Here is a 144,179-nt window from a genome sequence, read left to right on the forward strand (position 1 = left end):
TTCAGGAGATTGTGGAAGACAAACATTTTTCATAGGACAAACATAATAATGCTTTTATGTCTTTAATATTAATGCGGAACTGATTAAATCTTTGCACCATGAGTGGCATAAAAGTTACCCAAATGCAGTGGTGGAGGTAAACATGCCAAGATGCATGAAAAATGTGATTTAAAAAAAAAACAGGGTTATTTTACCAAATATTGATTTATGAACTCTTAAAACTTTAGGAATATGATCATGTTTTCTTTGCATTATTTGAGGTCTGAAAGCTCTAAATCTTTTTTTTTTGTCAGCCATTTCTCATTCTCTGCAAATAAATGCTCTAAATGACAATACTTTTGTTTGGAATTTGGGAGACAAACTGTCCATAGTTTATAGAATAAAACAACAATGTTCATTTTATTCAAACATATACCTATAAATAGCAAAACTAAGAAACTGATTCAAAAACTAAAGTGGTATTTTATTTTTCCCCAGATCTGTATATATAAACAAACACACAGTGAAACAAATTAGCTAAGCTGAACTAACCAGCTACAAAAAAAAAAAAAAAACATGACGCAGCGAGACTGGCCGGACGTGGTGACGCACCATCTTTCCATGTGTACGTGCGCGTTCTCGTGCACGTCAGGATCAAATAGAGGACGCCGGAGCTGCGCCTCAGTCCGAGCCGAGCTTTTAACGGAGCGGATCCCCGGTGAAGTGCTGTCAGTGATAAACCCACAGAGAGGCAGAGATGATGCGGCTGCTGGTGCTCAGCGGGCTGCTGCTGCTCTGTGTGGACCAGGCGTTTCTGCGGACAGGTAAAACCCGCAATCTTACCACTTAGCACACATGCTAACACAGCTAACTAGCTGTGTTTTTTTTCTCTCTCTCTCTCTCTCTGCGAACGTAACATTTATAATATTCAGCCGAGACACGGCGTTTTCAGCAGTGGCTGTGGTTATTTGTGTGAATAAAGGAATTTAAATTCGTTTTGGAGCTGCGACCGGTTTTTTTTTCCTCAAACTATTTCTGTCAAAGTCGTTAGCTGAGTGCTAAGCGTTGAGGCCGCTAGCTAATGCTAGCTATGCTAGTCTCGTTTTTCAAATAAACCTCTCAAGCGTTAGAAAACCAACGCTCCCTAGCTTAGCTTGTTAACTATAAAACGGGTTTAAACTCCGTTAAACAACCTAATACATAGTTAGGTTTCATTTAATTTAGTTTATTTGTGTCTTGTTTTACTGACAGTGCCGTAATAACAGCTTATTTAAATATAACTCTTCATACCTCATAGTTTGTTCCTTAGCTCAGTAATTTCGCTTAGCGTTAACTATCTTAACAGAGTATCTCGTCTGCTCTGTAAATCATTAATCTGAATTAATAACTGTAGTTTAACTCTTTTTATTCTTGATAACTGAGCATTAGTTTTGTGAGCTCACTTTACCTTTTACCTTTCTACTTTTAACTGTTTTGGCTAATCGCTCTGCCTCAAAATTTGGTAATTAATCTCAGACTTACTATTTAAATTGAATTGATAAAAATACGTATGAAGTATGAAAGTAAGTTAATCTTTTCTTGATAGTTTTAAACTGCCTTTACGTTGAAATCATAAAACAAATGGGGTCAAAGTAAACCACATACTATGGGATTTGTACATTAGTATTTGGAATTAACAAGCTCTGATAGACTTTGTCATCATCTAACTCATTGTTCCTCTGTTCAATCTCAGTTATTTTTTTGTAAGTTAATTTTACTGACGACTGTTTTCATACAGGTGTTTTACATACACAAAATCTGTGTATTGTTCGCTGTAATTATTATAACAATTTTAGCAAATTGTTTATAAAATAAATAAGTAAATATAATGTATCTATCTTATTGTGGACTATACAAGTGAACTAAGAGATTAACTAATAGGTTCATAATAAACCTCTTTTTATAACTATACTATAGTTTTTATGAGCTAACTTAAATGACCGGATAGTGTTTTCAACAAGTGTTTAAATCACTCAATATCTATGTGTATTTTTCATAGTTATTTATCTAATGCTTGGTCTCAAAATGTTAACATTTAACATATCTGCTTATGTGTCTTTTATTGGATCTTAAGCTTATTGTTAAGGTTTATTTCTCAGGCTAAGGTTAGGACAGGCTAAAACTAATATTTCACCATGTTTAGAGTTTTGAGACCATGCTGGAATTTCACTTTAAACATTTAAAATATTCTGCAGACATTCTCGTTATTAATATCGGTACATTAGTGTGGAATGTATAGTTAGTATATAGGATTGTAAACAGCTCTAACCTGAGCTGTGTGTTTCTCTTGTCTCTGTTTTAATAAGTGTTCTCCATTAAGGGGGATTGATTAGATATTTTGCTGAAAGGTCAAGGAGTTTTTCTTCCCCACTTTATTTATTTTTACAAGGCATATATTTAGTTGTAATGCTGTTAGGGATATTTTATATCTCCCAATACTGTTTAGAGTTTGGTTGTCTTACTTTTTTTATAGTGTGTCTGAATGTTAAGGGTGTGGACAGTAACAGTGGTGTGTAGGTACGTGACTGTCTGGGTTGTGTTGTTTTTAATAGCAGTGATTTTAGTGTTCACTGGTTGTGAGCTTGTTCACAGTGGCTTTTGTTGTTTTTGCCTGTAGTAAACCAGTAACCAGTTGAATAAACAGGGTTTCAGTGAGTGAGATTTGCAGTCAGCAAAACCGGTTCAGACCAGTTAGCTGTGCCCATAGGCCTCGACATGATGGCTGCTGTGAAGCCTCTGATTTGCTGTGAATTGATCGTGGCTGTGATCACCAGGCTACTGCCTGCCTGCTAACTCCTCTCACCACCCCCACCTCATCCATCCCATAACAGTCAATTATCACTGACTGATACTATAGGGCAAGTTATTTTGCATTTGTTTGTGTATCCTGTGTAATAAACAAGAATTACAGTCAATTACGCAACAGTCCAGCCTTCCGTAGCTCTCCGTAAGTCACGTTACTACTTTGTCGTTAGTCTGTAAAGGATTTAAGATAAGCTTATTATAATGTTCCAGCAGTTTTAATGGGCAGTGCATAGAAATGTGAGCGTGAACTTACTGAACTGAAGTGAATCTTCTTAAATACTGTTCCTCCTGTTTTTAGGTCACATGGCAACTCCAAGCTGTAAATTATCTCATTTGATTTGAATGCAAATGAGAAAATGATATGAAAATATCAAGTGACTACTGTTACGTGTTTTTGTAGCTATAGTTTATGTAATATGTCAGGGGTGTTCAGTATGCCCCTAATATGATGTCACAATTTTCAGGGTACATTAGCAACAATATTCTTAATAAATTATTACTTATAACAATCTTCCTCATTTGACAAAACAATTAAATATTGTATTAATTGTATTTATACAGTACTAAAAATACACAAAGCTTATTACTAAGCAACAAAATAAATACTAAATAGAATGCTGCTATAATCAAGTGGAGTGTTTTTTATTGCTTAAATATTATAAAGCAATGTACGATAAGATATGGAACACCCCTAATACACAATATAAATGTATCTAATGGAAGTGAATGAGCAATTTCATTAAATTGATTTATTTTCAACAATGCATATAGAAATGAAATTGCGTGCCTCATACTGTAATTTATTTATCCTCTGAGTAGAAGCTGAATGAATGTCAGTGCCTGTTAATCTACACCTAATCAGCTTCAGGCTCAGTTAGAAATAGTACCACACAGTGGGAGGCTACGTGCTATTCTCCATAGCTGAGGTAAGCCTACATTTAAGCCCAGGCCCTCCATTACAAAGTGCAGTGTAGTTATTATGCTGTTTGCTGGTCTGCCCTTGTTTTGGTGTAGATTTCAGGTAGGCCAGATGAAACTTGTTTTAAGGTTGAGATTCAAAAACATATTAGAATGGGGCTGGGCAGTATGTGTTTGTTTACTACAGCAGCATTGGGGGAATCAGCCAAAAGAAGACATTAGTGCAGTCCACTACTCTGTAGAAATAAGTGGTATTAATCATATAATGCATCAATAAATTACGCTACGTGTCACTTACTGGATTTTTGTTTGATCACTATGTTGTCGCAGAATTTATTGCAGTAAACAATAGTTTTGTCATTTCAGGATCACTTAATCCACTTATCTAAAGAAAAAGTAATAGCATGTTAATATAATTACACCTGTTTGAAGGGAAATTATTGTTGTGTGGTAGATAACTTTCATCTGTTTCACGACTGGCTAAAATGTAAGTAACTGTAAGTAAAAAAAAAAACACTCTTTGGTTTGAAACCACATTGGAATTTCAATACAAACAGTTACATTATTGTGACATAATTTTGCCCCTGTTGCCCAGTCCTAGGTTATGGCTGATTTCTTTAGTTGCCCTGGTTATTCAGTGGCCTCTTTGCCTGGAGAATTCCTCGGAAGGCAGGCGAATGGGCCTCATGGCTGAGTGAGCCAAGCCACAGCAGTTCCACATCAGAATTAAAATTAGATTGTCCCTGGAGCCTTTAGCTCGGCACAGCTTAGAAAATTGGGTTAGGAAGAGCACACCGGTATTTGTCCTCAGTTGAATAGGCTTTCCATTTTTTAATTGGAGTGACGGCAGTCTGGTGACGGCCATTTTGCTGTCCGAGTGCAAGAAAGTGCTTGAGGGGCTGATTCTCCTCACGTGTCCAGTTCCCTCTGAGTGATTGTGTAATATACAGTGTTGTAATTCACACTTCTGCTGCTCTCTCTTATTGTTAACTGTTGGAGTGCAGCCTGAGTTTAGTTTAGACCTGGTGTTAGGCTGTTTGTAGGGCTGTGTAGAATCTGTGTACCTGTGACTTTGACCTACTTGTTTGTGGGATCAGAACTTGTCCCCAGGCAGCTGGATGCTGCTCCTCTTTGACTGTATTATAATGTGTGTTTTGTAATGTGTGATTGGATTTCTGTAGATCTGTTTGATGTGATCTTTGGTGAGTGTATGTAGTCATTAATGTCTGATGGTTCTCTAATGATCTGGTTCTCTGAGTGGGGGTAGTAGGGGGGAGGTTTAGGGTGGGTGTTGTTGTTTACTACTTAAAAACAAGTTCACAGCCTGTTCTCAGACTTTGGACCCAATGAAGACTTTGGCTAAAATCAACCAGTTTTGAGTGCTTTGTGGTGTTTGATAATTTGTGAGCTCTCCAGATTTAATGTTAGGACAAGTGGGCATAGAGTGGAAATGTTTTGTATGAGGGGATAAATCTTACCTTGGCAACACGAGACAGGACAAGATGTTTGTTTAGTCAGAGCTAAAATATGTTAGCCATCTGAATGTGACCTTTGATGATGGCTGTACCAGTTTAAAGAGCAAAAGATCAGGTTAGTTACACTAAGCTCATTTTACTAGTAGTGCCACTTATAATATAGTGTGGTTCCTATGAGTTCTCTGATGCAAAAAATGTGGATTTGAGGCATAGAATGAGTTTCAGATAATTAAAAAAAAAAGAACTCAACGCTGCCTTTTATCCAAACGTTAGCACTTGCACTTGGCCTACTATGCATGCTTCTGTGTTTGTGCACATACATCACGGTTAGTGTAGTGGACCATGGATAATCTGCAGTCTATTCAGCACATCTCCCATGGATTGGGACAGATGAAATGCAGATTAGTTGCTAAAGTTTAACCATAACTAACACTGGTGTTTTGCTGCCCCAGTTCATTTTCACAGTAATTAATTTCTCAAGTTTGAGCTTCAAAGAAAACATACAGACTAAGCGGCTGTCTGTAATGTGTACAGAGTATATGGATATTAAACACTGAGCCATGAGAGCTAGAAGGCAACTTGTCAACCAAACAGACTCTTGTCTAATTAAAAGTCAGTAATAAAACAAATAAACCAATATGATCTAAAACGAGCTTATCTTTTTTCTGTTTTTGCTTTTTTTTTAGTCCATAAAGTTAAACTTCAGATTTGTATTATTTTTATTTTTTTAAGGTTGCACCAGGACATTACACCAGATCTGGGCAATATTGTAACAATACTTTTTACAATATTTAAAGAAATTTTCACAATACACCCTATTAACATTGATCAAATTTTCACTTGCATGCACTGTCACAAAATTATTAATGAAATAATTCAGTTATTTAGTGTTTTTATTAAAAATGTGCTGAACCTAATCCGATTAAACAGGATTAATTGCAGTTTGTGTAATGAATTTAATTTGGTGTTTTTTAACTGCTGATTTGATGTGTATATTTAGTGATCCGTATCATTTGTTACTATCAAATTTACCCCAAAATGATAAAAATTTTGCCAAAAACTAAAATAAACAATACAAAACAAATAAACAGCAAAACAGAATGTGCAGAAATAAAGTCTAAAAGAAACAATGAAGACTAGAGAGACAGTGGAATTTGATTTCATGGGGCCTTAGGTGATTTCATGTTGTCCAGAATTGTATATATCTGTAAGTATATCTGACAGAGAATCTTTGATCTTTCTAAAATGTATGAAAAAAACTAGCTTGTTTTTCTTTTATTTTAGATCAAATATACAGTTGTCCCTTGTTCACTGATGTCAAAGTTTATTGTTAATTGTATGTATTGGTGCTCCCACCCTGTCCGCCCGGTATGTTGTTCTGCCTTTGGATCTATTTGGAATTCCATTGAAATCTCTCCGTGGGGGTTTAGTTAGACCCAGCCCTGTGTGAGCAGTGGAAACTTAACTCCCTGACATGATTACAGAAGCAGTCTCTGAGAATTCTTGCCTCACCTTGAAGATTCTGTGAGACTTACTTACCAAAATAAGAACTGCACAACCACAAACCACAGCGTGTTACTGTTGATTATCTTAATAGGAAATGGTTAGAAATAAGTTTAACAAGGAGCAGTCATCATTGATTGTGTATCATGGCAAACTCCACCTCTCATTCTTTTTGTTTATATTTGTTACATTTTCATTGCATTTTGTATTATTTCTGTTAATTCAGTTCAGTTGGAGTTTTATTTGATTTTTTTCCATGTGGTCATAACTGCATACTGCATATGCCTCAGCTGCTGTCATCACTGATTCTGCTATTCATTTTCATTATGGGTTTGAGCATTATACTGTGTTTACAGTAATGCAAGCAAAGATTTGAGTTTGCATGATGCCCAAATCCAAGCTGTTGAAATTGCATTGCATTTCTTTTGTCCATTCTAACATTTTTCTTCTTTCTTCTGTTTTCTTTCTTCTCTCTTTTTCTATTTTTATTTATTTTCCATTGCCATCACTCATTTCATAATTTCAATGAACTGCCTGCTCTGAATTCAAATCATCCTAAATCCCTGGTGTTGGTGATATGTTCCTGATGGGTACACATGTAGCCAGCTTCATAAAGTCTCCTATGTCTCAAATGAAGTTAATAGAGGACAGTGCTGAGCTGCACTGTGAGGTTATAGGGAACCCCATCCCCGAGGTGCAGTGGTGGTTTCTAGAGGGCGAGGAACCAGACGAGACGGTGTCTCAGCTTTTCGACGGGGCTCGGGATGAACACGTCCACATCAACACTACCTACGTTCACCACGCTGCCAGCACCCTCGCTCTCTTCAATCTCACACTAAACGACACGGGCGTGTACGAGTGCCGCGCCTCCAATGATCCCGACCGAAATGACCTGAGGACGACACCCAAAGTCAAGTGGATCCGCTCGCAAGCAAATGTTATTGTGTTCGAAAGTGAGTTGCGAAGAATAGTGAGGAGTGGTCAGCGCTACCCACCACTAGATGATGGAGAGCCCCTTCCTTAGATGCAGACTTCTCCTTGCCATGCTGCCCCCTCCTGTTTCTTCCCTTCCTTTGCAGTGTGGCCTAGTCCACCAGCACTACCTCAAGCCCTCTCCTTTAGCTGTGTCCTAGCCCTCAAACCAATGCCCTTCTAATTCTGATGCCTTTTTTGAGCATGTTCCACCTGGATGAGTGAGATCTTAGAAGAAAAAGGACTCAGATTTTCCCTAGCAAGGCTTTTAGTAAAAGTGCTGGAATGTAAAAATGTGCTTATATGAAGATGTAGATGGCTTTACCCTTTGTGTGTGCGATCTTAGGAAGCACTGCTTTGGAACAGGTCCTGATGATTCTGTAAAGAACACAGCAAATACAGCAGTATTTTACAGTATTCCCATCAACAGTTTGTCAGATTCCTCATTTTTTTTGCGTATTCTTTCCCCCAAGTTTTGCCTGTGTTAATGTTTCTTTCTGTTTGTTTCCCTGTAGTTTGTAGTCCAAATATAACCACCCTCTTGACCTTTAGCAGGCTTTTTTGAGAGGATAGCTGTCCTCTTTGGTGCTGTTGCTATGTAGTAAGCAGATTGGACAGCTTTGTGCCTCTGTATTTTATATAAAAAATGTGTAGATTAAAAGATAACGATATCATTCAGGCTTAACTTTTCTCTGTCTTGTACCCCTACAGAGGCTCAGATTGTACCTACACCAGCTGAAGTAGTCAACCAGACTTCAGCTACACTTAGCTGCAACCTCACCAACCCATCGTCTCCTATCAAGGGACACTACTGGACAAGGAATGGCAAGGTGATCGAGGAATCAAAGATGGAGATTCCAAGCCTCTACACAGAGCACACGTACGTTTCTTTCACATTATCTGTAGCTGAAGTCATACTGATTCAGATCTTATTTAAGTTGATTTATTAGCAAAACTGGCAAGCTAAAAGCTAAAAAGGAGCCCATTTAAATAGCTCGGCACAACTAATGTGTAAGTGCCTTCTCCATGAATTTTTAAAGATTATTGTGTATGCCAAGTTACAGCAAGTCAAAGGAATCTGAACTAGATCTAGGATAAAAAAAGAAATATTGGCTGTCCAACTTGGGTGTTTCAGAAAGAATCAGCTGTCACCAGCTGCTACCAGATTCTTGAGAAGGCAGATGGCCCAAAACCCTCAAGTGAGTGCCAAGAAAAAAGGATTTGGTGTCACCTGCAGATATTTTGGGATTACGTTCTGACATAACAAAACCAAAAAAAATGTTTGACTTTATTTAAAACAGCTTGAAGACACATTTACTACAGGTTCCGACACACCCCAAAATAAAGACCTGAACCATGTTTTCTTTAACAGTATCTTCTATCATTTGATCCACAGGGTTAACAATATCTGCATTACTTAGAAATTAATGATTTTTCCACAACTGTACTAGGACGACGTGATGAATTTGAGGCCCATAACACAGCTGTAATGTTTTTGAAGAAGCTCCTTATAGTCCAACACCAGAGCTAGATTATATTCCCCAGTGGTATATTGGTGAACTGAAGGCTATTTGTCATGAAATGGGCATTAGATATCTCAGGAACACTACCAGAAGCTGATCATAACAGCAGTGGAAGACTGCTGTACTACAGACCCTCATATTGATGGGATTGAATGAGTGGGCCTTAAAAGTGGTAGATTTTTTTTTATTTTAATTTTTTTTGGGGGGGAGGAAACCAGTTGGATTCTGGTTAGGTCCTTGTTGCACGCTGGTCTTGTCACCACATATAGAATCAGGCTCTTCCTGTCCAGATAATTTATTACCAGACTGGGAAAATAACTAAGAAAGCTAAGAACAAACTGTGCAAACAAAACAACAAATTGTCTTGGTGTTTGGTTGAAAACACAGGTGCTATTTTGATCCCTGTTGAGGGAGGCTCAGTGCTGACGTGCGGCTTTGTGTGTAGCCCAGGCCTGGACAGTGGACAGTGGTGGTATGGATAAGTACACCCAGCACTCCACCCTCTCTGACCTTAATTCCCCATTAAAGTGAAGAGCAGTGTGAGAGACCTGATCCAGAAGAAAACTGTTTGTAACAATAGAGATGTTCTGGCATAATTCCACATGAGGGAAGCCAATAGTTAAACAATAGTTTCCTCTTTGTCCAATCTAATTTGGCAGATCTAAAGAAAGTTGAATACAACACTGGTATCTAGTGGTCAGGGTTTAAACGCAAACCACTTTTACCTTGTAAACTTTGAATAATGTCAGTACTGTTTTTTTTTTTTTTTTTCAGAATCAATACACTATTCCTAGAAGTGTTATATCTAGTTTTTCTTATTTGTACTTCTGACTTTTCCTCCTCTTTCTGCAGCATTAATAAGATTGATTACCATGTTTCCGGAAAGTATACCTGCGTCTTCATGTCTGAGCCAGAAGCTAAGCATGACATTGAAGTCATGGGTAAGAACACTTTGATTTCACCCTGGTTGTGTTGCACAGAACAGCACAGCATTTTCTAGATTGCCTGTATTCTGTATGTTGATGCTGAATATTTGGTCAATTGAAAGCTGACTTGCCTACATTGCTTACCTCTTGAGTTTCTTTGCAGTTGTTGATCTCTTTGGTTTAAAGATTTGTGGGACGTTTATAGAGTTGCTAACTAACCTTGTTTTCCTCCTCAGTTCCTCCCCACGTTTCGCCCTACAAGCAATCTGAGAACAGTAATGAGAAGGATAAAGCTGCTCTGGTGTGTGTGAATCATGGCTACCCTTACATCAAAGACTGGGAATGGTACAAGCTTGAGGAGTCCAACGGGAGGAGGGTATGGTTGATCTTTGCTGTAGAGACTGTGTCTGTGTGTGTGTCTGTGTGTGTGTCTGTGTGTGTGTCTGTGTGTGTGTCTGTGTGTGTGTCTGTGTGTGTGTCTGTGTGTGTGTCTGTGTGTGTGTCTGTGTGTGTGTCTGTGTGTCTGTGTGTCTGTGTGTCTGTGTGTCTGTGTGTCTGTGTGTCTGTGTGTCTGTGTGTCTGTGTGTCTGTGTCTGTGTGTCTGTGTGTCTGTGTGTCTGTGTCTGTGTGTGTGTGTGTGTGTGTGTGTGTGTGTGGATAAGGATAAATCTTGAATACAGATAATAGTGCTCTGACAGATTTTGGGTCTAGCCAGGATTGTGATCCCATTTAAAATTATAGATAAGGTAAAAATACATACTGTATTTTTTTTGTACTATAAGCCACACTATCACTAAACACATTATTTTCAAATGAGATTTTTTTTCCTTCAGATTTCTCTCCTGAAAACTACTTCATTTTGGCGAGTAAAGTGCTTCAGTTTATTTATAGTAAGCTTAGATTTCCAGCTTTACGCTAAGGCTAGCCAGGCAGCGCTACACTGAGGAACCCTGAGTGTTCCGGTAACCCAGGACAGTATTAGCTAGCGTTTCGTCCCACGTAGCTTGTTTTAACACAGTAAACACAAAGGCTACAGTCCGATATACTCGCCTAGCTGGGGTTAGCAACAGGCTGCAGATCGATAATGCTCACGCCTGAATGGCAAAAGAGCTACCGCTTAGCGGCTAATGCTAATACTCCAGTCTCGAGTCTTGGTTATGGAGAACTAAACTGAAACTCCTGTATAACTCTGCACATAAGCGGAGTGGCTTTACTGCTCCTTACAACCTGACAAGTAGATTCATACATAAGGCAAACCGGATTATTTATATAATTTTAAATGTGCTTATAGTGTGGAAAAAATACTGTGTATATAGGACTTTTTTTTTTTTTTTTACTCTGAAACTTATGCGCAACTGTTTGTTTGAGCACATTTGAGTTGCTGTATTTTATTAATAAGTGTAAAATTAACTTAAACTTTACCTTCTCTACCAACTTGGAGGAACATTTAGGCTATTAAAATGCACTAAAGCTTACTTTGTCTTTAATAGTATTCCTCTAAGTTTTGTACATTTTATTATTCTTTTATTTGTAATTGGGATATTTAAAAAAAAAAATAAATAAATAAAAATATATATATATATATATATATATATATATATATATATATATATATATATATATATGTATGTATATATATATATATATATATATATATATATATATATGTATGTATATATATATATGTATGTATGTATGTAGTATGTTAAACGTGTGGCTGCCTCTGTCCTTTTTTTTTCTTTTTTTTTCCCATATATAAATGTGTCCTAATTGCTTTTTCTCACCAGCTGATTGTTTCTGGTGTCAATGGCACTGGAAAGTATGTAGTCAAGAACACGGATCACAATTCCACACTTACCATCGATGACCTTGACATCAATGGTGACATGGGTACCTATGAGTGTCTTGGAAAGAACGACCTTGGTGAAAATTCGGGCAAGGTCAACTTGCGTGTGCGCAGTCGCCTGGCAGCCCTCTGGCCCTTCCTTGGCATTGTTGCTGAGGTCATCATCCTTGTCACCATCATCTTCATCTACGAGAAGAGGAGAAAGCCTGATGAGATTAACGACGGTAAGTGTCGGCTCGCTTCATAGTGATGGCTTGGAGGTCGGGGAATGTTCAATTTGGTGACTGTACTGTGATGTTCAGTGATGATTTTACTTTGTTTCTTTTGAGTTTTTTTTTTCCAAAGGATGTTGGACCTTCTTATTACGTGTTTGTATTTTATGTTTATTTGCATTCTTGTTCTTGGTGCCTTAGCTGAGTCTGTTTTTATTATTTACACTGTTTATTTCTCTGTTTGCTGCTGCTTTTACGTTGTGGTAAGTGCTCAAAACTGCATGTCAGGCTGAAGTGGTTTTACTGAGGTTTAGGAGTATGGAGCAGTTTTGTTTTGTTGGTGGACTCCAGATGCGCTTTTTGCTTAGAGTAGCTGCTTCCAGACATGTTGAAAAACAAGCAGCTCTTTCACTGGTGACAGGTGGGGGGTTTAAGGCTGGTTTGAAGGGCTAACAAAATGTAACAAAGTCTTTCTGTTGCTGGGAGTTGAGAAGAAATATGGTTAAACTTCAGTGATTTTTATTTCTGATTTTTGACACAAATCCAGTGAAAGGGTTGAGTAGTCTGACCTGGTACAGGCCAGATTAAGTTTTCCTATGTCTATATATGAGGTATTTGGTGAAATAGCAGGGTAACAATTGAGGGGTTTTAAAGCGTTCAGCAGCATCATATATATTGCATGCTCTCTGCATCATACTTTCATTGCATGAGTAACTTCAGCTCTGGTGAACTGAACTGCAGTCATTCTCACTGCTCAGGGAAAGGATGCATTTGGTGCTAGGGTGGGCAGATAAAGGGGAACAGCCCATTGGTCGTCATATGGAGCGATCGTTTTTGGAGTGTGAGGGCGTCTGATATGCTCTGTGCATGGGAAAACTGACACTGGGTACAGTTGTTTGTTCATATGTTGCATGGCAACTCTAACTGCATTATTTTGCATGGACCATTATTACCAATGTTTAGATAATGCCAGAGTCATTCTGAGGAATTTAGACCCTGTTCACACCTGACATTAACATGCGTCCTGGGTGATAGGATCATAAGTGGCCAATACAAAGTACAGGTGTGAACGGGGTACAGCATACATGTCACACCCCCTGCGGTAAAACACAATCACAAGGTATCTGCGTAGATCTTCAGTGTAATCCTCCAAAGGAGTGCTTCTCAAACATTTTAGACCATGTGCCACCTAAAAACAACTTAAAAAGTCAAAGTACAACCATAAAGTCTTCCACAGGAACACATGCAGGCATGGGTGTATGATGAAGAAAAAATCCACTGTTGTATATCCTATTGAAATATATACTCTACTCTAAATTCCAATAGAAATACTGCAAAGTAAGGTTTATTTTACAGTTTTTGACATTTGGAGAAAATTATATATTTATCTTACAGTGACAATTGTCTCCAGAGAAACCAGAAAAATTCTTTAAGATCCGAACATTTGGACATACCCTTGTATAATTTTTTAATATACATTAAAATGGTTATTTGGTGGTGTTCCAACATGGTGTGCGTCACATACCACCAGTGGTACACATACTACAGTTTGAGAACCACTGATTTAAAACGTGATCTCATACCTCAAAGGTTACACATTAAACATCATGTGTGCAAGAGCAAATGAGTAGAGCTGATTCGCAAAAAGCTTTGTTTCTATGATCGTTATGCTTTGTTCAAAGTATAGAAAAGGCTTGCTGACAGATGTTGCGTTTTGATTTGGCAGGGCCCTTACCCGTATGAGTGCGTGTTCCAAGAAAGAAGTTATTCTTAATCTTTCAGCTAAGATGGAACATTGTAGATGCACAGATTAGGATTGTTCTGTGTGTGCTTATTATATTTAATAGTAAGAGAAAAAATGTTAACATCTTTAAAGCCAATATATCTAAAGAAAATATAAATTTTAGTATTACATTATCTTTCTATCACCACATCGATCTGTCTGGACCTGTGTCATGTAGTCATGTAGTCAACACGTTTTGTTCTGGTATGTTCCATTATAGCGTTAGCTTGGCATCAATTTAGGAGGGGAGAAAAAGGCAACAGCGCAATATTGACACATTACAGTCGTCTAGCGTGTTCTAATGCTACGTATTTTGGAATCAAAGTTGGAGATGTTAAGAACTGGAATCTATAAGCAAAATCGGTCGAAATCAGTAAAGTTCAAATGATGATGATGATAAATGATGATCAATTGTATTTTTTTATTTTTACGATGAGTTAACAGTATTTAACAGTATTGAGCACTCTTGCTGTTTTTAATATAACGAATTACAGGAAAAACAATTTACTGTTGTATTATTCATGTGCAGCACCAGGGGGAGCTTTTTACACTGAGACTGGAGGCAGAGTGAGGTAGAGGTCCACAGTAAACTCACACCAAGCTAGTACATAATCTGGGGAAAATAAGTGCAGCCAATCAAAGTGCTGAAAAATGTTCAAAGGCACTTGAATTAATTTAAATTAGATTTTAATTTGTTTTACATCAATATCAGCATATTTGACAGCTTCCCCCCCATATCATGCACCCAACAGAGAGACTATTTTATCCCGTTCAACAGTACATAACGGAACTCCTTCTAGCTGGTGTTCAAGCCAAACTAGCTTCCTCATCTTTGTTTGGGCTCTAGAAGACTCCTACTGTAACCGCCTTTCATCCCCCATGATGTAAAAAATCTGATCAATCGTTCACAACCCCTTTTAAATCGTGTGAATAGCTATATGATTTTTAAATTCACTTTTGATTAGATCACCCAGAACGCATGTTAACACCAGGTCTAAACGGGCCCTTGTTTCTTTTAGGTTGTAGTAATGTTTAAGAAGCTGTAACATAGAGCCCAGCTATGGGTTTGTGTATAGTGAACCTGACCTGGTAGGAGTTGTTCACTAAACCATGTGGTGGGTGTCTGTATGCTTCTATGCTGATTTAAGTCAGTATGCAAGTTTTTAACACTTGAACATAGACCTGTTAGAAGTGGCTCCTGCAGTTTCTGCCTTGTTTCTAAAACACAGATTTCTAACATTTTTCCCCTTGATTTTCTTTCCCTCCCTTTCTGCTGACCTGTAGATGATGACTCAGGATCCGCCCCACTGTAAGTCTGATTATTCATTCTGGATTTCACCTAGTGGAACAGATTGTTCTAAGAGGATTCTTGCTCAATTTGTACAATGGAACTAATGTGATGTCATATTTTGCAGGAAGAGCAATTCTGCTACAAACCACAAAGACAAGAATGTCAGGCAAAGGAACTCCAACTGAGAGGGCAGCAGGTTAGTCTGATCAAAGCAAAAAACACTCTCTGATCTCAGATTAGGTTTTCTAAAAGACTGTGGCTGAAAGTGGATTGTACTGTGTTAATATTACACTCAGCAGAACGGAAAATACTTGCACAGTAGTTAACTAAGAATGAGGAGCTTTTGGATTTTAAAAGGACACTAGTATTTTTATTATTATTTGTTGTTTTTTTTTTTAAACACAACTTACTTACTCTTCAGTGTTTACTGACAAATTCAGAACCCAACAGTTCACCCACTATTATACAAATATATGGAGTTTTAGCACAATCATATTATAAACGAGACACAACAAGGCCAATAAAAAAAAGGATTTTTGACAAAGTGAGATACCCTTTGTTCACACTGGCAATCTCTTGTAAGCACATGTCTGCGTGTCTGGTTAACATGGAGGCTAATCTAGCAAACTACCTATCGAGTTATCAGCTGCTTTCATTCTGGCTTCATTTATCTTCAAACTGCCTCTGTATTTCTATACAGAGACCGTTTGAAGGGATATGAACGAAGTATTGTAGAAAAAAAGGGCTTGGCAATATTGTTAAAATAATAATCTCAATATACTTCAAACGTATGAGTGATTTATTTATTGGCTGAACAAATTCTTCAGACCAAATCACAATGTTTTTTTTCATTGAGTAATAATTTTCATTTTCATAAAGTTAAGAAAATCTCATCTCCTCTGTATCCCCCTCCCCCCTTATGGCTCTGGAGCTCGGTTACCTGCCCTGAGGAAGTACATTCATTTTGGTGGCTATTGGGACATAGAAGCTCTCTGGCTTAGGCATATGTGAAAATGCATGGGACTGAATGGGAAGAACGAGGGATTAAAAAAAAAAATAATAAAATAAATATGGTTGTGGGTCAGTATTGCCTGAGGAAGAGCACACAGTTTGGCGGCTGTTGGGCAAAAAGAAGAAGGGATTTAGTATAGGTGAAAATTTAATGGGAGTCACTGGGAGGAACAGGAAGGATGACAAATAAAATGACAAATCAACGAGTGTCCGTCAAAACAGCAGGGAATTTCTGCTCGGTTAAGCAGAAGTACATTTAGATGGGTGTGCACTTTTGCTTCTCATTAATTCTTAATGTTATATATATATTTTATTTATTTTTTAATGAAAACTGCATGATTAACACTAACCATATAGTCGCACATACATATAGCCTGCAAATAGGATCTTTTTGGGCATTGATGAATTTATCATGACACATTACACATTATTTAATGTCATTAAAATATGTCTAGCCATTACATTTCTACACTGAAAGTTTAATTTAATATGGAGGCCATTTAAAGGCCACTATCTTAGATGTTCAGGTGGCTAGCATGCGTTTCTTTTCTGTAGGTAGGTAATCCTAGTCAGTATTCATGCCATTAATGAGCCTATTCATGCCATTATTCGATATGTACTTAATCTGCAGCACTAATGCCAGTCCCATTTTTCCTAGAAAGTTAAACACATGACCCATCTGAGTCACTTTCTCACTCTTATCAGTGTGATTCACACACTCTGTCTTCTTCTCCAGGTGTCCAGATGACTACTGATAAAGATGAGAAAAGCGCAACATCACTGAAGAGCACGTTCTTCAGTGCACCTGCAGTTTCTGAATAATCTTCTTCTACTTCTTCTTCTTTGCTTGAGTGTAAATGTGTTGAGATATTGATTGGTCTCTTCTTTTCCCAGTATTTCTCTCTCTCTCTGTGTGTTATAGGGGTTGTAGGGAGGGAGGGGGGAGAAATTGCATGATTGTGTTCTTGCTGTAGAAGTGTGTTTTTAGTGAAACCCTTTCAATGTGGGAATTAACAATTGGTGATTTCTTTCGTGTTGGCTTCCTCCACTGTACCCCAGAACCCACGCTACCAAACTGTTTGTGTGGTCTCAGCCGCGTCCAGCTCTCTGATAGTCGATAAAATCGGGAGAGTGGGCGGTTCTTTTGGGATGGTGTGGATATTAAGTTGAGTTTCAGCATTTCACATTTACCTTCATCAGAACTGTCTGGATGCATGTTAAACCCTGAAGAACGGTTTGGTACTGTGGGTTCGGCATCTTTTCTAAGACATTTGAAAAACATCTATAATATATTCACTTTTTGGCAGCATGGGATTTTCAGATGTTCAGATAATCTTGATGTATTAGCTGCAGTGAGCAGTTACTATTATTATTGATTGATTACTAATTTTTCAGGCTGTTTTTTTAGTAGTCAGACGACTCCTAATGTCACATGACCATCTCCATGATCTTTTTTTTTTTCCTGTAAGCCTTAATGTTAATATTCACCGTTTTTGCTTAAGTTGTTTTAGTTGTAGAGACACTAAATTAATAATTATCTATAAATGCAGTGCAGACACACACACAAACACCCATACACACACACACCATGCCAATTTTGCAGCATATTGCACTGTTCAAATTAGGACTGCCTATTGTTTACCATGTTCATTTTATTTTTTATTGTTCTGTTTTTTTTTTTTTTTTGGTTTTTGTCAGACATGCTGAAGTCTAGTCGTCCTGTAAGTCGTCCAGTGCAGTCTAAGACTAGACTCAGACTGTAAGTGAACAACCCGTCGTAACTCTTCTGGTGAAAGGCTTTTTAAGGTTTTAAGCATCATTTTAAGAATCCATTTTTGAGGACCAATATAAAGTGTGTGCCACATGCCATTTGATACCAACTCCAAACCTTTCCAGTACTGAATAGAGAACCTTCTGATGATCTGTATCTTGATTACGGAGTACAGGTAAAATTTTTAGTGGAAGTTTTTGTCCTGTGTATTCAATTCTCTTGTAAGCAGTTCAGAAGCCATACTCTCTCCAGTCTGGGTTAGTGATGTGACTGAATGTGTGCCATTTCTCTGTTAGGGGCATGTTGAATATTAACAACCTGTTAGAACTGTATAAAGTAATTTGCCTCGGCAGCGTTGGACATCTGAACTGCTGTCGACTGTACTGACCCGCACACTATTAATAAAGTTATTGGGTTTGATTTTAACTGCAGGTGGTTGTTTGTGTTCTTTTCTACAGCTCTGTGTGTCTGCTCTTCTTTCCTTAAAGCTACACAATGGCTTTTTTTTTATTTGGAGAATTGTTTCTTTATTTATGATTATTATATTATTATTATTATATGTTTGTTTATTATTTGGCTCATTTGTTTTGGTCTTTTATTTATTGAACTGCTATGACACCAGTGACACAAATGCAATCTACATGAATACACGTGGTCTGATCCATTATTACGTTCTGCTGTACTGCATTGACAGTCACAGAATTTAAAGGGGGCTCCGATACTTTGTCATGCCACTTTTTTTTTTTTTTTTTTTTTTAGCAGAGCAGGAGTTAGGTTCCCACTAGCTCTAGAGCTGGAGCAAGGAGCAGCAAGGTTATAATAGTTTTGGATTTTTCATTATAGTTTAATTTTATTTCGTTTTCATTTATTCTCCTCCAATTCAGTTAGTTTTAATTAACTTTGGAGCGGGTTTGCCTTTTTTATTGTTAACTTTTAATTTTTTTTTTTTTTTAGTGTTTAATTAATTCTATTATATTTTTTCATACTTTGAGTTATTTGTCAGGTGCAGGACAAAGTATTCAAAGAACTCATCAAAAGAAACCATTAAATAAAATATTTAGTTACTGTGAAACAACCAACTGTCCACAAAAACTGTAACAGTCCACAAGTTAGTAGCCTTACGTGCAAATATATATGTAATATGATTTAAAATAACCAATAGGACACATGTTAACGTCAACTGGACAGATGCAGCTTTTTACCATATCAGTGCAGAACTAACTATACTGTACTTCACATATATGAAATCATAAAGTAAACAGCTGTCTGAAATAAAGTTCTTTGAGAGAGAGAGAGAGAGATTTTTATCAGTTCGTCCTCCCGCTTGGGGTGTTACCATGTATGAGCTATTCGCAGAGTCAGGGTGGAAGAGGTATTTACATTTGTTGCTTTAATACTGCTTCTTAAACGGACTTAAATCTGTGTGGAGTTTATTACACATACTCCCATCACCTGATTCACTACAGCACACATGCTTTTATCTAACAGCTTGTCATTGCATTCTATTAATAACCAGTCTGTGTCTGTGGGCCTCAGGCAAGCTTGTGGTCTTAATCAATTGATTGGTTTGTTTCCCTTGTTGCAATGGGGCTAATATGACTGTGGTGCAGTTGTCTATCAAAGTTTTTAAACACGTCAGTATCACTGCTGGACTGATTAAAAAAAGACTAGAGGATGACCATCATAAACTGTGCAGCTTTCTCTGACTTTACATCTACACAGAGTATACACAGTGTTTAAAAACACCAGCAGCACTGCTGCGTATCATCCACTAATGTCCTCACGAAAAAAAAAAAACGTGCTACCACTGTGCTTTGAAGGACATGGTATGATAAAGATAAAGTTAAAGTTTAATTATGAAGCAACTGTATGCTCAGTGATGCTGAAGAAATGGACAATGTATGTAGTTGTATAAATAATTCAGCCATACTCTTTAGATAAGATGAGCTGCACATTTATTACTGGAATAAAATCATGAGATTCTCTACTGATGTATTAGACACTTTTTTTCTGCAATAGTTTGTAGCTAATGAAGTTTGAAATGTCTTCATATTCCACTGTAAAATAAAGCGTCAGTTCCGCCTCTGAACGGAAGTAAACAATGTACAGGGCAGTTAGGGGTTGTTTTTTTTTTTTTATTACGGCTTAAATACTGTTTGTACACTACAAGCTCGAGAGACTGACAAAGCGTGACGTGGCAAAGTGGACTTAACTGGACGCGCTGGACGTCCAGCTCCGCCTTCCCACAGGCTGCAGTCAGTACTAGTTGGATTCATCCGCTGTGAAAGGAGACCGCATCACAACGGCCGTTTAAAACGATTCTTCCGCATTCTCGGTGCAATTATCTATTCTTACCAGAGAGGGCCCTCAATCCCCCAAAATCCAAAACTTACGCTTTAAACCCACTTTTCTTGAAGTTAACTGTCAAAATGCACTACAATCTATCACTATCCCCAGAGTGCCACCCTATCCCAACATCTGCATGATAAAATCAAGGGTTGAATAAATGGATGAGCATAAAAAACACGTGTCCTAGTCCTAAATAGAAACTAAAAAAATAACCTAAACAGCCGAATTCTGTCCCAAGCAGACCAAGATCCAGCTTCACACTGGACCACTGAAGTATTTTAAAATTATCTGTGTTTCTGTTTAGGTGACATTTAATTTTGGAGAGAAACTATGTGAACAAGAAGCTGATCACTGGTTGCTGAAGCTGCAGCTCCACTCTCAGCCGCACGATGGAGCGTTTGACTTACAGAAGCTGCGGGTCAGCAGCGCTCCACAACCAGAACCTGAAAGTTAAAATCCTCTTTAAATCTCAGTCTAATCTAACCTTCAAACCTAAACCAAAACCTGCACATAGTCCTGCTCCTAATACTTAGTTTCCTCAGTTTAAAAAAATAGTAAAGAATCTGTAGGGTAAAGTATCCAAAAAATTCAGACCACACATTACTGTCAGGGTTATTATTGTCATTCTGCTTCTTCTTCTTAGTATAACTGTTAGTGATAGCTGTGTCTGGTCTTGATATACTACTGTAAGAAATATTATTGCAATCCTTCGCTTTATTGTTGTTAAAGTGGTAGTAATAATAATATTAGTAATAATAATATTAAAATGTTAGGGATAATATTATTTGTATTGATTATTTAAACAAATATTATTGCTATAATTCTTTCATTTATTCTTCCTTTTTATATTGTTTTTGTTATTGTATATTATGTAAACTATTAAATGATTATGATTACATCATTATAATTATTATTGTAATATTGTAGTAGCATTATCATTATTAACCTGTTCCCTCCATCACTATGAACACTAAAGCCAGATCACCAAAACAATAAAAACAATAAAGTTACTTTTAGTTATTTATATATATAAATAATAATAATAACATATTTTCTTCGTCTTCGTCCTCTTCTTCTTTTTCTTCTTCTTATTCTTCTTCTTCTTATTATTATTATTATTATATAACAGTAACTTTACTGTTTTTATTGTTTTGATGATCTGGCTTTAGTGTTGATGTTGATGGAGGGAACAGATGCAGGTGCTGCCATGGCAACGCGGCTGCTGTTCAGCGGGAGGGGGGAGCAGTGTAGAGAACAGCGAGGAGGGTGTTTTCCTCCACCCGTTTTCAGGAAAACCCCGCCCAGGAGAGCAGGCATTGGCTAGTAGTTTATACTTAGAAACGGCTGCTAGCCAATCCGAGCAGTTGTGGGCTGCGCCTGGAGTTCCATACTGAATATCCACAGAGCGGTGGAGTACTCGGGAGAACCTGTTAGAGCGGCCTGGAGGGGGCGGGGCCTGCCGGAATACGGGCGGGGGAGAAACACAACAACGTCAGGCAGCGTGTGTGTGTGTGTGCGCGCGCGTGTGTGTGTGCGTGCGGGTCCGGCGCGCGCGTGCGTGCGTCTCCACCGACCGCGCGTACAAAAAAGGCGTGATGGATGAAGGTGAGGATGGTGAAGAAGACCACGGGGGGATGAAGAGTGTATCAGGAGGGGGGGCGGCGGCGAGCAGGACCCCCAGTAGCGTCGAGCTCGAGCAAGGAAACGTCGAGTCTCGCGCGGCGGCGGCGGACGCGCCCGTTTCCTCTGGTGTGTCGCGCGGTAAAGCTGAGCGGGACTCGGGCGGGGAGGAGGCCGGCATGAGGCGCGTGCTGAACGGAGACTGCCGGAGAGACCCCCCCTCCTCCGTCTCCTCCACCACACAACAGCAGCAGCAGCCGCCGCACGCGCCTGACCACGACCTCCACGCGCACCAGGACATGGATGGCGCCTCTGAACTCGCGCCCAACACCACCCCCTCCACCCCCGCGAGCGCTCCGGACCGGAGGGACCCGCGCGTGTCCTTCTCCACCGCGCCCGGACCCACCAAGACGCCCGAGGACGCGCAGCTCGCGGGGGACGATGGAGAGGCGCGCGACGCTCAGACCTTCATGCAGCGACAGTTTAGCTCGATGCTGCAACCAGGGGTCAACAAGTTCTCACTGCGTATGTTCGGCAGCCAGAAGGCGGTGGAGAAGGAGCAGGAGCGCGTGAAGAGCGCGGGAAACTGGATCATCCACCCATACAGCGACTTCAGGTAAGAAGGGCAACAGGGGGTCCCACAGGGCCAGAGGGCAGGGGCAGCTCAGGCGGGCAGCTAGTCTGACTGGGTGCTTATCCAGTGCGCGCGCAGAACAGCCAACAGGCAGGGGTCAGTCAACTTTTGCGTAAAAAAGACTGGAGAGCTGAAGATGCAACAGTACATACTGGATAAGGTGTCACTTCTCTCTGTATCTCTCTATGCCTTTCTCTCTCTGGTTCTAATTGAGCAGCTGAGCAGGTCAGATTCCAGTGTCCAGAACTCTGGTTCTGGCTCAGTTTTATGGTTTTGGTTGTTTTAGCTGCTCCTTCTGCTGCTTTTATCTCATCTGCAGCTTCCTGTCACTGCCTCTCTGCCTTAAGACAGACAGAGACATCCCATAAACAGACCCCACTCACAAACATCCCCAGCTTTACACCAACCCCTCCTCCAATTACCACCCACACCCCTACAAAACACCCCTTCACAAATACCCAGCAGCACCCTCTCAGAGACATCTTCTCACAAACACCACCAATAACCCCAACTTTACCTCTTCAAACACCTTAAGACCACACCACAAATATCCCTAGCTTAAACTTAACCCATCCCCCACACCCAAATCCTCTGACAACCACCCTTTTATAAACATTCACCAACACCTTCTTACAAATAACTTACACAAAAATCCACAGTTTTATCCCACCCCTTCTCCAAACACCCCTAAACTCCCTCTACAAACCTCCCCTCCAAATCTGCCCTCTGACAGACCTTCTCACAAACACCACCAACAATCATCCCCAATTTTACCTCACAAACCACACCTCAAGCATCCCTAGCTTAAACTAAACTTATCCTCCCAACACCTTCACACATAACCTTCTCACAAACACCTCCTCACAAATATCATCCATAACTATCCCTAGCCTTACCAAACCACACCCCCTACAAGCACTCCTCTACAAACCCCCTTCTCACAAACAACCCTAACTTTACCTTATTAAATACCACACACACCATTCACAAGCATCCCCAGCTTTACCTCCTTTAACACCTTACAAATAAACAAACAGCTTTTGCTCAGTAAACACGTCACAAATACTCCCCACAAACAACACCTTTACCTTCTTAAACACCCTACAGAAATCCCCCAAAATTTCCAGCTTAACATCCTTAAACATGTCATGAACACCACGCTACACCCTACCTCCTTAAACACCCTGCAAACACCACCCACAAACACATTAGCTTTATGCCCTTAAGCACCCCAAATCTAGCCCCCCACAAACAACACCCTTTCACACCTCCTCATAAACACCCCTACAAACATCCCCAGATTTTCTTTGTTAAACACCTCACAAACACCACCCACAAACATCTCAGCTTTATGTCCTTAAATGTCCCAGAACTAGCCCCCACAAACAACACCCTTTTACAAACACCTCTTCAAAAACAAACTACAAACATCCCCAGCTTTACTTTATTAAACACGTCACAAACAGCATCCTCAAATATCCCAACGCCCCTTGCTTTACCTCCATAAATACCTCACAAACAGCATCCAAACATCACAACACCACCACAACCACAGCTCCACAAACACCCATCACCCTCTTACCAAAACCCCCCACAAACATCTGCTGCTTCTTCTCCTTAAACACCTTCTGTGAAGTGCCGCTCTCAGTTGTTTCAGCTGGAATGTGTTTATACTCGCAGCTCCTCTTGGAGAGCTGGACCAGAACCCGGACTACAGGGGTGTGTGATTTCCGTCTGGTGTTCTAAATATTCTGCAGCTTTTCAGGACGTGCTTGCGCTTGTGTGACGAGGTGCTGGATGCTTTAGCTCTACTCTTTTCTACTTTATATGAAAGAATGAGTGCACTTGTGAAGAGGAGACTGCGAGGGTTTAGACAGGCAGACTTGCTTTGGCTGAGAATGTTGTGAAGTTTAGGTGACGTCAGCACCACGGACAGCTCAGTCATCCTGAAACAGCTTAGTTACCCTGAAACATCTAAACACAGAAAGCCTGGATAACTGCACTCCAGTCTCTTAATCCCCCCTTAACTCAGAGAGCTGATACGTGTCCTTGTGATGACCTTGTAGCAGGACTAGGTCACTTTATTGACTGGTGAATACAACAGGTACAGACCCTGCCCCCAAAACACACAGATTCATATAGGCTGAGATGCCTCTCACTAGTCTCTTTCTCTCTCTGTCTTTCTTTCTTTCTCTCTGTCTCTGTGGGTTATTTATGGGGTGTAACCCGGGCTGTCTCACCGAATGCCAGAGGACGAGTGAAACCATCCCCCGTTGTAAATCCTCTGTTAAACGGAGGGGACAGATACAGCCTGTCAGACAGCGACAATACAGCTGTTTAATGCTTAATATTTATTTAAACCAATTTAAACACACACAGACACACACATGCATGATTTATAATACAATGCACTCTTGTAAACAGCAAGTAAACAGAACTGGGTTCTGATATTCACTGGGTCGTCCTTGTACGCAAAATGCTTAACTGTTCCCATTGGTTCTACAGTGATCAATGCCTGCATGTGTTTGTTCTTTGTGTACACTACAGGTTAAAAGAACACCCCATCTTTTTCATTTATTTTTGCCATTGAAGCTCTTTAGGTCCAGACAGTAACCGGAAATAGTACAAAAGCAAGTGCACAAAATTTTACAATAAGCTGCCAGGGCCTTTAAGGAAAACAAATAAACAAAAAAAAAAAAAAAAAAAAAAAGCTAACAATAGTTAATTAACAGCTTACAGCTGGTAAGAAGCAATGGAAATAAACTGAGCTTTGAAAATGGATTTAAAAAAATGCCAAATTTCTGGTTCGAATCAGAGTAATGTAGCTTAAAATCAGCTGCCAGAGCCCTGAGGGAGCACAATTGGCCTTTTTCTCTCTGGGTGGGTAGATGAGTCGCTGCGCTTTCCTCCTACAGATGTAGCTCCTAGCCCTTATCTCACAGGGCAGATGCTTTTATAAATGCAAACCATGATATAGACACAATAATAAGAAAGCATGGAACTAACATAATGTTTTATTTTTGTCCTGCAGGTTCTACTGGGACTTCACAATGCTAATGTTTATGGTGGGCAATCTAATCATCATTCCTGTGGGCATCACCTTCTTCAAAGACGAGACCACCACGCCCTGGATTATCTTCAACGTGGTGTCGGACACATTCTTCCTCATGGACCTGGTGCTCAACTTCCGCACGGGCATTGTCTATGAGGACAATACAGAGATCATTCTGGATCCAAAACAGATCAAAAAGAAGTACCTGCGGACCTGGTTTGTGGTGGACTTCATCTCATCCATCCCAGTGGATTATATTTTTCTCATTGTGGAGAAAGGGATCGACTCGGAGGTTTACAAGACGGCGAGGGCTCTGCGCATCGTCCGCTTCACCAAAATCCTCAGTCTGCTCAGACTTCTCAGACTGTCCAGACTGATCCGCTACATCCACCAGTGGGAGGAGGTAAGAGCTGCTGTACCTACACTTAAACTTTATTATAGTCCCACCTTATTCATATTGAAGTTATAAAGAGTGTTTCATTGTAGAGTGTGACAGCCAATCAGAGCAGAGGAAATTTACGTATCTATTTAGCTTTAAGGCAAAAGAACGGAACACAAAATGGTTGAATGACTGTTTTTGTGTTTCTCATAAGGAGGGCCCTCAAGGATGATGTCAAATGTCCTTGAACAGAAACTAGTATCATGTCCCATGACTTTTGCCATGTCCCTTGGAAGCACAACAATGTTTACTTACCTGTGAGATGTCTGTGTGGCCTCTTGCTTTTGTGCTTGTCTGTTCACATGGACAACTATAGCCAGACGCCACGGGTCATCATGCTTGTGTTGTGCTGTCCACAGAGGTTGGCAATTCCTTTTATGATGCATTATCGATACACGTGTGACACTGTGTGCAATTTCTTGCACAAGGCATGCAGGGGCATGTGTTAAACCTCACTCACAGTATAACACCTCACAATTTATGCAGCTGTGGGCCTTCCAAAGCCATCCCATGACTTGGCATGTCAGTGTAAACTCCGTAGCAGTCAGTTATGATGACAGCTTTCCATCTGTCGGTCTCATCTACAGTGTGAAAAAAAAAGTACTTGATATTTGATACAGTGCCGAATTTGCATTTTATTCCACTTACAAGACATTTTTAGCGTAGGTATATTTCAACTGTGAGATACAGAATGTAAAAAATCACATTGTCTGATTTTTTTATCATTTATTTATATTTTATTGCCTAAAATATTTATTGGATCACTTATCAGCAGGAATTTTGGCTCCCACAGAGTCTTTATAAAGCCTCCTATTCTGCGCTCATTATCTGTTTAAACTGACACCTGTCCACTCAGTCAATACCCAGCTTCTTTGAAGTTCACAAATTACCATATGGTTTATCCAAAGGAGGCCTGAGGGAAGGTCATGAGGTCAGATGAGACCAAAATATAGCTTTTTGGTATCAACTCTATTCTTCATGTTTGAAGGTAAAAGAAGAACACTGTCTTAACCGTGAAACATAAGGGGTGGCAAAAGTGATTTGAAAGGAGGAAGAGAAAGGATCATGTTTAGTGAGATTTTGGCCAACAACCTCCTTCCCTTTACTAAGTGCATTGAAGATGGGTCATTGCTGTGTCTTCCGGCATGACAATGACCCAAAACACACAGCCATGGCAGCTAAGGAGTGGCCCTGTAAGACGCATTTCAAGGTCATGAAGTGGCCTAACTAGTCTCCAGACCTGAATCTAATAGAAAATCTTTGAAGAAAGCTGAAACTCAATGTTGCCTAACGACTGAATGATCTGGAGAAGATCTGTATGTAGGGGTGGGCCAAAATCCCCTGCTCGATTGTATGTGCAAACATGGTCAAGAAATACAGGAAACTGTATTGTATCAAGTACGTTTTTCATGCAATAAAATACAAATTAATTATTAAAAAAATTATACAATTTTAGATTCTGTTTCTCACAGAAAACTTGGTGATTTCCAAGCTATCCTATGACTTCAAATGCCTCTTCCTACAACCCTGTAGAACAGAGAAACAGGTTTTCTCTCTCATCTTTGAGCCTCCAACTCATCACCACTACCACCACACCAACGTTCCTCAGAGCAACTTTAATGAAAATCTTTCTATTGCTGCAGCTCAACTTTACATCACAAAGAAAAGCCCACAGTTAGTCTCAGACGAGCGCAAGGTCATCTGCTAATGCCCCCTGGGCTTTTCTGACTGGCAGTCCAGAAACATTCCTTTCAGCAGCAGAACCTTCGTATTGTCTGCAGCTCAGTGAGTTTCTGAACAGACTACAAAGCTGATTTACTTGCAGAAATGTTAAAAAGAATAAAGAAAATGACAGAAAGTGGACTAGAAGATAAAAGATCAGACTTTCTTTTCCCTGAGGGGATTCAGGACAACGGCTTTTAAACGAACAGTGACGTCTCTGAAGGTCCAGCTGTGAACGACTTGAATTATTTGAAGCTATTCTCTGTGATAAAAATGCGTGAACTTTTTGTTGTTGTTTGAGGAGCTCTGAGGAGCTTTGAGGTGTTGGAGGTGATGATGTTAAAGCTTCCTTCACTCATTTGTGCGCTCTCCTCTCAGGAGACTCGCTTTGATCAGCACATCTATTCAGCATTTCCACTGCTGTCTAATTGGACTTTGCATTCAGGTGACTAATGAGGCTTCTGGACTAATTAATGCAACGTCAACGTCTTAAACAGAGAAAACATGAGAGCCCAAGCATCTCCTTAATGCACTGATGCTGGAGAACAGGCTGTAAAACTTTGAGTTGCCTTTTGGAACAATTAGGGGGGGTGTTATTTCCCTAAAATAATATAATGATATTTTTCTTTTTGCGATAACAATATTCTTGGCAATATGATGAAACACCAATAAATATTAATTAATTTTAAGAATAAACTACTGCAACCAAATAAATGGTGCAAAAATAAAATGTTTTAAACATTTAGTAAAAGCAAAAACATTTGCAAACCTTTGTTTATTTTATAGACAAAACATAAAAATAATATTATGTAACCAAAAAAGTACCACAGTACTGAAGTGTGTTCAAGTAATACCCTTTCATCTTTACACTAAATAGCAAAATGAATACAAAATGAAATGCTTTCAAGATAGAATGCTGCTATAACCATAATATGGATTTTGTTTATTGTTTATAAAATATGACAACACTATTGTGTATGATACAATATTGCACAACCCCACTGGAAACATTGTATTATTATCAAAATAGGCCAGAAACAGTTACCACAGGCTATGTTCACATAGCAGGTGAAAGTGGCCCAAATCCAACTTTTGCACCAAATTATACCAAACCGTTTACACTGTGAAACTGACATTTAATTCGAAAATAAGGAGTGATACCTAATTCCTTGCTATGCCACCCCTGAAACACTTATTTGCTAATGTTCATTTTCCCATATATTCGCTTTATTTTCCTTTATCTTTATAGTTCGTTTTTTTCCTTCTTCTTGTTGTTAAAGCCACATGAATTCTGACCAGGCTGTTCAGACTGAGTCGCATGTCTGTGAATGGGATATGAATCAGATTTTAATACCAGATATTGTCCCAATAATAAGTCCCAATTTGTTTCGATTTCCATTTAGATTCGATTCAGTATCTATTTATTTAGGAGTATTTCAATTACAATTGTACAATGAACACTCAACCTACAATTATTAAGAAACGATATTAGTGACACATGAAGTAGTAACCGAAAACTGTGTTGTTGAAGGATGTTTTATTATTTAATGTGACCATAATACAAAACAGTGTACATTTAATGTGTAAACTCATACACTTGGCTGTGATTCTCACACACGTCCTCACAACCTCAGTGTCAGAAAAGACACTAAAAATAAGAGACAACTTGTTTAACTTCTCTAGCAGGCTCTAGTAACCTTGAGTAAGTAAAAAATAAAAAGCTTGTCACAAACGTTAACTTCTCCAAAGTTACGGTACGCTTTAAAACTGTCTTGTGTATTTAAGGTGGAATGGTGAAAAAGTGGAATGTACTAAATGCTAACTTTCACTTGTTTGCTAAATGCAAGTGAGACATTATACATTTACTGACAACTACTCTAGCAAGCTTTAGTAACTTTGAATAAGGAAACAAAGCTTGTCAAAAATGTTAGCTTCTCTAAAACTATGGGATGTTTTGGAACTGCTGGTGTGAAAACTGCAGCTGATTTTCTGGCTCTGCTGATCTATGACATTGACAATTAGGAAAAATCTATAGATCAATCTTGGATTTACATGAATTGATAACGGATATTTTTAATGAATATTGACTTGAATCGCAAAATATTTTTTTTAAACGCCCCACTAACACATGTAATTGGCCACAGTTCATTATGCCACACAGGTAACAGATTTGTGTCACATATGTTGTAAAAGATTGGATTTGGGCCAGTTTTACCTGTTGTGTGAATATGGCCTAAATCACCTGACTGTTTTTTCACAAATATCACAGAACCAGAATTTATTTCCTGCTGATTTCTTTCCTTCACAGTTCCCTGTTAAGCAATCTGAGAACTGGGCGTTTTTATCTGCTGGGTCAATTTACTGTCTAATTACGCCAACATTAACAGCTGTAATTCAGTGTATTTATAGGGAAGCAGTGAGAGATGTTTGTTTGTCTGAGCTGTAGTTGAGTCTGTCATTAGTTATCGACAGAAAAGAAGCAAGATAGCTAATCAGCAGATGCAATCAGTGATGTAACGCTACCCTGATGCTCCAATCACAGGTATCACTTTATCTGTCTGTTTAACTTCTGTCTGCTTCCTGGCTTCCCCTCTATATAGAAACACCACTTTTTCTTACTAAAAATAAGGCTGTTTGAAAATCCCCTTACGCAACTTTTTTTCTCTCAGAAACACTGAGTTTTTGTCCCAAATTACACATTATTCCATTGCTAATGTACACAAGTCACACTAAATGACTACTAAATTAAAATAAACTTAAATAAACAGTATATGGTATTTTTGTAGTAGCATAATATTAACATTATCATGCTGTCTACTTGCAGATTGTGTAATTTTTTACTTATTATTAATTTATTATTATTAAGTATTTAAGCCGGAAACATGCATTCATTAAGACGTCAGTCTTTTTACAAAGCTCTGTTTTCCCTGTTCACACGACAACAATAAAAAACAGGGTTTACCTGAAAAACGGCAAAATCTGTAGCTGGTAATCAAGTCTAAATTAAGCTTCTCTGTAATCTCTTAGACCTTTAGTCATCTGCTAAAGTTCAGGAACTGCACATTTAAGGTGGAAGTGAAACCTAAACCTAAGTGTGATAGAAATGTACTAAGAATGAGTCACATCTTGTTTAACTACTCTAGCAGGCTTTAGGAACATTAAGTGAGAAACTAATCAATCAGATTGTTTTTAAAAATCTCCATCCTTGACAGTTTTAAAAAGCTCAATTTTCTGTGTTTTTTTTGTAGATAAGAAGCCAAAATGCAGTAAAAAAACTTGATATTTATACTGTTCCAATGGAATTTATTAAAAATATCCTGATCATAATGGTTTGCCCCACAATCCAATTCTAGTCTATTAATGCTAAGTATCATCCAACAGCTTCATGCTTGAATAAATAATACAGTCACAAAATTTAGCTAGGAAGTTGTTACTGATTAATACTGAGGTAAAAACACTTTGTATTTAGTAGTGATGACCAATTTTTTTTTTCCTTACAAATATTGTTTAATATTTGAATTATTTAACAGAATTATTATTTCATATAACTATTATTGTTGATGTCGTGCTTAAGGTTGAAATTAACAAAGCAGCACATCCAATTAAGTGAGCAAAACATATACACAAATACACTGTGTGCATTTCAAATCAATTTATTCATGAGAGATTGTTCCAGGGCTCCAACAGGCTGCAAAATCTGTGGCTGGTAATCAAGTACAAAATAAATTAAGCAGCTTCTCTGTAATCCCTTGGACTTCTGGATGTCTGCTGAAGCTGCTGCATTCTGGCTAGCATTAACTCCTGGTCTAAGATAACGATGGGTTAGTCTGACTTACCTTCCTACCTGATCATTCTGTATGCTTTCTGTACCTTTAAAACACTGCAGTCAGTTCACTTTGTATGTATTTGTATTGGTACACATACACACTCTGAACTGATATCTGATGTTTGTAGACTACTACTGATGTGAAATTACTATTTGTTTAATAGTAAGGTGTACTCAGACGAGAACTCCAAGCTGCTTTGGCCAGTCACAGTAGCTGTGAATCTCATGGTTGATCATTTTATGGATTTCTAGAATCATTTTCTGTGGTGATCTTGTGTGGTCAGGGGACTCGGTCTGCTGATAATAAAACTCCAGTCAGTGGAATTTCCAGGCTCTACTTCACTGTGTGTGAAGCTTCCTATGGCTCATTAGTCTTGGCTTGGCAGTGGTTCTGAGGGCCAGGAGTGTCAGAAAGGAGCTGTCAGACCACTGACCCTTTTCAGAATGGCCTGTCAGATGGGTGGGAGAGCAGAGAGCTCGGCAGTAAAGCACCTACAGAGCCCTGCCAATAGCTGTTAGTGAGTGAGTGACTACTGTAGGAGCTCTGTCGGAAAGTCGTTATACAGGAGTCTGTATTTATCACACGATGACAACCAGGAAACCCCACTGGAGGCTGCAAGTTATAAATTAAACCACCCTTTCATTAGGGCTGTGTATTGGCAAGTACCGTAGAAATTCTATACATATTACAGGACAGGTTATAATTCACGATTCGAGAGTTTTATTGTCATGTGTAAAGTAAACAGGCAGCTACACTGTGTAATGTATTCTTACTTTGCTAATCCTTCACTGATACACAAGCTTGTAAAACGTATGTAGAAAAACTATACAAGATAAGACAAAATACATCTTGACAAAACTATATACTAGATATATTCCTTATTTTTTAGGGCACACTATCAATAAACGTCAATTTTCTGGTCTATTTTCATACAGAAGGTGCATTGGATTATAAGGCGTATTATATTTACAGTCAAACAAGCGCTGGATGTTAATCTACATAGATTTCTTTCCTGAAAGCTTCCACTTATGTACAGTAAGCTTAGATTTCCAGATTTCCACTTGTCAGACAGTTTACCAGGGCGATATTTGCTAGCGGTTTGTTCCACATAGCTTGTTCTAACATGGTGAACAGAAACCCAGCCGGGGTTAGCAGCAGGCTACAGGCCGATAATACTCACCTCTAAACGGCGAAAGAGCTAACTAATGCTTAGTGCGGTTAGCAGCTAATGCTAACATTGCTCCAGTCTCAAGTGTTACTTCTGGAGAACTAAACTATAGAACTAAACTATAACACTGTACTTTTAATTGTGAAATGCACTGATATTATGTGAGTAAACTGTTGTAATCTGTTGTGCTAGGGCATATGTTGAGATGTTGTGCTTATCTGCTGTTAGACATGCTTCAGACAGGGAGAAAGGTAAACATTTTTCTGAGCTGCGTATAGTTGATGACAGGTTGATGATGCTGGGTTAAGTAGCGCTATTAAAGTGGGTCTCCACCATTCCATTCACAGTGGAATCCTGAAACAGAGGCTCTGTAGGGCTTTAAGACTGTTCTCGGGTGTTTTTCTGGTATGAGGGAAGTGTCTGCTGACCCGAGGCGAGAGCTCCTGGAAAGGAGCCAGAGCACTCATATAGAGATATGAACATTCTTTACTCTGTAATCACAAACAAATCACACAAACACCACCGTCTCCTAGACTCTAGCTTCAGTTTCAGCTATTTACAAGTCTTACTTAGCAAATAAAATCAAATTTATTTGTATAGTGCTTTTTACAACTGGCGTTGACACAAAGCAGTAAAAATCTAAGTAAATGTGAGAAACAGTTGATATTTCCACAGCATCCTTCTGTTACTTATGAACATCGGTTTAGAGGTCAGTTCTATGTTACACTGACTTTGGTTCCTCTTGACTCATTGACAGATCTTTCATATGACATATGACCTGGCCAGTGCGGTGATGAGGATCATTAACCTGATCGGGATGATGCTGCTGCTGTGTCACTGGGACGGCTGCCTGCAGTTCCTGGTGCCCATGCTGCAGGACTTCCCCTCCGACTGCTGGGTGTCCCTCAACAAGATGGTGGTAAGGATTCGTCTGAGATCGCTCTGCTGACCATAAGATTTCTGGTTCTGAAAAAAAAAAAAAACTCAGTATAAGAATTTAGAATTTGGGAGAAATGTTGTCCATAGTTTATGGAATGAATGAACAATGTTCATTTTATTCAAACATATACCTATAAATAGCAACATTCAGAAACTGAAGTGTTCTTATAATTTTCCAGAGCTGTATATAAGAGTGAAAATGACATAAAAAGCTCTTTAAGTGTTCAGCAGAATACTTTTCCTGCACAATTAGTTATTTTTATGTTTTTCTGTATTTTCTCAAATAAAGGAACAGAGGATATTTGAGCGACAGTGGGAGCCATTATATTGGTTCTGCTATGGCATGGCTCAAAAAACAATTTGTAGAACTTATTAGATTATCAGTATATCATGCCGACCTATGACTGCACTTTGACCACAATAGTATTTTTGTTCAAATTAATTTTAAGCCAAAATCTTATTAAAACTGGTAAAACAGACATCAAACAGTATCATCATGTATACCAAAGCATGTATTAATTTAATGAAATGTAGCTTTTACAGACCATTCACCACCCCAATGAGCAATTATGATTCGGTTCACCCATCTAGAACAGAGCGTTTCTCACCGAACTGATGAATTTACACTTTAATAACTCCATCAGAGACACTGCTTGCATCAGAGAACTGAAGCTCAGTATGAAAAACACCTCTCCTTCTGCTGATGTCATCAGTGTTTGACAGTGTTAATCTCATGGCCTGGTGGGGGGGCATCACCTGCTCCTCTCACCTACTTCATCCTGCCAGTGCCAAACTGCCCTCCTCCAACAGCCCACCACCACCCTGCCTGTTATCTCCATCTGCTAACTGTCTAAGTCTCTGTGTGATGAAGTGATGCAGGAAAAATCTGGTTTAGACTGGAGGAAATGAAGTTGCACAGGGTGTAAGTGTGGGGCATGGCTTTATAGATTTAATTGATGTGCAGTTTATAGTTCTGGACTGATTATCCTATTTTTGGGTCTTGTTCAAGTTCAGTTCAGTTCACGGTAAGGTTTGTTACATATACATGATCATACATGTTACAACCAGCAGTGCAATCCCCTCCAAAAGTATTGAAACCCCAAGGCCAATCCATTTTTTTATTGTAGACCAAAAACATTGTAGCACCGTTTGTCTGAATCCACCAAAAAGTATTGGAACATGTGACTGTCTATTAATTATTTTTAAAACAAATAGTGCTCAATGCTGACAGTTTCAGGTTCAGATTTGGGTTTTGCCTGTGCAGCCTGTGCGTTTATAGTTTGATAGACAACATGAAAACTTGAGAGCCGTCTATGGGTGATAAGCAAAGAAACCAACAATTGTGAAGCTGAATAAAAAATCAGTCAATCAAAGCCATTGATCAAATATTGTCCATAGCCAATGCAACCATTTGGACTGTCCTGTAGAAGAAAGTCGTCACTGGTGTACTAAGTAACAGATGTCAAACAGGTAGACCAAGGAAAACAGAGGTTGCTTTATGTTTAGTCTGCTTGCTGCTGTTCCCAAACCAGACTGTGAGGATTACATAAAATAGAATTAACTTTCTCCTTTTTCTGTCCTCTTTTCCACTTATAAGGAAAAAACAATACTGCTGAACTCAACATGACTGCTGTTTTGTTAGTGATGCAGCATATTGTTGTTCAGATTTGTAGATCACAGTGTTTCACAGTGCTGCAGTTTGTTTTTTGTGTAGATTAAGCAGAGATAACAGATATTCCACAACCATTCGAGGATCCAAGGAAGCAAGATCAATCTTGCTAATCATTTATGCTTTCTATAACATATTTTTTTTCTGATGCACATGTGACACTGTGGATTAATTTTAAATGCCTGAATAACTTCAGAAATGGGATGGTCAATCCATCTGGCACCCAAAATCAGAGCATGTCAGAACATTTGATCTAAAGGGAAAACTGAGTATATTTGTATAGTGAGCATATTTGTGTAGTGTGTGTATATTAGCATTAGCGTTAGCCTCCACATAGTTCTAAGTGCACTGATCAGTGGTAGTTAGAAAAAACAGAATGTCATGCGGTTTCCTCACTGTTTAAATATGCATAATGCAAGTGCTTTCACAGTAGTTGCGTTATATAAATGTTATGTTAAATCGTTTCACACTACATGCTCTAAACAAACTCTTTGGTTTGTCTTCTGAGAACTCTCCTCATTGCTAAGGACACCAGTTGTGCACTGACCACTGTGGTTTAAACAAAGGCACGGAAGTGGATTGGAATTAAAATATCCAAGACCAGATTCAATAAAATATGCCTGGATAGCCCTGATATCTGTTTATACAGTATTCAAAGGGGTTGTTTACACTTTTCCTTGTCTTTAATGAGCACTTTAACAAGCCATAGCTGTTTTTTGTGCAAACTAACATACTCTATTGCCTCTTCATATCACTGACCTTTACTGCTCTATTCAGATCACCTCCATGAGGTTTGCAGAGCGCATCTCAGTCTCTTGATTGGTCTGTACTTGTTGCTGCCGTTCATGCGGAGCAGTCTGTGTTTCACTGTGAGATCAGGGTCAGCAGCTCTGTGGAGGAGGATTGTTTTAAACAGGCATTGCAGCGTTAAATGATCCGTCTCCTGGCGTCTCCACACTTCTTTACTCCAGCTGCTGCGTTCTGCTCATAAACTTCTCCACAGAGGAGTCAAACTGTTCAGCTTCATTAGATTACATAAGAAACTGTCAGTGATGTTCAGTGAGTTCATAAATATAACAGTCAGTTCATGGAGAGTCCTGAAGAACTGGTTCAGCTGATCGTATATTTGAGTATAAACTCCACTGACTTTTATGCAGAGACAATCTGGTAGCTAAAACATGATTATTGAAGGACCAACTGAAGGAAAATAACTCACACAATGGCCACATTTTGTCATTTATTGCTTTTCATCTAGGTTTTTTAGCTGATGCTCTTATCCAGAGCAACTTACAGGGTTAATTTTATTACAGAGGTGGGCCAATGTAGTGTTATTAATCTTGCCCAAGGACTCTTATAATTGTAGCACAGCATAGTCAGACTGGGAATTGAACCTTAGTCCCCCACATGATGAGGTAGCTCACTAGCTCACTAGCAGGTAGTGGTGTTATCCACTGCACCACAAAACCTAGGAGGGTACTGTGATGTTGGATGTCATGAACTTGCTATAGGATAGGTCATGGGATAGCAGTGATAATTGTACATTTATCAGGAAGTGTTACTGCAGGGGACGATGTTGAGTTGTGAGGTCTTATCTTGTGATTGAGAATGAATACTGGCCAGGCAAGGTACAAGTAAGACCTGTTAGTGGCTGCAGATGTATGGGACTGAATAGAACAGCAGAATAAGCTTGACATGCAAGTGGGTTCTGTCAACCACAGTAAAGGAAAGTGCTTCCTTATTTGAAAGTTGCTGCAGGGTCACCATAGGATCACTACATGGTGGTTGCTGTAGTAGGAAGTAGGGATGCACAGAATATTTGGCAACCAAAAATATTTGGCTGAACATGGCAAAAAAGCACTTTCTTTCAGTGTTTGTCTTGATTTCTTTTAGCAGAGGAACCACTTTACTGAACTATAGTTAACTAAAAGCTAACAATAGAAAGGATGGCTCCCTATAGCCAAAGGGCAGTGTGAAAAATGAGATAACATAGGGACTTCGGCCTGTCAAAAATTAATCAGTGAGCAATCCACCTCAAAAAAACAGTTAGCTTGTATCACACTTGTGATACAACTGCTGTGTCTGTTAGCAGCAGCCCAGCCAAGGCCAGCAGAACAAGCACACTTGTTTTAATCAGGCTGTTAGCAATTGTGGCTAAACCTGTACCAGTGCAGAACTTTCAAATTAAAAGCCCTCTGCTGGATTATTTGTAATTGTGTGAGCAACCCTTAAAATCATAAATACACTGAACTTTGCTTTGTTGATTTATTTGCTGAGATGCTAAAAATGTTTGGGAATATTTTGAAATGTAGATTCCATAATGGTCCATCACAAGTAGAGAGCTAATCAAGTAAATAATAACTTTTAATTTCTGAAAATCAGATCCAAAAGGTTTGGGTGGAATTCACTCTTTTTACTTACTGCTTGACAGATCAGCGCCAACTCAGATAAAACCCCTTGATCCTCTTTGATCCGTTTCGATTCTGTGATCCGTGACCTCACATTTTATCATCTGTCCACAGAATGACCCTCAGCGTGATGCGAGGAGCTGAATCACACAGAGGAACTGTCTCATTTCTACTGAGTGTCTGTGCGGAGAATTTAGATCATCTGATTATCTGCTCTCCAACACGATCGAGGCGATACTAAATACACCACCCAGTCCACACAGACGTCTAGTTCTAGCAGGCACCTTCATTTTCTGCACATTCTTAACTGCAGATGCACTCAGACTAGCAGACAAACACAACCACAGGAAAGCCCTCATGCATTACTGCTAATTAGACCTTGTTATTTTATTCAATTACGAGAGCCACTGCACTGCCCAGCTGAGCCATTCACTAGGCATGAGGGTAACAGACAGTTCACGCTTCAGCCCATTCTTCTTTTTCTGTCTTTTAGCACAAATCAGTCCAGTCAGACCTCAGAGGACCTTTAAACCAGCATTAGCATCATGATAAACACATGTAAACATGGCTAACAGCTAACGCTTCTGTCTTACTGTTTTTTGTCCTGCTCATGGTGGAGATTCTCCAGGCTGAAAGGTCCTGCTTAAACCCTCATAGCTTAAATATTTAACCTGATTTTACCTCTTCAGTTCATATCCCATCAATGATCTGCTGATGTTTCGTTTTGCATCAAACAAGCTGCACAGTCTGTTTACAGGAATTTAATATTTTCTCATGTTTCTGCACAAAAAATAGTGATTATCCCATTAAATATTTTTGCTATTTTTTTCTAAATATTTTCTAAACTGATCTTACAAAAATATCGGTTTTATTTAGGGGTCCTTAAAATGTTAAGTTGAATAAAAGTAATTTAAAAAAGTATAAAGATTTATTTAAAGGAACAGTCAGTAGTAAATGCGATTTATTACAATTTCCAAGCCCTGGTTAGAGATTTCTGCCCTTCCTACTCCTCCCTAGATGCGATACTCAGGTTGCCAGATTAACACACAGTGGCAAGCAACGAGAAGCCTTAGTCTGTAGCTGATCAATGAATATATAAATTTCAGTGTCCAAAATTCCCATCTCTGGTACACTTGTGGTGGTGCTTAATTATGTAGTTATTGTTAGCAAATGTACTGAAGCTCAGTGTTTACCTGATCAGCAGAAAAATAGCCAGTCTGTTTTCATACAACCGTTTCCATATCTGCAGTTTTTGCGTGCTGCTGTTCATACCTGGCAACCCTGAGTGTGGAAATGGAACTTGGGAATGGTGGTGAGCAGATCTTATATACAGATTTCTAAGACATACTGCACACTTCAAATAAAAAAAAATGTCTGAAGTTCAGCATGTTTCCTTAATATCTGATAATACATCCTGAACATGTTATGAATTACATGTTGTAATTCTGATGAATATAAGAAACCCTACTGAGTCGTACTTTGAGTTCATAGAGTAGCATTTTAAGTAAGTCCTTCTCATTTTGTCATGTCTGGTGCTGAAAGCACGTCTGTGTCTCCCACATCCAGCTCTATCTGCGATTCTCACAGTAACAACTACAATACCCAGAACGCACCACTCCATGACACAACACACACTCCCGATCACATGTCACGTCACATGACGCCACCAGGAAGCCCCGAGTACTGATTACTCAGAGTATTTAAGGACCATGCTCACGCTCACACCTCGCCGAGTATCTGTTTGGTAAATCCTACAATACAAAGCGTTTCTCTTGCCCTTGCTATTTTCCGTGTATGATCCTGTTTTTGTTTTCTACCGACTTTGATTTTTGCCTGCTCCCTTGTGTTGGATTACCGTGTATGACCTGGACTGTTTATTGTACTTTGGATTTTTGCCTAACCTGTGATACTGCCTTTCCGTGTATGAACTCTGGACTGTCCTCCGTTTATGGTATGGTTTCTCTACACTGTGCATTTTTGGTATTGACCCTGTTTCTGTTGACTACCCCTGTTTACTCTATAACTTTAATAAAAGTTATTTTATTGTATCTGCACCAGTCTCCTTCCTGTCTGGCCCTGACAAGATACTCGGCCGTAATGACAGAGACTGCGGATACAGAGTCTATTAAGTCTGGTTTGGCTAACCAGGGTCGGCTTTTAGGTCAGCACCAGCAAACGCTCGCTGGTGTGACCCAAGCTGTTGACGAGCTAGCACGCCACCAGGTTAACCAACAGCAGCAGCTAGCCGAGATTATGAGTCACCTCCGGGGTTTGTCCACCCAGAACCCTAGCCCAGTGGTTAGTCCTGTAGCCAGCCCTAACAAAACCACTACTCCCTTTTTCGCTGTGTGTAAACCCGAAGTCTATGACGGAAACACTGAGAAATGTAATGGGTTTCTGCTCCAGTGCTCCGTGTTTTTTAGCAACTCACCTCCTGCTTCTGATAAAGCTAAAATCGGGTTTATAATTTCTCGACTGTCTGGCAAGGCTTTGGACTGGGCTACAGCTATTTGGGAGAACATTTCTGAATCCAGCTACGACACTTTTTTGTCTATTTTTCGCAGCGTTTTTGATCATACACGCTATGGGCAATCTAGTGGAGAGCTTCTGATTACCTTGAAGCAAGGTAAACTATCTGTGGCAGCCTTTGCTCTGGAGTTCCGTACGTTAGCTGCTAGCAGCGGTTGGAACGACCCTGCTCTCATCTCCATGTTTCGACACGGACTTAACCCTGAGATTCAAAGAGAACTTGCATGCAAGGACGACTCACTCACCCTGGATCAGCTGATCGCTCTGTCTATCCGTCTGGATCAGCTCCTTTCCCGTAAGCCCAAAGCTGTTAGCCACACTCCTGCGGTTCGCCCTGCACTACTCCAGTCCGGGAATCCAGTTCCGGAATTTGCGCCTGCACCCAGCCCTGAGCCCATGGACATCACACGATCCAGACTATCCGTCGCTGAGAGGCAGCGTCGCATACGCCTTCACCTGTGCCTCTATTGTGGTGGTCCAGATCATCTAAGGGCTAACTGTGAACTCCGGCCCAATTCTGCTCAAGCGTCTGCTCTGGGACAGCGCGTGGAGAGTACTCCACGCGCTAACGTGGTATGTACCCCTGTTTCTAAACTTAAAGAAAAATGTTTCGTGTTGCCTGTTATTATTACCACTCCAACGGATGTTTTTTGTGTCTCAGCGCTTGTAGATTCTGGGTCGGAGGGGAACTTTATCAGCCTGGATTTGGTGGAGGAGCACGCCATACCCACGAAAGTTCTCTCCAAGTCGATCTCCATCCATGCCATCGATGGAGAGACTGTACGCTCCAAACCTGTGACCCTGCAGACTCTTCCTCTCACCCTTCAAGCCAGCGCTCTACATGTGGAACAGCTCTCTCTCTATGTGCTCCCACGCACAGAACATCCACTGGTTTTGGGAGCGCCATGGCTAAAGACACACGACCCCGTCATTTCATGGAGCCTGGGAGACATCACTGCCTGGTCTCCTTTCTGTCGTGAGAACTGTTTATCTTTAATTTCACTCTCTTTGCAATCTACCTCTGTCGAAAGCCCTAATTCTGTAGATACCCCTGATATTCCCTCCGAGTACTATGATTTTTCTGATGTGTTTAGTAAAGCTAAAGCTACTGAGTTACCTCCGCATCGCCCCTATGATTGCTCTATTGATTTAATAGAGGGTTCTGTACTGCCCAAAGCTCGTGTGTACCCATTGTCTCGTGATGAGGAGAAGGCTATGGAAGAGTATGTTAGTGAAGCTCTTGCGCAGGGTTTCATTCGCCCATCCAAATCCCCAGTTGGTTCAGGTTTCTTCTTCGTGAAGAAGAAGGATGGGGGTTTGAGACCCTGCATAGATTACAGAGGCTTAAACGACATTACTAAAAAGTTCGCTTACCCGCTCCCGTTAATCCCAGCAGCTCTCGAACAGTTACGTAATGCCGTGTACTTCACCAAACTCGATCTCCGTAGCGCTTATAATCTCATTCGCATCAGGGAAGGTGACGAATGGAAAACGGCGTTTTCCACCACCAACGGCCACTATGAATACCTGGTCATGAGCTACGGTCTCGCTAACGCCCCAGCTATATTCCAGTCGTTTATGAATGACATATTTCGCGATCTCATTAATCACTCTGTTGTCCTTTTTATAGACGATATCCTTATCTATTCACCAGATCTCCCCACACACATTCAGCATGTCCGCCAAGTTCTCCAACGCCTGAGAGAACATAGTCTGTTTGCCAAAGCCGAGAAATGTGAGTTCCACACTCAAAGGGTCACATTTCTCGGCTACGTTATCAGTTCCTCCGGTGTCCTTATGGACGATGAGAAAGTAACTGCCGTTACTAATTGGCCAGTGCCCCAGACCATTAAAGAACTCCAGCGATTCCTTGGCTTCGCTAATTTTTATAGGCGGTTCATCCGTAACTTTAGCTCCATTGCTGCGCCCCTGACTGCTCTCACTAAGGGGGCTGCTAAAATCCTGAAGTGGTCAACCGAAGCAGATCGCGCTTTCAGTGAGCTGAAAGCTGCGTTCACTTCAGCCCCTGTACTTAGGCACCCTAATCCCGAGTTTCCCTTCGTAGTGGAAGTGGACGCTTCCGAATCGGGTGTTGGCGCGGTTCTCTCTCAGCGTAGTGGGTCGCCACCCAAATTGTTTCCTGTAGCCTTCTTCTCACGCAAGCTTTCCCCTGCGGAGCGTAACTATGGGATAGGGGATAGGGAACTTCTTGCTGTGAAATTAGCTCTAGAAGAATGGCGTCACTGGCTGGAGGGGTCCGTTCATCCGTTCACTGTGTATACTGATCACAAGAATTTGGAATACCTCCGCACGGCTAAACGACTTAATCCGAGACAAGCACGTTGGTCTCTTTTTTTCTCTAGATTTAACTTCTCGATCTCGTTCCGTCCGGGAAACCGTAATACTAAAGCTGATGCGCTGTCCAGGGTTTACAGCACTGTGGACAGCGCATCCCAGCCCCAGGAGGCTGAACGCATTCTTCCTCCCTCTGTTCAGATCGCAACCATTCAATGGGAGTTAGACGATCAGATTCGCCAAAGTAACGCTAATCAGCCCAATTCTGAGGACTGTCCTCAGGGTAAAACGTTCGTACCCGTTCAGTTTCGAGACAGGCTCATCACCTGGGCTCATTCCGCTTTAACCTCTGGTCATCCTGGTGTCACACGCACGTTACAATTACTCTCTGCCCGTTACTGGTGGGATTCTATGCGTGCTGATGTTCACTCTTTCGTTACCTCCTGCTCTGTCTGTGCGCAATGTAAAACGCCTAAAACCCTTCCAGCCGGTAAGCTACTACCTCTCCCTGTACCTGAGAGACCTTGGTCGCATATAGCGGTTGATTTTGTTACTGATCTGCCTGTATCTGAGGGTTATACTACAGTTCTCACTATTGTTGATCGTTTCTCTAGAGGGGTTAAATTTATTCCATTCCCAGCTCTGCCTACTGCCTTCCAAACTGCTCAAGCTATTTATATGCATGTATTTAGACACTTTGGTATCCCCGAAGATATTTTGTCTGACCGTGGTCCTCAATTTACTTCTCGTGTGTGGAAGGCATTTTTTGAACATCTCGGTGTACATGTCAGTCTCACTTCTGGGTTCCACCCTACATGTAACGGTCAATGTGAGAGGGTTAATCAGGAACTCGGGAAATTCCTCCGCACATACTGCTTCAAACATCCCACTGATTGGTCACAATACCTCGTCTGGGCTGAAATAGCACAAAACTCCCTAGTTAACACTACCTCTGGCCTCACCCCCTTTCAGTGTGTTCTGGGTTTTCAGCCTCCTCTAGCTCCTTGGACAGCGGTGTCCACTGATGTGCCGGCTGTGGATGAATGGATGAAGTGCAGTGAGCAGGTGTGGGAAGACACGCATCGTAAAGTCTCTGAGGTACTGCGCGTGTACAAGGAGCGTGCTGACAAGCACCGTGGTGACAACCCAGACTACCAACCAGGAGATCGGGTGTGGCTCTCTACCCGGGACTTTAGGTTTGAGGGTAGTTGTAGAAAGCTCCTGCCTAAGTTTATTGGTCCTCTTAAGATTTTGTCACGTATTAATGAAGTCACTTACAAGGTGGAGTTACCCCCTCAGTATCGTGTTAATAATTCTTTCCATGTATCTCTCCTCAAGCCTATGGTCCCGGGTCCGCTCGCTGACGCTGCACCGGCTGATGTTCCACCCGCGGCTGTGGAGGGGGAGGGGTCGTCCACGTATTCTGTCCGGGAGGTGCTGGATTCACGCAGACGTGGGGGTGTACTCCAATACCTTATCGATTGGGAGGGGTATGGTCCGGAGGAGCGTTGTTGGGTGGCTGCCAAAGACGTGCTGGACCCTGCCTTGCTCGTGGAGTTTCATGCTCGTTTTCCTGGTAAGCCTGCTCCTAGGCCCCGTGGACGTCCCAAGCGTCCTCCGACCTCCTCTGCTCCAACTCGTCGGGTTTCTCGCTCTGGTGAGCCCCGTCTGTCTGGCACCTCCGCTCCGACACCTGCACCTCCCGCCGGTACTCCCTGTCCGCCGGGTGGTCGTCGCCGGGGTCGGCCCCGTTCTGCCTCCGCTCCGGGCCCTCAGGGGGAGGGTACTGTCATGTCTGGTGCTGAAAGCACGTCTGTGTCTCCCACATCCAGCTCTATCTGCGATTCTCACAGTAACAACTACAATACCCAGAACGCACCACTCCATGACACAACACACACTCCCGATCACATGTCACGTCACATGACGCCACCAGGAAGCCCCGAGTACTGATTACTCAGAGTATTTAAGGACCATGCTCACGCTCACACCTCGCCGAGTATCTGTTTGGTAAATCCTACAATACAAAGCGTTTCTCTTGCCCTTGCTATTTTCCGTGTATGATCCTGTTTTTGTTTTCTACCGACTTTGATTTTTGCCTGCTCCCTTGTGTTGGATTACCGTGTATGACCTGGACTGTTTATTGTACTTTGGATTTTTGCCTAACCTGTGATACTGCCTTTCCGTGTATGAACTCTGGACTGTCCTCCGTTTATGGTATGGTTTCTCTACACTGTGCATTTTTGGTATTGACCCTGTTTCTGTTGACTACCCCTGTTTACTCTATAACTTTAATAAAAGTTATTTTATTGTATCTGCACCAGTCTCCTTCCTGTCTGGCCCTGACACATTTGAATAAGCAAACATTACTGGGCTTAAAAGTGTGTTTTGGAGTGTATGGAAGGAAAGTAAAAGAACATCAATGGACCTATAATTATGTTAAAAAGTGTTTTTACACCAGTAAATTTCATGCCAAATGCGGTATTTAGCAATTGTAGCACTTTGTTAGTTACCATGGACCACAGTGTCAGCATATTTCCCTGTATTTTAAAAAGACTAGATGCCCTTCAGATTCTAATATAAAATTGTGGATTGCTTTAAGAGGAAAGCAGAACCTCTACTGGGCTAACAGGGATGAAGTGCAGGAATTTGCATATCATATTATATCCTGAGCCTCTGGGCTGAATGGCCTCAGTATGGAACTTGAATTTATGGCAGATTGATCAATGTCTCCCGCACAGCTTAATGAAAACAGCATTGATCTAAATTGATCAGCTTTATTGATTAAATGAACAGATCACATGTTCAGGACCTGAATAAACAAAGCTGGCTCTACTTACAGTTGATACATTAGTGTCATAACAGAACAACACTTTCACCGACCCGTCACAGCGCCCATACCTAACCCTGTCCACCACTGAAGGTATAATTAGGATGGCTTGTTGGATCTGTTCACTGAAGAAATGGAAGAAAGTCATCTGATCAAGTGAGTCAGTCTCCAGTGTGTGACTTTATGAGCTCGAATTATAAAAAGTCTTTCCTCACAACTTACAGGACTTCAGTTCTAATATCTTGAACTTTATGTAGAACTATAGGCATTGTCCCAGGACAGAGTGCCGTTCCATGTCTGGGCATATAGACTTACACACATTCACACTCACACCCATGCATATATAAACATTAGGGCAATTAAGAGTAAGCAAATTACAGACACAGGTAGCTCTTTTCCACGATGTGGAAACAGCACCTAATTTTGAACCGGTTCGCCTTATTTACACCAACAAAGTAGGTTCATAAACCAAGAGTGTTTGTTTCTAGGGGGAACCAAAGATTGCTAGGTTCTTCAGCGCGAACCATGACTGCTTTTGTTCACCACCGCTGCTGTGCAATGCCCTCTGTTGATGACGTATGATGTGACATTTTGGTGCTGAAACGCACTACGGTTCTTATAAGCCTGAACTCTGATTCAAGAACCAGTTTCTTTTGGTGGAAAAGCGCTAAGGGAAAACCCAAGACCCGAGCACTGATGGCAAAAACGCTAACCACCAAGCCTCCAATACTTAAATAAAAGATTTACTTGTTAATTAAACTTAGTTATAAGAAGAAACACACTGAAGTCTAGTCTGTCAAGAAACACCAGGGCGGGAGTACAATTTCCCATTTTTTCTCTCTGCCTTACTGTTCCTCTAATTACCCATCACTTTCTTTCCAAGCATCCCCTTTTTCTCTCCTACCGTGTTCCTTATTTGAAGTCTATCTCGACCTCCTTGACTTTATCTCTCCTATACAGTGTTCTGGTCTCCTGCCTGGCCTTCCTCACGCCGGCTGAATGCAAATCACAAAGAGCAAATTTGCGTAGAAACCCACCGGACCAGCGCGGGAGAAACCTGATGCTGTTTTAACGAGGAGGCCGATGGCTCCCTGCAGCAGCTCAGAGAGCGAGCGAGAGAGTAAGCCTGGACATTAGCCTGGCTGAAAGATAAACAGCGCTGCTTCTCGGCTGCCTTTTTAAGGCTGAATAAAAGAGTGTGGGTAATGAATCTATCAGGTTGGCGGGAGAAGCAGATATCAGGGAGCAGACTGTAAGACTCCTTGTCACAGTAGGGTTTTATTGAGGATGGAGGAGGGCTCCTCCTGAGCCAAGATTATAACACAAAGGTTAGCATCCTGGAGGAAGCAGAGGCGAGGAACATGTGCAGCTCTGAAAGTATAAAGTCCAAGAGAACTGCTCTGATCAGTGTAATACACTGATGTTTATGAACTGTATTGGGTGCAATACAGTCATGTCCGAAAGCATTGCAATAACACGTTTGGATATACCCGTTTACTTCCTTTGTGTGTATTGGAACTAGGGGTGGGCGATATTTTTTTGCGATTACGATACTCTTGACGATATAACAAAACACTGAATTACAAACAAAAATTCAAGAATATACTACTGCAACAAAATTACATTTTTAAAAATTATTTTAAAAAATAAATAAAATTTATTTTATTATTGTATATGATATGATATGGCACACCCCTAACTGAGATATTTAAAAAAAAAAGATCAGATTTGTAACAGAAATCAATGATCCAGAATGTCATGATACTAATAATGAACTCCAAATATCTCCATATATCCAGGATTAAAGTAAAATAAATGATACTGGACAAATGTAATGTGTCTCTAGTAGATATATAATGAAAATGAGAACAGTGTGATTTTTTCTTTTGATAAAAACAATAAAAAAGTAGTACCCTGATGTGATAATTAGGGGTGAGTGATATGGCACGGTACAGTTTATAATATCGTTCACGATATTATAATTATTGGCAATATTATCGAGTACGATATGATATGACACACGTCTAATTGAAAAAATTAAAAAAGACAAGAACTAAATATGAATTTTACGCAAAATCTCACAGGAAACTTTTTCAAAATTGTGGGTAAATACATTTGTTTCAAGCATGTGAACTGTGTAGTAGAGAAGGAGAGAAGTGTGTGCCACACTAAGCATAGTGCACAGAAATAGATAAAAAAAAACTGTCTGTGTATTTGAGAACCATTCCATACACTGTCAATTCATTGTCTACGTCCAAAGCATAATCAAAAAGTTCATAACCCATGGCACTGTAGCTAACCTCCTTGGATGTGGACGGAAAAGAAAAACTGATGAAAGCTTGCAACTCAGGGTAGTCCAGATGGTGGATAAGCAGTCCCAATTAGATTCCAAAGACATTCAAGCTGTCCTGCAGGCTCAGGGTGCATCAGTGTGAACTATGTGTCGAAATTTGAATTAAATTAACTTATTTTCTGAGGAAAAATCAGGGGTACAAACACGTTCTGCCATAACTGTACATAGACAAATCTATCATGCTAACAGTTAAACACGATTGATTGCCCTGCATTGGTCTCCAGTTATGAACCTCAGGATATGAGATCCTGAGATATTGAAATCCTGTCACTGGTATTGAAACATTTTCCATTGCAATATGTACTGAAATAAATTTTTCAGCCCTATGTTTAAGAGAGCTGTGTATGGTCGTTAGGCAATGAAGAATGCATAGACAGTGGTTAATTAATGCAATTTGATAAACTTTAAAAAAATTTAACCAAACCAAAGTTTGATAGAAGGACCATGCCTGAAGCTCCTCTTTTCAGTCTTCTAGCTTTAAAGAAAAGGCCTCCAGGGTTCCATAAATGTTGTCTGCAAAGATAGAAGACTACCTCATGTTTGATAAATGCTGATTAACTTTCCTGTGTTCCGTTTTTTTGCAAAAAAACAAGATTTGTGTAATTTGTGTAATGCTGACCTTTTGAATAAATCTCTGTATCTTTCTGTCTCTCTTCTCTCCTGTCTGTGCAGAATGACTCGTGGAGTGAGTTGTACTCCTTTGCCCTGTTCAAGGCCATGAGCCATATGCTGTGTATCGGGTACGGACGCCAGGCCCCGGAGAGCATGTCTGATATCTGGCTCACTATGCTCAGCATGATCGTAGGAGCCACCTGTTACGCCATGTTCATCGGCCATGCCACCGCCCTCATCCAATCCCTGGACTCCTCACGCCGCCAGTACCAGGAAAAGGTGGGTCTGATAAGGGGCATCACTCAGTGTTCCTGAGGGTAAACTTAGAGCCTTAAATATTTGTTTTATCCAAACAAGGCTTGACAATTAATACTGTGTTTGGTGATGTTGGACATTGTTTCTCAGATAAACACATTCAGGTTTCTCTCAGCCAATCTCTGAGCTTGTCACAACCAACACAGTTTGACCTGAAGTTACATCTGTTTTAGTGTGTTCCAGAAGGATGGGACATTATATGTCCAACATTTCCCGATCCACCGGATAATAACAGTAAAAGAACTGTTTTCAGTTGGAGGACAAGTAGAAAGTGGATTGAATCTGATTTTCTACTGATACCTATACCACTAAAATAAGTGCTGTAGTTTGAAAGGGTTAAAATTACTGTATATTTCTAAAATCCTAAAAAGAAAATCTCAAAAAAGTATCACTTACAAATGTGTAATTACTCAACCAGTAAACGTTGTTATTTCAGGCTTTACTATTTCTTATTTTGGGATACAGAACAGGATCTTTAGTAAAATAAGAAGTCAGAAGTTTAGACACTCCTTTTATTTATTGTTTTTCTTTATTTATGTATTTTTTTACATTGTAGATTAATGTAAAACATTAAAACATTTAAGGGACACATATGGAATCATGTAGTAAACTAAAAAAAAGTATTTAAGAAATCTATTCCAGGTGACTCTACCTCATGAAGGCACTGAGAAAATACCAAGAGTGTGCAGATCTGTCATTAAAGCTAAATGTTGTACTTATAAGAATCTAAAGTTTAAAACATCTTCTGTTTTTTTTAACCCTTTTTTGTATTCATGTGTAGTTGTAATGTCTTTAATAGTAAATTAGAAAGTGAACAATCATAAAAAGAAAAAAAGAAACACATTGAATGGATGTCCAAAGGTTTGACTGGTACTGTATATTAAAAATGGTTAGTAGTTAAGTCAGTTTCTCACCATTTTAAATGAAAGTTCTTGCATTCTGTTGGCCATACCCCCAAAATTGAGGCCTTATTTGACAAACCATGATGTCAAATGATGTCCCCAAAAGAATATAAACAGATTGCATATATGCTGCTTGATTTATTGCTCTCATACCTATGTCTATTACAGTAGACAAAAATATTTTTTTTGCTGGGTGTCAGCAGGATATTGAAGAAAAAAAGCCAATTTCCAAAAAGTTGGTCTACTGGGAGCCTTAACACTCTGTAGATAAAGGGGAAAGGGGAAGTCAGCTCTTCCAGGTTAGGTCAGTTGTTGTTCTGCAAATCCACACAGGACAATAAATTAGATTCTGCTCCTCCCTGTAAACAACAGCAGCAGTCTAAATATCACGCCCCTCCCAGCTCAGGGTGACGCCACACAACTTGGTGCGGTTCTTCCCGTGCGAGGCGGACCTGCAGACGACTGTTTCATGTGTCCTCGCTTGTTTGATGTTGGCAGATCAAAAGCGACGACCATGGCTTGTTTGGTGAGGACGGGTCTGCTCAGACAGGCCGCAGATACAGCAGGGAACTCTGGGTATTCTCTGAGACATGGTGTCCCTCTCATCTGACCCGTTGATCGCCCCTCCCGCTGCAGTAATTGGTGTCTCTTTGATTCTAATAGCAGCATCTGGCTCTTGTTTACCGCCGTGTCCTCGCTTTGCAGTTCCTCTCCTCGCGTCTCTGCCGATCTGCTGCTGTCAGATCTCCACCTCTGAGAAAAGTGGACGCTTCTCTCCTCTTTCTCTTCCTGGAGAGAGATAATCACAGCGTTTCTGGGTCGCGCTACAACCTCAGAGAATAGCAAGCGCGAGTTCCAGGAGAGACTGTATTTTCCAGAGAGCCGAGAGAACGGTCTAACATTAGTGGAGGGTTCTTGAGGCCAGCAGTCAGTTCTCATCAGGGACGTGTGAGTGATGCGGACAGACGACGCAGATAAGAGATTTTCCTCTTGTTTTGCTACCTCAGGAAATGGAGGCCTTAGTCATCATATGTGGTAAAAGCAGTGTCCCGAATATGAACTCCCACGCGTCCCCTTATGCCACAGATAAGGCTTCGACTGTATTTGGGGTGAACTAAAATGAACACTTTTTCCGAAAGCTGAATACTGATGTTGCTTTTTTTGCAAGTTTTTATTGATGATTATTTATTTATTGATGATATTTATTATTCCAGTTTCTACCAATTTCACCATAGCAAAAAATTTATAAGCCTAAATGTGTTTAACCCTCCTATTACGTTTATTTGATATGTGACCTGAAGTATGCTTAATTATCCAAAAGATGTCTGAAACCAAAAAAACAGCAGTGTTAATATTTTTACTAACTTTATTGCTAATTATTATATCATTGTTTAGTGCAATAGTGTTTCTTATTCTAACAGGTAATGCTTCAATTAGGATAATTCACTCGTTTTCATTTAAAAAAAAAAAAAAAACTTTTTTTAATGTTTCACTACTAAGATGGAAGATAAACCATTTTATATTATATGTTGGTTGTATTAATTAAGGCAAGCAGTAACATAACAGGAGGGTTATCTTGATTAATATAGAAAAACGTTATTCAAAACTACTATTTAAAGATAGCTATTGAACACTTTTTTTTTACATTTTTAACATCCAAGGAGATATACCAGCAAACTACCTCATCAATGCTACTCTAGTCACACATTTACCTCATACATACATAGTAGTGCTATTTTAATCAATAATTTACTTCAGCAGTGCAACACATTTACCTTAGCAGTGCTATTCTAATCACACATTAAAAGTAGTAGTGCTATACTATTGATACATTTATCATTTAATATGTTATTCTAGGAAGATCATATCTGACAACATGTTAAAGTCTAATGGTGCTCTCTGGTATTTACTGTAATGAGTTTATATGAACGTATACAGGAAGGGGCTAGATTAAGTCTTCAAACGACTTCATCTTCAAACAAAGAGAGCTTAAAGAGGGGAAAGGGGGTCTGAATTTCTCAGTTAATGAGGATTTTCTATTACGAATCCCTTTAACCTTAGTTTTTATATCTAAATTGGGCTGGTGTCCATGGAGGTCAGCAACTTCAAACCAAGAGATATCATATATGAGAGAAGTTTAAAGAGAGGTCGGGGGGTCTGGATGCAGATTAAGTGTGTTTTGGGCTAAATTTCTCAGTTAATGAGGATTCTCTACTAATAATCCCTGAAACTCTAGTTTTTATACCTGGATTAGGCTTAAACTGAGTCTAACATCTTGGACTTTAGTCTCCCATTGGTCTTTGGTCTCCCATTGGTCTCCCATCTAAACGAGTTCAAAGTGGAGTTTAAAGAGGGGTAGGGGGTTTTAATAACGCATTAATTCCAGTGTTGTGGGCTATATATTTCTGTTAATGAGGATTTTCCATTATGAATCGTTAAACTCTAGTTTGTATACCTGGATTAGGCTTAAACCGAGCACAAAATCGTGGCCTTGGGTGTTCAAGCTGGTTAGCATCTTCAAACGAAAAGAGATCCGAAATGATGGGAGTTTAATCCCCGTTTTGTTATGGGCTAATTAGACGTAAATAGGATCCAGAATCATGGCCTTCGTTTTCCTGGCAGCTCAGCATCTCCAAACCAAGATGCTGTTGTGCTGTATGCTTCTCTACTGCTCCAGATTGTTTGATAAAGTATAGAATAAGGATGTAACGTAGCTCGACAAAGGGCCTGTCACGAGAGCTCATCTAATCTCCCTGCAGGCGACAGACATTTCTCTTTATTAATCATTATCCAGCAGAGCTGAGGAGCAGCACGCAGGAGGGAGCTGTCTAACGCTCGGACGGTTACGACGGCAGCACACACACGCAGAGCGCTCTTAAGAGCCCGACAAAAGCCATTCTTTGAGTAAGATAACAGGAACGCGCTCGACAGATGCCAGTTCTGTTTCTGTGATACCGAGCAAACAGCCGCTAATGATGGTGGAGCTGGAGATGAATAGAGCTCAGAGAGGTGATGGTGGTTGTGCTGGAATTAGGCTCCCGTTAGAGATGATTTGTAATTAGAGAAACTCTATGTTGTAGTACACTCACAGCTCATTATAGAAAACATAGAAAAAAGCCTTTACTCTTTAAAACAAGCGAAAATAAACGAGTTAACACACACTAATATATCGATATGTCAGAAGTCATCGGATAGCATTCTGCAACTTGATTATAAAGTGTTACTTCTTGTAACAGATTGGGAAGGTGTTAGTTGTAAGTTGTAAGGTGTTATTACTGTATGTGAGAGAGGTTAAACACTGACTGGCCAGCATGCGCATGGCAAGTGGACAGTGCATAATGATTATGACCAGTGGGATCTGGCTAGAATTGTCAGTGCAAGCAGACAGGCAACTCAAGAGTCGAAATAACATCAATATTTAATGTAGGCAACCCCACACACATATCCTGCAGATGGATTAAGCATTCTCTAGCTTCCATAAGCATTATCCATGCATCAAAAATTTTGAAAATAAAACCATTCTAATGTGAAACTTTACAGGTATAAAATAGTCTTTAAAATGTCCAGATGATTAAACAAAACTTGGGTTCTCAACTTTTGGTTCTTCAGTTCTTATGTGGGTTGGTGTCCAGCACAGTTTGATTGTTTCCTTTAGTTAAAAACTGCTAATAAACCTTACAGTTTTAACAATAAAGAAACGGTGCATTGCAACCCCTGAAATGGTGAGATAAACTGTAGGGTTGTGTGGTGTCAGATGTGCTTTTTTATATGTTTAATCGCTGCATTACATTGTGTGTTCGTCTTTCTCTCCCACGCTCTCTCTCATGTGCTGCAAGTCCCACCCGCACACAAACCTCATTGGTCAACTAATCATGAGGAGAAGAGACCAATCAGGATGCTCTATTAGTCACTTTCTTGTGTGTGCTCTCTCTCTCCCCTACTCACCTAAAACCCCCCATCCCCCAGGTTGACAAATCTTCTGCTCCCACATCCCCCATCTCCTTGACTAACCAATTTTCTGTGGGAAACCCTGAATCAGCAATCTGTGCTGGAGACGAGCCCTCTAGAACAAGAAAAGAAAAATTAGAACTGAAGAACGTGAGCTGTAGGTGATTCGAAAACAAAATTTAAGCTGTGTTATGTGAACAAAACCACAGACCTCTTAGCATTATAATGAATCAGTGAGTGGGGCCAAACTGCAGTACGTAATATGGTAGTTTATTATATTGCTATGGGAGTTGTGTCATTTATTATGATAAATACACTGACATGTTAATCTCACTAGTTAACTATACGGTTTCTTGGCAGTGTTTAAGTAATGGAAACCATCAAATTGTGTTGGACACCAACCCACAGAAATTGAGAACCCAGGCCTTGATCAATCATCAAGCTGAACAAATCTAGAATCTTACAAATTATTTTAAATTAGATTGGTTTGATTTGCAGTGTTTTTCATACAATGACATGCCAAAAACCATTGAACACAAACTAGTGTCATATCCCACAACTTTAGCCATGTCTTAAATGGATGAACATTGCAGTAAGTCGCTTGTCTATTCAAATGGACAGTTCCAGCTAGAAGCCTCCGGTCACGATCATTACCACCCCTTGCACTGCCCCCCTGTGTATGTTAATGATGTTTTTATACCTTCTGTGATTATATTTCTTTTATAAACATGACACTGTGAATCGAGAAATGTGGACACACAACAAGCGTAAATTGTCCAATTTACGTTTGACCTCCCATAATTCACTCGCCACCTTCAACTTGCTATTGGCATGCTTGGTAGTGTTTAACCTCATTCACAAGATAACACCTTACAACTTATACAGATGTGTGTATTCCATACTTTTTTGTATGTCAGTGTACAATAAATCAAAGGATGGTCTGAGCTTCTAAACTAAGGGCAGATGATGGTGTGTGGATAGTGTCAGGAATGACACAGTGGAGGGTCCGGACACCAAAGCTGGACATGAGCGAGTGTTTACATTTCCCAAATAGTTCAAGCTCTGTTCTAGATATGGACAGCATGTTCTGCATGCTTTTATGCACATCCTGACATAGTGACAAACACACAGAGTGATATACAGCACTGTGGTCTGCCTGCAGGTTCCACTATTATCACCACTTTGTGTGCCTGTGTTTGTCTTGGTTTGTGTGTGTGTGTGTGGTCCTTGTTTTCACACACCACTGCAATGTGATGAGACAGCAGCACCCTGTCCCTCACTGTCCGTCCTCTCCAAATCACATCTCGGCCCTCTGCGTCTCCGGGAAGACAGATGCGATGCCAGAGGACATCACAGCAGAGGACGTTAGTCTTTATATAAGAGAATTACTCTCACTCACTCACACTGCTGCACTGGTCCGCTGCTCTGCTGATTCCAGAACAACACATACTCACCATACACTCCCAGCTACCATCTGTACAATCCAGAGATCCTGTGGTTTTACAGATATTTCATATCTGTATAATTACATATTTAAATGTCATACTCTTTGTTTATGGTCAGTTACCTGCAGTAATGTATACTAGGCATGGGACAATATATTGATATTGTATTGCGATATTCACTATATTGCCAATCATTTCCATGATTTCCATGATATTAATATGGGCATCAAATATAAATATTGTTATTGAAGCACTGGCCCTTCAATCTGACTTTTACTAAAGTCACTGCTTCATTACTCCATGTGGTGATGCTAATCAAATAAATAGGGTAACCCTTCAAATTCTGTGAAACTTTGTATTTGTATTTGCCTATTTAGGAGTATTTTTTCCTCCTCAGCAAAACAGTAGCTCTAATCATGAAATGTTACTTCACTGGATGGCTTGGGAATGCCCACACCAGTATAAATTATGAGGTGTTATCGAGTAAGGCCTGATAAAGGATGCCAGATGGATGGAATATTCCATTTCTGATGTTATGCAGGTGTTTAATATTCCTTAAACCACAGAGTCATGTTTGTGCTGGAAATTAGTATCCCATGACTTTTGCCATGTCCCATTGAAGCTATAGCAGGCAGCACTGACCTGCAGGATATGCATGTCTGCTGTCCTGCATTGAATGTAGATTGTCGCATGGACAATGCTAACGCTGTCTACTGTGGGTGGTAATGTCTTCAGTGATGCTTTTCCCAAACAAATGTGAGACTTTGGATCAAAGAATGTTAAATGCTTACATAACTTCAAAAATGCAGTGTCCCAATCCATCTGGCATTCGCTATCAGACCTCTATCAGACTTTAACACATAATGATTATTCACATTATCTTGCCATGATTAACCACACTCATAAGATAACACCTCACAACTTATACCAGTCTGGGAGTTCCCTAGCCATCCCTTGAGGTAACACTTCAAGATCAATTTACATACTGCTACCCCATGACACATTAGTGTATTTAATATATTTGATATATTTGCTGTTCTAAAGTCAGAAATAAGCTAATAATCGCTATAAATGACAGAAAGCTGTTAAAACCCGTTCCTGTGATCCGTTTCTGAACATAATCAGACACCTGACTTTTCCTCTCTCTGAACCCGGCCATGGGATTAGCGGACAGGCAGGGCAGGAGAGCATGCGGATAAGGAAGAAGGGCATTTTGGAATCCTCTTGGCTCATTTCCCTTCAGACTAAGCTCTTATCCAGAGTAATTAATTAAGATTTAATTAGATTAGTATTCGATGCGGATTACACAAACAAAAGGTTTGATGAAATTGTTTTATAACAGAGATTTCCTTCTTTCACCTCTGAACACCAGCTCTCTGCCAGAGGGAGGATGAGTAATACCCTGGGCGTGTGTGTGTGTGTGTGTGTGTGTGTGTGTGTGTGTGTGTGTGTGTGTGTTTGTGTGGGTGTGTGTGGGTGTGTGTTTATGTCTCTCTGTAATGCACACTTCATGTCTATGCCTGTATTTGCTGAGATGGACGAGCAGCAATTCTGAGAAACATGCAAAATGCTCAAGAGGGAGTGAGAGAGAGCAAATAGGAAAGAGTAAGAGAGAGACAGAGAGATAGAGAGAGTGAGAGAGAGAACCTGAGGAAGATACAGTGAGAAAGACACAGAAAGAAACTATAAGAGAGACTGAGAATGTGGGACTAAGAGAGTGAGAGATAGAAGAAGAGATTGAGAGACAGAGAGAGTAAGAGAGAGAACCTGAGGGAGAGACAGACAGAGACTAGGAGAGAAAGACTAAGAGTGTGGGACTGAGAGAGTGAGAGAGAGAAAGATAGAGAATAGGAGAGAGAAACTGATAGATAGAGTAAGGGAGTGAACCTGAGGGAGAGACAGACAGAGACTAGGAGAGAGCGACTGAGTGTGGGACTGAGAGTGAGAGAGACAGACAGCGAGACAGAGAGACTCAGAGAGGTTGTTCTAATGTTGATACTGTATGTGATTGCAAGATTTTTACATCCAGTAAGTTAATTGATACAAGTTAATTGTGGTGCTTCTGTGTGGTGATATTTGCATCCTAGATGGTTGGTATGGTGTTGTTAAGCAGTTGCCATGTTGGTGCTTGGTGGTTTGTAGGGTGCTGATAGGTGGTTGCGCTGGTATCCTATGTTGATGGTTGAGCGTTCCAGTGTATTTGGATAAAAAAGTATGACAAAATGTTTCCATCCTTTTAATTTTTATTCTCCTGTATTATTAATTTTGCTGTGTCTTACATAAGTTATAGAATGCCATATTGACCCTGGATATGATTAGTTTGCAAGGACAATTCAGGCCAGATTCTGCCAGTCACCATCATTACTTAACACTGCACTGTCCTCAGTGTGGAAATGCATTAATCTAGTATTCCAGGTACATGAGTGACACACTGTGAATCGAGGAATGATACATGCCTGCAAAACTTCACAAATGGAATGTCTTATCCATCTGGCATTCACTATCAGCAACAATTGAATTAATAATCAATATAATCAAAGAGCTATATACAATTATGCATCACACAATTAAACTAAACCATCTGAAGCTGGTTCTGTGTCTGCCCATATCACAGTGTCATGTGACTGCAGTATAGAAAGCCATGTTTGGTAAAAGGTTACGTTGGTACAGAAGGTTGGTCCTTTAAAGGAGACGGTTCTGGAAACACTGAGAGCTGCTGTCAGGCTGTGAGGATTGACCCCTGACCTCAGTGTGTGTGAGTGCTGCGGTTCTGTGTGCTGCGGTTCTTCACCCAGGAGAAAGAGAGGCTGAGAGAGAGAGAGAGACTTGCTTATATAAAGCAGTATATAAAGCAGGGATTTCTGAGGAACAGGACCGCTCTAATACGGCTTTACAGCGAACGCTGTTCTAAACTCAAATATACACACTTCAGTATGACCCCGCTGATATAAGCAGAAACACTGCATTAAATATCACACTTAAAATAACTCTGATCATTCCTGAAGCGGGACACACAGCGCACACACTGACACTGTTGGGTAGTTGAAGTGTGAGAGTAGTTTAAGGCTGCGTTAGGAGGCTCATCTCAAGTAAAGAGCTTTTACTTTAAAAAGATTAGTCGTCTTTAAAGTTTAATCTTTTTTTTTTTGGTCTGTTAAATGAACAGTCAGTAATAAATGCAAGAGATGTGTCTTGCTCTGTAACTGATCAGTGAATGTATATGTTTAAGTGTCCAAAATTTCCATCTCTACTATGCTAGTGGTAGTGATTTACCCAGCTATGGTTAGCAACCTTGCTGAAGCTCAGTGATTACCTGTTCAGAAGAAAAATAGCCAGTCCACCCGTTTCCATGGCTGCAAGACAATGTTTGCATGCTGCAGTCTATACGTGGCAAGCCTAATTGTGATAATGGGACTGGGGGAATTGTGGTGGGCACATTCAGAGTCCACACCTCACATAGATTTCATGACACAGAAACCACAAAGTTCAAATAAGAACATACTGGCTTATGCTTTATGCTTTTTTTTTTTTTTTTTTTTTTTTACAGTTTTTCACCTTTTGAGTGAATGCTGGAATATATTGACTCTGGATAAGCTTTTGGACCAACAATCTATCTATTTATTTATCTGTCTGTCTGCCTAGATAGGTAGTTAGGTAGGTAGGTAGATACATAGACAGACATACAGACAGACATATATATAGACAGATATAACATCTATATTTAAACATAAGTGTGAGTGTTATTGTAATATCTATGCAGTTTGATGTTTGAGTCATCATCTGATAATCACAATCACTGCACAAATGCAGTTATTTGTGGTGGATAAAAAAAACAGAAATAGAAAAACTTGTTCTTTATTTTCCTCCTTCTGCTTTTTCAGCGTCATCATCTCACATGCTTTAGCGTCTCTCACATCCACCATAAATAACCCCCCTCTGATGGCTCCAAAAATAGTAGTACAGTTTGTAAAGAAAAACTAGCTTGTTTTTTGTATGTTGTTCTCTGTTAAAGTGTGCTACTGCAGTAAACTGAGGTGACGAGAACTGACCCTTCATTTGTTCTAACACTCTGAAGCAAAGTCCACCATATGAAGCTGATTAACCTTTCTGCTGCTGCTGTTTCTGTTTGTTCTCCTCCTCAGTATAAACAAGTGGAACAGTACATGTCCTTTCACAAACTTCCAGCAGACTTTCGGCAGAAGATTCACGATTACTACGAGCACAGGTATCAGGGCAAGATGTTTGATGAGGAGAGTATTTTGGAGGAGCTGAACGAGCCACTGAGAGAGGTAAAGCTCTAAATTCATCTCATCTCAAATAATAAGGAGACCCAAACACTCTTTAATATAAAGATGACTCCTTAATGAAAGCTCTTTTTGCGTCTGTGTTTGTGTTAGAAATAGATTTGATAGTGACTTCTGACTTCTGACATTATATTGATGCATTCTGTGTTATGTTTCCGTTCACCCTTACAAAAAGGAAATTGTCAACTTCAACTGTCGCAAGTTGGTCGCCTCCATGCCACTGTTCGCAAATGCTGATCCCAACTTTGTGACGGCCATGTTGACAAAACTTCGATTTGAGGTCTTCCAGCCACTGGATTACATCATTCGCGAGGGAACCATTGGCAAGAAGATGTACTTCATCCAGCATGGTGTTGTGAGCGTCCTTACCAAAGGCAGCATAGGCATGAAGCTATCTGATGGATCTTACTTTGGAGGTAAAAAAACAACATTGAAGTCATAAAGTCCCAACTTCACTCAACAACAGCACAAAACCCAAAACCATCAGCCCCCAAAAATACTAGGAAACACTTAACAGCACACATCACTGATTAACAATAGCACAAAACAGCAGCTAACAATACCCAACAGTAACCAACACCAACAACACATAACAGCACCTGACAACACTCAACAGTACCCAGCAACCCCAAACTCCCAACAACACTTAACAGCACCTAGCAGCACCCAACAATGTTCAGCACTCAACAGCTTCCAAAAACACCCAACAACACCCAGGTCACAACACCCAACAACACTCAATGTTAGCAACAGCATCCAACAGCACTTATCAACATGATCAACACCCACAACACTCTAAAACAACCAGCAGCACCCAGCAACACACAGCAGTGCCCAGAAACGCCCAGCAGCACCCAACAATAACACCACCACCCAACAGCACCAAAACACCAATAATACCACTTACACATGGCAGTACCCAACAACACCCTACATTAGCCAACAACACCCAACACCAGCAGCACCCAACAGCACACAGCAGTACTCAACACCAACAGTAACCACCAACAACACTTAACAGCACCCAATAACACCTAAAAGCATCCATCAAGACATGACGGCACCCAACAAGACCATAGAAACAAAAAAATAATGGGTTCTGCTTATAGTAAACTGATTTTTTATAATTAATAAACTTAACTCTGATCTTTACGGAGTTCCATATTTCAAATAGCCAAGATTTTACCCACACCATGACTGTGAACAATAAAAGGGCAACTTAAACAGCTCTCAGAGCTTCGCTTGAACTTCAGCAATAAATGTTTCCACTTTCACTCCAAAACTCCCATACCAGTAATGAGGCGAGGCAGAGAAGAACAGCGCTGACATTTCCACATGACTCCTCAGTCTCTCCCTCCAGCAAGCTCGTCCCACTTTAAAGGCCGTCCTGCAAGCTCATTTGGTGAGACTGGCGTCGTTGATCCAGAAAACAGCAGAGACCCTTTCCAGAGTATTTTAGGGCACAGTCTGGGAAGGAGCAGAAGTTCACCATGGCTGTGAATGTGCCAGAAGCCAGGGGTACCAAAGCAAGGCTACAGAGACGAACCGCACACGGCCAATTAATAACATCTAATTAGTCCAGCCGGAGGCAGGCGACAGCGCGATTTGTAATGTCAGCTGTGGAGATTCCCCTATTCAGGGAACCATTAGAGCATTAGGTAGCCAACCTTTACTACGCCTGACAGAGTCTGAATTAATCAGGGTGCTGGTCTGATTATTCATGGCTATTTAATTATGGTGTGGCTGTACAGTTTCCTCCAAACAAAGCCATCTTATAAGTAATCTTATAGTTTACTGGCTGGTTGGACCTTCGCTGCGGTTCATGGGTTAGAGCTTGCAGAGTGGAATCAAACACATAAACCTGTCCTCAATAGCCCTGTGCTCTAACCACTCAACCACCACTGTCCACAAAACAAAACAAAACAAAACAAAAAAAAATATATACAGTGAGTCCAAGAAGTATTTGATCCCTTGCTGATTTTCTTCGTTGGCCCACTAATAAAGACATGATCATTCTATACTTTTAATGGTAGATGTATTCTTACATGGAGAGACAGAATATTAAAAAGAAAATCCAGAAAATAAATCTAAGGAATATATATTAATTGATTTGTATTTCATGGAGTGAAATAAGTATTTGATCCCTTAGTATTCATTAGCAGTTCTGGCTTTTACAGACCAGTTAGACACTCCCAATCAACTTGTTACCTGACCTGAAGCCACCTGTTCTCACTAATCACTTGTGTGAAAAACACCTGTCCACAGAATCAGACAGATCACACAGATTTCAAGTCTCCAACATGGGTAAAACCAAAGAGCTGTCACAGGACCTCAGAGTCAGAATTGTTGACCTTCACAAAGCTGGAATGGGCTACAAAAAGATTAGTAAGGTGTTGGATGTGAAAGTAACAACTATTGGTGCAATTATCAGAAAGTTTAAAGAGTATAACATGACAATCAACAGACCTCGGCCCGGTGCTCCAAAGAAGATTTCACCTCGTGGGGTGGCAATGATGCTGAGAACGGTCAGAAATCGTCCTGCAACCACTCGGCAGGAGTTAGCAAATGACCTGAAGGCAGCTAGGACCACAGTTTGCAAGGAAACAATTGGCAACACTTTGCGCAACAATGGATTCACATCCTGCAGTGCCCGAAAGGTACCCCTGCTGAAGAGAGCACATGTGGAGGCGCGCCTCAAGTATGCCAATGATCATTTGAAAGATGAACCAAGTTATTGGGAGAAGGTTTTGTGGTCAGACGAGACCAAAATTGAACTTTTTGGCCTCAACTCCACCCGCCATGTGTGGAGGAAGAAAAATGCTGCCTATGACCCCAAGAACACTGTGCCCACCGTCAAGCATGGAGGTGGAAGCATAATGTTTTGGGGGTGTTTCTCTGCCAAGGGTACAGGGCTACTTCACCGCATCACTGGGAAGATGGATGGAGCCATGTACCGCACAATCCTGAGGGACAACCTCCTCCCCTCTGCCAGGGATCTGAAAATGGGCCGTGGTTGGGTCTTCCAACATGATAACGACCCTAAACATACAGCAAAGATTGGCTCAAGAAAAATCACATTAAGGTCATGGAGTGGCCCAGCCAGTCGCCAGACCTCAATCCGATCGAAAATCTATGGAGGGAGCTGAAGGTCAGAGTTGCCAAGCGACAGCCCACCAACCTTCATGATTTAGAGAGGATCTGCAAAGAAGAGTGGGCCAAAATTCCCCCTGGTGTGTGTGCTAAACTTGTGGTTAACTACAACAAACGTCTCACCGCTGTGCTTGCAAACAAAGGCTTTGCCACTAAGTATTGAGTGTGTTTGGCAAGAGGGATCAAATACTTATTTTCCTCATTGATTTACAAATTAATTAAAATATATTCTTTAAAATTATATTCTGCATTTTTGTCTTGATATTCTGTCTCTCCATGTTAGAATACATCTACCATTAAAAGTGCAGAAGGATAGTGTCTTTATTAGTGGGCAAACAAAGAAAATCAGCAAGGGATCAAATACTTCTTGGACTCACTGTATATATATATACTTACTAACTGCCATTTGTTTCATATGGAATGCAGGGTTGAGACAGAAACCCATTTTCTTCTATAGATAACAAACAGTTTTAGAACTGCAGTTTTTGTGTAAAGCAGGAATTGTGCTTGTAGTTTTGCAGTATTGCAGTACCAACTAATGAACAAAAACACCTGCCATCACCTCTGAATACAGTTTCGACTGTGGTTGGTTCGATTGCCTGGCTGGACCTGGACCGTTTTGGATAAGACTCCTAAATCTACATTTCTCCACCTGTATTACAAGGTTTACATGTAAGAGTTCTGAATGGGAGTATCAGATAAATGTAAACAATCAAAGTCAATTCCATATTTGTTTCTGTCAGAGCAAGCGCAATTTTATTTATAAAAGAATTTCCACTAATTAAGACACAGCTCAATCTATAATCATATGTTTATTCAGCTTGACAACTCCGTTTCCACAGAGGACTTTGTTCCCTCCAAAGACTTTTGCTAGCAGTGCTAACGGCCTCTTTAATGATGGTGAGCTGTGCCAGCTTTCACTTTGAAGCGCGGCCATGTCTCCTCCTGTGTGGATCCCACTTGTGGAGAGTCCTCTTGACTGTGTGATAATTGAACCGCCTCTTCTCAGCGCCGCGTATCTCCTTCTGCCCCCTCTCAGAGGAGAATAGAGGAGCAGGAGCAGCAGGGTCATTTCTGAACGTCTGAATGCTGAAGTTTTAGAAATATTGAAGGAGCAACAATAAAACTGTTCTACATATGTGGAAAACTGGACAAAGCATCCAGACAAACCATGCTGTTTTTTTGTGTTGGGTATTAGCTAACTCCTCAACTAGCTAACCCCTAGCACATATATTTTCACTACACCCTTACAGTGTAAGAAACCATCAAAAAGACTAAATCAAACTAATTATTGTTTATTTTTGCTGGTTTCGCTGGTGGTGTGACTTTTTGGCAGATAGTATCCATCATACTGAGCTCCACTGCTGGGTTAGAAGTCCTTAGCGACTGCTTTTGCCACTATAACAGGAAGCAGGAAGCAACAGCATGGTGAAGGAACCGTCAACGCTGCATGTTTAACCCCTAAAGGGCTGGGCTAATGAGATGTAGTGATTAATGTTCAGCAGTAAGATATGAGGTTATGTGTCAGTGTAAGGACATTCTGAAAGTCTGTTTTTAAAATGCAGTGTTAATATCATCTTAATTAACTCAAGAGTGTGATCAAATTACTATCTGTCCAGCCATCTAACTATGGTACTTCAGGATTCTATAATTGGAACTTACTGTCTGGTTTACTGTTCGGTTAGTAATGATTCAATGAAACATTAATACTATAAGAAAAGGTATAAAGTGAAATATTACCCAGCCGTAATCTGATCTGTTATAATCTTATAGTAAAATGACTCGCTTCAAGAGTTGTTCCTTCTTTTTCGGTTTCAGAGATCTGCCTGTTGACCCGTGGGAGGCGTACAGCCAGCGTTCGAGCAGACACCTACTGTCGCCTCTACTCACTGTCTGTGGACAACTTCAATGAAGTCTTGGAGGAGTATCCTATGATGAGGAGAGCCTTTGAGACGGTGGCCATTGACAGACTGGACCGGTTAGGTAAGAATAGGGGTGTCTGTTTTTTTGCTTGCTTTAAATTGCTTGCTTAAAAAAATTTGGAATTATGAATAAAATATATAAATCCCCAAATCTGAAATGGTTGGGATTAGTTGTGGGCCTCTCAGCATCTCAACAGCATAATGCCTCCAGGGTTCTTACGTAAGTATCGAAAGTATGGAAAAGTGTGGAATTTGATTTTAGAATTGTCCAGGACTGGAAAATGCAAACTATTGTATAAAAAAGTAGTGAAACAGTTGGAGCTACCGTGTGGGTCTTACCCAATCTACAAATTATTGATTATTGTTTCTAGTAAATTCAGCATGCCTTCTGAGACATATACAAAAGCGTGAGACAGAGGGAAATAACAGGCGTATGAACGAATAGGGAGTAGTGGACTACAGAGTCTACATGGCACCCCCTTGAACCCTAGGCCAATTATTTTGCTATTAGAACTAATACAGCAACTATTGTGGATTGTGGAGTTCCACAGGGTTTAATGGTAGGACCCATGAAACAGTAAAGAACTGAAATGTAAGATTAGATACAGGTTATCCCAGATCAACCACTAAACACAAACAAACCTGATGCTGAAAATTAGAAGTAAAAACCTTTTAGATTTCAATCATTAATATTTCTGAGCATGCATGAAATTTTCTGAGGTCATCAGGTGGGTGTACCACCCTGAAATGCTTTGCGTGCCACCAGTGGTACACATAAAATTAATAATATCTAAAAAAACAACAAAAAAAGCACTTATCAGTGCAAGCCTAAGCTGATCACACTTCAAGCTCTACAGTGTGAAATTAATGCCAATAAAAAAAAACTTTACTGTGCAAAACTGAAGCTTCGTATTAACTGAATCCAAAAGTGGCATTGTGTTTTCTGGGTTTGGAGGCATCTGGGATGAACCATTACATAATGATGATAAACAAGTAAATGATTAAACAAATGTATTATTATTTAGTGTTCGGTTTAATTATCTTTGGTGAGCACCTCATGTTTAACAGCAAGGTTCTTAAATTGGATTTGAATCAGGTACTTGTACAGATTGTGTTAATTATTCTTTGTGTTAATTGTGTCCGTACCTAAGGAGTGAGAATCTTATTTGGATTTAATGCATTCTAAAGAAATGCATTAAAAACATCAGAAACAAGCAGTAAACACAGGTCTCTGACGTTCATCTGAGCAGTTCTTTTTATAGAGGACCGCTTTTACAAAGCAAGGCGGTGGATTGAGATTCCCCCAGTAATTCCCGACTAACAAGATATATTTAGCCTCTGTTTGTGCTGGAATTCCGTCTCCACTGTGGTTCCTTTATTCGTTCAATGCAAATCTGATGGGAGCAGAATGTAAACAGACAATTTGCTAAGCCTCCGTGCCTTTCTTCTCCTCCTCCTCCTCCTCTTTACATCTTCTGCTGCTCTCCCAAGGTCAGTGTGCTGCTGATGTCACTCCTAGTCACATGACCATCTCAGCTGTTTACAGAGGGCCCGCACGGCCGCTGTTGCCATGGCACCACGTTCCATACATGATCCATTCAGCGAGCAGATGAGTTGGGATTCCAGGCACTGCTCAGCTCCTCCGGTGACGCCAGCCATGCTTTTGGATATCGGCTTTAGCAGGAAGCGTGCTGGTGGGAGTGTTAGCGAGGCTGTGACCAAAACACAAGCTTAATAAACAGAGCTGATGTTGCTGGTGGTCTCAGCTGCTGAAGATCTGAAGATATAAAGATCTGAAGATATGACACTGATGAGAGTAATACACAGAAATAAAGAGGTGTCTTAAGAAGCACATGATTGTTTCTAAAACTGAAGATTAGGAAGGAAAAAGGAACCCAGGGTATATTTGAGGCAATTGTGTAATAATAATAATAATCATAATAATATTCTTGCCTCACTAAAACATATTTTATTAAGCCAAAGAGCCCATGGTGACATACAGTACTGTTTATTAGTTTTAGGCACATAATTACGTTATTTAAGATTTTTGAGTTTTGTACTCCAAAAACCCCTAATCACATTAAAACAGATGCATCCTAATCTTAATACTGTTTCTGCTTCCAGGGTAGTCTATGTTATACCTTGTGGCTTCAGATACTGAAGACAGCGTTCTGTATTTGTTCAGGTGGCCTTTACTCTGGAATGGGCCCGGGTCTGCTTGTTTTATGTGATTGATAAGGTTTGTGCAAGGCTGTCTACGTCTCCCTTTAATGTTTTCTTTTTTTTTTTTTGGTACCACAACTGCGAATTCCAAGGCTCTCGGTTTTAATGCAATTTTAAATTTCTTTACATACAGACATTTTATCTTTTTCATCTAAAATATCTGAAAACACTACTCATTTCTGAAGTGTTTATCCATCTTACCTTGGTTACTGGCACCTCCCAAAGACCAACGCGTATTTATATATATATAGTACGTCTATAGGTTGATGTTAGTTGAAAATCTTAATTTTTTGTGAAAAATGTGTATCTTTTTTTAAGGCCAAATGGTGCAAATAGTTCTAATGTCATGCGTCCAGTCTATTCAGGCTAGCCTTGGTAACAGACCAGCTGTTACATTTTTATAGCATGAAGGAAATACAGTATACATTGTATAGCTTTAGCCATGTCTTTAGAGGAATCTTGGATTTTCTGCCCCAGATCTTCCAGCGGGATAAGAAAGCCATGTTCCCCAGAGTGCAGCATAATTGGATGTGCACCATACTGTAGAGTAGAGAACAATGTTGCAATGGAATAGAGCTGGTTAAGGAGTGGCTTCTCCTCGACTAGGAAGTCCACATTGTCTACATATTCTATTTCCAAGGGCATGCCGATGTCTGACACCGGAGGATTTGGCCTTGGTGATTGTTCTCCGACTGATGTAACGCTGCAGCCAGGTAACAGGTAAACAATACTGAGAAGAGACTGTCTCCTTGTGGAGATCCTACAGTGGTTTCAGTCTCAGCCAGCAGTTGTGTGTTGATGCAAACTGTCAGTCATGAACAAGCTAAAAGAGTGGAAATTAGCCTCAACATAAATACAGTAAAAAGAACCAATTTAAAATTTTAAAGAAAGCTGTTCAGAACAGAACTTTGTCTCAGATTTCTTCTGGTTGCCCCAAGCCAGCACTAAAATTGATGTGTTCAATTCTATCACCAGCTCACCTGATTTAAAATCAATAACCACACGTTTACTGAATCTTGTGTTCATTTAGTTGCAATAAATGACACTAGACTCTATGAGGAGAGTGTTGGAGATGTTTTAATCAACACAGTAATTTATAATATTTGTATTTTTTCTATTTGTAGATATAAATAATAAATAATATATAATATAACTTTTTGCACTGTGTGTTTCACAGACCCTTTAAATGAGCACTCTTTACTTTAACTTATTGTTTTTTTTCTATACACTACGGACAACATCTCTCCCAAATTCCAAATAAAAATATTGTAATTTAGAGCATTTATTTGCATAAAATGTAAAACCGCTGAAATAACAAATAAGATGCAGAGCTTTCAGACCTCAAATAGTGCAAAGAAAACAAGTTCATATTCATAAAGTTTTTAATCACAGTTTTCATGCATTTTGGCATGTTCTCCTCCACCAGTCTTACACACTGCTTTTGAATAACTTTATGCCACTACTGGTGAATCATCCATCTTCCTCTTAATTATATTCCAGAGGTTTTCAATTTGGTAAAATCAAAGAAACTCATAATTTTTAAGTGGTCTCTTATTTTTTGTTTCCAAAGCTGTATATTGCAGTTGCATGTGTATATTACACAATGCTGCTATTATTTAAAAAATATATTATTGGTTTAAAAATAACACGCAGATTACAAAACAGTATGACATGTCACACCCTCAGTTCACATGTTGGAGAACGTGCTGCTTGCTGTTGCGCTGTTTACCTTAGAGACAGGAGGGTGGATGCGGAGGGACTGGATTCTCTGAAGTGTTTTTGTGAGAGGGAGAGGGAGATGTCAGAGGGCTGAGAGGAGAAGATGAGCGAGAGGGTTAAGGTTAGAGAAAGAGAGAGAGAGACGCTCAGGCTCTTGTCTGTAGGAGCTCGTCATTTTAGGGGAAGAATTGCTTTCTCCCAGCAGTGTGAGCTGTGGGCGAGCTACGGCCACATGCCCCTCTTATGTCAGTGTTAGCAGCACAGTGACTCAGCAGTAAATAGGTGTAAAAGCCCAGCCGTGCTCCTGCTGCTCCGGGTAAAGCACCTGCTGCACATCTGCCAACAAGACAGGATGGTTTGTTGTGGAGCTGAAGAAAAAGGAGATTTGCATCAGTTAAAGCAGGAGGTTGAGTCACCCCTGAGGAATGAACATGTCTGTGAACACATGACCATTCATTTGATTATGGTTATTGTTATGTAAATAGTTCAGAATGCAGGTTGGCTCTACCTGGAACATCATGGTTAAGGAAAATGAACACACCATTAATAATGATGTTCTGGTCACATAATAAATACATGTCTTGTTATAGAAACATGTATTGTGTGCCGTGAATTTTGCCATATCCCATTGCATATGGATCCTCCTGTGTTTTATGTAGACATGAATTCTGCCATAGCTGCTTCTCGCCTTTTGTAGCCAAAGGCCGCCAGTCTTGCTCATTATCACCCACTGCTCTGTCCTATCTGGGTGGTAATGCCTCCTATGACGTATTCCCAGTACTTCAAACTGTGGATTGAGGAATGTTAAATGCCAGTACAACTTCCGAAATAGAATGTCCCATCCGTCTTGCGCCACAAAAAAAAAAAGTTTTTTTTTTATGTTGGCTTACCATGAATGCACTGGCCACTCACAGGATAACACCTCACAATTGATACAGTTGTGAACATTTCCAAGCCGTCTCCTAAAGTAACATTTTTCATTTATTTACATACTGCTATCCCATAATTTTTGGCATCTCAGTGTGCTTTCTACAAGCCCGTCTATAGCAGTGGCATGCAGTTAATATAGTGGCTGCCCCTTCTGCAACGCTCCCCCTCCCCACGCCGGATATTTCTCTAAAGAAAATACATATACTTTTTAATAGTTTTATACTTTTAAAAGTTGTCTGTGTTTCTGTGTCTTTTTCTAGTTATGTTTATGAATGTCTGACTGGAAGATTCCTTAGGGGCCCTGGTGGATTGCTGCTAATTTTTATACACTAGATTTTTATAAAATTTCTGGTTAGTGACTGCACCTGAAGAGCTTAAATGACAGAATGACAGAAATTAAGGGGAATAATAGGTGTGTGCTTAAACTTTGGACTGGCAGTATATATTATTATTAAAATTGATATAAATGATATGACTGCAAATCCCACTTATCATTGCGATCAGTAGTCTATTTTGGAGTGACCAACTGATAATTCTATGGAAACTGGTAAATCCACTGCGAGACTGGTACTGTGTTTGTGTAAAATTGAGGACTGTACTGGATTTTGATTAATCACAACTCTAAACCTGCCACAGATCACCAACTGTACATCTGTCTTTCTCAGCAGTTAGAGGCTAGAAGTTACTTCTGGTAAACTGCCTGACTATATGAGCGTATTCGAAAAACAGGACACTTGCTGTGTGCTTAACTTCATGCATCATTTGTCTCTTAACACTTGGTCGCACGTCACCTTGACCTAACAAAATTGTCCTTCCTGTGAGGAAACAATTGCTCCAGTCACTTGAGATTCTGTTAATTTTAGGCCATTTTTACTCGAGCTGTGTGAACAATTCAGCTAGAATTGGTGTGTATGTGCCAAATTTAGCTTTTCATCAGCTGTTCCAAACTGAGAATTGAAAAAGAGGTCTGATCCATCAAGAGACATCAAGAGAAATAACAGTTGTGATTTTGGAACGCGAGAGGGTCAGTGTCCTGCTTGGATGTTAATGTGAGCTAAAATGATAAAGAACTTAGGCCCAATCCCATTTTTCATTTGTTACCCTTTCCTTTGGAATAGAGTTATCCTACAATTTGCAGGTGATTTCTGATAACCCTCAGAACTGTTCGAAGGTGCTTTTGAAAACCTTCGTTTGAACACATCACTCTACCCCTCTATCCCAACATGAGTTTGGACACCCTACCCTAAAATGGAAGCAAAATGGGAAATGGAAGCGTAGAGATAAGTGGTTAGGGTAAAATTGAATTGGGCCACAACTATTAACTCAATCTTTTTTTTTTCCTACTTTCAGGCAAGAAGAACTCCATCCTGATGCACAAAGTCCAGCACGACCTAAACTCTGGAGTCTTCAACAACCACGAGAACGAGTTGATTCAGGAGATTGTAAAGTACGACAGAGAGATGGTAAAGCTGGTGGACCTCCAGAGGCCCCGCGCCATGTCCACTACTCTCTCCACCCACGGGACCATGTTCCCTTCTTCCAGCCAGCCTCCTACCAGCTCTGCCATTGCCTCCCTCCAGCAGGCTGTGGCCATGAACTTCTGCCCCCAGATGGCCAATCCTCTGCAAGGTCACAGCGCTCTCCAGTCCCCTCGTATGGTGCGACGCTTCCAGGTAGTCCAGAGTCTCTCCAGTCCAGGGACCCAGCAGACCCCTCCAGGCTCCCAGTTTACTGCTGGAGCTCTCGTTTCTGCCCTTGCTGCTGGCACGCCCATTCAGAGCCCCTTGGCAACAGCCGGACGAACATTCCAGTACAGTTCCAGCCCCATGGGTGCCCTCTCAGGGTCCCAGCTGTCTTTGGTGCAGCAACATGTCCCCAGCCCTACACATCGAGCAGTCGGGCCCAGGAGCACAATAACGCAGGACGCCCGGGCCCTCTCAGCATCCCAACCGTCTCTGCCCCACGACGGGGTGCAGCCGGCCGCCCCCAGTCCGCCCCAGTCCACCAGAGTATCTTCCACTTCTATCGGACCTCCTCAGAACCTCTCGGGACCCTCTGGCTTTCGAGCCGCCATCCCTCCCAGAATGACTCTCCCACATCAGATGTCAGTAGGAGCGTTCCCACCCGCTTCCCTTCCCCAAATGAGGCCGAGCCACGGCCCGGGACTGCCCAAGAAGGATTCAGTAATCAGCCTTCCGGACACAGACTTTCACATCAGATCTAGATTATCTTCCAATTTGTGACCTTGTGACAGAGTTGGGGGGTGCTGGGTATTCTTCCATTAGTAAGTACGTTTCCCCACTCCTTGCCACTCTTTGGGTCTTAGTCTAAGAATGTAAACAGTGTGACATAAGTGACAAAAAGGGGCGGAGTGACTAGAACTACCCAACTTGACAAATATTAACCATAAAAGTCTGTAAAACGAAAGATTCCAACATCACTTGATATTTCTGTTCTACCCACGAGCATAAACATCAACGTAGCTTCCTCCCACACAGTTTGCCTCTCTTTGTAATCCTTATTTATTGTGGTTGTACTCAAACTTTGTATAAAAGAAAAAAAACTGCTCCCTCTCTTCTACTCTAGTCCAAATGATGCAATGTAAACTGGGCTGGAACGCAGGGGGGATAAAAGTAACGTGCTTCTATTTACAATACAGGAGCGAGAACTGTTTGCGAAAGTGTTTAATGATGCAATGTAGCGGGAGTTTTTTGTGAGTTTAACAGGGTTGGTTAGACAACAGCCTTTTCAGCAATATTAAAACTGCTATCCACCTTATTTTCCATTACAACCATCTTTGTTTACTTTGTGTTAAAACTTCCGGTGAGACAAAGGATCCGTTGATGTAGATTACATCCACAGCAATAATAATAATACAGAATGAGTAAATATAACTGGATAAAGCATATAACAGTTAGAGGATGTCACAGTGATTGGATGATTTTTTCTTGAACAATAGTATTACGAACACAGCACAAAAAAAAATTGCTTTGTTGTGGGAAACCATTTTATTTATTTATTAGTGTATGTAGTGACGCAACAAAATTTATTTGTCTTGCCAAAACCCTAAGCCAAACAAAACACATTTGCAAGAGGTTTTCATTTATTTTGACACCTTTTCACCATTGCAAAAAAAAAAAAAAATTGGATAATTTATTTTACATTTTTTTCCCCAATTCGGAAGGCCACCGACTTATTATGAAGAAAAGGCAAATGCAAAACTACAATTCTAAAATATTACTATTAAATAACACTTAACATTTTGAACACCAGCAAAGCACAATACAGTGTTTTTATTTCATATATTTTGCAATGCTGGACCACCGCTGCAAAACGATTGCCAACAAACATTATAAACTGCCAATTACTAAAACGTTGAATAGGGGTTTTAATTTAAAACAAGGGATGCTTCACACTGCCATGTAGCTTTACGCTAATGCTACATTCAAGTGCCTAGCCACATTGGAAAGCGTATATATGTCACAACTCTCTTAGATCATGCTGCATTAAAAGGACTTCAGGATCCCACTGCTGTGCCACCACTGCTGAGAGAAATCCTAAATGAATCATTGTTCAGTATAAATTACTGTGCTTTTTCACTTATTCGGCTAAAAATACTGTGGGTATAAGTATAAGCTATCTGGTGCTCCGCTATCTTAGTTTGCTATGCTCTAAACCTCTCCAAATGATGTTAAATAGCCTTTATAACCAGTGTTCACAGCAGTAAGCACTTCAAACTCCATTTACTCTGAATACAATGTGACCATTGATACAAAATGCCCGGAAATTCTAACACAAAGTGGGCGTGGCAGAGAATAAGGTGGATAGAACAGGGGCTTGGGGAGGGGGGTGATAATACACAGATAGCACACGGTTCTAGGTCAGATCCAGAAGAGTTACTGGTCAGTTCTAGAAATGGCCCAGCTGTAGAACCCACATTTCGGTTCTGTCTGGCATTTGAACTGTAATTTATCGCTGCTGTCTGTCTGGGCAGGATTAAAGTGGTAAGTGTGGGCTGAGCTGGGCCGGGACTCGTTTGCTATCTGGGTAGCGTGTTTGACAGGTAATCGATCTGGAAGCCGACACATTCTCACTGAGGGGAACGGCTTTGATTTTTTCTTTTTTCCAGACCAAAGTTGGGCCAAAAATAATGTTGTGTTGTTTTTTTTTAAATGAAACAAATGAAATGAAACAAATACAACTTCATTTGCCTTGATTTTGCGTGTGCGTGTTATCTAACTAAATGATTATTCACCCATTTTTACAACCCATTATGGCATATGGATATGCCAAAAATCATGGGATAGCAGTGTGTGAATTGATCATAAAGTGTTACTTTGGAGTACAGATTGAGAAGGCCTACACCTTAAAGGTCTTATTTCATTGTTTGTTTCTTTCTTTTAATTCATTTCAGTCTCTATTAGTATTACTAGTATTAGTGAATGCTCTGTTAGTTTGTTTTTTTGTGAAAAGTTCTCCACTTCGCCTGTTTCAGGCTGTTTTAGTTGGGTGGAGGAGTGGGCGGAGAAGAACGACAGGATTCATGAATATCTATAACGTCTCGCCTTTGATTGGCTAACAACAGCCAAGGTGGGCGAGGCCATAATTATTTTTAAATGTACGTTTTTATGTCAGTTCAGGGCTTTTCCTGATTCACTCATTGTTCTTTCTATTTTCTTTCATTGGCTAATGCATGCAATGAACGTAGAAGAACAGTTTAATGTGCAGAACATACAGCTCTGGAGAAAATTAAGAGACCACCTAAATTACTGAATCAGTTTCTCTGAATTTGCTATTTATAGGTACATGTTTGAGTAAAATGAACATTGTTGTTTTATTCTATAAATTACAGACATTTTTCACAAATTCCAAATAAAATATTGTCATTTAGAGCATTGAGTTGCAGGAAATGAGAAATAGCTGAAATAACAAAAAAGATGCAGAGCTTTAAGACCTCAAATGATGCAAAGAAAACTCAACAAGTTTATATTCATAAAGATTAAAGAGTTCGAAAATCATGTAGTCACGAAGTTTTCATGCATCTTGGCATGCTCTCCTCCACCAGTCTTACACACTGCTTTTGGATAACTTTATGCCACTCCTGGTGCAAAAATTCAAGCAGTTCAGCTTGGTTTGATGGCTGGTGATCATCCATCATCCTCTTGATTATATTCCAGAGGTTTTCAATTTGGTCAAATTAAAGAAACCCATCATTTTTAAGTGGCTCTATTTTTTTCCAGAGCTGTATATACAACTCAGAGTGACCTACTGTATTTCAAAAGAGCAAGTACTAAATGGTTTATTGCAAAATGACTTGTCCATGAACCAGACAAGTGACTCTGGGCCCCAAACACATATCCTGCATGTCAGTGCAGCATTTTAGCTTCCATAAGACATGGCAACAGTCGTGAGATATGTCCTTGTCACTTTCTGTATTTTTTTGTAAAGAATTGTCTATTTAATTGGTGTGTGAAACACTCCAGCACTCTAATCACATCACAATTCAGTTCACACGTGGAGATTCAGCAGGAATTAATGCAGTTATTCATGCAGGCTAACCTCAGATTCAATCATGCACACTTCCACAGTGATACCAAGAGAATTCCCCCTCCACTAAACACACACACACACACTTTACACACACACACACACAGGGTCCTATAGGCCCCACACGCTCCGAGCTTGCTCTGTCCACAGCGGCGCCACGGCCGGGTGAGTAAGGGTATGTGAGCTGTTTCTACTCATTACCCATTTCCCATAATGCATTAGGCAGCAGAGCGTCTTCCTGTGCTCCTCTGCTGCCTCCAGTTCAGCTTTAGTGAATAATCGACTCGGCTGCTGTGTAATGAGGTGACCTCCACTTACTCCATAAAAGCCCTTATTGATCCTCCTGTTTCTGTTAGAAGACTGTAAACTCCAGTGTGCATCCTCCCAACCCCCGACACACACAGACACACACTTCAGCAGGGTGTTGACAGTGTAACTGTACTCCTGTTTATTGTCTGTTTGAGTTTTATATTCAGTGGTGTGTCAGAAAGGCCTCCATATTGAGGAATACATTAGCAAGGTCTAGTTTCTTGATGAAAAAAACAAAAACATCACAACACAAATGGAGGAAAATTAAGCTATTATTGATCTCATCCTTTCAAATACCAATTTTAAACATTTTACACTTTGTCTGAAGCAATAAAATATGTATGTTAGCAGCGGGAGGTCAAGAGTTAAATCTCAGCCAAAGTCTCGGCCCAAATTAAATCCTCTTAAAATATTTAATTTCTCATGCTTGTTAAAGTGGACATATTATACACCTTTGTACACAAGGTAGAATAAATCTATGGGATCTACAATACATGTTCATGAAGACACAAAATCCCTTTCACCAGATCTCACCAGCTCTTACAGAATGAATGTTCTCCAACCCAAATTGACCGAAATAGTGGATCTTCAACTGGTCTAATGGATGGGGGGAGTTGACAGGTGAGGTGTGGTGCCAGGGTGTTTTTTTAAGGAGCTCATAGAAGCTCACGATTCCTGACACAAACTCTTTCAACCAATTTACAAAAAACAGTGTGTTTATTATAGGGGCGGTTGAGACCCAGGTGGAAATACAATAGCATGCAAAAAGTGAGTTTTGCATAAAATATTGCCTTTTAATAGTTTACTCTACTGAAATAGTCTTATTCCACTGGCAGATATTTTTGCTTATATTGATATTGATATTTATAAGTATTATTGTTTGACAAAAACTAAATCATCTCTTATTTTCTGAACTAATCAAAATTATCTGCCAATACATACCTTTCCATCTACTTATTTATATTTAATATATTATTACATGGCACATGGTATGTATTCTTACTATATTTTTATATTCTTGTTGAAAAACTTACAGTTTTTTTTTATTAATTTAAAATCAGTGTTGACGTGTGTGTGACAGACGGAACAACTCGCTTACAGAAGCAACATTTAATTGCTAAAAAAACAGACTCGTCCCAAATCACTCCCTGCGCCCTGCACTGCTCCTAAAGAGTCTGCTCTCTGGTGACGCCGACAAATTAAGCACTGCTGAGCAAGAGTTCCACAAGGGCGCGAGTTTTTAAAAGGGTACACAGAGGGTATTAGGGACACCGCCCATTTCTCCACCTGCAGTCTCCCACGCGCTCTGGACGCCAACAGTAAGAAAAACACCGCCGACAAACCGAAACAAAGGAGAGAAAATCCTGCACTGGGTCTTTATTAATGCAGCACCCGCTCAAGCGACGGAACTACATGTAAGCAGCTGATATAGTTTTCTTAAACACACTTTATTCCCTTCAGTAAAGCACTTGTATGAAGATATTTCATTGTTTGAATTTACCATTCCACCTTAAATGCTGCTGCTGCGCTACACGCTTTCAGGCTTTGAATTTAACGTCTTCAGCTTTTTGAAAGACGTTAAGGAGGAGCAAAACATTCATATATAGATTTATTTGTACTGTTGGTAACTTCTGCACACCATAACCGGAAAAGTCGGTTATAAAACACTTAAAGCCCGTAACATCTAACTACTTTAGGCTCAGTGTAACGTGTGCGCTGTTTTAAGGTGGAATTGAAGATGTGAAGATGAACAAACTAAAGTTTGTAGTAGTAGTGAGGAATTAGTTGCTTATATATGAGAAGTTCTACAGTAAACTCAAATCAGGGTCTCTGCAGGTTTGAGGAAATTAAATGTAATGTAATATAATTACAGGGCTCTAGACTATATATTTTTTTTTGCACTGATGCTCCAACCTTTTTCCTTTTTTATCGCTGTCCATATAGGCAATATCGGGTTGTAAATGATTAATTACTAACAATCTGATCGACCTAAAGGTCTGTAATTGAAGGACAATAAAAAAAAAATACAAAAAATATGTATTTTTATTTAAACTTAAAACACTTTAAAGCACTTTTAGCACTTTTACAAAAAATATTTTTGTAATTTTGATGGATGTGTTTTGTGCTTTTGCAGCGCTTTTCAATTTGCTCTGCGCTGGGCTTTCTCGGCCACCGTAAAAAGACTCTGAAAAGACTTAACAGACTGAAGTCTGACACTCTCACATCTAAAGATTAGTCACAGACTTTTTGCTCACAGGCTAAGATTTTTTTAAAGACGGGGTCACTATTTACAAGACTGAAATTATATTATTTCTGAGCTTATTTCATGCTTCTGGTGTTCTGGTTTTTCTAACAGAAAGAGAGGCTATTTAACAGAAACAGAAACACTTGGCCTCAGCTATTGCCTAGGTTTGTGCAGTTCAGAAAAACACAAAATGTATTCTATTAAAAAATATCAAGAACAAATAGAAAACAAGCAGAAAAACTGTTGATAAGGACAAATATAAGTCTGATTAATTACAATATTAACTGTAATTTAATTATTTGTAATTTAATATGTAAAATGTTTTGTATGTAAACTCCACCAGAAGCATGATGGGAAATAATCTCAGAAATAATCTAGTTGCAGTCTTGCAGTTTGTGATCCCCAGTCTTTGCAAAATCTTAGCCTGTGACTAAAAAGTCTGTGAATAGGCTTTAGATGTGAGAGGGGGTCAGACTTCCGTCTGTTAAAGTCTTTTCAAAGTAGTGTAGTGTATGGATAGCTTTACATCGAACAATCCAGGTGACACGACCGCGACTCGACTGCAGCTCGACTCTCCTGATTTTATCCCGACTCTAGAAATTTTTCTGCGACTGTGAAGTCGTTTGAAAATCGTTAGGTGTAAGGCCGGCACAAACCATCAAACTCAACCCGAAACATACCGTAGCTGATGAAGAGCTTAACTGGCCAAACCAGTGTTCTTCAGCACGGCAGTAACAACTCTCATCATTGTTTTTTCATCTTTCCTTACCTCTGAATTTCCTCCATTAATAACAAAGTCTTGCTATTATTCTGTAGTTGCTCACAGAATGGCTGAGGAAGATATGATCATGATAATTAAGCTCTAGGTAGTGGAAACCTCACTATAATAACTTTAATAACTGCTCTGCTAGATGGCAGCAGATATTGTGACAGTTGCTGCACAGCATCTGAAGTTTACTGGAAGTTTAGCTCTTTTAAAAGCTACAGAAATAAAACCTCTGATAATGAGCTTTCGCTGCATGCTGGAGTGGAAGCTGGAACCATCTCATTTAAATAGCAACTAAACTTTTAAAATTCTGTGTGTTTTTCGGCTTTGTTCCACAGCCAACATCTCATCACACAGTGTCTCCTGTATCCTCCGAGCTCTGCTGTCACGACAGCTGCAGGGCCTCTTATTAACGGAGAGTGGATCTGCTCTGTTCACTTCTCTGAAATCTGTTTAGCTGAACACTATAAAAACTGCACTGTTTGTGGGGTAAAATATTCTCCTAAGATGATCTTCTGCTGGATCTTCTAGAAGAAGCTGAGCTGAGCATGATGAACTGTAGATAGAGGTCCATAAGGACTTCCTCTGTTTAAAACACACTAACATGACCTTTACATTTAGACTAAAATCAGGCTCAGTGACATCCACCGAGTGACTGAGAAATGAGGACTAATGGAATCAATACTAAAGCTAAAACTAAAGAAATTCTACTGGGTCAAGATGAACCACTTTCTTATACAGTATAGTCAAGTCAAGAGGCTTTTATTGTAATTAATCTGTGTACAGGTACACAGTGTAACGAAATTACCTTCCTCCGGAACCATGGTGCAACATGGAACAACAATACAATAGACAAACAAAGTGCAAAAGTGTAACGATAGTGCAACATAAAACTATAACACTATAATAAAAACAATAAATACATCAGAAGAAACAGCTTAATGGACAGTGCAGTACCAATACAGTACAATTAAATGTATAATGAGGTTAAGGTGCAGAGAAATGTAACATACTGTAACATATAGAAAATACATGATCACAGCAGTTACTGAGGTAGAGAGTTTATTGTTCTATAGAATGAAGCAGCAAATATTGCTGATAGGAATATAGAGACATTAGTTCACACCATATGTTCACACCAGTGGCAGTATTATTTTACCAGTCACACCATGCTCAAACAAAATTTTAAGAATCAAAAGGAAAAAGTGTATGTTGCAAATTCAAAAACAGACAAAAATATATCAATGTATTTATTTTTTATTCTTTGCAGTAATTTGAAAATGATTTGCGTATAGAAGCTGCTGAAGCATTTTGCTACTGGAATATCTTGTTTGCTTGTTTTTTTCATTGCTTCCTTAGGTGCATCTCAAAAAATTAGAATATCATAAAAAAAGTTACTTTATTTCAGTAGTTCATTTCAAAATGTGAAACTCGTATATTATATAGATGTATTACACACAGAGTGATCTATTTTAAGCTTACAAGCAATAAAACCCCAAAAATCAGTGTCTTAGAAAATTAGAATATTATGTAAGTCCAATTGCTATTTTTGGCAGTGTGCCAAGTCCTGCTGGAAAATGAAATATGCATCTCCACAGTGGACCAACATGGGCAGATCTCCGTAAATGTTAACAGGGGCTTTTTTGTAGATTCAGATTTCATTTTCCAGCAGGATTTGACACGCTGCCCACACTGCCAAAACTATATAATTATATAATATTATATAATTTTCTGAGATATTGACTTTTGGGTTTTTATTGCCTTTAAGCCATACAATCAACAATAAAATAAATAAATGCTTAAAATATATCACTCTGTGTGTAATACATACATCTATACAATATGAGTTTCACATTTTGAACTGAATTACTGAAATATGGTTTTCACTTTTCAACGACATTTTAATTTTTTGAGATGCACCTGTATATGTATATAATCTTTTTTTTATAGCAATTTTTATCAAATTTGCAGATTTTATATTTTTGTGTTAAACATTTGGCACAAAATTAACTCCATAAAAAGTCTCCTTATTAATTTTACATCCATTTTTACTGTACATAGACAAAATTAGTGATGGAATATCTTTCATTGTTTCATTTATTTTATTGTGAATTGTAAACTTTTTGCCAATCATTTAACTACGTTCTGTGTAGTTAACTCTATGCTATCTAGTTACCTCATTGGCTAATTAACAGCAACCACTCAATGCTAGCAGCTAGTATTCTGATGTACTCTGATGTAAAAAGCTATGGTTGGAATCTGGAGCCCCTCTCTGCTGTTTTTTTAGGGTGGGGGGTTGAAACCTCTCGGCTCCGGTGCTGAGTGTTGGTGATGATGAGACACCCCAGCAGAACACAATGGGGACAGGAGGTCAGCCCAAGGACAGGCCTGTGTGGTAGAGCTCCCAGCACCTCTCCTGCTCCTCACAGCCACTCCAAGCAGCCCTGCTGAGAGGTGAGCACTCAGCGAGCACTGAACTCCCAGATAGCCGCTGATAGCGTGTCCATTCACTAATCTCTTTCAATTGGGAGTGGAGACTCCGTCTGGCAGCAGGAGTACGCTGTTTTTTTTCTGACCACTCCCAACATCTTCATAGACTTAGTTAATCAAACTGTCCCAAAAAAAAGTACGGCCTCAATTTGAAGATGGGACACCTGTAAATCCTGAACACTCATAGGTTATTAAAGCTGGCATTGCACAAATGCTCAGTAGACAATAAATCTTCTGATTGGACAGACCAGGGTAGTGTTGCAATTTGGCAGAAAAATTGCTGGAAGCCCTTGCTGTGTGTGGGCAAGCATTATCCTGCTGAAAATTGGCACTTGGTAGCAAAGGTGTAGGAGTGCGTTTGACATTTGCTACTATGAATCAAAGTCCACCCTATAGTGATTTAGAATAACATTTGCGGAATTACAGTTCATCGCAAAAAAAAAACATTCTTTTTATTTGCTAGTAAAATCCAATCAGAGATTACTTTACAACCTAAACATGTTACTTCACATTACATTTACTGTTATGCGTGAAAAAAAAAATTATGCTTGCAATGTCTGAATTATATACATAAATCAAAAAACAATTATCACCTCATTTTAAAAATAATATAACAGATTGGTTATTATTATTTATTTTTGTATGTATTAACATGCCAATTCTGTTGTATACATACATTTTCTCCACTCTTAGCGTTGAGTCCTGTGTTTTTAACTTTTTCTACTGAAAGCACTTCTTACGATGGTGTTCTTTAATTCAAATAATGTAATTTTACGTTATATAGAGATTTTTGGCAGCAGTTAATGTAAATATTAGTTAACCCAATCTTTCCTAGTCTGTTAGCAGAACATTGTCCAGAAGCCGTTTTTTAATTGCAGTATATCATTGTTGCAATTATTTTTCTAGGGGAGCGAATCCACCTATTTTTGATGTTCCAATGCCAATGCTTGGTTGCCCTGTCACAAAAAGCAACAAACATAGCTGTCCTGACAACTTAAATCCTGACAAATCTTATTGTCTCTCGTATCACTTCTGTGGGTGACTGTTGAATGTGATGTCTCTCCAGATCATCAAACCAGCTTCATAACTCCCCAGCAAAGGCAGGATTGATGACTCACCAGATCCCAAACAGAACCTGGATGCGTTACTAAAGACAATTTCAGTTCAGGTATTGTTAGCCCTTTTATTTCTAATCAGACCACACCTGTAACACATCTGCTATATAGTTATTCATATGACATAACTACATGTTGAGTTTTGCAGCAATCCCTGGTGCATAACAGAGTCAATAGCAAAGCAAAGCTGTACCTCTAAAACTAAGACAAACTAGAGATCTTGTTAATTTCAGCAGTATTCAGTTCCAGGTTTTGAAATTCACTGTCCTGCACAGTTAGTTTTAGCATATTCGAGTGACTGCCTGAATCATTTGCCTTTCCTAAATTCCAGTAAATTATTCAGTGTCACAACCTGACCTTTGTCTCCTTCATCCCAGAACCACACAGCAGTGCAGCAACGCAGAGCTTCAGCTTCTCATATGTCAGAGAAAGTGACTGCACTGACAACAGTGATCATTTTAACATTCTCTGCTCTAATTTCACCGGGTTTGAGTTATTTTTCCAGCAAGAGGGCTAAGTGTGATTCAGGGTGGAGCAAGGCAGGGCAGTGGAAGAGGTAAAGGAATGTGATCATTCTTGTGCACCAGGGATTCTGTGTTTAGGGTTGTAACTGAGTGGAGCTGTAACTGTAACAAGTTGTAAATGAGTTGTGTTGTGACTAAGTTGAGCTGTAAATGAGTCAGCTGTGCGTGAGCTCAGCGATAACTGGGTCGAGCTGTGAGTTCAGTGAATCGAGCTGTAACTGTTTAGCTGTGAATGAGCTGATGTGTAATTGAATCAAACTATAACTTTTAAACTTGTTGTATTTAACCCAGTTAAGCAGTGAGTTAAAGTGTAAGTTGAGCTTACTTAATCAGACTATAACTGTTGAGCTGAAACTAAGTTAAGCTGTTTTAAACTGTTACTGAGTTGAGTTATAACTGGGTCCAGCTGTACGTGAGCTGAGTTGTAACTAAACTGATATGTAATGGATTTGAACTATGAATAAATATGTAACTAAATCAAGCTATAAATGTGGAGCTATAACTGAGTGGATTTGTAACTGAGGTGATCTGTGAGTTGAGTTGTACATGAGGTGAGCTAAACTGAGTTGAGCTATAAACTGAGTGCAGCTGTGAGTGAGCTGAGCAGTAACTGAGTCGATTCGTTACTGAATAAATCAAAACAAAAATCTCACAATAAAAGCATAAAAAACACTTTTTATTACACTTTATTACACACTGTGATTTTTTTGTACAGATCTCATTTTTTTTCTCTTCATTAAACAGGAAACTTTACAAAACTGTTTCTTTTTTTTCCCAGAAAGTGCTGAACATTTCCTTTAGAGGAGGAAATTCAAGGCTTTTCCATTCCTCCAGGCCTGGTTCTGAGGGGATCAGTAGAACTATTAGCCCTCAGCAGGTGAGTGAAAAAGAGTCCTGCCTTAAACACCCACACAAACAGACAGACACACACTGTCTCTCTCACATCTGTGGAGGTCGCAGCAGCTTTAGTTTAGTGGTTTAGTCCACTGTCTGAATTGCAGTCAGTCTGCAGAGCCACTGGTTCAGTAAAATCCCAGCAGACGCTCAGTGGGTCTAATCCGCAAATTCATTCTGACTCAGTCGGTGTAGGCCCATCACCTTCCTCAGCTGAAGAAATAGGTAGAGTCCTTTACCCTCTGAAGATCAAAATCCCCTGCACACAGAGAGAGAGAGAGAGAGACAGGAAGAGATAGTAAAAACAACATTCCCATCTGTCAAAAACAGTTTTTTATAGATGTTCTCAGAATATTTGTTTCAACAAACATAAAAAGCACTTTATTGCAGAAAGTGTACAATATTTTATGTATTCCAGATTCTTCAAGACAAACGTTTTCCTGTAACATCACACCCCCAAAACCTGATCACACAGAGACGCAGGGTAAGGATACACAGCTGGAGATCAGTCACTCTTTAGAGAAAGGCTTTATTTCAGCCTTCACTGGATTCCCAACAGGACAAGTAAGTAAACCATTTTGACTGGTTTTAGTAATTAACAGTACAGCTTCTGTATTAAACTAAATTTTACTCACTAGTAGCCGCTGTGCTAGCTAATAGTAGCTGGCTAGTATTAAAACGTCTATTTTCATATATAAGGCGCATTATGCAACACTAGTAAGGAACAGGGGTGTCTCCAGGTTTCCCTTTTAATTCAGCAGATCTCGTTGTTAGAGATGGGACAGATCCGATACAATATCGGTATCGGGGCCGATATTGACGTAATCCGACGAATCGGATATCGGGCGGGCGCTGCCGATCCACTTACCGATCCATATTCCAGTCCAAAGCTTGAGCTGAACAATAAATCCGCCATAACGTTGACACAAAACGCATCCCTGATCAGGATTCCAGTTTAACAGTTTACCCTGAACCCCCAGCTGCTTCAGTCTGCGGCTGACTGAGTAACTTTAGCTGTTTATCTACAAAAAAAGTCCATTATCTGGAGAGTTTTCACTTCACTGTACAGCAGAACGGTACACGTAAAGTCAGCGTCTGAGAGGTAAACAGATTAACACCAGCAGTCTGTTAGCCTACCTAGCACTGAACTGACAGCAGCTGCATTCCGGTGTTGTGAAGGTATGAACTACAGTCTGGAGTAAACTATAGTCATAATTCACATATCCTATAAAACCACAGCATCTACAAAACACTAACCAGCACAAACACACCCATCTGTTATTAAAAAACAGTGATTAATTTAGCTCGGAAATACAGTTAGCATCGCCAGTTAGCCGTTAGCTATTGCAGCTAATCCTCTACGCTACCTGTCAAAATAAGTCTCCTGCACAACCGTTGCAAAAAATGCCCTGAATTTAATATTTAACGTATTTAATATATATATTTTTTTTATATTTAATAAAAATTCAAATATTTTATTTGAAAGGAAACTATTGTGTAATTGCATATGAAGTGTGTCAAATAAATGACTTTTGAATGCATTTACATTAAATGCACCTGTGGATACTCTTAAAAGGGCTGTGTGGTCTGTTTCAGCCTCATTATTTAACCTTAATCATAGTACTATTAATAAACTAAAAGTATCGGTATTTGTATCGGTATCGGCAATCTTATATCAGTTTTATATCGGATCGGAGCTGAAAAAAGTGTATCGTCCCATCACTACTCGTTGTGTCAGTTAAGTGAAGCTAAGCTAATTAAACTAAGGGCACAATCAGCTATCTGTTTGTCCCACGTAGCTTGTGTTAACATACAGGCTAAAGGCTAATGTACTCGCCTCTGAACAGTGTAAAAGCTAGCGCTTAGCGGCTAAAGCTGCTCCAGCAGTGCTAGCCGGGGTTAGCAGCAGGCTGATAATATTCATGTCTAAATGGCGAAAGAGCTAGTGTTAATACTACTCCAGCCCAATGCTGGAGAACACTTGTATAAAGCTGTATTGTGGTGGATTGGTTTTACTGCTTCTTACAACCTAACTGGTAAAATTACTACATACTTTAATTTTTTAGAAAATTAAAGTATTTAAATCGGTACAGAGGGAGAAACTTTTTATAATACTGTATTTTTTTTTAGATGGCTAGACAGAAACTACCTTAACAATGCAAAAAAAAATAATTTAAATTCAGTAACTGTGTCTTATTTATTTTTATTATAATTAGGAATAAAGGGGAAAAAAAATCTGTTGTGACAAAAAACTAAAAATCGGCTTTATATATCGACCATTAAAAAAAAACATTGGTTGATTTTTTTTTTTTATTTTTTATAATTTTATTTCAGATTTTTCCCCATTTTCTCCCAATTTGGTTATCCAATTGTCCCACCCCTTTGTGCGTCTCCATCACCAGTGCCACTTGTGTCCCTAGGAGGATAAGGACGAGCACATGCCTCCTCCAACATGTGTGAAGTCAGTCACCCCTGTCTGTTATCAAGTAAAATTCAAAGTAAATGTAAGAGACACTGTTTAATAAAAGAGTTTAGACCAGTTTTCGTCTGACAATTTAAGCTCTGCAACAAAACACAGAGCCTGACGCATGTCAAGGTGCCTGCTGTCACCTGACTCGTCGAAGTAGACAACAGCCGCTTTACATATGCCCACGCAAACATGCCCACCCATAGGCATATATACACACACACATGCTGCCTCCAGCTGTCCCCTCAAGGAGGCAATTTCATTAATGGGAGTAACAGAGGGGTGGGGGTGGGTTTTAAGCGTGGTGGTGGGTGTGTGTTTGATCCTCAATTTCTGCGGTTATTCAACACCAACATCTGACAGCAGTACAGCAACCAGCTCCAACCCCCACTGAGCAGAAACCAGTAACTATTAATAATCTGACCAGTTTAATCACTGGATTACGTGAACAAAACCACCATCAGGACATTCCACACTGACCACTGGGGCATGCATATGTCCTGTAAGGTGAAAGGTGAAAGCATGGCAGGGTTGTGGTGTTCCTGTTACATAATCAGATTAACTATTTAGCGTAATTGCCGATACGTAACGCACTCTGGCTGCCTGCTGGTCTGAAGCTCTGCAGATGAAGCTCAGTGATCTGCACTCCGGCCACTATTAGAGATTACGCAACACCACAAAAGCTGCCCTAAAACTGATGAGCTGTCAATCAAACCGTGGAGCCGAGAGGTGAGCTGTCAATCACAGGCAGGGCAGATGTCACTCACCTGTCTCGGGAACCCTGGCCAGCAGCTGCTGCATTCTGTTGAACTCCAGAAACGCCTTGTTGGTCTTGCCCCTGAAAGCAGAGATAATTGTGTAGTCGGTGGAGAGCAGACCTGCGAGTGGGCTTCACACCCAATTACCCAGGAAGAAGGTAGAGGTGCACATTCCCAATACCCCCAGAGCTGATCTTACACTCCTGTTCTCTCTATCGCTCTCTCTCTTTTCTCTCTTTATCCTTCTGTATCTCTTCTCTCTCTTTCCCCAGTTTTGAATCAGACAAAAAAACTCTTTTAGAGCTGCACAAAATATCACACTGTGATTATTATACATACTGTACATTCACTACCTTACTATATACACCACTGTATGGCAAAGTGCATGCTGGGTATTGTAGTTTGTAGAGTATTAGAAAGAGAACACATAAAAAATACAGTCCAATTGAATATGGAATAGAATACAAACAATACTACACTGCAGAAAATACTGCCTTTATAAAAACCGACAAATAACAGTCTTACAAACGTCATAAAGCATTTAGTACACACAACTGACATGCCAAAAGTCAGGGGACAGCGTGGGGATGCCCACGCCTGTGTAATTTGTGATGCATTATAGTGTCAATGAGGCTGAAGCACTGCCCAATGTGCTTATGGTAAGGCAACATGAATCAAGTTGAAGTTGGAGAGAGACCTGATTGTGATTGTGTGCAATAATTTGTCATTAAAATGTATCAAGGAGTCCGATTTTCTCTGAGAACAGTTAAGCAATTCCACCACACAAACATCCTGCAAGTCAGTGCAACAACTTTCTGTCCAATGACATACAGTGTGACAGTAAAGAACCACCACAATAAGACTGACTTCAGAAAAATAAAAGTTTCTTTTCGGTTTGTCTCAATTCTCGGATAAAATGTGAGAACCTTGATGACACAAGTTGTGAAAGCACAATGTGTGTGTGTTGAAACTTACACTGATCCTGAGCAGTACTTCTGCAGGAGGAACTCAGACAGGTTTTGTAGGATGGGTTGATTGTGGAGAGAGACAAACTGCTCACGACACACCTAAGCAGAAAAATGAGGAACACAGCAGAACAAATGTGATAAGAGTGATCAGAACACTGATCAGAAAAGAATTAGCAATACACATAGGCATTTTTATTATTATTTTATTGTTAAACACATATTTGGCTATTTTTAGTATACACTTATCCAGACAGATATATGGCCCTACATATGTATTAAATTAGGTGTCTGAGGTTAAGATGCGATAAGAACTTTTAAGATCTTCCCTGGGATTTTTTTTCTTTTCTTGGTAGTAAGTTTGTCTCATATATGGTTATCCTCCTCGACTGTCCTGCCTATAATGTTGCTCATGACTTTTCCATGCCTTCAAGGCTAATTTTTATGTCCATACAATTTTTTTATCATCAGTGCGGACATGGACAATAAAACCAAAAATCAACTAAAACTATAATTAAAATTTATATAATATAGTCTGTCTAAAGTGAATCAGATAAAATATTAACACATTTAACATTTTTAATAATAAATTGCATGTCAGATCCTGAGCGCTCCATTGTGTAGAGCTAAATTACTGAATTAACTCTGAGCTTTTTTTTTTTTTTAGCTCAAAATAGATTTTCTTCATTGATAAACTGAAACACAAAGATTTGTAGACCAAACTTCTATGACTTTTCCAAAACGTATCCAGGCCTGGAAATTGCTATTTTCAAATTGCTAAATTCCAAGACTTTCTTCCGTTTTTTCATGACCATACGAACCCTGGTAGATTGTCTGATTTGACCTGAGTTGTAAATTTTAGGGAAAAACCCTGTAGCACTGCAACAAAAGTGATTCTAGGAGTTTTAGAGTTGCCCAAAGATCTCAGCCCCAGCACCACACCCTGAACCCTAAAAAACGGGTACTATAAATTAATTTGAGGAGAGTGTCTCATATCAGAGTAAAGAATCATTTCTATTTTAGTCAGACCCACAATGATTACATATTGAGAAGAGGTGTGCTACTCACACACAGGTAAGGAGTGCAACCTTCACTGTTATCATATCCTTATCATTAATTAGCTGATTACAATTGACTATTACAGACAGTACTAGTCTAGCACCTCTGTTAAAAAAAAAGCAGCACCCCAGATAGCCTCGTTCACGCCAGTGTTTTACAGTAAACTGTGGCTGCAGCCTGCAGATGTGTGGTAGATGCTGTTGGGAAGAACAATGAGCAAAGCAAAAGGAAAACGTACCTTATTCATGGTGTCTACTGTGATAGGGTGGGTCCAGAAGCAGTCATGGACAGACACAAACGTCACACCAGCACTAAAAACACAGACGAACACAGTCAACTTCTGATCACCAATAAAATCATTTCCTTAAAAACAGAAACTTGCTGTGTTAAACCAATGAGTTTGTGGATCAGGAATGATACTGATGTTAGAAGAACTCAATGTTACAACAGCACATTTAAACAGCACAGTCAGAAGAGCACACTTAGAAGAGCAGTCAGAAAAAGCAAAGTTAGAAAAAGACGGAAGAGCACAGTTAAAATAAGCACAGTTAGAAGAGCAGTCAAAAGAGCCGTCAGAAGAGAACAGTTAGAAAAGAGGTCGAAAGAGCTGTTAGAAGAGCAGTCAGAAGTGCTCAGTTAGAAGAGCAGACAGAAAAGCACAGTTAGAAGAGAGGTCAAAAGATCCGTCAGAAGAGAACAGTTAGAACAGTCAAAAGTTAAACAAGAAGTAAAAAAAGCATAGTTAGAAAAAGACAGAGGAGCACAATTAGGAGAGCAGTCAGAAAAGCACAGTTAGAGAGGTGCCATTAGGTGAACACAGCAGAGCACAGTTAGAAAAACATGATAGAGCATGGTTAGAGGAACAGAGTAGAACACAGTTAGAGGATAACAGATAGAGAGACACAGTTCAAAGAAAAACTAGTTAGAAGAACACAGGACAAAAAAAAAAAAAGAGTCCACTAAAGGAGTAAAGCAGCATTGTTTCTACTAGAAGACAAGAAGAGGATGTTCACCTGTAGCAGTAGAGTGCAGTCAGCATCATGTGGGTGGAGTCTAGTGAATGGATGAAGTTTGGAGGGAAGGCGTTCTTCTGCTTCATTGTGTCCGGTTTCCTACGAGAAAATCATAAATAATAAAACAAATTAATACACACTCGTACACTAACAAGGTCAAATCTGCACCTGTACCACCAGCGTTCATCCATCACAGCACAGGTAGGTCAGGTAGCCCTAATGATCAGCCAGGAAGGAGACACAGTTACACACAGCGCAGAGACTAATGACACTGCTGATTACAGTAAAGGAGGCACTGCATTATACTGTCCCATATTGCTTTAAGTTGAGCTATTTATTTCAGCCCCAGAGCTGAGCTACTTCTATCCCCACTCCATCTTAAAAGTCCAGCCTTAAATTGCTTGGTGTGTTCAAGACCACTTAGTGATGCACTGAAAATAACAAACTAAATGTTTGGCCTAATAGTTGAAAAGACTGAATAATTCATAGCAAACAACGACTTCTTAGTTTTGAATCATATTGTAGTTTTTTCTCTAATATTACGTTTGTGGCAGATTCATTATCCACCCTTCTCTTCTGGCCCCCAGCAGCGCTGCTGTACACAAAGCTGCAGTGATGAGGGAGAGAGGGAGCCAACTGGAGGAGTCAACAAACAACAGGTTTGAGTCCATTTGTGCACTTTATAAAAACAACTGTACAGGGATAAAAGGCAATGTTCGCTGAGCATTTGTTTAGTTTACCAAAAGACTGACTAGATTTCCCTGTAGATTTTAGGTTAATCAGCATTGCTGTCCTACATTTACAGTCAAAATAGCACTAGTGATGAAGCTAGCTAAATGCGAGACTAGATTAGCACTGTTGAGGTAAATGTATGATTAGAATGGCACTACTGAAATAAATTTATGACTAAAACAGACATACTGCAGACATAGCTAGCTAGCTAACAAAATGTGTGACTACAATTGCCCAGCTGCAGTATATTTCTAATTAGAATAGCACTGCTAATGTAAATATGTGGCTAGAGTTGCTCTTCTGAGGTAAATCTATGATTTTAAGATCTTTACTGAGAAATATGCAGCTTAAGTCGAACTGCCGAGGTACACTTTTGATTAGAATAGCGCTGCTGATGTAAATATGTGGCTAGAGTTGCTCTTCTGAGGTAAATCTATGATTTTAAGATCTTTACTGAGAAATATGCAGCTAGAGTCGAATTGCAGAGGTACACTTCTGATTAAAAAGGAACTGCTGATGTAAATATGCCGCTAGAGTCGCATTTCTGAGGTAAATCTATGATTATAACATCACAACTGAGGTAAATTTGCAGCTAGATTTGAACTGCTGAGGTAGATTTCTGATTAGAATATTACTCTTCAGGTGAACATGGGCATAGGCTTGAAATGCTGAGGTAAATTTCTGATTAGAATAGCACTACCGAGGTAAACGTGTGCCTAGAGATGCAATTTATGATAAGAAAAAGCACTAAAGCTACCATTTACACTCTATACACAACACACTTATTTTAACAACCCTGTTTAAAATATAGAATACAAAGGCATCAGTGGGAATGTGGCTGACCACAGTGATCAGTAATGGTTTCTTAGTGGTTCTTCTGTGGTCGTGATGATCCAGGCTATTGAAGCCCATTCACTCACAGCTGAGAAGGAGGCAGCAGAATGCTCTCATCGCATTTTTCACAGTGTGATTGCCCAAGTCTCCTCAGGGGAACTTTAATGGCCACTGAATAGAGGATCTAACAGTGTGGCTCTTACTCTGCACACCATGGTCACAACCACAGAAGTCGACCATGTGGGCTTCCAGTCTGCACTTCACAGAGCTCAGGGTGAAATGAAGCTTATGAAGCTCGGGTTGGAAAACCCCACTGAGTAGATCGAAGAGCATCAGAGGGTCCTGTCAAAGGGAATGATCTGACTGGGTTTAACAGGCTTGAAAACACAGTATTTTGGGAATTGCACAGTGTAGTGTAATTCAAACACACACTGTGGCAAGTTACTCACAGTTACCTGCACATGAACTGCACTCCTCATTTACAAACTGACATTTATTAGCAATGTGAATGTGCTATGTATAGTATATGAATAGAATATGAAATATGAATAGTTAGGCCTGTTTTTTTTTAGCCCCTGTAGAATTTTTTTCTCTCAAAAGTCAGACGATGAGTGCAGAACCATGCTTAAGCAAGTACTTCAGGTCCTCGGTCACCACAGGGCCACAACCATCCTCTTAATCTCATCATGACTTCAGGTTCCAGCAGTAATGAGCATCCATTCAGACACTAATCACCACACTTAAGGGACTCACAAGTCTTTTTTAATAGCTGCTCAGATGGTGAAGTGGGGTGAAGAGAAGTCACCATTAATTCCTTTATGAATTTTTTAATTACGAAGGAGCAAAACCTCAGCTTGGATCAAAAGTTCTAAAAAGCAACGCATTTATTCCCTTATTAATATTGTGCACAAACAGCTTTAATATGGATTTTGTGTAGGGACAATTCCATTCAGTTAAATAAGAGACATTATAGGTACATTTCTGAGTAAAATGAACATTGTTGTTTTATTCTATAAACTACGGACAACACTTCTTCCAAATTCCAATTAAAATAGTGTCATTTAGAGCAGTGGTTCCCAACCTTTTTCTTCAAGGACCCATATTTTTACCATTGTAAGCTTTGGTGACCCAACATAACCCCCCCCCCCCCCCAAATGTAAAAGATGTAAGTGTATAATTGGGTTGGGGGGGGGGGGGGGGGGGGGTGTTAGAAATGACAAATAAAAACTGACATTTACTATAGATGAATAAAATAAACACGTAAAAAAGGAAAAATTGATACATAAAACATAAGGAATTTTTATCTTATGAAGAAAAAAATAATTAGATCAATAAAATAATACAACTATTTAAAATGAATAAAAAATAATTTATATAAAAAAAAAAAATAAAAAAAAAAAGAATAATATCAGTTTCAGTTTCAGTTTCAAATCAGTAAAACAGCTCACCAAAACCTCAACCTGTCCAAATATTGGACAATAATTGATTAACTTTACAGGCCCTCACTCATTTTCATTTACTTAACTAAACTGAGTTTTATATTCTTATATTATTATATTCAGCCTTGCGCTGAATTCAGCTCCGCGCTGCCGGAGAGAGCGCCCGCGCGCGCGCCAGAGAGAGAGAGACAGAGAGAGACAGAGAGAGCGCAGCGCAGCGCGGCGAATTTTGCTTACCCTAGACTATATATAGTATTAAAATTAAACCCCTTAAAATCAAGAGGGCTTCGCGACCCATCGTGGATCTTTGGCGACCCATAGGTTGGGTCGCGACCCATAGGTTGGGAACCACTGATTTAGAGCATTTATTTGCAGAAAATGGGAAATGTCTAAAATATATAATGCAAAGAAAACAAGTGATTATTCATAAAGTTTTAAGAGTTCTGAAATCAATATTTGGAGGAATAACCCTGTTCTTAATCATAGTTTTAATGCTTCTTGACATATTCACCTCCACCAGTCTTACACACTGCTTTTGGATAACTTAATGCAAAAAATCAAGTAGTTCAGCTTGGTTTGATGGCTTGTGATCATCCATTTTCCTCTTGATTATAATTATTGATTGATTAATTATGATTATGTAAGTGGTCAAATTTTTTCCCATAGAAGTATAAATCCATTATTGCATTATAGGCCTGTAATACATTCCACATTCTTCTTACAAACACCTATTAAGTTGTATAACAGTGTGGGGTCATTATCATATTTTTCAAAATTCTATACACATAGGTTGTGTCCTCTGGTAAATGGTAGGGACCACAGTTAGGCCAGTCCAGTCTAGTCCTGTAGCTTTTTTCTTATTCTGAAAAATGCATGTACAAGTTTTCAGCTTAGCCTTGCATCCTTACCTTTTAAACACTTAAACACTACGTTCATTGATGAATGGTTTACTGACATTATGCACTGTAGAGGGAGAAATATGCAAACCCTCCAATCTTTCTAAGAGGAACATTTCAGTAATTTTCTCACATATTTGTTTTAACCAGCCAAAATAGGTGAATATCACACTACTACTTGTTGAGCTCCACTGGATACCGGTTGCTGATTGCATTAAATGTAATGCTCTTGCAGTTGCCTAAAGGCTTACTTTACCTCCCACCCGCTGTGCTCCTCCAGTTGAACCACTAGATTTGCCAAACATTCACACAGAACAATCCAGACTGTTCTCCTACCTAGTTCCCCTATGGTGGAACAAACTACCTTTCACTACCAGAGCAGGAGCATCCCTCAATTCCTTCAACAACCTCCTAAAGACAGAGCTCTCCCCCTCATCTTTCTTAATCTATCCCAACATGACCCTTTTGGCCTCTCTCAGGGCCTGCTAAACATTTTACTTGTTTTACTTGGGTGTTTTACTGCTTATGTACCTCATCATTTGTAAGTCGCTTTGGAAAAATTGTATTGTAAAATTGGAATGTACAACCAAAATCACATCAAATCCTCAACTGAATTTTTTTAAGTAATGCTTCTAAATGTCCTTCTTTCAGACCTGATTCTCATGATGCTTTCTGGGTGATATAGGGTGGAATGTCACTGAGATTGTGATGGCTGTCAGTTGAGGTGTGGACCTCTCTCTCTTTCTCTCTCTCTCTCTCTCTCTCTCTCCACATGTTCAGAGAGAGGTCTCTCTATCTCAGTCTCAGCTCCCGTTAATGTGATACCTGTCTTGGCCGTCTGGGCAATGGCTGCTGTGTGTCTGAAGGGGTGACTGATGGGTATCAGTAAGGGTGCTGAGACCAGTCTTAAGTGGTTTTTATCAAGATTGCATGGAGACGGGAGCAGAAGGACAGGTCACGGGGTTAAAAAGTTAGAGAGCCACAAAGGTTCTAAACAAGACAACATTATAGTCGAATTTAAACTACAGACTGGACTAGTGGTTCTTATTTCTTATTTAAAACCTACATAATGCTGCCGGAGCCCTGAGAGAGCACAAATAGCTTTGCTCTTTCGGTGGGTAGATGGCGCTCTCTCCCCACATCACTCCAAAGGGTGATGTTGATCAGCACAACGCATCTGCGAGCTGATGTATCAGAACCGAGTCGCTGCGCTTTCCTCCGAGTGTGCTGTGATGCTACTCAGCAATGCTGCATCAGCAGTAGTTTGAAAAGAGGCGGTGTACAGTTGGAAAGATTTATCTTGCAAGTGAGACTTAACACTAGCCATCGTGCTCATGGCAAGGCAATGTGAATTAACGAGTTTGAGCAAGTCCTTATAGGCGATTTATAATTCCTCAATTTAACATTTTTCAATATACAGTGTTACCTGTGCAGCGGAAACCCATCATAGAAGGCATTACCCACCACAGTGGACAGCACAGTGGGTGCTAATGATATTGACTGGATCGTGACTTTGGCGAGAATTGTCTATGCATACAGAAAAGCAACTCTGGTAGAAATCACATCCAGGAGACCCCACAAAACTATCCTGCAAGTCAGTGCAGAAGTTCTTCCATGATAACTTTCATGGCACATGGCAAAAGTCATTATACACGATACATGTTCCTTCTTGGACCTTTGTTTTGTGTGTTCGCATAGTCAAACAAAAAAAAAGCTAGCATCTAGACTCTATGTTAAATTACTTATTATCTTATTATCAAATTAAATGAGTGTTAACACGAGTCATTGTCCATTCAGGATGGTCTTCTATTGGGTAAATGGCACGCATGATATTTAAGAGTGACATTTCAGCATAAAATGCCATCCTCTCTTGGCTGAAGGGCTGAGTGTCTCCTTCATTTTCTCTGCAGGCTCGCAATGTGTGATAATGAAGAAAGACTGGAAGCCTCACTTTTACCATCATTACCCACTACAGGATGGAGTTTCTCACTGTCGTTTCTCTGAAACAGCAGATGACGATATGTCGATGATTTATTGGCATTCTAAAGAGCAGTTGCCTTTTTAATAAAACCAGAACCGGATTCTGCACTTCTGCTGAGCAGCGAGTAAATTCATGCTGTGTAATGAAAATCAAAAAGGCAGGAAAAGGAACTTACTCGTGAACATCGTAGCTGATCTGGACATTCAGCATCTGAATGTTGCTTCTCACCTGCAGAAAAAAGACAAGGGCAAAATTTATTTTTTTGTGATTTTTTAAATTATTTTTCCAAACAACTGACACCACAATAAGGTCTAAACAAATGGTAAAAATTATTAGAATAATAATATTGAATGAATTACATGCAATGCAGCAGGATAAATAAAAAAACACAGTTGTACAGTTAATGTGAAAATAGAATAGTATTGTATGCTAAAAGGAGTATTGCAATTATATGTATATGTATAAAAAACACATAAATAAAAAATAATGAAACAATAGTAATAATAACAATCATAACTAACAATATGATAATAAATAAAATAAAATAAATATCAATTTGCACTACACACAGCTTTATGAGTGATTAGATACGTTTTGCTCCAGTATAAGATCCTATACCATATGTATTACAAACTATTATTATTATTATTATTACTATTATTATTATTTATTTTTTCTAATTTTATCCCCAATTTGAAAGGTCAATTACCTAACCCACTAATTAGGACTCCCCCTGTCCCTAGTAATGCCCAAAACACTAAGAGGCAGAAGACAGTTGTGCTTTTTCAGACTCCGGCTGCTGAGGTCGAAGCAGCATGAACAGTGGATGCTCAGATCACAGTGTTTGCAGCAATGTTTGCTGTTTTGTGCAGATAGCCGAGTCCGATACTAACAGCACATTACAGTATACTCTTAAGAGGGGTATCCGGTAGTAGTGTTAAAAGTCTTTACTCTACTATGTGCATGTGATATGTCAGTTTTACACATTCTAGAAGCATGAGTCAGATCAGAAACAAAAGAAAAAACAAACATCAAGTCATGAATGGGTGTTCTTTGTTCCATTTAGCGGATTAATAAGGTGCAGCATTATTCAAGCTAAAAAACATTCATATTAGAGCCAAAACTATCAACTTGGCTTTTCAGCTCTGTTTATTGTCCTTATGAGTCTCTGCTGTCACATCATTTTTGAAACTGTTAAATTGAACCATCAGCTTCAACCTTATTAACTTTAATGCAATTTAACTGCCACAGGACTTATCACCAACCTTGTCTGGACACTTAAAAAACACTTAAGGTGGTTCTAGTTTCAAGTATCAGTCAGATAATGAATGTATTAAATTGTAAAACTACAACAAATCTAACCAAAACTTCAGCCTCAACAACTGGACTATCACCTGTCCTCTGAGTCTCAGAAGGTATGAACCATAGTAGAGGTTGTGAAAGCTTAAGGTGAGACCAGCGGAGACACACCCATTTATGATGACTGACTGGTTTCTGTACAGAATCTGATCTGTCAGCACTCCAATTCAAGCACATTCCAACATGGACTGTTCTCCCAGCTCGGCCTGCAGACTCTCCTGACACACCTCAACTCCTCAAACTCTCTGAGTGAGGTGACAGCTTGTTCAGAGCACAGACCCGTGACAGAGCAGGTAAACAAGTCTGAGATGACGGAGAGGAAAAGCACGTCTGTTGAGGGAGATTACAGGTAAAGGGTTCTTCCTGGGGAACATATAAAACAGCACTGTGGATGATTTAAGTTCTGCTTAAACAACTTTAGGTTCATTTCAATTAAAATGCCTGATTCCAAAGACCCTGAATCCATCTCTGTCTCTCATAAGCTCACCTTCCTCTAATCAGAAACCTACCTTGTTCGCAGTCACTTGACTTCTATATTTACAGCTGCACGATATATTGTTTAAGCATTGTGATGGCGATGTGCGCATGTGCAATAGTCGTGTAATGTTTTGATTCTTGACACAAGAAGTAGATACACAGCGCTGTCTCTGTGTCTGTGTGAGTGACAGGCTTCTGCTGCCTAAGAAGCACGGGGGGGGGGGGTAATGGGGGGTAAAGTAATGGCCACGATCCACATGGCTAGGCGTATGCTTGTAAACGCACGTGTCAAATGCTGTGTGCACCTCAGTCCAGCACAGTTTTGCAGTGCAGATATTTCCAGATACAGCTAAATGTACGCTTTTAACCCCAGAAAAACACTTTTATTTACTCTTTAAAAAGCCATTTAAATGCCTAATTAAAGGGCTGATTACTGTTGTTTTGCTGTTTTCCTCGGGTTCTAAGTGCTCTGTGTTGACTCAGCTCTTGATCGGTCCAGACGTGAGACAGCATGCAGGTGGGGGCGGGGCTGGTGACATCATGGGCCCTCCATTATTTAATATCGCAATATATATCACAGAATAAAAAAGAACCTTTTCAGCCCTTGTTCATTGTTAGCTCTCATTACCTTAGTGTATAAATACCCCTCTGTTTACAAAGTATTGCCAACACACTCTTGTCATTGCACCCTGAGAGTTATTCTGTCTGTTACCTTTGCTTGTATGAATACGGTTTATTTTTGGTTTTATTTTTTTATCTTTGCCCTATTAATCTGTTCGTCTGGTTCTGATTATTATATTATTATACAGGTAACATTACATTCACAGTTAACTGACTACGCCTTTGTGTCATTAATGTTTGGTTTGTTTGCTCACACATTTCTCCTTTACCTTATCAAACCAATGTCTGCTAAATATCTTACAGAAAAAAATAAAAGCAGAAGATGAGCTAATGGGAATGGAATGGGGATGGTGATGTAACTTTTGGGAAGAAGGTTGACTCTGAGGTGCACCAGAATACGCTCCTGCAGAAGTCTGTGGGCATGGATGAATGATGATTTATGAGTTTATTAACTAAATTAGCAGAGGAACAAAAGAACTGCTGAACAGCTAATAGAGGAAAAGCTCCCACCGGTCCACTGACTGACGATGACTGATGGACTAAAAGCCACACAACTCTATTGGGTCTCTTTGCATCCTTAGTGTCCTTGTTTCTAATCAGGTCTGATGTATAAAGTTTAAAGACTCATTAACCTTGTTTTTAATGTTCCACTTTGATGAGATCATCCATATTGTTAAAAGCTCCAGAAATACTGTTACTCCAAATCATTCACAAATGTTTAAAGTGTGCATTCAGCGATTTTAATAAATTATATTTTGGATGAAGGACAATCCCAGCGTTAGGTGTGATTATTATAATTTTTTGCAAATTTTTTTTCCATTAAATTGTCTGGCCACCTTTCAGCTCTTAAGCCACCTCTGTCTTTCATATGCTCACCTTCATCCAATCAGACAGCTTTCTTGTTTGCAGTCACTTGACTTCTAGGTTCTGTTTACCTGCTAGATGTTTACCTCAGTGTATAAATGCATAAATATCCCTCTGCTTGCAAAGTATTGCAAACACAATCTTTCCGAGAGTTATACAGTCTTCAACTGGATATGCAATTTCTTTTGGAATTAATACAGTTTTATTAATCTATATAAATAATGATCTAAAATGATACTAATCCCATGACTTGGCAAATAAAATAAAAAAAAAGTTTACTACTTGTGCTAGTTTACTAATAAATAGAAATAGTGTAAAAGAGCCTATTAAATATAGCTGAAATCAATGTGATTTCTCCACAACATTCTATTTCTCCCTACAATTTCCATTTTATCACTGAAACCAGTGAAATATGTGAAAGTAAATCCATTATTTCTCCATGTGGGAATTTGTCATTGGGAATGCTGAAGATCAGTGTGCCGGAGCAGCGTTTGTGCTGAACGCTGTTATTACAGAAAGCCTATAGCTGTTATTGGAGCGGAAAATTTGCGTTCCTTTTGTTTTTGCATGAAATACACTTCATGTGTCCTTCTGAAAAGGAGATGTGATTCCCCTAGGGAGCTATTCTATAAACCCACAGCACAGGGGTGCACTCAAAGGGTGTTCTGACATTCTTAAAAGGATCATATAACAGACAACTGAATTTCCCTAGCTTTCTTAAGAGAACAATGAAGCAGAGGCAATTTATATATGCTACATTTAAAAAAAAAGTATAGATAAAGCTTGTTTAGATCTAAAGGGGAAAAAATAGTAAATATATATAATATTAAGAAAATACAGGAATTTCCATCAAATTTCTCCAGTCCTCACCAGAGGTCAAGAATGATTCATGCCATGGTATTAACCCCTGACACTGCGTGACTTTTATTACACCTTAAGGATTAGTATTCAATAAACATAATTCATTTTACAAAGCCAAATAAACTGGTAGAGTTATGTAATACCAATGTGGGGACACACATGGAAAAACAAAACCCCTAGAGAGTTCTGTAGAGTTTAAGAGGTTAAAGATGTCTTCTAAATATGTCTTAAGTTTATTAAATAATACTGGTCATATAATGTCTGCATCTGGTAAATACAAGGGACATCCTGATCACATTTGTGATTTGCGTCCAGGTCAGATTTATTTGATTTTGAGTATGTCCAAAAAAAACAAAACACACACACATCATGGCATCCAAGTTGTCCCTTGGGGTTTTTAATATTATTTAAAAATTATTATTACTGAAACAATGATTCGCTTACTAGCTTTCAAAACAAACAAGTATTAAATAGCCATATAAATGATTTCCATTTTAAATTCTGTGTACTGTACAGTAATAATAGTGTAGTGTGGTTTATGCCTCTTAAGTCTCTGCATGGATCTTCTTCATATTAGGCTACGTACATCTGTTATGGTCTTGCTGGAGTGTGACATCGCCTGTGATGTGTTGCGTGTAAACCAATAAGGTGTCAGAATGGTACATTTTATTATTTCTCATCCAACCACAATCAAATTTGGATGGAGAGATTTATAGGATAGGTTTTTGTTTTTCTTACAATAAAAAGCCGGAATGAAAACATGCTGAAATGAAACAGGAGTAACGAGTCTGTTTTTCAAATGTAAGAAGTATAAGAAAAATGTCACTTGAACAATAATTACTCTACTAAAGTACAGATAGACAAAACTTTCTATTTAAGTAAAGTAAACAAAAGTATTTGTACTTTGATCCTTGACAGCTCTGGCTGTGACTACTGCACATGCACCCATTGCCATGACAATTCACTAGATTAAATTAATGACAGCTCTAGCAATGAGTATACAACAACAAGACTTCGTCTAAAACCCCTCTAATAAAAGATTAGGAGTCTCTCAGTTGGATCTGGATCAGTCAGAAACTCAGGACTAAGTGAGGAGACCAAGGCAAGCTCTGCTGTCACCCTGGCAGAATGCCTGCAGGGTAAAAAGGGCTTCCTATCTGAAGGCTGATAAGCTCTGGTTTGAGCAGCAGCTTGAGCTTCTCCTGTTCCTCATGAGACACATATAAGCCAGACAGCACAGTATCTCCTAATGTTTCACTGCCTGACCTGCAGCTTTCTCTCTCTCTCTGAGCTCGAAAACAAAAAGCTCAGCGAACTCCCCCACGACCAGAAACAGATCTGACTAAACATTCTCAAACAGGAACGAAATGGGGGTTCTTTAAACATGCAAGACCTTTCCAGGGGGTTCTCCAGTTGACACAACACAAACTACCATATAACTAGACCCCTGAATTATCTACTAATCCCTGGTGTTTATCTATTGTTTAAAGAGAAAACACCTACAAGAAAAAAATGATTGATTTTTAGTTGTTTATTTTATCACTAAAATTAATCTTCATTTACTGTCAGCAGCCTGCAGAGTCAGCTGGACTTTCGTTTATAGTTCCGGAAATAATTCACTGTACCATAAATAGGTTTGCTATGGTCATATTTTATAAGTATGTGTGCTTCACACTTTTAGACAGAATTGGAACACTGATCTCTAGGTTCTAAAACAGCTGAAAGCCCTTTTTCACTGCTCATAGGTAGTAAAAATACACCCAATCAAAATACACCAGGTAGCATTTTCATGACCATTATGTGTAAAACTGTGTTTTCAGGGATGCAGCACTACAGACATTAAGCTCTGATGTTTGGTCTCCTATTTTTGGCCGCCCCCTATTTTCAGCCAGTTCTGCCTATTGCATACTTTCCTTTCCCTCTCTGCCAATCGCGTTAAGGAAATACAAAACACGTCACCTTCCGCCCTAGACAAACACTTAAACTTTATTCTTACAAAATGCCCTTGTAAAACATTATTTTAACACTAACAATGTTGTAAATCTGTGCGTAAAAAACTGTGTGGAGCGTGCACCGTATTTACGTAGTTGCTTTGGCTATTTTTCTACATTTTTTATGTTGTACACTACTTAGGGAGCCTAGTTCTAAGTGAACAAGGGTGTCACCATGTTTTTCTGACGTGATTAGAGTTTGTATGCACACACAGGACCAATGTGATGTCATTATACACCACTGTGAGCCTCTGGATCCCACAGGAAAAGGGGCGGTCCAGAGGTAAAGGCGCGATCCCACAAATCAACAAGCCCAGCGATTTGAAAATATGCATTATTACAAACATTATCAGCCAACAATGTCAGGTTAAGAGTTGTAATTATTCAAATAAAAGCTTAGGTATTTACATATTTCCAGTTAATATACAGTATTTCAAGCTGAATGTAAGGTGGCCGATAACAGGGACCCTTGTAATTCCGCAGGTCTTGCTGCTGGGGGGCACAGAAGTAACCAAAACTTTAATTCTTAAAAAAAAAAACGAGTCAAACGAGCGCTGGATTTTAATCTACACAGATTTCTCTCACAAAAAACAGGTGGGTAAAGTTCTTAGATTTCCACAATTTTGACTGAAATGGCTGAAAATAGAGGCCACCACACTACAATTTCATTCACAACCAGTGAAAACGATTCTGACCAGTTATGTCTTTCCAGAATAAAGCATTTTATACCAAATCCACCCTAAACTACTTTGTTTACATCTTAACTGTAAAATTACACAAAGAATTGTATGAAAACTGTTGGAATCCTACTTTAAAGTGACTTAAACACATTTTGCTTGCTTTTTATTTTCAGCCACAAAGTGAGCCTCTGAAGTGAAGCTTTCACCCATCTAACCTTTAACCCTTTAACCCTCCCTCCTACCTGTCGACAGCAACAACAGGTTCCCACACTAACAAGCACCAGGCAAGCCATTTGCCCCGAAATCCACCAAGCTGCCACCTCCTTTATTGATTGCTGCTGTCACAGCCTCGGGAGATTAGGTACAACACTGTCTAATTATTCAGTGCCCCCCAGAGAGATGCACCACACAACTCCTGACCTTCTCCTTGGCTTATTCTTCTGGGTATGTCCTTGAAACTTCCAGAACATTTATCAGAGCAGCCCCTAAAACAACTGAGGCATCTGCTGCCAGATCTACACAAAGAGGAGCCACAGTTTACAGCCAGGCAATAAAGCACACTCGGGAGTCACTACAAAAGACTGAAGAGGGCTTTTAATTTGAAATAAGTGATGCTGACGCTTGCTAACAGCTTGGTTAAACTGTGTAATGCTGCAGGTCTTAGCTGAGCCAGAGTGGCTTAGCAGGGATTCTAGCGACTTGTTTTTCTAAGCTGGATTACTCACTAAATTAATGACAGACCGAAGTGTTCACATTTTCAACCAAACGCAAAAGTTTTATTTTATTTATTTATTTATTTTTTGCAATCCTGGCCCAATATTTTCAGCTGCCATATTTTAGGGGATCCCTAATACAAATTATATGAATGCCTAAACCTTAAACAACACTTATTGAATATTAGGTTTGTTTACTTCACACTATTATTTAGGGATTCCTGTTTCCATCACTGGTCATGCTGTTGCCCTCAGCAGCCGGAGTCAGAGAGAGCACAATTGGCCTTGTTTTCTCTGGGTGGGCGGATAGCACTTTTTCCTATATCACTCACAAGGCGACGTTGTTTAGAAGAGGCATCTGTTAGCTGATGCATTGGAGAGCAGTAACATAATTGTTACATCAGTTTACTTCTTTTTTTTTATTATTTTTTTTTATTTCTAATTTTTCTAATTTTCTCCAACCCACTCATTAGGACTCACCCCATCACCCTATCAATGCCCCAACACACCAGGAGGGTCAAGACTAACACATGCTTCCTCCGATACATGTGAAGTCAGCCACCGCTTCTTTTCGAGCGGCTGCTGATGCAGCATTGCCGAGCAGCCAGCACGCTCGGAGGAAAGTGCAGCGACTCAGTTCCAGTACATCAGCTCACAGATGCCCTGTGCTGGAGAGAGCGCCATCTACCCACCCGGAGGGAGCAGGGCCAATTATGCTCCCTCTGAGCACCAAAAGCTTGATGGCAAAGCTGCATGAGCTGGAGTTCGAACCTGCGACCTCCCGCCCATAGACCGCTGGACCAATCGGCGTCCCTACATCAGTGTATTTCTAAAAGAAGTGGTGGCTGGTTCACATGTTAGAGGAGCCATGTAATTTTCTTCACCCTACTAGTGTTAGGGGGGCATAGGTAAAGTCTTAATGAGTGGGTTGGGCAATTGGCCTTCCAAATTACAGAGAAAATGTAACACAATTACCAGAAAAGAAGGATTTTACTTCACAAAAAACAGGGATAATTTAGTTTTCAATGTTCCAACAGAGCAGGAAACCCTGTGAGTATAAGTGCACCCTTGTGCCCTGCCTTTACAGAACAGCCCCCTGGGGGAATCACATCTCCTTGTTTTCAGAAGGACACAGGAAGCCTCAAGACTTGAGGCTTGAAAACAAAAGGATACAAGAGTTCTATAAAAGCTACTTTTACACAGCTCTTCTTCTCAGACTGGGACAATTTATTTCACTTCGAAACACAAACACTATAAAACTATAAAACACACAAGAAGCACGAAACAAAACCTCATAAAAGTGACCCCCAACTGATTAGTGGAGAACAATCACATTAGCTGCTGGTATTGATATATATCCATAGCCTGAAACCCCCACTGAGCAATTCCCTCTCCTCCACCAACAGGGACATGAGAGGCTACTGATTAAACGCTGGCAATTTCACCCCAGCTTAATTTGTTTATTTACTGTATTAATATGAAGGCTTTATCCTCCCATCCTCCCCATCATCTAATTAATGCTGCATTTCCTATGGATGGATGGGAGAAGAGGGAAGGAACGAAAAGGAGGTGACCTCTGCTCAAGCTCCAGCCACGCTCATATATTGTGATGATCAAATTTTAAAGCTGGCCTGCTGTTTATGTGGAGGGTAGTATATTTTTATGACTACATTAAACCAGAGTCTAAAATTTGTTTAGTTTGTTTGCATTGACGTGAAATTAATAATTCATCCTGAAACAGGAAGTCACCGCGTCAGAGTCTGGAACAACCCCACCCGTGTCTAATATGCCGTAATATGCCCAAACCGTAAATTAGAGTCCAACCCGTAAAAATCAGCCAATCATGTGCTCTGAATTTACATAAATTTATCATCGTTATATAATGCTGTTATGAGAAGACTCAGCCGAGCATTAGCCAAATGAGCGTCACAGCTTAATCACGTTACAGAGGCCAACAAATGTAGCAGCAGGACTAGCAGGACAGTCTCCAAAGACCATTAATAGTATTTGTCCAGTATTAACCTAAAGCTGCATCCTAAAGCATATACATTTAAAGTTTTGGACACAGCCTCTCATTCAATGTTTTTATTCATTTTTCTTTCATTATTTTTTCGCTAAATTGTAAATTAATACTTAAGCCAATCAGACTATGAAGAAACACATATAGAATCATGCAATAACTTAAAAGTACTTAAAAATACTTTTTGTTTAGCATTTAGGTGTCTCTTATCTGGGGTTCTGATAACTTGCACTTTTTAAAGCTGGTAATTCTGATGAACTTATTCTGTGCAACTGGATGCTCTTCGTCCTCCTTTCCTGGGGTAATTCTGATAAGAGCCAGATCTATCATAACATGTTTAATGTTCTTTGAGACTACACTTGAGGATACTTTTTAATTTTTGGTATTTGGGGAATTTAGGGTGAAAATGGGTAATTGCACTGAGCATGCAGAAGAATTATTTTAAACTGGGCGGGTGTAGTGCGGTCTCCTTTCAGAGTGGATGAATCCGATTCCAGGTTATGCTCAGTCAGCGAAACTTAAGAGGATGTAGGAGAATTTTTGTCAGTGTAAATGTCTCTATTGCTCCACCAGCTGAGGCTGTACATGTGAAGTAATTGACCAAAGGAACTGTGAAAAGCGACCTGACTCTCCAGTGTTTTGAATGAATATATTAGGCTTAGCAGGGTTGTTCGTACCATTAAACACAATATTTTGTCCCTTCTCCATTCAAAAATGCTTCTGCTTTCAGTTTAGAAACAAAATAATACGCCAATTTAAGAAAATCACTTAAAATAAAATTGGTTTGGCAAATGGTAATCCAGTTTTAGACACAACAGTACTATCAAACTAGTAGTGTGCTTCATGTTAACATAACATTTCCAGTGTACCAGAATACCCTTTATTTCAGGGATTCCCAACCCTATTCATCCCATCTCACAGGGCCCGAGAATCACACTGCAGTATCTTTGGCTGCAGGCAGTCTGCATGTGTGCTGCTGTGGCTTTTCCATGATTGTGATTATCATGGTTTGGTCACAAATGATAACTCTCCTGCTCTGTGCCTCTGTAAGTCAAAGCTGCTGATGGGATAAACCGTAAACAAGTGGTCAAATCTGTTTATATTTCCAGCTGGGCCGTGTGTCGGCGCAGGCGTCTGTGGAGAGCGGACTTCTTTTGAAGTGGCAGATATTGGGAATGCATGGACACGGTTCGACTCAATGCTAATGGGAGCCATTCAAAATCCAGCCGGTAACAGGCAGGCTGAACCTGGCTGAGATTAATGCAGCTAAAGCTCACACAGCTAAACATGTACGGGTCCAGACAGCATTCAGCTACACCTGGCATTAACATGCCTAAAATTTTTTAGTAGATAGTATCCGAAACTACATTTGACCACATTCTGTTTACACTGTTCAATAAAATGTGGCAGCAGTATGACCAGATATAATCAGATTTTACTTTCTCACACAAAAAGGACACCATCACGTTTTCAATGATGTTTTGCTTACTAAAAGCGACAGATTCTTACTGAAATGATGATGAATTGTATAATGTGTTGATGCGTCACTCCAACCATAATCATTAAACATCAGTACCAGACCTCACTGATGATCTAACTGAAACGAAATAGTCATTGTTCAAACATGTTCCAACATATAGCTGAGCATTCTCAGAGGAGTAGAGGCTGTTCCTGCAGTAAAGTGTTGATGGCTTTAATGCATTGGTTTTAGAAGGATCGTATGGATATACTGTCTGTATTAGTGCTGCAAATCAGGGACTTGACGTATAATTTGAGGGACCTGTTGTCATGCTACTTTGTTAAATAAGGTTTTCTTGACTGAAAACAACAAATAATATTTTATATTGATATTTTAGGTACAGAGGTACCTCTAGGTACAGAGAAACCCAGCTTTTCCGTGGGACAGAAAGCGGAGGTGAAAAGGAGACCCTGTGGAGATTAATTAGGGTCCTGATGTTGCGACATTAATCTGATTAGTATGACACACTACTGGAGATCAGGTTTGGGGGCAGGGGTGGATTAGGGGGGGGGATTTTCTGGACCTCCCATAAAATTAAAAATGGGCTGATGGTTGGTGCAGATATCGGCTTTGATTCCAGTAAAATTCTACAGAGGATAGAAGGAGTCAGTAAAGCAGTGTGTTTCTCTTAGTCAGATTCCAAAGTAGGGCTGCAACTAATGATTATTTTGGTATTCGACTAATCTGGGCGACTAATTTTTTCGATTAGTCAATCATTAATTTGCCACGCCATGCAACTTTGCTGTGGGTATGGCTCCTGTTTCTAGCTTTCTCTATCGCTTTGCTTTGAAACAATAGAAACTACTGAATATGGGATTTTAATGCCCTTTAATGTCCAGAATATTGCCTTTTACATGTGGAAAGTACTGATATTTATTAAGAAAATATGTAAACTGTTGTGTTTGGGCACGTTTGGAGATGCAGTCCGAGTGTAAACTGTGCGGGTGACCGCAGTACTTGTACGTGTATGTGTAGTGCCCCAAATGAACGACAAGTCGTCTTTTTTCTTAAATAATCGACTTTGATATCATATTGACTAATCGATGCAGCCCTACTCCAAAGCAGAATCCCATGTTAAAATCAATTTGGAATTTGAGGCAGAATCTGGTTCGGATTTTTGGGTGGGCTACTGTATCAGACTCCAAGGCAGACTCTAATACTCCAGGGTGGACTTTGGAGGCGGGATCCCGTGTCTGACTAAGAGACTGACTATGGGCCGGACTCCAAGGGAAACTCATGGCCTGACTGCCCATGGATGCCTAGTTTGAATCCGATGCAGGTTCCAAGTCTGAACCTGATCTGACTCAGAGTCACAACTTAAGACTTTTGGTCGAGGGAAACTCAAGGCCAGACTTACGGTTGAACTCTGAGGTGGGCCCTGATCAGACTTTGTGGCTGGAGCAAAGCTAAGGAGTCAATGTTTTATTTGTTTTCAAAATTTTCAATTTTCAAGCTATTAACAAAGTTCTAACTTGATTTCCAGTCTGATTATTCAGTTTGATCAGATGCATGGTTTTCATATAAACTTTTACTAAACTGTACTAAACTGGCATTATCGATGTCAAAAGTTAGACACTGAAAATATTAAGTAATCAACCAGGGTGTTGCGGAAAAAAAAAGTCTTTTTTTTTTTTTTTTTAATATATATAATTTTTTCTCCCATTTTCTCCCCAATCTACAAGGCCAATTACCCAACCCACTCATTAGGACTCCCCCTATCACTGGTGATGCCCCAACACCAGGAGGATGAAGACTAGCACATGCCTCTTCCGATACATGTGAAATCAGCCACCACCTTTTTTTAACTGCTGCTGATGTAGCATTGCAAGTAGCATCACAGTGTGCTCAGAGGAAATGCCACCGTGCCACCATGACCCAGTTTACACCGTAGCTTTGTGGAATCACTCTTTGTAGTGATGTGGGGAGAGAGCGCATCTACCCACCCAAAGAAAGCTAGCCAATTGTGCTCTCTCTCTCAGGGCTGCGGTAGCCAATGGCAAACTGCATGAACGGGATTTGAACCGCTGAACTGGATTTACGGTGCGTGGCAGTGGACAAATAGCTATTTTATTAAACGCGAGGGGGCAATGTTTCTGGACGGGACTTAAAATTACCAGAGGACCACAGAATTTAGCAAAAATACAGTAGTTAATTCAGCCCATAATTTTCTTAGAGGACGTCTGAGAAAAACACGTACATGGTTGTTCCGGAAGAGAATAAAATCACAGGGGACCCCCCATCAAAGAGAAGATTACCCCATGACCCCTGAGAAACTAACCCCATCCGGATAGGGCTTTAGACACCTGTAAAGCAGCTATATCAGAATAAAAAAATACAGGAACAGAGAAAAAACACAAACATGCTCTTTACAGAGCTCTGTTATCACATCTGTGAGGTGATGGAGAGGAGCGGGGAGGAGAGCTGGGTTTGGCTGTTCACGACCCTGAATAAAAGTGATTAAGTGGTGAAGAATTAATGAAGACACACCGCTCACTGATTAATGACAGACTTCCTCAGAAATTCCATAAAAGTCCAATAAAACATAATGACCTGGAATCATAGGGTGGAGCTACGATGTCTGGCCTGAGGCAGAGGGGCAGGAGGAGAGAACCGGGAGGTTCTGTGTTGCCAGAGAACACATCAGAGAGAATGTGCAGCACTCTGTGACTGTACATACATTTCTCAGATGTGTGCACAGAGGAAGCTGATAGGACAAGATAATCATCCGCACACACTGAGACACAGTGTTCTTCATGTGTCACGGAAGAACGGAACGCAGAACTTTCAGGATCAGCTCTTCTGGCAAGTCAGAAGGTGATGATGAGCTTGTACACTTGACTTTGGTCATGTTTCATGGAAGATAAAGAATGCTACACTGATATGCATGTGGACCTCGTGAACTAAAGGTCAATTATCTGTTCACATGGACAATTCTAGCCAGACACTGCCGCTCACAATAATTTTTAATGTTCTCTTTAAAAAAAGGTGTTGAGAGTATTGCAAGTAGTTTATTCTTAAAATGTACCACCGTATTTTTCGCACTATAGGGCGCACTTAAAATCTAGTACTAAGAGCTAGCTCTTTAGTTGTTCAAAGGTGAGTATTATCAGCCTGTAGACTGCGGCTAAGCCAGGCTAGCACTGCTAGAGCAGCATAAGCATTGAATATGCATGAAATAGACCAGAAAATAGACACTTATTACGCTTAATAAAGTACGGTATTTAAGTACTGAAAATAAAAGTACAGTATTGTGTTGAATAGTTTTAACAAAAAGCATAGAAATGTGTCAGAGCTAAGGCAGAACGGGGCAGTGCGGCTCTGGTTTTAGTAATAATGCAGGTTTTAAAGGATTCCTAACATTTTTATAATTGTAACGAAGAAACGAAGCAGCCCATTAAAAATGTATAGAAGAAAAAAGTATTAAACTTATGCAAAATATGTAGTAAAGTACAAGTGGATGTAAGACAAAAAATATATACTCCAGTAGATACAGATACGGCATTTTATCTGTACAGTACTGTCGTGCCGCCCGGCTGACGGCTCAGATCATTTTCAGCAGTGCAGAGAATCTAAAGGCCGAAACCGGAGGCTGTCGTGCCAGACACCACCAAAAACCCACGCCTGGCACCAACAGCAGGCAGTGAACAGCGGTCAGGCAGACGGGTTGCCAGATGCTCACTGCGGGAACCCCCTCGCACACTGCAGGCCACTGCTGAGATGCTGCCGTCACGCCTCTAACTCTGCTAATGCTATCTGACAGCAATCCAGAACAGCACGCATGATGACTCCAGTTTCCTCTTTTACTCGCTGCTGGAAAAGGGGACGGGGGCAGGACAGGAGCAGGATGGGTGTTGGGGTTTCAATTCCAGACTGAAAGGTTGTGAGGGACACTTTTACTGAGGCAGACAGTCAAGGTAAAAGTGCTTCTTACTGCAAAGGAGTCAGGACTTACAGTAGGTGATGTGTGGTGATGTGTGGTGGAAATTAAAGCATTGTTTAGTCACTTTAAACTGCAATAAAGCCTAGGTAAGATCAAATCTACTGCTGTAAGATTAGCTTCTGCTGCTTCTCTGCTACATTTTATCCCATAAGATCCCATTTCTGAATATTGATACTAATTTTAAATTTGAATCATGTTTGTTTCTTAAGTTATAATTCTGATGTTATTAACATATTGTTCTAGAAATCAGATCACAACTAGTTATATGGAATGTAAAACATTTAAAATATTTTTCACACTATAAGGCACATATAAGGCAAAGCTAAGTAAACAAAACTGTAAAAAGAAAAGACTTTCTTTTAAAGTCAAATAAATACTGAATGTTAATCAACACAGATTTCTCTACTGAAAACTGTTTATTTGGGTAACGTGCTTTCATTTTTTTTTACAGTAAGCTTAGATTCCCAAATTTCTCCAGCACTAAGGTTGGAGCATTGGCATTAGCGGCTAACCACCAGTACTGAGGAACTCTGAGTGTTCCAGTAAGCCAGGGCAATATTTGGTAGCAGTTCGTTCCTCGCAGCTTATTTTAACATGATGTACATGCAGACTACAGGCCGATATACGTACCTCGGAATGACGAAATAGCTAGCTGTTAGTTCAGTATATTTTACTTAGGAACTTTATGAGTTAACAATGGATAAAATGCTATAAGTAAATTTACACAGCTTTATTTAAAGGGTCTATGACACATCTTTCACCATGGGATATTTTGGGTTAAGTCAAGTTGAGCCACACATTTCCCTGCATTCAATACGATTTTGATCTATAACTAAAATATTTTTAATATTTAAAAAAATGTCCTTTTTATATTTCTGTGCTTTTCTATTCCCCGCAAAGACAATATTCTCTCGTAGTAAATTAACCTTTTCCCCAATCACACTTACACACTTAACCTACTGACCCATCTAGCTCATCTAACTCCTCTAGATGCAGCTTGTCTGATGAGGTAAATCCTTCTAAACGGTAGATCTCTGTGACCTTCAGGGGTCCAGAAGGTCACATGAAAACAAAGCGCAGCAATCAATAACCAATAGCGCTGCGGTGAGCCGTGTTAGATGATGCTTTTTATGAAACTGAGACTCACCAGTTGGCTTCTGCTGCGGTGGTAAGGCTGGACGATCGGCAGTCCCAGGGGGGTCACCCACTCCACCGTGCTGCCGGACTTCGAGATTAGCCTAGCGCTTTCCGTGAGCCAGTTCTGCCAACACACAAGCAAACACACATTACATTACATTAGCCTGTTTCAAACTCCAGCAAGAGAGAAGCAGCACAGCCTGAGTTTACAGGAATAAAGTTGCAGCTTTTTATAACAGCATCTGGGAGAAATGATAAACAGGTGGTTTAGCTGTTGCAGAGGCTTAGCGTTTAGTGAACCTGCTGATTCGGAGCAACAGCGCCGGCGTTCCCGCCGTGTCAGAGGCATTTTCACTCCCTAAAGGCTTCCCTCCTGAGCACTGAGCCGGGAGATAAATATCTCCATTCTCCCGCATAAGCAGTGCAGGCCCCACGCCGGCCCATCCGTCAGACTCGCACCCCCCCTCGCCCCACTTCCTCATGTGTAAGAGATTACAGGGAAGATGGAAAGCCTCTTCCACACCTCATTTCTTCTTCTACCTCTTTTGCTCACTTTCTGGGCCTGACCCAATTAGGTTGATAGCTTCGTCTGGGAGAGGGGGGGGTTTGGGCTGGGTACCTTCCAAATACTGTCTGGGTCTCTCCCGCAGGAGTGTGGCGGATTCCAGAAGCATCCATTTTTCCCCTCTTGTTTTATTGCCTTTGGTTCTTTGAGCTACAGAAGGATCTAAAGTTAGGACAGTTCTGATACCTCAGGAACTTGTATATGCCCCGCACAGCCAGGGGGAGGAGGAGGACTGTGGACCCTCACTGTGGGTTTTATTGTACTGTAGAAGCTCTTATGATCTCTGCAGCAGTAATAATAACAACAACACCGTTTCTACCTGTGTTGCTGCTTTCTTTCATGTATATTGCTCTGTGTTCTGTGGTTTGTGTTCTCAACAACCAGTACTGCATAGTCCAGGTGAGGCACAAGGCTAGGTATCTTTTTTTTAAATGTTCAATACCAATATAATACATTTAACTCTTTACCTTTTTCTTAATTGTAACCCAAAAAAATAAAATTGTAGTTATTATCACACAACACATTTATTTAACAACCAATGTAATTCATCTCATTCTCAGACTGTCACCATGAGAAGCTACCATCTTTTTCTAACATGCTGAAATATATTTTTTAAGAAATATTGCAGACTATTGCAGTGCTTTTTCAATGTATTATTAGAATATATATATATATATATATATATATATATATATATATATATATATATATATATATATATATATATATATATATATATATACTATGTTAGAGATGGACCGATCAGTGTTTTTGGGGCCGATTCCAGTCGCCGATACCGATCTTGGGCGGGGCCAAATGCCACATTAACGCCACACAGGTGCCAGGCAAACCTGGTACAGATTACACTAATTACATCCACGCCAAAGCAAACACTGGTAATGTTACTGAGGAGCGATATAAGTTATGTGTAAATATTTATAAGACAATACCTGACAAAATCTGTTTTAATGACGTTAATAAACATCACTGTGACAGCGCTATTCACAGTTTCACCGCAGCGAGGGACGAGGACGTGAATCACTAATCTAACCAGCCTTTACTGATTTCTGCCCCCAATAACCTCCAATAGCCTTTAATAGTCTTCAGTAGCCTTTAACTGTTATATGTCTAACCTTGCAGCCGGGGTGGGTCCACTAAACTCCGTAGTTATAAACATGCTGAGGTTAGCAGCGCGCTAACTGACCTGTTTATAATGTAATCCCAGCAGTGACTCCGTAACGGCTGCTCTAAACTGCTGCTGTTAGCTGCTTGGGCTGATAGATGAACTGTAGAGAGCTGTATTATCCGGTTAGTGGGGTTAAAACCTTTGTTTCCTACAGAGATTAATTTAAGTAAACTGAACAAAAAAAAAACGCTCCCGACTGGCTGAGCTGAGCTCTGTAGCCCGTGGCTGGGCTGTAGCTCTGACTGAGTGAAGAAACCGGGGCTTGTGCTGCTGCTGCTGCAGCTCCGGCTAGTGGTTGGAGGAGGAACTGCAGCTTCCTGTAAGCGAGCAGTTTCTCCGGCCATCCACACACAGCTCTGATAAACTGCTTAATCCTAAACTCCTGAATCAGATCGGCTAAAATCAGAAGAATATCTGCCGATCGCTGATACCGTATTTTGGCTGAAAATCGGCCGATACCGATACACTGCCGATCGATCGTTCCATCTCTATATAAGCTGATATATATATACAGAAAGAAAATATACACACAGAAAAAAGATACACAGAGAGAGATACAGAAAGAGAGAAATATACAGAAAAAGATACAGAGAAGGAGCGAGAAAGATAGAGAAATATACAGAAAAAGAAATAGATTCAGAAAGAGAGAAATATACAGACAGAGATACAGAAAGAGAAAGATACAGAGAGATACAGAAAAAGAGAAAAACATACAAAGATACAAATAAGTGTGCAGAAAAATAGAAAGATACAGAGAGAAATACAGAATGAGAAATTCAGAAAGAGTGAGAGACAGAAAGAGAAGGATACAGAGAGTGACACAAAACGCGAGAAAGGGACAGAGAGAGACAAATGAATAGAGAAAAAAGAGAAAGAGATGCAGAAACAGAGAGATACAGCGAGAAAGAAACAGAGATACACGGAAAGACAAAGATACAGGGAGAGAGAGACAGAGAGAGAGAGAATCAGAGAGACAGAAATATAGGAAGATACAGAGAGGGAAAGAGAAAAAGAGAGAAAGATAGAGAAAGATTCAGAGAGAGAAAAAGAGAGACAGAAATAGAAAAAGATACAGAGAGAGAGAGAGAGAGAGAGAGAGAGAGATTGAGAGAGAAAGCTGCTTTTAAGGGTTCAGAGATTCTGGTAGTGTTTACCTGGATTTCTCTCGTGCCTGTGAACATCTCCTTCAAGCTACTGAAGACCTGCTGAACCAGGTAATGAGAAGCATCCCATAGATACTCCTGCATAGAGAAAACAGGAATAGAGCAGTGTTAAGTCCTTTTCAAACCAAGCTCATTTCCTCCAATACCAAAACAAATATTTTAAATCAGAGCGTTTCATTTTATGAATTGCCAGAAGGCTCAGTAACAATATAACGTGTCTTTTGCGTCCTCAGGATAGCTATTTTAACTGTAAACACTGTATAGCAAAATGTATTTTACAGAATTGTTCTGAATAAACACATTATTACAATTTTTTTTCTTTTTCTGATGTGGAGGTTGGTTTTGGCCATGTCCACAGTGCTACCTTTAGTGTTTTTTAAAACGCCAGAGAGAGGCGTCTACCCCGCCTATCCCTCCACAAATGCACCCACCCCTTCAAACGCCCACCCATCCACAGTCATCTGGATCTCTAGTGCTAACTGAGAGGATGTGATAAATTACCGCTGGTGATAAATTCCGCATAAGTGAACCCACTGCCAATATTTACTCACTTTTTATTCTATCTTTGGTCACTTTTAAGCTTTTTGACAAATGCAGAGGTTTTTAGGATGTGTAGCTGCTAAGATTATGGGTTGAACCAACCCGCTTGCTAGCTTCCACGGCTTCTGCCCCTGCTGGTGTTGTGTTTTTAAACCTGGCAACCTCGGGGGTGGGGAATGTGTGTTGGGGACTGAGTAGCAGGTGGCGACAGATACCACGCCACACAGATATCAGTCAAGTACCACAGTTCTAGTGAGAAAATACTGGGTTTAGCTTTGCTGACCAGAGGTGACAGGGCTTGAATTTCCTTAATGTCTGATGACACATTCTAATTATTTGTGATTATTTATTAGTAAAATAGATTTCTAAATGATCCTTTAACATCTTTTTTTACTATTTAAGCATCTTACTAATTAATAACATTTTTATAAAACAAAACAAGCTATGTAAGCGTGTCTCTAAATTTCCTGTCCTTCCTGTGTGCATGTGCATATATATGAAAATATTGGGTTTCAGCCAAAAATAATATTAATTTCAGTGCATCGCTACTATTTTACCAAATCACTTAGCTCTACTACCACTGTCTCACAGATCTAAATGCTAAACTCTGATGCTGCGGTTTCTGATGGTCTCTCAGGTGTTCAGTTTGTGGTGGTCGGCTCTTCTGCTCAGAGGCCACAGGTCAGCTCTGTTCCCCCAGAGACACATTAACGGAGAGAAAACCCGGCAGTCTCCAGCTGCTGCCACCCACAGAAGCCTCTCTCTGCCTCCTTCTATACTTTTCTCTCTCACACACGACCCCCCCACCACACACACACACACACACCTTTCTTGCTGACTCTCTGAAGGTGATAATTACATGCTACTTCTCTGTTGGTCCAGCATCACTTGTTTGTTTGTCCACAAGAAAGAACACAAACGAGGGAGACTGAGGAAGAGCAGCATTAAATCCCCCAATCCACACACACACACACCACACTGAACATAGATCAACATTCTCAAAAATTAAGATTTTTTTTTTTGCAAATAGATATTTAGCAAAGTAAATCTTCTTATTATTTTAAATGCTATTCCTCCCACACCTTCTGACGTGGAAATGCAGAATTTTGCAGGATCAGAGGAACTGTACCATGATTGTGCTTTTCAGAGCGATACATGGTACGGTTTCGTAAAACGGACGTTTTTAATAGTTTTTAGGTCCAGGGGGAAATCCCCTCCCAACAGCAACCTCCTAGGAACACCACAGCAACCATCTAGCAACATCATAGCAACCACCTAGCAACACCACAGCAACCGTTTACCAACACCTTAGTATCCAAGCAAAGGCGTATAAAGGATTTTGTTTGTTTCTGCTGAATGTTTAAAACTGTTATATTTACATGAAACAGAAGTTTAACTTATTTTTTTACAGAAGTACATTCTTGAAATGAATCAAATATATCTAAATATTAATATCAGTGAATATATTTAAATATAAACATGATATGATACAAACATTTTATTTATTTAAACATAAAATATCAATGGGTGTTTTTTTATATCACCAAGATAACACTGATATTTTCTTACAGCCGTATCGCCCAGCCCTAATCGCCGGATCAGACCGGGACATCCACAGTGTCAATCAGGATGCCTTCCAGATTTACTGACCTCCTCAGTGAAGAACACAGCAAACAAGACTATAAACAAATGTCTCTTTTCTTCCTCTTATAGTAAAATAAGAGAAATATACAATAGAATACCACTTTAAAAATGTTCTTTAAGTTCTGGAATTTGAACATATTAATTTAACATATTTTGTGATTCACTTCATATAAAACACCAGAAGGTGGATATTATATTGATCATTTTGTGGAATATTTTAACAGTGAGGGTCGATGGCATCAGCATGAGGAGTCTTACCTTGGGGAAGTCATCGATCTCTTTGAGACGCTTTTCAATCTGTAGTCTCCCCCCGTAGCGTGTGACGCCATACACCACCGTCATCACCGTCTGTTTCACCACCTTCCTGTTGATGAAGCCCTCCAGCACAATCGCAGTCTTTAGACCCTTGGCCGCATCCCGCTTCCGGAACTCCTCAACCTGCAGAAAACATGAACCCTGACACTCAGCGGGAGAACTAACTCAAAACAACAGCTTCAGGTGAAAGAGCCGTTTCTGGAAAATCAATTATAGAGGCACCTCTTAACTAACAAAACTTTACAGACATAAAGGACGAGGCGATAAAGAAGTCAGCTTTGCAGAACAGTACTGTAACTGCATAGGAATAGACAGCAAATGTGGTAATGGACAGTAGCTGAGCTATAACTGACTGTAACTGCATAGAAATGGATGTTAAGTGTGTAATAACTGCATGGTAATGAACAGAAACTATGCAGTAAAGGACAGTAACTTCATGCCTCTGGACACTAAGAGCATGATAATAAACAGTAACTGCAGAAATGGACAGTAAATGTATGGTAAAGGTTGGTAGCTGTGTGGTAATTGATAGTAATTGCTTAGTAATGGACAGCAATTGTGACTAATGGACATTAATTACTCAGCCATGGTAATGGTTGGTATCTGTGCAGTAATGACCAGTAACTGTGCAGAAATAAACAGTTAATAATGGACAGTAAATGCATGGTAACATTGATAACTGTAGAGTAATGGACAGTAACTGTGTGCTAATGGACAGTACAGAAATGGTTATGTTGATGGTTATGTAACTGTGCAGTAATGGACAGTAACTGTGCAGAAATTAATCATGGGCAGTTAATAATGAAAAGTTAATAATAGACAGCAAATGGATGGTAATGTTGGTAACTGTGCAGCAATAGACAGTAACTGCAGAAATAAACAGTTAATAATAAACAGTAACTGTGTGGTAATGGACAGTAAATGGATGGTAATGCTGGTAACTGTGCGGTAATGGACAGTAACTGTGCAGAAATAAACAATTATTAATAAATACGTTAACTGTGGTAATTGACAAAAATTTCAAGGTAATGGACACTGACTGTATGGTAATGGACAGTAACAGTGTGGTTGAAGACAGTAACTGTGCAACAATGCAGATATTTATAAAAGGTTTGAAGGTTAAAAAAAAAACAAAAAAAAAACAGAATTTTTTAGTTTTTAAATGCCTGGATTTTTTAAATGAACCAGTTTACCTGTATAAGAGATGATTAGTATATTCTGTGTTGTATCTCAATGTGTTTAGTAGCACCAGAACAAGGTTTTATTTCACATTCCAGATGAAAGAGAAATGGATAGGCAGACCATTAAAAGCATGCAGCCCATCGACAACAGGAGCACTAAGCTTAGAGCCGCACTGTGGATCAGAGTTCTAAAGGAGATGCATCATAAGCTTCTCTTTCTCTCTCTCTCAATGCTGCAAAGTTGTGTGAGGAGGTGATCATCCTCAGTCCCCTCACTGGCTGAGTCAAGTATTGACGTGAGCAGAAACAATGATGGAAGAACAGGAGATGAACAATTGACCCTCAAAAGCACCTGGGGGCAGGAAGTAACTCTGGTGCCACCTGATGGCCTGTTCTCACTGACCTGCTGGGCTACACCACTGTAGACATCCTGGGGTTCTTCACAGGGCATCAGGTTCACGGATGTAGCTCCGATCACATCACGTCCCAGAGCAGCATAGTGCTGGAGGCCGTTACACGAGCCATCCTGAGTCAGTGAAAGGGGGAGGGATTTAAAGAGGAAAAACAATTAAAAACAGATCTAAACAATGATAAATCACTAGCCAAAACAAAGCGTTACAACTAACTACTACTAATGACTTAATTTATGTAACTGTAGTTTAACAGAGACTGAGCTGAAATGCAGAATAATATACAAGTAGAGTAACATTCAAACTAGAAAAGTGCATTCCCTAAAGGAACTGAAGAATAGAACTAAATGAGGGAACAAGAGAATAAAAAATGTACAAAAAGATGAGTGTATGTCAGTATGGCTGTGGATTAGATCTTGGGAACCTGTCCTGAAGGAGTACATAGAGTTTGGTAGCTGTCAGACAAATAAATCTGACCTTAGACAATCAGAAACTGCAAAATGAAGAAGAGAAGAAGAAGAAGAAAAAGAGGAAGGATGAAAATGAGAAAGGACAAAATGGAAAAGAAGAAAAAGAAAAAGAGGAGAAAGAACAAGATGGAGAAGAAGAAAAAGAAAAAGAGAAGAAAGAACAAGATGGAGAAGAAGAAAAAGAAAGAGAAGAAAGATCAAGATGGAGAAAGAAAAAGAAAAAGAGGAGAAAGGGCAAGATGAAGAACAAGAACAAGAACAAGAAGAAGAAGAAGAAGAAGAGGGAGAAGAACAAGAAGAAAAAGAGGAAGAAGAAGAAGAAGAGGAAGAAGAAAAAGAAGAAGAAAAAGAAGAAGAAGAAATGAGGAAGGGCAAAACAGAAGATGAAGAAGAAGAAGAAGAAGAGCAAGACAGAGAAAAAGAAGAAGGGCAAGATGGAGGAAGAGAAGAAGAGCAAGACAGAGAAGAAGAATAAGAAGAAGACTAAGAAGAAGAAGAAAAAAGAAGAGGAAGGGCAAGACGAAGAAGAAGATTAAGAACAGGAAGGACATAAAGGTGAAGACGAAGAAGAAAAAAAAGAAGAAGTAGGAAAAAGAAGAGAAAGAACAAGACAAAAAAACAAGAGAAAGAAGAGTAAGGACAAGACAGAGAATAAGAAGAAAAATAAAAAAGAAGAAGAAGAAGAAGATGGATAAAAATAGAGAGAAAGAGAAAGAGAGAGAGAGAGAATTCAGCACCTGATGTACGGGGAAATAGGAGATGAACTCGGTGTGGTCAGGTGATCTGTGGGCACTGGCTATTTCCTTACAGCAGGCCAGACACTGCCAGGGCTCATCAGCGCTCATCCACCACCCTCTCCCCTGAAACACAGCGCAGGACAGTTCAGATCACACCCTGAAGAGTGCACAGATTACAGCACAGCCAGGAAACACAGCTTTACTTTACTTCAACACAGTCCTGGAGGTAGAGTTCAGTGTTCTGCCTCATTTAACACACCTGATCCAGTCATCTGCTGAACCACAGATCTAGGGTCAGCTGATGTCTGAGTGTTAAAAGAGGAGTACACCACTCTCCGCAGAGCTACTGTCCTCCAGGACTCCAGTTTGGCACTTCTGTCCTACTTACTGATGAAAATTAGGAAAGTTAAGATCTGTTTTTTTTTCCTGCTTTCAATCTGTCAATTTTTTTCAAATGAACAGAGATTTTTTCAAATGCACACTTCATATGAGAATCACTGGTAAAAAGAAAACCACAAATATAAGAATTTTCCTTGTTAAAATGACGATTAGCACGATATGATCATAGTTTAATTTGTAGTTCCAATGTTTTATGGCCGAATTCTTCATAACAAGATTAAAAAAATATTGCTAGTGGTTTGTCTCAGTAGCTAGCTAGCTACCTTCTCCGTTCCACCTTAAATGGTGCAACAGACGGCTGGGGCTGCAGGATTTAAGGCGGAACAGAAAAATAAAATAAAAGCTTTTCAGTTCCTCTTCACAGAGAAACTAAGGAATGGGCCTAAAAATCAATTCCTATACCATCTCCCCTCTTTCTGAAGACAAGCAATAAAGCCCTAATGTTAACTAGTTAACCAGCAGCTAGTTAGGTTGCTGAACTTTAGCGCTGCTGATGACTTATTGGGTGCTTTAATGGTTGTCACAATTCTTAGGGGGGAGGACTTCACCTCTTCCATTTGTAACTTGTGTAGCCCTTCCAAGGGGTAGGGGTAAGCGGTAGGGCCAAGGGGTGAAATGAGTTTGTGCCACCGACTTGCCAGTGATTCTCATAGTCTTCTGTTTTGAATGTGCATCTGAAAACTCTACATTTGAAGGATCATGCATCACTTCCCCACTACCCCCCAGTTTAACAAGAATCTGTAAACCCTACTCCTAGATGTGTGTATGCACAAAACAGAGGACTAGGGCCAAGTGCTAGGGCCAAGGAGTAAAATGGGATTGGGACTTAATAAACACATTGATATGTTTCAACAGTCATTTTTTTCAAATTATACTAATTATAAACATATTTATGTAAAAAACTATTCCTTAAATTCAACTTAAAGTAGCCTAAAAACAAGGGATATATAAAAAATTACATTGTGCTTTTTGGAAAAAGAACATCTAAAGTGCTTAAGAAAAAGTAAATAAAAAGTGCAGTTTGAGTTTTCTGTAAATCTGGGCTGAAACGGTGACAGGTCTATTCTCATACCCATGTGAAGGAGCCGATTGGTCAGTTCAGGTTAGAGTGGGTGTGTCTGCTCTAAAAATCAGTGTTTGCAGTGATGCTGATGCTGACTGCGGTGGGGGAGGGGTAGTGTGTTTAGTGATGGAGGGAAGGAGGCGGGGCTAGGTGAAGCTATACAGAGAGACAGCGGGAGAATTGATGGGGCTCACTGTAACACAGCGTAGTCTATATCAATATAAACGATATTGTCTCGTCTTATATCGCATATGAAAATATATAGATTTTTTTTTATCTCGATATATCGCCCAGCCCTAGATTAAAGTACTCAATAATTGCAGCCATGATTATATATCAGTATTATTTAAAAGAGGTCACTCACAGTGAGAGGGTTGTCTGCTGAATCCAGGATGTCGTCCATGATGCTATTGGCGTATTCCAGTCTCCCAGCCAGAGAGCTGCGCTTCTTTAAGCCTGTGAGGTTCACCAGATGGATCTTCAGCCAGTCCAGACCCGTGGGACCCAGGGGTTTGCCCTCAGCGAACAGCAGGATGCATCTGGTCATGTCACTCCCCAGGTGGTTTAAATAAGGCGGGCAGGGGTAGGTGCGGCCCCGGAAGTCCATGTTGTGCGGGAACCAGAAGATTTCATCCCTCATGTGGTTGGCGATGGACAGCTTATAGAGCGCGTCCATGCGCAGGCTGTGCATCTCCCCATACTTCTTCCTGGCTTTCATAATCTCCTGCTTCAGATGGGCCTTTTCTTCAATGGTGTAGGACTGATCGTGCGGGTTAAAGCGGGGGATCTCGGGGGCCTCAGTTAACGGTGGTGGGATGTCCAGCTTATCACAGCCCTTATCGTTAAAGATGGAGATGATGATGTCCAGCATTGGCTTGTTGATCTTCCAGGCACAGTTGCCCAGCTGGTTGAGGGAGTCCAGCACGGCGTGGAGGTCCTCATTCTGGCACTTCTCCAGCAAGAGCTGGTGCTGGTTGGCCCCGTCGACAGCCCTCATCAGTTTGGTGGGAGTCAGCAGGTAGGCACCGCTCTTCGGCGACGTCCAAGGGATGGGCGGACACAGCATGGGCATCACATAGGAGTCAAAGGTCAGCTTAGTCACTGTGGCGTCTGACTGGATTTTCACCAAGATCGGGTGTGGCTTGATAAACCCAATCTAGACCCAAACAAACGAGGAGATAAAACAGATTAAAAAAAGTGCAATCGTCATAACATTGAGTACCTGGACCTGGCCAGCCCTTACTGGGAGCTGATTTCATCGCTATCCAATGAAAAACATTTATCTCCAAAACAGCAACCTTGTAAGCTTTCAATGGAAGTCAATGCAAAAAGAGTTTATTGCAGGTCATTTTGAAGAGTTTCTATTGGTCCGTTCATCAAGAAATGTTGGCACAGTTTAAGGAACAGTCTGTCTGTTAAAGTAAACTAAAAATCGTCAAAAACGAAGTGAGAGAAGTGTTCTACATTGGACAGCGACAATATGCACTTATACACTTTATATGCTACTAGGAGTTATGTTGCATAACTAGACTACGGTTTACTACATTCATGGAAATAAATAGATAAATACATGCATAATGACCTACATAAAGTCTGTGCTATCACCTATATAAACACCTATATATCTATACATACACACTGTTTTAATCAGCTATATAAAATTCTTTCCTGTTGCATACAATACTTGGCAAAAGGAAATATTCCGCTGAAAATGGCCCCAAAAAAAAAAAAAAAAAAAAAAAAAAAAAAAGCATTTTTGGTTCAGAAAAACAGAATAAACTACCCCAAACAATTAATTATTTTTTAATAATAACAATAGTTTTTTCCGCTAACTTTTTCTGTTAACAGCAGTCCCAACAAAAATACTGTTCAAAAATATAGTAAATTACCAACATAAAAAAAAATTCAATCATGAAAATTATGAAAATCCACTGAATTATTTAGAGGTGTCCAAACTCTCCACTGGTACTGTTTATACATGAAGTTTACAGTGACAGTACAATAACAATAAACAATAAAGACCTGCAACAAATGACTAACACTATTGATCAGGTCAGTATTAATATCTGTGGCAAAAAAAAAATAAAAAATCTTGCTATTGATTGATAAATGTGTTCTTCTTATAAATCAGGAATACTGAAAACTCAGACGGCAGAGCAGAGCTGGTCAGAGTAACGTCAAAAATAATCAAAACAGACTATTCATTTTCCTAACGTTCTATACTTTTTCCACACACACACACACACACACACACAAACACACAAACACACAAACACACACACACACACACACACACAAACACACAAACACACAAACACACACACACACACACACACACACACACACACACACACACACACACACACACACACACAAATCACCCGGACAATTAAGAGGGCGGTACAAAAAGAGATTAGTTTCAGAGTAATCAGTCTCCGTCCGCTGCCTCTGGGTTCGACTCCAGCAGGAAAACGATCCCATAATTCATACAGAACGCTCGTGTGTGTGTGTGTGTGTGTGTGTGTGTGTGTGAGAGCAGTAGAGTGAATATGAAGCGGGAGAACTCTACCAGTGCACTGATCAGGAATTTCTATGTAATTACAGATGGATGTAATCAGCTAATCTGTGTATTTTACAGGCATAAGAAATTTCACACTTGTCCTGAATAAATTAGTCTGAACCCTGGAGCAATTCTGGGAAATACTGTGTCACCTTACCACCACAAACTAAACTGTATTTTACTGAGATTTTAAATGATAAACCAGCACAAAGTTGTACATAATTGTGAAGTGGCACGAAAATCATACGTTTTTGTTTTTTTTATCTAAATCAAACGAAAAATTTTGAAAAGTGTGAGGAGCAAAAGTACTCAGCCCCCTTTACCCTGTAAGCCCTAAATAAAATCCAGTGCAATCTATCGACTGCAATCAAAAGTCCAGCTGTATGTAATTTTGTCTTAGAATACACAACTGAAAACCTAGCATGGCCCATGGTCAGGAGGAGCTGCAGAGATCCACAGTTCAGGTGGAAGAATCTGTCCACAAGACAACTATAAGTCGTGCACTCCACAAATCTGGCCTTAATGAAAGAGCGGCAAGTTGAACCAAGTTGGCCTAAACGCTGTTGAAGGCTTGAGACTAGGAAGAGCATTCACCTTCCAGCAAGACAATGACCCTAAACATACAGCCAGAGCTACAGTAGAATGGTCTAGATCAAAGAATATTCATGGGTTAGGATGGCCCAGTCAAAGTCCCACTGACCTAAATCCCATTGAGCTTCTGTGGCAAGACATGACCAACGCTCTCTATTCAACCCAGCTGAGATTGAGCTTTTTTTTGCACAGAATAATGGGCAAAAAGTTTCTCTAAAAAGAGTCTCTAGATGAGCACAGCTGGTAGAGGCATAGCCCAAAAGACTTGCAGCTGTAACTGCAGTGAAAGGTAGCTATACTAAGTATCGATAAAGGGGGCTGAATATTTTTGCACATCTCACTATTTTTAGATCTTTATTTGATTAAAATTGTGAAAGCCATGTATCACTTTCCTAATTTGTGTAGGTCTATTAGTTAAAATTAAATAAAATACATTTAACCTCTCAGGACCTGGCATCCACATGTGTGGACATCACAATTTGGGTTGTCTAGACCAGCGTTTCTCAACCTTTTTTCTATCACGACACCCTTTAAAAGTATGCAAAATTTCAAGGCACCCCAGTTTACAAATTGGGGGCGGGGGGGGTGGGGGTTTGCTGGCGCAATACTTCAGGTGAGAACGAGGAGAGTTGCTGGCGGAATATTTTATTTCAGGTGAGAAGGGGGGGTGGGGGGGGTTATTGACAATTAGCGCGAAACCTGCAGACTTTTCAAACGAGTGAAATACTCTGCTACACTCACTGCTGAACTACCACTGGATGAAGAAGTTAATGGCTCCGATTCAGAGTTATCTGAACCTGCAGTCTTCTTTAAAAAAAAAACGTTTCATGCGAGCTTGAGCGCTTCACACTACTCTCGCAGTGCATCGCGTGGGGGAAAAACTTTACAGTGTGTCCCAATTTAGGGGCCGCATCCTTCCGAGGCTGTATTCGAAGACAGATTGCGTCACAGCTGCGCAGTAATACACCGCCTATCTCTGTGGGTCGCATCCTCCAGAGTATGCTGCCTGTGAATTGGGACACACCCCGACACGAGCTGACTCTGGAAAGGAAATATGCAGGTGATGCGCAATATTTTGACGGCACCCCCGATGAAGCCAGACGGCACCCCAGGGTGCCGCGGCACCCTGGTTGAGAAACACTGGTCTAGACCACAACATTAAATTTGCTCTACAAGGGCCTGGTGTCCTCTTATGAGGTCGTTATACTGTCACCTAGTGGAGGCAGAAGAGTTTAAGACAATACAGTTTTGACTTTGTTCAGAAATTTAAGTGAACAGAGAATACAGTAAATGTTTTTTTATTTTTTTACTTTGTTATGTCTCTTCATGTTGAAGCAGCACTTCATATAAGCCATACTGCTCAAAGGGCTAATATGCAAAACAAAAGTAGATTCAGACACAAAATAAGTGCTTTGCACATCATTACTTATTGTGACTTCATTGTGTTCTACTGAAATATAAAACTGAAGTCCTCATATGTGGACATATTTTTTTTTAGAAACTACATCATAAACAAAGAAAATTCTTAGTTTTTACACTAATCAGGTGCCAATCAGCCTAAAAAGCAAAAAGAAAAAATAAATGGATGCCATGCAGGAGTCTGGGTTTTGGGAGGTTAAATTTGTGGTTGTAAGGTAATAAAATGTTATGAAGAGGTTATGAATACTTTAGTAGGTCACTGTATAAACACACACACACACTACAATCTTTCTTATAGTGGTCATCAAACAATACAAGCACTACAAGCTAATCTTCTGGTTTACTGATTGAGTTTTGTCTGCATGTCGAGCGTTTGGTCGGTTTACCTGTCGGCTGTTGCGGAAGATGTACATGTGATACAGGATAGGGATGAGTTTATTGTCCAGCTCCGGGTTCAGGATGTTGCTTGGGATTTTGAGTTCACACACAAGCAGATTCGCCAGAAAGCAGCCCAGCTGAACGAGGAGCATGTGCGGCCAAGACGCCTCGACGCTCAGCAGGGAGGGGCCAGCACTCATCTCCGCTTCCAGCTCAATCCAGCGTTCCCGCGGCAACACATTACTGGACTGTGATGATACAGGGAATTAGATAATGACAGGATAGGATCAATGGCTTTGTGGATAAACAAGTCTGTAAAACACTACATCAACTACATATCGATCATTTTAACTGGGATTTAATTATTACAAACTGAAATCTGAATTTAACATTTCAGAGATTTACGGAAAGTTTGGGGGAATAATAAGATATTAATTATATTGGTTTTTTTTTTACACTTTAATGTGCAATGTGACCCTATAAGGAGTAGTTAACTAACTTAAGTAAAGCTAAGCTAAGTAAACTAACCTGTAATAGAAAAATACTTTCTTTTAAAGTTAAACGAGTGCTGGATGTTAATCTACACAGATTTCTCTCCTGAAAAAAGGCGTACTGACGATTTTCAGGAAAATTAAAGGATTTTAAGTGCACCTTATTGTGCAAAAAAAAAAATACGGTACTTGGTACTTTTAAAGTAAAATATCTGTAATGATTCATAAGGACTCCCACTCTTTGACTGTATTTCTATTCACTTATTTCAATTGTTTATCTCAGGGTTGCTGGCAGGTTGACTTTTAGATGCATCTCGGTTTGGACACGGGGGATTCTGAATCGATTCACAAACGGCAAAAATTCAGAATTGCCCATGTTAGAACGGAAATGCATCTAAGAATCAAAGATTCCCCCTGCCGTGGTACATTAACATGCGGTCACCTTATTTTTGCTGCCCCTTTTTTTCAGTCAGTTCCACCTATTGCAAAGTTTACTTTTCCTCTCTGCCAATCACATTAGGAGAATTCAAACACGTCACCTTAAAATTTATTCTTACAAAAAAAAAAAAAAAAAAACATCATAAAAAATTATTTTTATTTTTTTATTTTATTTTATTTCTAATATCTGATCTAATATATGTGAAGTCAGCCACCGCTTCTTTTCGAGCTGCTGCTGATGCAGCACTGCCGAGCAGCCAGCCCGCTTGGAGGAAAGCACAGCGGCTCGGTTCATCAACCTTTTTCCATGGTTGCTTTAATGACTATGCTGAGGCCTCCTGAGTCCATTCATATTAACGCTCTACACCCAATTACTGCTGGTATAAATAATTTCCAATAGAATTAATAAGAATAATAATTAAGATTCTAGTCATGCATTCTTTCTGCTGAAGGCCAGTTCTGTACCTCTGTGTCTTTAGCGAGCAGCTCAGCGTATGAATTGTAGATGTGGGACATTTTCTTCACCATCTGGATCTTCTGCTGGATGCAGAACGTGCTGTAAACTCTGCTGCCGAGCTCCTTCGCCAGGTTGACCAGAGAGTCTCCGGTGGGCGGCAGGTTCTCCAAAGTCTGAACACCAAAACATCAAAACAAGAGGAAAGTCAAACACTGACCCTTTATTAACGTGTGATTTAAGGTATGGTTTCCTTAATGAGAAGGAAACCAATTTTTTGGTTGTTTAAACAAGATAATCTAAAAAAACAAGAGGCCATTAATTATGAGTTTCTTAGATTTTACCAAATTGAAAACCTCTGGAATACAATCAAGAGGAAGATGGATGATCACAAGCCATCAAACCAAACTGAACTGCTTGAATTTTTGCGCCAGGAGTGGCATAAAGTCATCTAAAAGCAGTGTGTAAGACTGGTGGAGGAGAACATGCCAAGATGCATTAAAACTGTGATTAAAAAAACAGGGTTATTGCACCAAATATTGATTTCTAAACTCTTAAAACTTTATGAATATGAACTTGTTTTCTTTGCATTATTCCATCGCTTATATTAAATATTTTGTTTATGGAACAATGATCCAAATATTAATTCCAAACTTCCTGACAGGTGGTGTACGTCAGAGCAGCCACTAAGGTGATTGAGGGGCAATATATATGAAACTGTACCTGCAGCATGATTTTGACGTATTCCTCATCATGCAGGACGCACAGTAATGGGTAGAGGTCTGTCTTCCAGTTCCTCAGTCTGCCTTTCTTTAACACCTGCTTGCTTTCTCTCAGAGCCTGGAGCAGAGATCTCTGCCAGTGGCCGTACTGAACTTCTAACAGCTTCCTCTAAAGAAGAAGAAAAAAAAAGGACAAAAAAACAAATTAGTATAAAACCTTTCCTGCTGCAGATTCATATTTAAAATAACTTTCAGTGTAACGAAAAAAAAAGAATATATATATATATTTTTTATTTTTAGCTCATTTTCATTCCAATTTGGAAGGCCAATTACACATTCCCTATTCATATGAACATCCAAAACATATGAAGCCAGCCATCATCAGTGCACTTCGAGGTAGAAGCTGCGACCCAGCTCTGATGCTTCAGCTAACAGACGCCTGTGCTAACTAGAGCAGGGCATTAAAAATCGATACCAAAAAGGCCCCGACCAAAATGTTAGAGAACCGAAAGGTCAAAAATAAATAAATAAATAAATAAAATAAGTGCTTATTTTCGATACTTTGCATGAAACGCATGTAAATGTGCCAAACATAGAGAGCGCACACAGCGAGGTTTCGAGAACAACAACAAAAAAAAAACAACACAAAAACGGAGCACGCACACAACGAAGTAAACATGTTGAAGTGCTCTAATGTCTGGATCTACTTTGAAAGGTTCATTTACAGTTATCCTTTAAACTGTCAACAGTCCATGCCCATCACTGTTTAATTTCTGGACTAAAATTTTCTCAACATTTTTTCTTAACAAGTGGAAACTCCCGGTTCCACCTACATATCCCGAATAAATTAGAGATGTCATTTGGTATAGCACTTAGGGACGAATTTGATGCACTCTTATGGAAAGGCTCTAACTTACTGCGATCCCAGAATAATGGTGATTTTTTTTTTCATCAAATAACTTATTTACTTTGTGAAATGTATGTATGTATTGTGTGGTCTTTGAACCTGAGCAATGGAACTTACTGCAAAATAATTACTTTGATCCCCAGTGTTGTTCAAAAAGTTAAAGCAAAACAGACAATAAAAAGATTTACTCAAAAACAAATTGTTAAGCCACTGTCACTGTGCTGAAGTTTCTCATGTGTTTACTCTCTCGTCTGCAATATTATACTATAGTAAAAAAGCTCTAGTCTGCCAGACCTTCACCATTATATACTACTATAACTGTCCCCCTCCCAGAAACACAGAGAAATACCAGCATTTAAAATATCATGATTTTAATTATTTTTTATTGATTGACACCACTAAAATTCACATAATTTGATTTTGCCAATTTAAAGCTGATTCATAAATACCCATTAATAAACGCTTAAGAAATATGTGCACTGTTCGATATTTGCACTGGTGATTTTAATGATTTAGTTTGTGTCATGTTTCGACTAAAAAATGCCTTGCAATGTAGTTTCCATTAATATACTGATCAACTTATCAGCTACTGCCTTGTCTGCAATAGCAAGTAAAAGAAAATCCTCAGAAATATGAGTTGATCAGAGAGACATTAGGGTGTCTACATCAACCAGTGAGTTCATGGCCTCGCCCACCTCAGCTCAGGACTGCCCACAGGCGGGGCTGAACCCGGGCTACAGCATTAGGAGGGTGATTTGGGAAGAGAGTGCCATCTACTCATCGAGAGAGAACAAGAGAACAATTGTTCTCTCGGACTCCGGCTGCTGATGCAGCAAGCAGCATAACTCAGACTTCAAACCAGTCATCCTCGAATCCCAGGGCCAGCACCTTATTCTGCTCGACCACTCAGAGCCCTGAATGTACTAATCTGAACGTATATTAATGTCACAAACAAAAATCAGATTTGCCTGAAATGTTTAATCAGCATTAAAAGAGAACAGGAAATAATGAGTTCTGAGGGGCAGATTTGGAGAGGTACACATGTATGAGAGGTTCTGAGTGAAAGTGGGTTAGCCGTTCATCAGGGGGCTGCTCTGTGCCCTCAGTCCAGCAGAGCGAGCAGATGACGGAGTGCTGAATGGCTGGCCTCGCTGGCTAAAGGTGTCTGCTGCACTGCGAGCGGGAACACATTAATAGGCATTAGTATTCTATTCAGCACTGGTGTAAATGCTGCAGGACCACCAGGGACCCCCTGACCTCTCCAATCTGGGACCAGGAATAGGAAAAGCTGACCAAGTAAATGCCACTGTGGAAGGCATTAGAGAAAGTGAGGTAATGTCCAGCGCCTCAGATTCTGCGTGATGCCTGGAAAATTTCACTAAACGTCAAAAAGTTTAGAGACAAACAGAGATCAAAGACTCTAAGCCACAGAGAGCATCAGAAGAGATGGCAGTGCTCTGAAATATCGTATTTTTCACACTATAAGGCGCACTTAAAATCCTTTAATTTTCCCAAAATTGTCACTGCATCTTTTAATCCAGTGCGTTTTATGTAGGAATTCTACCAGTCAGGTAAAGTCAGGAGTTTCAGTTTAGTTCTCCAGCACTGTGGCTGGAGTAGCATTAGCATTAGCCGCAAACTGCTATTTCTCTGTTCAGAGGTGTGTATTATCCGCCTGTAGCCTGCTCCTAAAGTGGCCAGCACTGGTGGAGTAGCATTAGCATTACCCGCTTACCACGCTCGCTATTTCCCCGTTCAGATTTATCGTATTAGGTATTTAAGTATTATCGGCCTGTAGCCTGCTCCTAACCCTTGTTAGCCGCTAAAGCTAATGCTCCAGCCTTAGTGCTGGAGAAATTTGAGAATCTAAGCTTACTGTTAATAAACGAAAGTGCTATACCACCCAAATAAACAGTTTTCAGGAGAGAAATCTGTGTAGATTAACATCCAGCACTTGTTTAACTTTAAAAGAAAGTATTTTTTATTACAGTTTTGTTTACTTAGCTTAGCTTTACTTAACTTACTTAGCTTGAGGTGAGGTGCCTATTTGTGAAAGAAACAATTTAATACACAAACCATTTTAGTCATGTTTTCGGTGACGGGTTTGATGGCCTCCACAGAGTCGATGGTGATTGTGTTGGACTGCTCTACAGCCAGCTGTTGCTTGAAGCGTTCCTGCAGTTCTGCCAGCTCGAAGTCCATTTTAGGAAATCGGACGTCTTCTCTCTGAAACACACACGAATTAGAGGTGTAAGAAAATACTGATACAGTATAATATGGGGATTTCATGTTTTATCATTTTGTAATAAATCTCAGTAAGCCCGTATTGATTTTATCAGTGGTGGCTCAGTGGTTAGAGCACCAGGTCATCGATGACAAGGTCGTGGGTTCGATTCCTGGGTTTGGTGGGCCGCCCTTAATCCTAATGATCTAAATTTATATGGTAAAAATAACCAGGATCCTTTCTAAACACTGAGTTTCTGACAAGATCCTATTAATGTGAGAGAACTGGTATGTCGACTTTATTTGAAAACAGCATTATTATTTCATTTATGTAGAGAATTTAAACACTTCTATATTCTACTCCAATTTCTGAATCTTTCTAACCATCAAAAAATACTATACTTTTTAAAAGAGTGGAATTCCAATTTTTTGTTATTTGCTATCAAAGACTAGAGAGGATTATCTTTTATTTAATCACACATGAATTTTGCAATTTGTGGACAAACCTAAAAGTCACTGTTTTTTTTTAGATTTAAAGCTTAGAGCTTAAAGCTTAGATGACAGCTTTTCATATCCTGGCTGTATTTTCTCAGTCAGCTTTATGAGGTAGTTAACTGGAATGGCTTTCATTTAACAGCTGTGCTGAACTTGTCAAGAGTTAATTACTTGAATTCCTTGCCTCTTAATGTGTTTGAGAGCATCAGTTGTAAAGTTGTGAAGAGGTGGAGTTGGTGGTATACAGTGAATAGCCCTATTTGAGTAACGTTCTAATCCATATTATAGCAAAAACAACTCAACTAAACAAAGAAAAAAAAAAATACTTAAAAAAAAAAGGTCAGTCAATCCCAAAGACCAGTCACAAAAGACAATCAAAAATAATATGATGAAACTGGCTCTCATCAGGACCACCCCAGAAACTGCAAGTGAACAATCAGTACCCCAGATAAGCGCTATTTTGGTTGGTTTAACACTTTAGTTTATTACATTCCTTATGTTTTTATTTACAGACTGGATTACTTTATATTATGTAAAACTAATAAGCTGATAATAAAGTAACATTTAAAGTAATATTTTCAGTGTTTTTTCATATCGGCCCTCAACCTAAGACCTCTAATTGATGCAGACTTCTTATGTTTTCTACCCCAGCAGAGTTCACCAAAGTATTTTAGACCTCAAGGGGAAAACATGCCATTTCTGCCCACATCGCTGCTGGACCATCTGGACCATTCATCATAGATCAATAGAGCTGGAGATTTAAACTGGTATAAAGGAAGTTGAGGTTTTCTTCTGACAGTAAAGACAAAGTAGGTCTCAGCCGGACTCTGTAGATTTGATTTCAGTTTGAAACATCGGTCCAGACTTTGATTCACGGACAGTTCATCAAATGACATCCCATAATGTCACTTCAGTCCAATTAAAACGAAGTGAGTGTTTTTTGGGGCAGTCTGGGTCTCACTTTCAGCGTGTGCCAGCAGTCTGGAAAAGTGCCAAACAGAGGCTTGCTCAAAAATCTCATATGGTGAACTCGTCGTCAATCACAGCGGCGGATCAGCGAAGCCAAGAAAAACAGAATATGAGCTTTAGTTTAGACGTGTTTATTGTTTTACAGAGCTAGTTATAATAATCAAATTAAAAAGGGAATATTCTTGGTGATATGACAAATCACTAACAAATATTTTATTAATTTCATAAACAAACAACTGCTATAAAAACAAATGCTAATAAAAGTTATATTTAGTATAACAGTTTCAAACATTCATCAGAAACAAAGCAATCTGTAATTGTCTGTCCATTTAGAAAAGAACAGGAACTTATTAAGACTTAGATTTAGTATAAAAGTGCAAAATATTTGGTTCACGCATGTAAACTGCAAATATTAACAGCTTAGAAATACCTATTAAAAGGTGGGAATATATATTACACCTCTTTTTTTTATAGGTTTATGGGCTATACAAACATTCACAAAATTCACTTATATACAATTAATCACCAGCTCTATTATCGCCAGTTTCAATACCATGTGTTACTTTTAGCTTGTGATAAATGGCAAAACACAAACAAACCTGTTCAAACTAAACTGTTCTAGAAGCAAAAAACTACAGATCCCTCCCTCAGACAAAGTCTGCGGGCGGATCCTGCTGTGTACTAAGGCTGCAACTAATTATTATTTTGCTAGTTGACTAATCTGATGATTGTTTTTTTTTTTTTCAAATAGTTGACAACCAAAATTGCATCCGTCTGCAGACGCAGCTCTCAGACACGCTTCTTACTAGAGGTCAATTTGTCCTGCTGTCGGCTCCTACACCAATAGGATGGCAACATGTGGAGCTGTGGACTAAAAACGGGCTGAGGTGGACCCCAGGTAATGAATCATTGAGAAGGAAAAGCAGGGCGAGGCTGATAGCAGCATCTCCTGAGGTTAAAAATAGCCTGTGTATCTGCGCTGCGAGTACTCATTCATAAAAGCCCAGGCTGAGGCCCGTCCCTGTTTGGGCACCAGGACCGCCGCCGCCAAAAAATAAACATATGCTACTTCTGAATCCTCCGCTGCTTATCAGAGAGGAGTCTGAATAATCAAAGTAAACAGCACGGCTGACTAGCGCTCACCTGCTGCACCTGCTCGCTGATGAGCAATTTAATGGAGAATATTAGCCCAGAGCGTAACAGCAGCTATTAAAACTTTATAGCCGCCATTAAATCCTAATGAAAAGGAGAGACAGCAGATGGCCTGATATCCACAGCCGCTACCTGGACCATAATGTTCCAAAAGAGGCTTCTTCACAACGTATGGCTGCGTCCCAATTGCAACCTGCACACTAATCCTATAAGGCATTGTATGGGTTTGGCAGATTAGTGCACAAAAGATTAATGTACCAGTTTTTCAGCTCCATACATTTTGCATTGAATCCCATTTAGTAAATTCATAATTAGAACAGCGCTGCTGAGGTAAACGTATAATTAGGATAGCACTGCTGAAGTAAATGAATGTTTAGAGCAGCTCTGCTGAGGTAAATGTATAATTAGAGTAGCACTGCTGAGGTAAATTCATGTTTAGAACAGCTCTTCGAGGTAAACTCATGTTTAGAACAATTCTGCTGGTTAATGTATAATTAGAATAGAAACGCTGAGTTAAATGTTTAATTAGAAAAGCACTGCTAAAGTAAATTCATTATTAGAATAGCACTGCCGAAGTACATTCATGATTAGAATATTGCTGCTGAAGTAAATTTATGATAAGAACGGCACTTCTGAAGTAAAGGTTTGGACTGAATAGCACTGGTGAAGTAAATTTGTGGTTAAATAGCACTGCTGAAGTAATTTCATGATTAGCATAGCACTGCGGAAGTAGATTTATGATTAGAATCGCACTGCTAAGGTAAATCTGTGATTAGAATAGCACTGCTAAGGTAAATGTAAATTCGTTCATTTGCTGGGATATTAAAAAGGTTAAGTGTTCAATATCTTTTGTAATTTCTTTTCCTTTAAGAAGAAGGGAAGATAAAATACATTTAGACTATTTATTAACTGGTGAAAAAATGCATATTTAAGGAAAACCTGCACCAAAAACAGCCAAAAAGTTTGCTTTCGGCCAAAAATGTTAATTTTGGTGCATCTCTAGTAAAAATGTCATGGTTTTAAGGATGCTGCACTGTATTCACAGGTCCTGTTTTAATTCCATGTTCATTTGAACGTATCTGTCTTTGCTGCGGTTATATGTTGTTTGTTCTGTTGTGTTTCAGGTTGTGTTTTTTGTATTGTTTATGTTGAAGCTGGGTGCCCCATACACAGGCAGGTCTAGAGGTAATTAATGAATGTAGAGATGATTTAGCTGTCTGGTTACCTGTGCATAGAAGTCCTTGACCAGGGTCAGAGAACACTGAGGGCTTTTAGCAGAAGTGGGTGGCTCGTAGTCAGGCTTCCCGTCCCGGACAGCCTTCAGCACCATGTCTCTCTCATCCAGCCTGAACAAACACTGGCTAAACACATCATCCACACACAATCCGTCCTCCTTCATCTGCTCCAAACACCTGTACACACACACACACACACATACACAAAGAGAAAGTGAGAGATAGAGGAGCAGAGTTAGTGCTGAGAAGAAGCCTCTGAGGTTCCTGGAAAAAAACAGAAGGAAGAAGAGAATCGCTTTTTTAACGAGACCAGAGTTTTGAAGAAAATGTGATGTGAACTTTCCAGTTCTGCAACCCCAAATTAGCACAGTGTTTCTTACATTTACTTGAACCAAATATATTTCATGTTTTGTCTGGTCAACTTGAGTGGTCTCAAGTGGTCTGCTTGAGTATGAATAAATGCCATATGTAATGCCATATTTTTTGTGTGTGTGTAAAAAAGGTCCAGGATAATGGTGCTTTAGACCAGCTGGGGGGGGGGGGGGAGGTTTGGAAAGGATTTCAGCTCTTGCTCATGAATATTTATACATGTATACATATTGCCTCATTTGCTAACAGCAGTGCGACACCAGACGGCAGCAAGAAGGACAACAAGTAAAACAAGGACATTTTACACTAAGAATAGTCCTTGCAATATCATAAATGTTACTTTACAACATGTGTAACACGCCCTGCTTTGTGCAGTTCAGCCACTGACCTAGTCTTAGAGTCTCTGTTAAACACGAAATCCACCGGAGATCCTATGTAAATCTAGTTCCTTACACACCTAGTTACTTAGATATGGACTACCCACCTCTGCTTACACAAGATAGCTAGCTGGCTAAGTAACTAGGGTAAACAGAACTGTTTTAAACAGACACCTAGCTAGGTCAATTGTAGTTCGCTGGTGGTGTTCCATGGACAAATTCTTACTATTTGTTCCTTAGCTCTGAATTACTGGGCAAAGCATTTAACACTGATGTGTTATTTGCACAAATAACACAGGAACGAACTGCCATGCTGTTCCAAGTGCGGTTAGATCCTGTCGCTGCGTGACTTCAGCACTGCCTGTGGGCAGTTGCGAGCTAAGGCGGGCGAGGCCTTGAATACTAATGCACGAGTTGATGTAGACAGAGCGCTTTTCCTGACCGACTCGTTTTTCTTAATATTTTCTATAACTAGCTACTGCAGACAATGGAGGCTGAGGAAGGATTTAATATGCAGCATGCATATACAACTCAGAGAGACCCATTGTATTTCACAAAGAACCAGAAAAAGTGGATTTTAGAGGAAGAACACATTTAGTATTATTACGCACTGCAGATGGAAAAAGTGTTTTAATGGCGAGTGTGCTTAAGGGATCGCTATCTTACTCTGGCAAGACCCTAGGGTACAAAGGCTGACCTCCAGTTCCAGGAGAAGAAAAAGCATGAAGCTAACAGGAAGATTTCAACTAAGATCTTATTTGTGATTCTTATTTGTGTATGTATTACACATTCATTCAAAACCTCAAGGTCTGGAGAGCAAAAAAAAAAAAAAGCAGGTGAGGGAAGCTGATGGGCAGGACTGTTGGAGAGTAGTAGCGAGTGTTGCTGAAGTGAAAAACAGCATGAAGAATTAACACTATATTTTGACCGCAGTTGAATACTGATAAGGAGTGCGAGGGAAAGGATATTCACAGTCCACTCACAGCTGACAATGGAGAACAGTGAAAAACTGTCAAACTGTCTGCAGGGCTCCCTTATTGCGTCATACTCAAGAAATCGCTGAAGCAGTTGGTTGAGTGTGGTCTGCTGATTCACGCATAGAAATAAAGACTGCAGGCAGGCAATGGGTTATAGCAGGACACCATAAGGAACTTCTATGGTAGAATTATTTGCAGATACATCTGGCATGTTGTATTGCACGTGTTACACACTACTTCTGTATGTGTAGCTCGGTATATGTAGCACTGATCTAAAAGGTGGCATATATGGGGCTTCAAAACACAATCGTTTTCTGCCTTTTTCACAGTACCGTAGATATCAGCCCACAATTACAATATCAGAGTATCTCAGTCAGTGAATTTCTGTCAATCACACCGACATTTAAAGCTTAGGTCCGTAAGTTTTGGGGTTTGGGAGATTTAGGGCCCTCTCTGGTGAGAATGGGTAATTGCACCGAGCATGCAGAAGAATCATTTTAAACTGGGCGGGTGTGATGCGGTCTCCTTTCTGGTTTTAGAATGGACTCCATCACGTTCCCTTTTGGCTTCAGAGCTATGGGTGAATGAGCTACTGAGCTCCGAGTTTCCCTTTCTGAAGTCTCCTTTGCTCCACCAGCCGCTCACGTTCAGTAAAACTGAGCCAGAGAGAGGCTGTACATTTAGAGGCTGTACATGTGATGATGTACAGGGGTTGAACAATGAAACTAAAACACCTGGTTTCAGACCACAATCATTTATTGTGGTGTTGGACAGTTCTGGTGGAAACAAAAGAGTTGAGGTGCACATTAAATTCTGCCGTGATTTGATCAGCTGTGGTTTTATGTTTTTTGGATACAATCCAGGTTAGCACCCGAACATCCCTTTCAGACAGCTTCCTCTTATAGCATCCACAGTTAATCCTGTTGGAAGTTGTTAGTCCTTCTTGGTGGTACGCTGACATTACCCTGGATACCGTGGCTCTTGATACATCACAAAGACTTGCTGTCTCGGTCACAGATGCGCCAGAAAGATGTGCACCAATAATTTGTCCTCTTTGAACTCTGGTATGCCACCCATAATGTTGTGTGTATTGCAATATTTTAAGCAGAACTGTGCTCTTACCCTGCTAATTGAACCTTCACACTCTGCTCTTACTGGTGCAATGTGCAATTAATGAAGATTGGCCACCAGGCTGCCCCAATTGACCAATGAAACCTCCCACACTAAAATGACAAGTGTTTCGGTTTTATTGTCCAACGCCTGTAAGTACATAAAAACATGTGACGTGGCCAGAAGAACTCTTTCGAAAAGCGGCCAGACAGCCCAATTTTTAAAATGAATACATTAGGCTTAGCAGGAATCGTTGTTCCAGCTCACTGGTACCATTAAACACAATATTTTGTCTTTTCTCCACTCAAAAATTGCTTCTGCTTTCAGTTTAGAAACAAAACAATTTGGACTGCCACTTTAAGGACTCATAACTCTACTAAACTCTTCTAAAGACCTAACACTGATTCTTTGTGCTCCACTCAATGCAGAGACCAGGCCATCAGGAGGCGTGTCTATGAGAGCTGGGAGGGACTGATAGTTTCCAAAGTGCCTGCTGGAGCAGAGCAGACACATGGTGGTGCCCCAGTGCCCTCTAGTGGCGTTCAGCAGAACACAAGGCGACACAGGGAGACAGGGAGGGGCACTGGAAAGCAGGGCATTCCTTCAGTCTGCCCTGTCTGCCAGTGGCTCAGATAGAATCACAGCTGACTTCATCGCCATTGAAGCAGCAGCCTGATATGATCCGAATACGAGTCCTGAAGCACTTATGTTCTCTTTATGAAGTCTAACCGCTGTTATTCAGAGGCAATCCTTCGTTTGCAGTAGGTCTTGCATGATAACTACTTTTTTAGACATTTTGCAGTCCCAGAAATTATGCCACCATATGGTGTCTACTATTTATCAAATCAAATCAAATCAAATCAAATCAAATTTATTTGTATAGCGCTTTTTACAACAGGTGTTGGCACAAAGCAGCTTTACAGAAACATGATTACAGGACAAAGAATCAGGCAAAACATTAAATACAGAAAATACAGAATACAGAACCCCCAGTGAGCGCGGAGGCAAGGAAAAACTCCCTCAGAGCTGCAGGAGGAGGAAGAAACCTTGGGAGGACCAAGACTCACATTTAAGGGGGGACCATCCCACCACTGGTCAAACAGCTTTTAAATTAAAATTCAAAAAGTCTTTTATACATCCACATAGGTTTTATATATTCAGGAGTATAATAGCGTGCCACTAATGGCTTGGATGTAAACTGTAGTGGAGAATAAGATGGACGATGAGCAGCTGATCTGTGGTGGTGGTGGAGAAGAGCTGAGGGTGAAGGGTGAGGGTGATTTATGGTGAAGCTTTATGGGTATTTTTTTTTTGTATTATTGTTTATGTGTGAAAAATCTGGGGGGTTGGGTGGTCACAGAAATGACTTAAATCTCACAAAAGTATTAATAAAAATTCTATGAAAATAAACAAATAAAATTATTTAAAATAATTCTGACACACAATTTTTAGTAATAAAATGTGTGTCACATCATGAGAGCTCCATTATGTAGAGCTAAATTACTGAATTAACTCTGTAGATTTTCTCCATTGAAAAATAGAAACACAAACATTTGTAGACCAAATTTCCATGACTTTTCCAAAACTTTCTGGGTATTTTTTTTTTTCAAAACTTATCCAGGCCTGGAAATTGCTATTTTCAGACTCCATAACTTTGAGGTTTTTCATTGACCGTACAAACCCTCTATATATAAGGCTCCAGGTAGTCATTGTGCTGTTTGGTAAAATGGTGTGAACCACACTTAACATGGACCAGAGGAAATGAAGGAAAAACAACTCTGTCTAAAGGGATTACAAAGATAATAATTATAGACAAGCAAGTTAAAGGTAAAGGTTATAAGACCAACTTCAAGCAGCTTGATGTTTCTGTGACCACAGTTGCACATATTATTCAGAAATTTAAGATTCCCAGGACTGTGGCCAACCTGCCTGGACGTGGCCGCAGGAGGAAAATTGATGACAAATCGAAGAGACGGATAATATTAATGGTAACAAAAGAGCCCAGAAAAACTTCTAAAGAGATTAGAGGTGAACTTGAAGCTCAAGGAACATCAGTGTCAGACCGAACCATCCATCACTGTTTGAGCCTGTGGAATTAATGGGAGACGACCAAGAAGGACACCATTGTAGAAAACAAAACATAAAAAAGCCATAAAGCTTCTGGGAGATGAGACAAAAATGCACAGATGAGACAAAAATTTAACTTTTTGCCAAGGCACATCAGCTCTATGTTTATAGAGAGAAAATGACATAATTTGCATTTGTTCATTTATTTTAATAGCATTTTTCTTTATTATTACTTTTGTCAGATTCAAGTTATTTCTGCGACCATTGTGGATTTTTCTCTTCTACCCGAGGGGTACCAACATTTTTGTCCATATGTGTAATTATTTTGATAGGTCTAGTTTGCTGTGTGACCCATAGACTGTGTATAGCTGGACAGAGCATCAAAAGTGAAGCCACCACAGGTCGGGTGCCCACTGCTGTTCGGTTGCAGAAAGCTGTGTAACCCCACCCATCCCCATAGGTTCCAATGGCAAAACAGACAACTTTCACGTTTTTTTTTTTTTTCAATATACTGTAATTCTACCTTCATTATTCAAATGCAACAGCTAGTGTAACCTCTGCTTATATTGTCAAATTTTTATTTCCCCACAGAATTCGTTTTTTAAAACGTTATTTAGCTCTATTCAAAAAGGTGTGGTTATCGTAAAAGGGCTGGGTTACATCTAGCCGGGGTCGGACCAATGACTGCATAGGTGGGACCATCAGTCTTGTCCAATTTCATAACAGCAGTGGTAGGACACTGGCTACCGGCCTTATTCAGCCCTGCTACTGTGTTAGCACACTTGCTACCGGCTTTGTCCAACATTGCAACCGTTTGCCCACTAGCTAACAACCTTTTTCAAGGTTAGCATGCCGGCTACCGGCCTCTTTCAGCATCACCTCTTCTGCATTAGCTCACTAGCTAACAGCCTCATATCACCTTTCATATAATGTTTCCCATTTTCTCCCCAATTACCCAACCCACTCATTGGGACTCCCCCTATCACTAGTAGTGCCCCAAAACACCAGGAGGGCAAAGACTAGCACATGCTTCCTTCGATACATGTGAAGTCAGCCACCGCTTCTTTTCGAGCTGCTACTGATGCAGCATTGCCGAGTAGCCAGCGAACTCGGAGGAAAGTGCAGAGGCTCGGTTCCGGTACATCAGCTCACAGACGCCCTGTGCTGCGGACATCATATTAGGAGTGATGTGGGGAAAGAGCGCCATCTACCCACTCAGATAGCAGGGCCAATTTTGCTCCCTCTGAGCGCCGGCGGCTTGATGGCAAAGCTGACTGTGCCAAGAAGCTTAACAGCTTCTCAGCAACTCCCGGGATCACTGACCTGAATGGAATGGAGAATGGAGAACTCAAACACCACATTACACCACTTTCAGTAAGGTGCAGTAGTATGAGCTTATATGCTGAAGCATAGATATCCACACTTATTGATGAACACTGTGGTGAAAGAACAAAAATGTGATGGGTTCAATGTGTAAATTCTTGAAATAAAAAATACACAAATCTACTTTGTCCACCTTCCCCAATGTCCCACTTATATTAGCTGTCTGATAATTTTTAATATCCACATTTTGAGTATACAAAGGTGTATTACTTTGACGAAAGAATCTCATTCTTTGAAAAACTTTCTCCTGCTTGAGCAGAATAGCAGAGTGTGAAATAAAATAAACCACAAGTCAAGCAAAGAACACGTGTTACCAGAGCCAACACTCCACACCGATCCAGAACAACAATCAGCACTGCTATGTTTGGGCATTGAGAGGGAGAGAGCTCGGAAGAACACGTCAAACATTCCTACATACGGCAATGTTGAAGGTCTATAATCAAGTTTGTGCCAACATGCTAGAATCTTGAAAAGAGAAACACTGACCCCTAGAGGTGAGCTCTAAATCAAAACAGGATATATTTAAGAAACAAAATCTGAAAGTTAATGTTTTTTCCTCCTTCCCTTTTTCCTTCATTGTGTAAAATTAGAATTAGGATTTCGTTCAAACAAGGTCTCATTTTAGTGCAGACATAACAGAAATGATGCACACACCACGTGGAGGTCTTTTTAAAAGAATTAGCTGATGGAAGATCGGTCTGTGTTTATTCTTTTATTGGTTTAACGTTGTTTTACTAAGAATTCTTGGAAATAGTTCACGTTATTGTTTAAATAAAGTATCCTTTTATTTTTTCCTTCTTGACAGCTAAATAGACATATTGTGGTTGTGCACATGTATATGCACATTTTATTTTTAAGTAAACGAAACTACAGCCCATATAAAATGCCATAAGACAAACATTACAAACCACTTTTACAAACTACAAATCCAATTGATCATTCCTTTGGAATAAAAGGAATTTTCTAAAACTGATTTCTACTTCTACTTTGACATTATGTGAGGTGTCATTTTTATTCTATGCTTTCTTTTCCTCGACTCTTTACAGAATCAGAAATGCGTACCTATGTTGCTGTTTGAAAATCTTTTAAGATTTGCATCTCAAAACTGCTTGGAATTTCAAAGGGATGACATATTAATGTCGGTAAATTATCCAAAATACTATAGAAAATACAATGCTATTCACAACTCCAATCAATATCACATAAAACCAAGGATTTTAACATAGGATAACTGAATTTTTGAACTAAGAAAGCTATTTACTGATGTTCTGGTGCAGAGCTTTAAAGTCATTGTTGACAAAATCAGATTAAAACAATGAGATCGAGTTAGCCTATTGTTTTAAAACAATATTTTTTACAAAGTGTATAGTTAGATAATTACTAAATTAAATTACACAAAACCAGCAAGTTAGCTAATGATAATGATAATATTAATTAAACAAAATAAATGCAAACTCTGAACATTATTATTCAAATAAAGCCTTATCCATATTTTAATTTTTCTTTCCAGGTGCACTTTTGAGCACAACGGCAGCTAAACGTGCTAATGCTAATTGATAACGCAGCAAAACATTACTGTATTCATGTACAACAAGTCAGATTGATAATCGTTAGTTAGTTAAATATATGTATATATGTAGGTACTGAAGTAATTATATATTTAAACATATTTGGACACACACGTCATTTCTGTCTCCACACTGGAGGTGAGTTCCAGACTGCTGACAGCCTCACAGTAGAGCTCTGCAGTCAGAATCTATTGTGAATTTTTATGGTTAAAATAAATGTTCTGTACGGACACTGCCAGCAAAAATACTGTGATAAAAGAATTTTAAAATTCTGCAACACTAAACACACTTATAATAATAATAATAATAATAATAATAATAATAATAATAACAACAACAACATTAGTGTATGCAATGCAATATTAAACCTGTGAATAATGATTAATACAAAAATTTTCATTTAGACATTAAAGCTCGTAACATTTACCTCTCAATAAGGTTTGTGGAGCTCTCAGGCATTCGACCCATACACTCCAGGACAGCGGAGTAAGACCCTGCATCAGGTTTCAGTTCAGCCTCCGCCAACATAACAAACAGCTTGCTTATTTGAGGAAGAGCTCCCTAAAACACAAAGAAGAAAAACAAATTATAGCCCCAATGGAAATAAATTCACAATAATTTCTATAATTGTGTGTCGATAACAACAAAAAAAAAGTTATATAGAGGCGTTATGTGAGTGCAGTTGGTAATGCACTGTAACCGAAGCTCTTCGTGTATTACTCCGCCACATACAGGTCACCTAGCAACGATGCAGCACTTACAAGCCAAACAGCGCAGCTACAAACAGCAATGGAACTATTTTAACTCGGAGTGTTAATAAATGACAGATCGTGTTTTTTCATCCTCTTAAAATCTTCCAGTAAACAGCGATAATGGAACTGTGGTATAATCGCAATATTACACTCAAGGTTCGTGCTATAACGTGTAATATTGTCACTCCCTCTTGTGTATTATTGCTTAATTGTACAAGCCTGCACTTCTTAAAGGCTAATAATTGATTGCTCAATTTAATAACTACATTTAAACTACACATTTAAGGCTTTTTTTTTT

General features: G+C 39.8%; 3 protein-coding genes and 1 long non-coding RNA gene across 9 annotated transcripts in view; 3 read left to right on the top strand and 1 right to left on the bottom strand.

The window, feature by feature from the left end:
* Positions 1-614: 614 nt before the first annotated feature.
* bsg (basigin) lies at positions 615-18,480 on the top strand. 3 transcript variants are annotated; one of them, XM_022669685.2, is made up of 9 exons: positions 615-803; positions 7,322-7,672; positions 8,403-8,571; positions 10,067-10,155; positions 10,377-10,516; positions 11,928-12,210; positions 15,278-15,290; positions 15,397-15,468; positions 17,020-18,480. In XM_022669685.2, the coding sequence occupies exons 1-8, from the start codon at positions 737-739 to the stop codon at positions 15,455-15,457; spliced, it is 1,173 nt and encodes a 390-aa protein (XP_022525406.2). In that variant the 5' UTR covers positions 615-736; the 3' UTR covers positions 15,458-15,468; positions 17,020-18,480. The 3 variants fall into 3 exon arrangements, with proteins under 3 accessions (XP_022525406.2, XP_007240189.2, XP_015458813.2); XM_007240127.4 differs by having other exon boundaries at positions 618-803; positions 15,266-15,290; XM_015603327.3 differs by lacking the exon at positions 7,322-7,672 and having other exon boundaries at positions 625-803; positions 15,266-15,290.
* A 3,422-nt stretch (positions 18,481-21,902) lies between these two features.
* Positions 21,903-73,571, top strand: hcn2b (hyperpolarization activated cyclic nucleotide-gated potassium channel 2b). The gene is made up of 8 exons (XM_007240131.4): positions 21,903-22,639; positions 25,689-26,112; positions 33,623-33,784; positions 48,558-48,776; positions 59,250-59,396; positions 59,587-59,827; positions 64,380-64,544; positions 70,706-73,571. The coding sequence occupies exons 1-8, from the start codon at positions 21,999-22,001 to the stop codon at positions 71,596-71,598; spliced, it is 2,892 nt and encodes a 963-aa protein (XP_007240193.4). The 5' UTR covers positions 21,903-21,998; the 3' UTR covers positions 71,599-73,571.
* Positions 73,572-76,469: 2,898 nt separating this feature from the next.
* LOC111192557 (uncharacterized) lies at positions 76,470-98,616 on the top strand. 4 transcript variants are annotated; one of them, XR_002650010.2, is made up of 7 exons: positions 76,470-76,626; positions 80,510-80,676; positions 81,779-81,880; positions 83,130-83,228; positions 83,664-83,809; positions 90,098-90,166; positions 98,150-98,616. It is a non-coding gene; the product is annotated as an uncharacterized LOC111192557 (long non-coding RNA). The 4 variants fall into 4 exon arrangements; XR_002650008.2 differs by lacking the exon at positions 98,150-98,616 and adding an exon at positions 95,319-95,567 and having other exon boundaries at positions 90,095-90,166; XR_002650011.2 differs by lacking the exon at positions 98,150-98,616 and adding an exon at positions 95,319-95,567.
* The window catches only part of polrmt (polymerase (RNA) mitochondrial (DNA directed)), a 65,411-nt gene continuing 4,240 nt past the window's right edge, over positions 83,009-144,179 (bottom strand). Inside the window, exons 4-21 of the mRNA XM_022669667.2 lie at positions 143,557-143,690; positions 135,269-135,455; positions 131,281-131,430; positions 128,299-128,466; positions 127,587-127,751; positions 126,201-126,440; positions 121,609-122,400; positions 119,783-119,905; positions 118,569-118,691; positions 116,928-117,107; positions 114,477-114,563; positions 111,582-111,695; positions 95,565-95,617; positions 89,508-89,606; positions 88,733-88,805; positions 87,446-87,537; positions 86,480-86,550; positions 83,009-83,504 (exon numbers count right to left, since the gene is read on the bottom strand). Coding sequence (XP_022525388.2) covers positions 83,455-83,504; positions 86,480-86,550; positions 87,446-87,537; positions 88,733-88,805; positions 89,508-89,606; positions 95,565-95,617; positions 111,582-111,695; positions 114,477-114,563; positions 116,928-117,107; positions 118,569-118,691; positions 119,783-119,905; positions 121,609-122,400; positions 126,201-126,440; positions 127,587-127,751; positions 128,299-128,466; positions 131,281-131,430; positions 135,269-135,455; positions 143,557-143,690 — 2,901 coding nt within the window. The 3' untranslated portion in view covers positions 83,009-83,454. The remainder of the gene's footprint in view (positions 83,505-86,479; positions 86,551-87,445; positions 87,538-88,732; positions 88,806-89,507; positions 89,607-95,564; positions 95,618-111,581; positions 111,696-114,476; positions 114,564-116,927; positions 117,108-118,568; positions 118,692-119,782; positions 119,906-121,608; positions 122,401-126,200; positions 126,441-127,586; positions 127,752-128,298; positions 128,467-131,280; positions 131,431-135,268; positions 135,456-143,556; positions 143,691-144,179) is intronic.

The sequence above is a fragment of the Astyanax mexicanus genome, chromosome 16 (genome assembly GCF_023375975.1).
Source record: "Astyanax mexicanus isolate ESR-SI-001 chromosome 16, AstMex3_surface, whole genome shotgun sequence".
In the NCBI taxonomy this organism is placed as follows: domain Eukaryota; kingdom Metazoa; phylum Chordata; class Actinopteri; order Characiformes; family Acestrorhamphidae; genus Astyanax; species Astyanax mexicanus.

What these genes read in the sequence shown, in the direction of transcription:
- bsg (XM_007240127.4), top strand. Translation starts at nt 737, where the DNA reads ATGATGCGGCTGCTGGTGCTCAGCGGGCTGCTGCTGCTCTGTGTGGAC. An exon ending in CCAGGCGTTTCTGCGGACAG is followed by an intron (nt 804 to 7,321) that starts GTAAAACCCGCA and finishes GTACACATGTAG; the next exon opens with CCAGCTTCATAAAGTCTCCT. An exon ending in AGGAGTCCAACGGGAGGAGG is followed by an intron (nt 10,517 to 11,927) that starts GTATGGTTGATC and finishes TTTTCTCACCAG; the next exon opens with CTGATTGTTTCTGGTGTCAA.
- hcn2b (XM_007240131.4), top strand. Translation starts at nt 21,999, where the DNA reads ATGGATGAAGGTGAGGATGGTGAAGAAGACCACGGGGGGATGAAGAGT. An exon ending in TGTCCCTCAACAAGATGGTG is followed by an intron (nt 33,785 to 48,557) that starts GTAAGGATTCGT and finishes CTGTCTGTGCAG; the next exon opens with AATGACTCGTGGAGTGAGTT. An exon ending in TGAACGAGCCACTGAGAGAG is followed by an intron (nt 59,397 to 59,586) that starts GTAAAGCTCTAA and finishes CCTTACAAAAAG; the next exon opens with GAAATTGTCAACTTCAACTG.